At 46.9% G+C, this 137,728-nt stretch overlaps 13 protein-coding genes across 26 annotated transcripts; 8 read left to right on the plus strand and 5 right to left on the minus strand.

Annotated features, from left to right (window-relative positions):
• Positions 1–21,178: 21,178 nt before the first annotated feature.
• tbcd (tubulin folding cofactor D) lies at positions 21,179–43,548 on the minus strand. Its single transcript, XM_047037580.1, has 39 exons — positions 42,948–43,548; positions 42,784–42,834; positions 42,539–42,636; positions 42,352–42,453; positions 42,051–42,197; positions 41,865–41,920; positions 41,492–41,624; positions 40,583–40,628; positions 40,345–40,477; positions 40,092–40,234; positions 39,932–39,992; positions 39,559–39,633; positions 39,353–39,447; positions 33,898–34,054; positions 31,537–31,594; positions 31,349–31,378; positions 30,994–31,079; positions 30,102–30,182; positions 29,918–29,991; positions 29,553–29,670; positions 29,289–29,349; positions 29,034–29,056; positions 28,901–28,932; positions 28,717–28,779; positions 28,536–28,612; positions 28,347–28,428; positions 28,134–28,252; positions 27,905–27,996; positions 27,595–27,735; positions 26,563–26,646; positions 26,240–26,398; positions 25,133–25,271; positions 23,146–23,267; positions 22,975–23,052; positions 22,767–22,856; positions 22,580–22,667; positions 22,172–22,281; positions 21,956–22,040; positions 21,179–21,405 (listed from the first exon to the last, which is right to left on the minus strand). The coding sequence occupies exons 1-39, from the start codon at positions 43,132–43,134 to the stop codon at positions 21,391–21,393; spliced, it is 3,591 nt and encodes a 1,196-aa protein (XP_046893536.1). The 5' UTR covers positions 43,135–43,548; the 3' UTR covers positions 21,179–21,390.
• On the plus strand, positions 34,172–39,300 carry znf750 (zinc finger protein 750). Its single transcript, XM_047037581.1, has 3 exons — positions 34,172–34,940; positions 36,408–37,719; positions 37,857–39,300. The coding sequence occupies exons 2-3, from the start codon at positions 36,428–36,430 to the stop codon at positions 38,470–38,472; spliced, it is 1,908 nt and encodes a 635-aa protein (XP_046893537.1). The 5' UTR covers positions 34,172–34,940; positions 36,408–36,427; the 3' UTR covers positions 38,473–39,300.
• Positions 43,549–43,619: 71 nt separating the features above from the next.
• Positions 43,620–46,194, minus strand: LOC124479069 (fructosamine 3 kinase related protein). Its single transcript, XM_047037568.1, has 6 exons — positions 45,870–46,194; positions 45,103–45,254; positions 44,922–45,013; positions 44,709–44,791; positions 44,481–44,603; positions 43,620–44,359 (listed from the first exon to the last, which is right to left on the minus strand). Exons 1-6 carry the CDS (start codon positions 46,008–46,010, stop codon positions 44,021–44,023), a joined length of 930 nt encoding a protein of 309 aa, XP_046893524.1. The 5' UTR covers positions 46,011–46,194; the 3' UTR covers positions 43,620–44,020.
• On the plus strand, positions 46,186–48,121 carry arl16 (ADP-ribosylation factor-like 16). Of its 3 annotated transcripts, none has more exons than XM_047037571.1 (5): positions 46,186–46,259; positions 46,654–46,710; positions 46,835–46,951; positions 47,135–47,250; positions 47,385–48,121. In XM_047037571.1, exons 3-5 carry the CDS (start codon positions 46,904–46,906, stop codon positions 47,548–47,550), a joined length of 330 nt encoding a protein of 109 aa, XP_046893527.1. In that variant the 5' UTR covers positions 46,186–46,259; positions 46,654–46,710; positions 46,835–46,903; the 3' UTR covers positions 47,551–48,121. The 3 variants fall into 3 exon arrangements, with proteins under 3 accessions (XP_046893527.1, XP_046893525.1, XP_046893526.1); XM_047037569.1 differs by lacking the exon at positions 46,186–46,259 and adding an exon at positions 46,276–46,493 and having other exon boundaries at positions 46,652–46,710; XM_047037570.1 differs by lacking the exon at positions 46,186–46,259 and adding an exon at positions 46,338–46,357.
• Positions 48,122–48,760: 639 nt separating this feature from the next.
• epn3a (epsin 3a) lies at positions 48,761–59,646 on the minus strand. Of its 4 annotated transcripts, none has more exons than XM_047037565.1 (11): positions 59,331–59,646; positions 56,346–57,109; positions 53,574–53,692; positions 52,452–52,532; positions 51,802–51,891; positions 51,045–51,131; positions 50,684–50,807; positions 50,232–50,426; positions 50,080–50,148; positions 49,741–49,977; positions 48,761–49,299 (listed from the first exon to the last, which is right to left on the minus strand). In XM_047037565.1, exons 2-11 carry the CDS (start codon positions 56,941–56,943, stop codon positions 49,004–49,006), a joined length of 1,896 nt encoding a protein of 631 aa, XP_046893521.1. In that variant the 5' UTR covers positions 56,944–57,109; positions 59,331–59,646; the 3' UTR covers positions 48,761–49,003. The 4 variants fall into 4 exon arrangements, with proteins under 4 accessions (XP_046893521.1, XP_046893520.1, XP_046893523.1 ...); XM_047037564.1 differs by having other exon boundaries at positions 51,802–51,903; XM_047037567.1 differs by lacking the exon at positions 52,452–52,532.
• Positions 59,647–64,935: 5,289 nt separating this feature from the next.
• Positions 64,936–66,916, plus strand: rasd2 (RASD family member 2). The gene is made up of 2 exons (XM_047038797.1): positions 64,936–65,575; positions 65,672–66,916. The coding sequence occupies exons 1-2, from the start codon at positions 64,966–64,968 to the stop codon at positions 66,190–66,192; spliced, it is 1,131 nt and encodes a 376-aa protein (XP_046894753.1). The 5' UTR covers positions 64,936–64,965; the 3' UTR covers positions 66,193–66,916.
• A 172-nt stretch (positions 66,917–67,088) lies between these two features.
• rsad1 (radical S-adenosyl methionine domain containing 1) lies at positions 67,089–72,108 on the minus strand. 2 transcript variants are annotated; one of them, XM_047039189.1, is made up of 9 exons: positions 71,679–72,108; positions 71,431–71,564; positions 71,097–71,301; positions 70,560–70,925; positions 70,353–70,416; positions 70,099–70,246; positions 69,885–69,939; positions 69,710–69,791; positions 67,089–69,575 (listed from the first exon to the last, which is right to left on the minus strand). In XM_047039189.1, exons 1-9 carry the CDS (start codon positions 71,817–71,819, stop codon positions 69,418–69,420), a joined length of 1,353 nt encoding a protein of 450 aa, XP_046895145.1. In that variant the 5' UTR covers positions 71,820–72,108; the 3' UTR covers positions 67,089–69,417. The 2 variants fall into 2 exon arrangements, with proteins under 2 accessions (XP_046895145.1, XP_046895146.1); XM_047039190.1 differs by having other exon boundaries at positions 69,688–69,791; positions 71,679–72,107.
• Positions 72,109–72,185: 77 nt separating this feature from the next.
• Positions 72,186–77,625, plus strand: LOC124480104 (E3 ubiquitin-protein ligase TRIM39). Of its 3 annotated transcripts, XM_047039192.1 has the most exons (7): positions 74,628–74,760; positions 75,666–75,938; positions 76,063–76,140; positions 76,244–76,486; positions 76,606–76,753; positions 76,849–76,875; positions 76,984–77,625. In XM_047039192.1, the coding sequence occupies exons 2-7, from the start codon at positions 75,669–75,671 to the stop codon at positions 77,526–77,528; spliced, it is 1,311 nt and encodes a 436-aa protein (XP_046895148.1). In that variant the 5' UTR covers positions 74,628–74,760; positions 75,666–75,668; the 3' UTR covers positions 77,529–77,625. The 3 variants fall into 3 exon arrangements, with proteins under 3 accessions (XP_046895150.1, XP_046895149.1, XP_046895148.1); XM_047039194.1 differs by lacking the exons at positions 76,063–76,140; positions 76,244–76,486; positions 76,606–76,753; positions 76,849–76,875; positions 76,984–77,625 and adding an exon at positions 72,186–73,132 and having other exon boundaries at positions 73,224–74,760; positions 75,729–75,817; XM_047039193.1 differs by lacking the exons at positions 76,063–76,140; positions 76,244–76,486; positions 76,606–76,753; positions 76,849–76,875; positions 76,984–77,625 and having other exon boundaries at positions 72,188–74,760; positions 75,729–75,817.
• A 292-nt stretch (positions 77,626–77,917) lies between these two features.
• On the plus strand, positions 77,918–80,099 carry cldnk (claudin k). 2 transcript variants are annotated; one of them, XM_047039195.1, is made up of 2 exons: positions 77,918–78,333; positions 79,022–80,099. In XM_047039195.1, exon 2 carries the CDS (start codon positions 79,200–79,202, stop codon positions 79,842–79,844), a length of 645 nt encoding a protein of 214 aa, XP_046895151.1. In that variant the 5' UTR covers positions 77,918–78,333; positions 79,022–79,199; the 3' UTR covers positions 79,845–80,099. The 2 variants fall into 2 exon arrangements, with proteins under 2 accessions (XP_046895151.1, XP_046895152.1); XM_047039196.1 differs by having other exon boundaries at positions 79,113–80,099.
• Positions 80,100–81,718: 1,619 nt separating this feature from the next.
• On the plus strand, positions 81,719–91,910 carry hgs (hepatocyte growth factor-regulated tyrosine kinase substrate). 4 transcript variants are annotated; one of them, XM_047039185.1, is made up of 20 exons: positions 81,719–81,916; positions 83,127–83,211; positions 83,536–83,611; positions 83,746–83,838; positions 84,983–85,100; positions 85,436–85,488; positions 85,605–85,673; positions 85,802–85,926; positions 86,242–86,347; positions 87,032–87,130; positions 87,242–87,337; positions 87,473–87,511; positions 87,631–87,807; positions 87,946–88,159; positions 88,436–88,608; positions 88,738–88,878; positions 89,047–89,224; positions 89,534–89,661; positions 89,772–89,957; positions 90,491–91,910. In XM_047039185.1, the coding sequence occupies exons 1-20, from the start codon at positions 81,880–81,882 to the stop codon at positions 90,593–90,595; spliced, it is 2,298 nt and encodes a 765-aa protein (XP_046895141.1). In that variant the 5' UTR covers positions 81,719–81,879; the 3' UTR covers positions 90,596–91,910. The 4 variants fall into 4 exon arrangements, with proteins under 4 accessions (XP_046895141.1, XP_046895142.1, XP_046895143.1 ...); XM_047039186.1 differs by having other exon boundaries at positions 86,242–86,329; XM_047039187.1 differs by having other exon boundaries at positions 86,242–86,329; positions 89,775–89,957.
• Positions 91,911–92,436: 526 nt separating this feature from the next.
• On the minus strand, positions 92,437–94,330 carry zgc:103625 (methyltransferase-like 26 B). The gene is made up of 3 exons (XM_047038192.1): positions 94,131–94,330; positions 93,746–93,908; positions 92,437–92,496 (listed from the first exon to the last, which is right to left on the minus strand). The coding sequence occupies exons 1-3, from the start codon at positions 94,328–94,330 to the stop codon at positions 92,437–92,439; spliced, it is 423 nt and encodes a 140-aa protein (XP_046894148.1).
• A 458-nt stretch (positions 94,331–94,788) lies between these two features.
• Positions 94,789–97,366, plus strand: mrpl12 (mitochondrial ribosomal protein L12). The gene is made up of 5 exons (XM_047038174.1): positions 94,789–95,030; positions 95,814–96,006; positions 96,096–96,167; positions 96,340–96,477; positions 96,728–97,366. Exons 1-5 carry the CDS (start codon positions 94,972–94,974, stop codon positions 96,842–96,844), a joined length of 579 nt encoding a protein of 192 aa, XP_046894130.1. The 5' UTR covers positions 94,789–94,971; the 3' UTR covers positions 96,845–97,366.
• A 1,303-nt stretch (positions 97,367–98,669) lies between these two features.
• Positions 98,670–102,947, plus strand: slc25a10a (solute carrier family 25 member 10a). Of its 2 annotated transcripts, none has more exons than XM_047038597.1 (11): positions 98,670–99,200; positions 99,918–100,037; positions 100,379–100,493; positions 100,583–100,631; positions 100,905–100,946; positions 101,037–101,080; positions 101,150–101,220; positions 101,296–101,388; positions 101,650–101,727; positions 101,881–101,937; positions 102,066–102,947. In XM_047038597.1, exons 1-11 carry the CDS (start codon positions 99,111–99,113, stop codon positions 102,165–102,167), a joined length of 861 nt encoding a protein of 286 aa, XP_046894553.1. In that variant the 5' UTR covers positions 98,670–99,110; the 3' UTR covers positions 102,168–102,947. The 2 variants fall into 2 exon arrangements, with proteins under 2 accessions (XP_046894553.1, XP_046894555.1); XM_047038599.1 differs by having other exon boundaries at positions 102,132–102,947.
• Positions 102,948–137,728: the final 34,781 nt, after the last annotated feature.

Genomic DNA, 137,728 nt, shown 5'->3' on the forward strand with positions numbered 1-137,728 from the left:
GACTGGGAGTCTCTGCTGACGCTCGGTTGAGAGCAGACTATCTGCTCGAATCTTGGCTGGAGATGAAAGTTCTGGAACATGGAGGAGCCGAGGCCTCAGCTGAGGGCTCATGGAGGCTGTGCTCTGTGATCTTATTATTGTGCTCTGTGTGACCCGGCACTCCGCTCCAGTCCACGTCTCTCTGGCCCGGGCTTAGCACACGGCTAAGCTGCTGACTTGCAGACACACACACGCAGACACACTCACACCTCAGGCAAAACAGGGCGGTATCTGGGAGTCGTCTGGCCGGTTTGCGTGTTTTTTTTCTTTCGTACCCTGACACACAAGTGTATGTGCGTACGCCTTGACCCTGGGTCCTGCCCTTCTGAAGTCTGACACACTTACAGGCACGCTCCACACCCTCCGAGGGCTGTGTGCTGTCGCACAGACACACACACACACACACACACACACACACACAGACACACGCACAGACACACGCAGTCATGCATTGCTGACTCACATGTCGTTGCGTGCGGAAACTGCTATAATGGGACACTGGTAGAGATACTCTCACAGTGGAACTGAGACACCAAATGATACCCTAATGTTTATGTTGCAAATTCCACACAATACAATTCCAAAGTGTGAAGTTTCACCAGCCTACATTTACAGCCACACGCAACCTTTAAGACCAGCAGGTTGGGCTTTGCGCGATCTTCCCCCCTATCTGATAACCAAACTCCTTTTGTGCAGCTGAGTTAATGTTTCTCCAAGACACACTTAGAACACAAGCCTCGCTCCTGTGTCCTTTGTCCCTTGCTGTGAGTAGATCCGCTGAAGGTGCCCTCGTAAAATATGGATCAAGGTGGCTTTACTCACGTTGGCTGATACCGCTACTGTAATCAAAGAAAGGAATCGTGATATGGCACGTGTGCGTGCATGCAGGTGTACCACAAGGTACCATCTGAGACTAGTCTGACGTTGTCATACTCATAATTCTAGTCAGAATATGAGTCTGAAACCTGGCCGTTGGGCTGTGAGTATGAGGCGTGTTTTAACTGAACTCGTAGAACAAATGCCTCTTCGCTCAATTGGATAGACCTACAACCAATCAGAGCAACGTAATATGTTGTTTGTTGAAAACAAATTCAACCCAAGCGCTCTGGTTGATTACGTTACTGTTGAGCATCTGTCCATCATCGTATAAAGCCCGCCCTGCCAATTTCATTGGTCCGAACAGGTCCTGTTCGGGTATAGTTTTCCGCAACCGAGCTACTCCAGACCCAACTTCCCGACCAAATTTTTTTGTGGGCGGGGCTAAATTGGGCTGGCAGCCAGGCTAATGTGAGGCAGGCTTTAAGACCCAAAAACATAGAGGAGGCAAAAGCAGACCTATGTTCGTGAAATGTTTGTGCCTATGTATAAAGAAGATGTCAATTGAACTTCTTTGAGAAATGTACGTGTTAATGTGTATGTGAAAACTGAAACAGAAACTATACAGTGCAATAAACAATGGTTTCATACATGTGTATGTGTGCAGCATGGTGTGACGTTTGTCTCATGTCTAACGTCACATGTGGGACCTCAAGCAACGCTAAGTAGCTTTGTGCCCCGTCTGTTTTTCAACCGTATGATCAAAATCCCAGGACATGTCTGCAAACAAAGCCAGCGATTCAGCCCATAGCTGGCTCCTGCTCTGCCTCTGAGTCCCATCCGCCCCTCCCTCTAACTCCCCTTCCTCTACTCCTCTCCTCACTCCCCTCTCCTTCTCCCCTCTCCTGTTCTCTCCTCTCTTCCCTCTTCTCTCCACTCCTCTCCTATTCTCACTCCCCTCGCCTCCCCTCTCCACTCCTCTTCTCTCCTAAACTCACTCCCCTCTCCTCCCCTCTCCACTCCTCTCCTCTCCTACTCTCACTTCCCTCTCCTCCCCTCTACTCCCCTCTCTCCTCCTCTGCTGTTCTCACCCCCCTCTCCTCCCCTCTCTCCTCCTCCCCTCCCCTGTTCCCTCCTCTCCTCCCTCTTCTCACTCTCCTCTCCACTCCTCTCCTGTTCTCTCCTCTCTTCCCTGTCCTCTCCTCTCCCTAAGCCACACCCACCATCCTGGTTAGACAGGTCAGCTAACAAAGGGCCCTTTGTGCACGCTGAGGTAATGCTATAATTGTGACCATTTTCTCTTTCAGGTGAACGAGTGACTCCCAAAGATACTTTCTCATGTTTTTGTGGGTTTGAGTGATGTTAAATTAAGTCGGGAGAGAAAACAGGAGAGGCCAGCGCACCTGAGGCCTGGGCTGAGGCCTGAACAAGCAGTCAGCAGTACGGGAGCGTGTGTGTGTGTCTTGGCGGCGACCGGGCCCAGACCATATGTCCTGCTGAGGAGGAGGAGTGACAGCTCTCATAACATGCTGACACTTCCTGCAGGTGAACCAATCACGTGCGGCGAGAGCACAGCTGCCAGATGGGTAGGTGGACTATCCCCTGCTGCCAGTCACAAAGCTGGATTGAATCAAACATACTTGGAAAACGATGGGGGGGGCGGGTCATCTTCTATGTTACTGCACATAAACAATACAGTTGTAAAAAAAAAAAACTTTATCCGAAGCATTACCATGTGCCAGAGCTGGAAATTTGTTGCTCCCCCCCATCCGACTTCGATGTATTTATCTTCCCCTCGTCTGTCTCTTATCGCGAGGCTTTGTATTTAGAGATAGGGATGTCAGCCCCCTCTTCCTCCCCGTACTCCCGACACATCCTGAGCAGATAAATCAGCGGGGTGATTGTGGCTGGGAGGGGCCTGGGCAGGAAGCGACGTGGAGGCAGCGTGGGCTCCCGGTGGCCTTTCACTTCCTCCGTCGAGTCTGATGCAACGGGTGGCCTGAGTGGAGCTTCCCTGTCTTTCATCCGTTTAGGAAACATCTGGATGGATCTACCGGTCGAAAGTGATGATTTGTGTGTGTGTGTGTGCAAGTGTGTGTGTGTGTGTGGGGGTGGACGACAGCCAGGTTCAGTAACGTGTATTCTGAGGATTTACTGTGCAACGCCAAACAGGTCTTTTCAAACTTTCATAAAGTATGAGTCAGAAAGGGATGGTCGGCATGTTTGTGTCCTTTCCGGTTCAACGGGGATGCATTTACATCGATGAAACCATCCCTCACTCTTAACAAAGCATTCTTTCACAAGCTAAATCAAAAATACTTCTTTCCCCCTTCCTTCATCAGAGATATATTATTGGTACAGACGTTCCCTCTCCAAGCACAACAGATATTCAAAGGCATTCAGTGATTCAAAGACACTCACCCACCATAGTATCCACTCTTGTGAAAGTGAATAAAGAGAGAGAAGACAAACTTTCAGCGTGTGCAGGGGCCTCGTGTCGTAAGGTTACTGTATCCGTTTTAGCAGGTGAGAAGACAAAGCCGGTGTCGGGGATGCGTGTCTGAACCGAGCAAGCAGGCCCGAGGTGGTGACAGAGTGAGGTCAGAGGTCACACCTGCCAAGAAGGAGCCCCCATCCCAGCGCCCGAGCCCCCCAGCCCCTCCCTCGCCCGCTCACAGACCGCCCCCTCTCTACCTGACGAGGCCACCGCAGCACCTGCCGGCCACACACTCGACACAAAAGACAACATCCACCGCCAAACCCCTCCCCTGAGGTCTGCATACAGCTTGGAGCGGTTTGCCTCTCATTCCACCTCGTCTCCTCGTCCACCTCAGTCGCGCCGCTGATGACAGGGTGCTGGGAGAGTTCCTGAGGCGGCGGGATATGAGTCATCACACACAGAAATACCTTACAACAACACTCTGACACAGTTAGGTTGAGCTCTTCCATGGCTGTCTGTTTCAGCAGGTTGGCTGTCCATGCAGTGGTTACGGGGGGTGTGGGGAGAGCAGAGTGCCTGTGTGTTTGGACGAGGCTGTGGGAGAGGATGTTCAGGGCCGCAGCAGCGACGCTGGGCTTGTCGTTTTTGGGAGGTTGAGGGGAGGATGTTTTGCCTCCTGTGAGATGACCCCTGACCCCCCCCGCCCCTCCACCACCATCCTCTCTCACCCCGCTCTGCCTCGGGTTCCAGCACCCCGCCAACTACAACAGCCGCAGACTAGACTGGACTTTCTCTCTTGGAACAAAGTCAGTTCATACTGAACGAACGGCCCTGGGTTACCCTCATTCTAATCCCTCCGTCTATAATTCCCTCTATAATCCCCAGAGCTGTCCCATCACCTCCTGTATTTCTTCCTTGCCGCCGCCCGCCCCCCCACTCCCCACCTTTCCCTTTGTGGGAGAAATATTTACCCCCCCCCCCCATCGACGTCTCCCCTCTTCGACCCCCCGGTGTTCCTCTCTCCCTCCTCGCTCGCCTCGCTCCCTGGAACACCTCTCCCCCTGTGTTGTCTCAGTGCTGCGTGACTGCCCCTCCTGCTAACACAACACCCGTTGGTCCTGAGGGCAGCCTGGGAGCCGCGGTGGCCCCCGCTGATCCCACCGTGCCGGGGGGCCCCCGCTCCCGAGCTCCTCTCATCTCCCCTAACGTACCCTGACACGACCCCTTTGAAGCCAGGGAGGCAGCGTGGTCCTGGGCCGGGCCCAACAAAAGCAACCTGATCCCCGGCTGACGCACAAAAGCAGGCCCACGGCCTCTGACCAAGGCTGGGGTGGGAGAGGCGGAGGAGCCCCCTGGCCTGCTCCCTCTCTGTGTACTCAAGACTGTCCTGTACGGTGGGGAGAAGGACCATGCTCGTGTGCTAGTATACGAGAGGTATGCAGCTGGGGGATGGAGGGCGGGTCGCTTGTTCTGTCGCCGCCGAGGATCTTCTCTCTCCCGTCCCGCGGGATCCTGACGTCCTCAGGGAACGTTACATTTATATTTAGTCATTTAGCAGACTTATCCAGAGCGGCTTACAGGGAGTACAGGGACATTCCCTCGAGGCAAGTAGGGTGAAGTGCCTTGCCCAAGGACACAACGTCATTAGGCTCGGCCGGGAATCGAACTGGCGACCTTCAGATTACTAGCCCGATTCCCTAACCGCTCAGCCACCTGACTCCACGTTGAAGGGGACTCTCCACCCATCTCCATCCGTGTGTATTCATCCTGGCTCCGATGAATTTGGCCCCAACAGCTTCCTCGTGACTCTGTCAGAGAGAGCCCTGCAGGGCCTCTCACCTTGCCCGGGGGCCTGCCTCCCGACAGCCTGCGACTGGAAACTGTGGTTTCTCAATATCCGGAGGCGTTCCCCTTTCTCTGGTTCTGATCAGCAGAGAGGGCGGTGAGCCGGGTTGCGGTTGGGAACGTCACGTGGGTCAAATAGCCGAGCGCTGTGTCGACTGCCACCAGAGTCACCGAGAGGACGGAGGGAGGTGACGGAAGAGGGCGAGAAGAATGGGGGAGAGGAGGGAAGCATGGAGCGGAATCAACCGGAACATCCGGTGACCACTTGAGGTTGTGAGCCTGGGAAAAGGCCATCGTACCCTTGGCAGACGCGTGAAGGGTTGCCCTCTCAGCGGCCCCGCTCAGGCAGAGGCGGGTCTGGATGAGATGAGCCACGCCCTCATCGGTCCTACCCTCGATCTCTGCTCTCTCACTTGGTTCACGTTCACCCCTTCGCCATTTGCAATGTGGCACTCACGGACCACGTCTGCTGCGACCACGGGCTGCGTTCTGTTTTTTTGTGCGTGCATTTCACCCACGTCTCCCCCGAAAGCGTGAGGATGGCCTTGTTTCAACCGCTAAGTCCTGGCACGGTCTCTTGTTTGTTTGGAGAGTCGTGGGTGAAGACATGCCCTCTGGATGACACGGCCCCCAGGCATTGTGTCGTCGGTCCCTCCGCCTCCTCTTCCTCCAGCCTGAGGGGGATCTTAGGTTTAGTGCTCTCTGCTCCCAGATGGAGTGGGAGCTTTGTGAGGGGGACTCCTATGTAGACAGGGACGGCTCCTATCTGTGTCTGGGGGCCCCCGGGGGCCCCTGGGGCAGCAGGACGGGGCCCACTTCAGATTAAAGGCCTTGTGGAGTAGAGACAGGGACTTTGCAGCTGAACTGGCGCTCAAAGTCCACAGCTCAGCTTCATGGCCAGGAAAAGCTTGAATTCAGTCTGGAAAACGTTCTGGAAGCAAACTGTCAAGTTGATGTTGGGACGTGTTGCCAACTGGTGAAAGGCCACAGTGCATGATAGGAAAGAAAGGGGAAGCAGTCATTCTTCATCTGCACTGAGGTTCTCTACAGTAACAGACTAAATCAGACTTTGACACCTGAGGCTATCACACAACACCATAAATGCCCCAACTTTCCAGAAAGAAGCACTGAAGCTCCAGTACCCTGTTGCCATATCGTTGGATAAGTGGCTTTGAGTACCCATTTGTTCAAAAACAAATCATTTACAAATAAGCTTTTTCTCTCTCTCTCTCTCTCTCTCTCTCTCTCTCTCTCTCTCTCTCTCTCTCTCTCTCTCTCTCTCTCTCTCTCTTCTCTCTCTCTCTCTCTCTCTTGCAGTCAACAAGGGAGCTGAACTGTGATGTGTAAGACTGGCAGGCTGAACAAATAAGGCTCCAGTGAATATCCTGGCTGGTAACACTGTACTTGCAGTATTACCCTTGAATTATCCTACAGGATATGGAACACAAACCTGCTTTTTATATTTCCCCACAAAAATATGCTAACGGCTATATTGCCAACTGGTCCAAGTGCAGGAGGAGGATAACAGAGTGAAACTTTAAACTTGAAGAAAAGTTCAAGTTTGTGGTGAAGTTCTAGAATGCATATGAGTGCATGTGTGTGTATGTGTGGGTTTGTTTGTACTGTAAATCTTCGTTAATGTGTCTACCTGTTATACTAAATCCATGTGGGAACACCAGGTATATGAACTATCTACCCTCCCTCACACTTGTAGGATAAACTTGCCTGTCTATCTTAAAACATTATGTGTGTGTGTGTGTGCGTGCGTGCGTGCTCAAACACAAATATACGGTCACAAAAACAGACCACAAAAATTACCTCAGCACACAGAAACGCAGCATGTCCCATCCTCTACATCTGGTTCACTTTAGACTCAGCATCACCGAGCGCTTCCACCTCTCTCTCTCTCTCTCTCTCTCTCTCTCTCTCTCTCTCTCTCTCTCTCTCTCTCTCTCTCTCTCTCTCTCTCTCTCTCTCTCTCTCTCTCCTCCCTCTCTCTCTCTCTCTCCCTCTCTCTCACACCCACGCACACACACACATGCACCCCCACACACCGGGAATATGAATCATAGAAGGTGGTGTCTTGCAGATCTCAGCAGATTAGGGGCGAACCATTCAACTCAGTGTATATTTAATGAGGCATTAGACAGGGTGTTATTCCTGCCAAGCTTCTCTGTTGTTCTATTTGGAAGAACTGTACATTATATACCATCACCAAAGTCATGGTGGATTATGGGGCTTGGAGTCCTGGGTTTGATAAAGCTAACAAGAACTCTTTGTTCAGTTGCGAAGTCCAACAATGATGATTCAGTTCTTCTCTGAAGAGGAATTCTTAGTCTGCCGTATTACACATGATTTGACTCATTTGAATCGGAGCTGGAGCAAAAGTAAGGGGAGGCCTGTTAGGGGACCGAGGGGGATGTAGTTCCAAATCCTTTAGGAGAAATTATTAAATTATTGTGGCAGTTCACCAGGGGGGGGGAAGAAAGAGTAAGTCAAACTTCCCCTTGAGGAAATGATGTGTAATTTGGATAACCTTTTGTCCAGTGCTAAAAATAGGTCTGAAACTAACCAAGACGAAACAACACTGGACTCTGTCCTTGCATCAAACACAATGTTTATCCAACCACCTTTTGCATTGACCTAGCCCCCACCTGTAAAGCTGCCCTGAGTGTTGGCTCCCGGTCTAACAGAGCTCTCTTTGTTTCCGAAGGCAAAACGCAGAAAAGAAAGCGACGGGTCCTGTGCTGTAAATCATTTTAAACAGATGGGTCACAGTTTTGGTTGTAGTTTATAACTGCTAAGCTTACAGGCTATCGGCCCCTTGAGCAATCACTTTTTTGGCCAGCTGCTACTTTATAGAAGCTTGTGTGTGTGTGTGTGTGCAGTATGTGTGTGTCTGTCTGTCTGTCAGTTCTTGGGACTGTAGCTTGGCGGGGTGGAGGTGTTAAAAAGCTATGTATGTGCACATGCGGTAAATATACTGATCCGTACCAATGGTTCTCTGAAGACGTGTACACAACGCGAAATCTCCCACTTCTGGCGTATGAAGGGATTCGGCAAGGATGAGGGATGGTGAGTGTTGCTCAGGGCACATTCCTTTCATCTGTGTTCTTAGTAACACAGGACTCGGTTTACTCTGTCCTCGGAACGACTGCGAGACCACTACGGATCTCACCGGGAGTATATCAATGATATAAACCTTTATATACCCACACTGTCCGTTCATCATATTACGGGTGTAATCAGTGACAGATGTTTATGCTTGACTCCTGGTGAGGTGCCTCCCAGACTGGTTCTTTGTGGAAGAGAGGCGTCGGGCCAGGCCCGGCGACAGACCGAGGCGACTCAAAGGAGGACCAACTGAAACGAAAGACGGAGCCCAGAGAAAAAGAGGGGCAAGAAGAAAAGCCAGAGACAGGGGGAGACAAACAGACCAAACCTAATTTAGCCATATGTGCCTCGATCTCCACAGCAACCCCTCGTGTTTGCAGGGAACAGTCTGTGAGCTTTGGCACTGTCTTAGTCCTCTCCGCGCAGAACGCCCCCTCCCCTCCACACCGCCAGGCCTCAAAAAATGGGGAGAGAGATAGACGGGGGAGAGATGGGAAACAGGGGTCAGAGACAAAAAGGTGCTAAAGGGAGATGGGAGGGGGGGGGGGGGGGAAACCGAGCGGCCAAGACCGAGGGTAAGAGAAAGAGAGACAGAGGAGGCGAGAGATCAAGAGAGATGGAGAAACCGTGTGTGCAGGAGACCTGAGAGAGAGAAAGACAAAAGAAGAGAGAGTGAGGGGCAATGAAGTGAGCAGAGACCTGAGAGAGACCAGAGGGACATTCCAGGGCCAGCTGTGGTTGGAGGGGGAATTCTGACTGAATCCTTGACAAATAAAACAAGACAGAGGCTATTTCAGTGTTCCAGAAAAGAACCCACTGGCACATCGGATCGGAATGAGGGACGGAGAGCCGTAAGAAGAAGCCAAGCTAATGAGAGAACCAGCAGCAGCGTTGTGCAAAGTGTGCAACAGCAGACCCAAACCACAGGAGCAGACCAGTTAACCTTTTACAATCCCTCCCTCCCTAACCCGCCTGGCTTATCAACTACACAGCCAAAGATGCAGGCGCAAACATTCCTCTCACTGGCTCCCCTGGACCAGCGAGACAGGTGGTGAACTGTTTATTAAATACAGGATTTGATGGAGGGAGTCGGCGAGGGAAGGGAGAGTCAAAGGTCATCCCTGTCTGTAAACACAGGGGGAAGGCAGACATAACACGACTACTGCTCCTCTGGATGAACAAGGCTTGAGCTACTCCCTGTTAATGACTCACCGGTTCAACTGAGCTGTTGAATAGTTTCACCTCTGCATCTAGACCGAATGACTGCAGTCCACTGACTAAAGCTTTGCCTGACCATACAGATTCTGCGTTCACTAGTCATAGGCTCAAAGGTCAAAGTTCACCATCTCAGTCATCGCACCACAAGGGATGTGGTTCATTGTGTCCAATAAAAGGAATTACTACCATATTTAAAAACAGCACTGGGAAATCATTCGGAGGTTCGAGGCAAAGTTCACAGCCCGGGACCGAAAACAAAGGGGTCACGAACTGTGATAGGACAGAGTGGATCCATTCACGGGGATATCCAGGCAACCCAAAAGGTCAAAGCCTCGCACCCCGACGCCGTGCGTGGATCGTCAGGCCACTGCCACGGCTGCGTTTGTCACCCAGTGCCGTCGAGTCTGCCCTTTCGGAAGTACGTGCGCAAACAGCCGGATCTTTGTTCGGGTGCTTTCGTCATGCTATCCCAGAGATGCCACCCCCCCCCCCCCCGCTCCCAGAGTCATGTCTCCATGGCCTTATTAACACCTGTTATTAACATGCTATCTCACTGGGGGTGACAGCTCCTGTCGCCAGGGAGAAATCCACACACAGATCACGCTTAGTCAGCAGAGTGAGGACAGACCTGGACTGGTCAGTGTTTTTTTGGGGTCTGTTTGTTATATCTAATGGTCAGACAGGTAGGTGTGTGTGTGTGTGTGTGTGTGTGTGTGTGTGTGTGTGTGGTGTGTGTGTGTATGTGTGGTGTGTGTGGTGTGTGTTGTCAGATGATGTTCGCACCTCCTCATATAAGGACCCGTGCTGGACCACAATGCACCTGATTTTGTGAGGTTAATTGGGGAGGTCTGTGACAGAAACTGCGGGCCTGTGAGGGAGTGTGCATGTGTCCACATGTGTGTGTGTGTGTCCACATGTGTGTGTGTGTGTGTCTACTTGTGTGTGGGTGCTGTCTGTGTAAATGGGCTCTTATCTGTCCTTCACTTACCTCCATATGGACAGTCAGATCCAGGTACTCATCCTTTTTCCTGTTCAGGAGTACCCCTACACCTAAATAACACAGGAACACACACAGACACGCGCACACACACACACACAGGCAGCAGTAGGCTCACATCCTCAAGCTGAGACAACAGGGTGCTCGCAGGGTACTTACAGTGTTACAAGGCCATTGTATTCCTGTTTACCTCTGTGGATCCTTGCCCACCCTAATAGACAGATGCATTGTTCCAATGTTCCCTCATGCGTCGCCCCTCTGGCTCACCGCCTCACACTGAATGCAACTGTGTGCAGGTAGGAGGAGTTGGGCTAACCGCCCCTGGAACATCGATTCTCCAGTGATCCCCTTGGAGAAATGCCAGCGTGCCACATAGTGTTGGGGCTGGAGTCACGCATCATAAGAAGTTTTTGTACTTGCACTGACACGAGTGGAGTAAAGAGAGGCCGAACCATGCTGGATGGGTTCAGCCCTTCTATGCATTGATTGCCTTTCACCCTCACCCAGTGCAGATGTGTGGTTTGCTAGGCTTCAGATCCGCGTCTCCCAGTTGGAGGGCGGACCCCGGCTCATAATGGCTTCCTCTCAAGGGGCCTGCGGGCCCCGATCCACCGCAGGCATCAAAGCTCTCTTTGTGGCAGGCGGCACGGGCGCAGGGCCGGGGGGGGGGGAGAGGGGGGGTGGGGGGGGAGTTTCCGGCGTGCGGTGCCTCCGATGTGGCCGTCCTCCGGGGACGGAGGACGGTGACCATGTGTGTCAGCGGCACACCACATTACAGCCTCGGGGGTTCCCCCCTCCAGCCCCAGGGGGATCGGGGGGATCGGCTACAACCGCCCACAATCTCAGTCCCCTTACTGGCCCGGGCCTTCCTTCCTCTACCGCCCCCCCCCCCCCCCCCCCAACCCCCGTCAACCCCCACCATCACCCAGCCCCCCCCGACCCCAAAAACCACACACACAAGACAGATGGGGGGGAGAGGGGAGGGCAATTGAGTTGATGAAAAGGAGGGAGTCCCTCTTCCTGCCGTTTGTCTGCTGTCCTTGTTCTCGGTGAGCTTCCACTGATAGCACTGTGACATCCAATATGACCAGTCTAGCAGCGAGGGGAAAACAGTGACACCAATGAGCACACTGGTCGCACACTGATTCGTCAATGTGTAACCTACCAGGAAGCGGGCTGTCGAGCTGTTTTGACCCCGAGCCAATCAGTGGACACACAAGAGACGAGAAGGTCCTTCACTTGGGGCTGATTTGAAACTGGAAAGCCGTGTCTGTCGGTCGAGTCACTTATCAGGGCTGGCAGATCATGGTAGCCCTCATAAACCACATGCAGCGTTCCCTTAGCCCGTCAGCGCTCCCCTCCGCCACCACACATCATCCTCATCCTGCAAGGTCACTGCAAGCCATGACGCAAATCGTTTACAGTTTCAAAGCGTTTCCCCCTTCGAAACTGTACTTATGTGCCCCCCCCCCCCCCTTCCGCAAATCCCCTGGGGATCGCTGTGTGGATGTTGTGTGTTGTGAATTATGGAATATAGATGAAGCTTTTGTACAACCTCAGAGAGCACTTCTCTTCTCCCTTCCACCCACATCACCGATGGAAATGATTAAGCCTATCTGAGGGTAATTCCACCCCCCTCGGTCTGGCTCCTAAAATAGAGGCAGGGAGAGAGAGAGGAGGCCCTGGCGGATGTCTGAAAGCCCCTGATTGGAGCAGCAGCTTGTTATTAGGATGGTGTGGGCCTGTGACCACACCAGCAGGCCAGCCATGTGGAGCAGAGGACCATAGCATCACTCAGACAGTCTCTCTTTCTCTCTCTCTCTCTCTCTCTCTCTCTCTCTCTCTCTCTCTCTCTCTCTCTCTCTCTCTCTCTCTCTCTCTCTCTCCCTCTCCCTCTCCCTCTCTCTCTCTCTCCCTCTCCCTCTCTCTCTCTCCCTCTCCCTCTCTCTCTCTCTCTCTCTCTCTCTCTCCCTCTCTCCCTCTCTCCCTCTCTCCCTCTCTCTCTCTCTCTCTCTCTCTCTCCCTCTCTTCCTCTCTCTCACTCTCTCCCTCTCTCTCTCTCTGTCTGCCTGCCGTTTTCTCTCTTCATATTTTTCCACCACAACTAGGTTGCGGGTTCAACATCACAGATTTCAGAGACATTCCAAATGTGTGCGTCTCTGTACGTGCACATGCACACGGGTGCCAGCACGCACATGAAGAGCCCAGTTTGATTACAGAAGGAAGCTGCTATCTCTTTGACATGGTATCGTGTGCTGCATCTAGTTCCTTTTCAGCGTCGGCTCATGTGAAAGATCCGCCTCTGACGTCGAGGTGTGGAGAAGGTGTTGATGTGGTTGGCGTTTGTGAATCTTATTTTAATCGCCGACACACGCCAGACTCAGGACAAACACACATCTCTGTTCCACAGGGGGCTGGCCCGGGGAGGAAATGAGCCGTGAGCAGCTGCAGCAGTTCAGAGGTTAAACTGAGTGTATATAATCTAACCACCTGAAAGTCTTCGACCTCCAGCCGATAATCTGGACGCCCGCTGGGCAACGAGTCAAGCATTCTCATCCGAGGTGACTAAGTCATACAGCCAGGAAGAAGAGAAATTCAAGTTTGTGTGGTTGTGTACAGTAAAGAGGAATTGGTTTTTCACTGGAAGGGCAAGTCAGTTAGGGTAACAGACAAGAACGTTTTAAACAGACCCTCAACTGTCTCCCTGAGGTTAACCAGACAAGATTTGACACCGACCACAACCACATTTTTTGGTACAATCACAGTCACACATCGACAAAACAAACATGCCTAACTGAAACTATCAGTCATAAAAATAAAAAATAAACTCCAATTCTTTTTTCAGAAGGTAGTCATTACAGTATACTGGAATCTTTTGATCAACTAAACTAATGTTTATTGGATCGATACACACGTTTATGTACAGTGAGGCACACAAACCACACAGAGTAGTAGATTTGTGTCTGATCATGACTGGTGATCCACACCAAGACATGACGTCATGCTGAGGACGGGTGCTTGTGGGGCACAGCATGAACAAACAGAAAAGACCGAGAGCGAGTCCTAAATGGTTGTAATTGATGCGTGAATGCAACGTCCCGTGTCATGTGACGGAGCACTGAGCGAATAGGAACTGTAAACACGGAAACAAAAGTCTGAAACAGTAGAGGCCCATAATCTCGTTTGAGGGGTCCTGTGACAGGCGTCTGAATCCCCTCTCTTATCTGCGGGGCCTGCAGGGTGCGTGGTACACCCCCTGATAGCGGATCACAAGTTCAGCTAAGTTGATCTACTGCACCACGGATGACCCCACCTAAGGGCTTGCCATCTTCTGACTGAGGCACAGGTCAAAGATGTGACCCGATCACGTGCTCCCAGCCCACACTGCTGGTGACTTGATTCCTTTCAAAGTCCTGCTGGTCCCGTAAGCAAACTCCTCCACCATCATAAGCCTATGTCCTGGTACCTGTCCGTTGTTTACTTTGCTCGGTGGAAAATCTCTTAAGGACCAGGGAGCTGACTCCAACAGATGAAGACACAGATAAGAAGAATGTTTCCGTGGAAAATGACTCACTTGTAACAGATGCTATTAAATCACTAACATTTGCACTGTTATGCATGGAGTTGATGTCATTTAAAGACTGACTCATCAGGTTTTTCCCTTCAACAAGACATCAGCCTTATTCACAGAGACCTGGACCTATTTGACGACATTACAGAGATTTCTCTCAGGCACAACTCCCTCTGCATTCACTGATATACGAGTACATTTAAATGAATAAATAGAGTTTGGAAAAGGGTTTTCTTGTTAATTAAGACATGTCATAAAATGTTATTTTGTTTCTTATGTATAACAATCTGAGCTGGAAGAAAAAAACGATTAAATGTTCATTCAACAAATGGAAACAACTTTAAATGGATTGGAAATGTGTTTTGGCCAAAAGCTAATAATATAAGTCAATACTGTCAAAAACAATTACAGAGACGAGCTCTGGCCAGAAAGTTCTCCTCATTGGGAATGGGTTGATGCAGTTGAACACGGGGCATCCAATCGCAGTGAGCTTTCGACCTCCCTGTACACCAGCTAAATCCCTCCACCACCCTCCACCAGGCCCTGTCAGGAGATCCAGTTGGGCCCGAGTTGGCCCACAGGCTCAGAATAGTTCTGTGGCTGCTGCTTTCCTTCTAACAGGCTGCCCAAGCCACAGGGCTGGCCCAGGCCCAGCCCGAGTGCTACCCCTACTCCTGCCCCAGCTCCAACCTCAGCCCCCCCAGAGCTTCTTGTCAACATCTCTGCTCCTACCTACAAACTGCCCCACCTCCAGGCCCCACCACCTTAGCAGCCTGCCCTAGCAGCCTGCCCCGGGCTCTCTCACTCCCCCCCACCCCCCTCCAGCATCACACCCCTCTGGCCTCTCCAGAGCACCTCTCTCCACCCCTCGCGTGTTTGCCTTGGCTCAGCCTGATCCTAGGGAACAGCCGTTAATCTGAGGGGGGAACTTTGAAAAACGTCTCCTTTTAATTAACAGAGAATTCTGACCGAGTTGCATAATGGTTTCCAAATGGTTAGCACGGGTGGGAGCGGGTGCAGTGGAGGGGGGAGGGGGGAGTTATGGGGGGAGGGGGAGGTGGACGTGGAAGGGGCGTAAGAGATACGGCTCCGTCTCGTGCTCTGACCCTTGGATGGCCCCCACGCACACGTGTGCCTGCTGCAGATTGGGTCCAGATTGACCGGGTCAGCCCGGGCTCTGACTGATTGACGGAATAACAGTCTGACTAATAGAATCACAAAGAGCCTCGCGGTTCTTCCCTCCCACTGGCTCCCTAGGCAGCTCTGATGCTGATAGCATCGACCCCACCCAGCGCAATGGGAGTAACACACGGCACAAAGACAGACAGTGTGTGCTGGACAGGACTTGTAACTGGCTGCTCTGTTTCTCTGTCCACACTGTCCCTCCCCCAGAAGCAGATCCAACATTCATCTTCATAGAAATAGTTGGTATGAGTCCGAATCCTAATTCTTTTCACTCTGTCCGCCTCCCTGTTCCCAAGACATATGGCAGTCTAGACACAAAGATAGAAAGATCTACCCGTCAAAAGAAGTTGGGGGCAAAGTGGAAATGAAACTGTTGTAAAACAAAAGCAAAACACCATCAATATGACTCTATTCGGGTAGACACACACACACACACGTACACACACCAACGCACGTACAGCAGGACCACCCCAGAGAACTGACCCGACCCTGTCCCCTGTGGCTCCGCGCTGGCACACGTCCAGAGCAAACTGGGCCTCTCATCGGAGACCGTGGGGGCCAGAGGCTGCTGCAACACAGGCGCCTAGGGGGCGGCCGGCCGACTCTGGTCAACCGCTGAGCCTGGGCTCTGCTGGGAAGCGTGTCCCACCGACCTGGCTCTCACACTAGCTGGTGCCAAGGGTTCAACTCAGGGGGCAGAGGTCACGTGTAAACGACACCCCAGCGACCGAGCGAGAGGGCTGGCTGTGCCGTCGTGGATGAGCTCATTCTGGCCGGGGTCCAGAGGGAGCACAGCCGATCCAGGACCCTGAAGTCTAAGCTGTCCCCATGAAGTCACTCTGCAAGCATGGACCATCACAGCTCCAGCCAGGCCCAGCCTGCGCGGCAACACAGACTCCACAAACAGACAGACAAAAGACCCTCTTCAAATGACCACCCTGCCAAAAAGGGGGCTTAGAGCATTTGAGGTCCACCCGAGGCCCACGCAACTGACCTTCCAGGAGAAAAACAGCAACTCTGTTACAAAACGAGGTGAGGTCATTTGACCATGAGCTGGCACAGGCCGCCACGAGCCTGTTCAAGAATTCCGGTCACTGCCCCGGATGTCACCAGATACCCACAAGCCCTAGGAAGTGCTAGTTATTTTCAGGTCTGAGTGACACTCTGGAGCCAAACCATGTGGCTTGCACTGGGCAGTGGCAGAAGGCCGGAGACCTAAAAGGAGGCAATGAAACACTGGATCATAGTGGCTGAATAAATGTAATGGGAAGGAAGGTCAGAAGGAGGGGGAGAGAGAGGAGGGAGGGAGCAGTCTCTCAGGGCTCTCTGTGGTGGGATCATATCTACAACTTGGCTACTGTAAAGCACGAGACAAAATGATCTCGAAACAAAACCTTGAGTGCCCTGAATGACGTGACCACCAGCATATTTTGAACTGTCCTCTGTAACTTTCATCAGACTGAGACTTGCCAGAGGACCTTGAAGTCCTTGCTGGTCTCAACAGGGTTCTCATTATCAGCTCAACCCAAACAGTAGAGCTGTCCCACTCCCTCCTCTCATCCCTGACACACTGATGACCTAAGATCATCTCAACCCTCTCTATCACAAAGCCAGACAGATACTCACACACAGACAAAGGCACACACACAGGCATACACACAGGCACACACAAACACACACTCGTAGGCACACACATCATCATGTGAGAGTAATCTGGGAGGTGCTTGAGCTGATAGTACTGCTCTGACTCCTCCAGGAAAGCAGAGATAAGTGGGAGGCCTAATTGGAGGCTGTCTCCCTTCTAACAAGGCTAGCCACTATGCAGCCAAAACAAAAACAACGGAAATCAAGGTAGCTGGTCTTTCAGTAGACTAAACTCTGCCCAAATCTGCTTGTTGTAAAAGTCAAGAATGGCATTAGATGAACAAAGACTTCTTGTCACTGACAATATGTGAAGAGGTCCTTATAGGAGACTTGAAAAAAAAAGTGCTCTTGTCTTTGAGGGCAATGGACATAATTGAAAGTTTGTCAGAACAGAGAAATTGATTGGATTTGGTTAAAGAGTAAATCCAGACAGACAATCTGACCTCCTGTCTCAATTAGGCAAATAATCTAGAACTGTCTCTGCGGCACCCATGATATAAAAACACACTGCCCATTAACCTGTGGTCTATAAGAGAACAGAGCCCAGCAATTAGTCCACATTCTTTAAGCTATCCAGCTGCCTCCATCCACAAAATACTATAATTCCAAACAACAACGTGGTAATTTCCTAGGCAGGGAGCGTATGTCTGGCAAACTGCTGATTACGGCCTTTCGGAAACTTATGAAGAATGTGGTTTCCTGAGGAGAGGCGGCATCAGCTGTCATATTCATAATTATAGCACTTCTGTTATTTCCATCATAATCGTGTAAATAACTTATCTCTGCTATTTCGATCAGTCATATAATTAGCTCTCCACTATTCGACTGTTTAGACATGAACATATCCTTTTGCAATGTTCTACAGTGCTTCTGACATGTTTGCTTTTATTAGAATTCATAATGCACTACACACAAAAGCACAGCTGAAAGTTGAAATTAGCAAGATCAAAGCAACGATTAAGAGTTTACGGACTGCCCAAAAACGTTTAGCACGTCGCCAATTCCCCTTCATTCACGTATTTAGCGGCATTCTTTTCCTTTCTTTCGGCAGCGGAGAAAACACCATGGTTACGCCCATAGTTACGTCCATGGTTACGCCCATAGTTGGACATACCATTCATGTCAGCTCTTCCATTGAGATAAGTGCTGAGGGGCACTAGAGGCACGGCGTGGTCTGCTGAATCTGAACAGGCCACGATTGTTCCACGTTCGGGTTCCATTCGAGGGTGCAAAAAAATACCTTAAATATGACAGAGTGCTCTAATAACTGCCCCACAGCAGCAGCACTCTATAACTGAGGGATAATTAGCAGCTTTGCTAATGAATGCGGGGCCATAACGGGCTAATGAGCTGGAGCTGAGATGTGAGTCTCCTGTGCCAGGTGTTGGAGGGCAGACAGGAACTCCCAGCAGGAACAACACCTGGGGGCAATCAGGCCAGCCAGCTCCGTCCTCCTCTCTCCATTACTCAACATCCCAATTAATCTATACTGGTACCAAGGGAGCTTTATGAGTGAATGGGAATCATACACTACAGCACGGCACACTGAATCAAATCTATTTCAACGATACACTAAATCAATTCCAACATTCGTTTGAACCATATCCTTAGAGTTTTATTCGCGTGATGCTGACAACACTAGTCCTTACTTGGCCTCCATGTTCAGGTCATGAGGGCATGAGATTGACTCTCTCCATGCTATTGTTTCTTCTCATTTCAAAAGAGGGAATCGTACGAGACGAATGAGAAGGCCTCTCCCCTTCTGTGTAATCACAGCCAGACAGGGAGACTGGATTGTGTTTCTCTTAAACACACACCAGACCTCACACTGTCCTTCTACAGCCAGGTCTGCTGAGATGACGCAGGAGGGGAAAACAACGAGATGAAAATAAATCATAATCAAAATCAGGAGGTTTGGAAATCCCCTTGTGATACTGCCGTGTGTGTGTTTATGCGAGTGTCTGTTCCGATGTCAGTGTCCACACACTAAGTGGGTGAGATAAGTCGGTCCACTTTACCTTGCCCAGAGGCAGAACCGCTGTTTCTACTGGTTTGGCTTGGCTATGTTATGGAGGGCCTTACAGCTATTTAAACTGGACAGCTAGAACCCAATTCCCAAGTCTTTCTATAATAAACAACATGGATCATGTCACGATCAACTGTCAGAACAGTAGTTATTGCTCTGTCTTACCGCTTTTCACTTAACATGGACACCCATATCCCCTCAGCTGAGGTTTGACATAGTCCTGAAAAGACAGGACTTTATTAAAAGTCTATTATGCCGATTTTGGCCACTCCATAATCTGAGTTGGGCAAATCGCTATGGGCACGTCTTAATCCCATAATAAACAGAACAGTGGAGAGTGCAAGGAGGTCTTTCCTAATATCACACTAAAGTGAGTCAACGAGGAAGCAGCCTCCTCCCCTCTCCCTCTCTCTCTCTAAAAGGCCACCATTGTATAAGAGGCATCGCCATGACTACTGCCAGCGAACTGAAAGCCTTTTCGAATTATTTGCATTCCTCCCTCCTCGGAGTACTGTAGCAAAGCTGCTCAGTTTACCAGCAGCCCTAGACAGGAACACACCATTTTCTTTAAATAACAAAAACAGGAATTTCCATCTAGCTGGGAATTAATTAAAGTCGAATTACTGGATGGTGAGTGGGCTACGGAGCAATATTGAACAAGTCAGACAAACCCAACGGCGGTGCCCAGGGATGATGGAGGCGAACATGGACCTGGGATTGGGAGGAGGCAGGCTGGATGGGAAACAGAGGCTCTAATCGTCAGTGACTAGGCAGAGTAGGAAGAAAACTACCCCTGTGAGCTAGGGAATCATGTTCCTATGGACCATCAGGGGCTTCGCCTATCTCAGTCATCGATTGGACATCTACCTCAGTGCTCTTCCCACAATGACCAGAAGAGATTGTGAAAGCGCTACTTGAAATGACTACTTACTGCTTAGTATGAAATTGGTTGTTTTGTACGACAAGTGTCCATGCAGACATCTTATATTGAGGACATGAAGTGGGCCCTCACCCTGGCCGACAAAGCATGTTAGTCTCTCTCTCTCACCCCTATTTATTTATATTTGGGGCAGAGTCCTCTACTTCCTTCTGAGCAGTGACTGGGCTGGGTGGTTGGTGCTGGATGGATGGTGCTGGATGATTGGGCATTGATGGCTGGTACTGGATGACTGGGCTGGATGACTGGTGCTGGATGACTGGTGCTGGATGACTGGGCATGCATGGCTGGTGCTGGATGACTGGGCTGAATGACTGGTGCTGGATGACTGGGCATGCATGGCTGGTGCTGGATGACTGGGCAGTGGGCATTGTGGTGCCCGTCACAGTAGAGGCCTCTGTCTCACAGGTAGCGCCATTACTAATGCTATTAAACTGATGAAATGATTATATTACTCAACAGGGCTTTATGGTAAAAAATCTGAGATATGTGAGAGTGGTTACTATTACAAAAAAAAGAATCTGATGAAATATCTGACTGCCAAAGCCACACTGTTACTGATGTATGAAGTTATTTGTGAATCTGAACAAGTTATATAAGATGATAAAGATGGAAATTCCCCCCCGATAAAAACAGACTTTGGTTGCAAAAAAAGAGATTTAAGCAGGAATAACGACATTATAAAGAAAAAGTAATCCAATAAAAAAGATTCCTGCCCTCCGGCACCATCCCACAGTATGAGGAGACCCCTGCCAAACCTGTGACACAGACATGGTCTACCAGCCCTCCTCCCCCTCACCAGCACATTCATACGACCTATTCAGACCCATGTCAAATCATGCAACAATCCCACCTTTGTTTGCGTGGGACAAGCAAGCTTAGTTGGCTGAGACAATGCGGCCCTCTCTCAGGCTCTAATGAGACAGCCTGGACCCACGGTGACTCAGTGCCCACAGTTCCTTCTCTGGACGGTGGGAGGATGGCTCCACTCTCCCCTGGTCCTCCTCCAGCCTCTGGCACCTCCGCTAACTCGAAGTAAGGTTTCATAGGATACAGGAGCCGGAAAGAGCTGTCTAAACTCTCCACTACCCTCTAAATGGCAGCCGTTTCCCTGGAGTATAATGATACTGACGAGCTCCAGTTACTGTCTCACCTGCCTGTGTTTTTGTGGGCACTGGTTCCAGCCAGCTAAAGGCCAGCTAGTTCCCCTCCCTCCTGTAATTAAGTAAGCAGTCATACCAGACTGGGCCAGCACCTCTTATGCACTCTGTTTCCCACAACTCAGAACAAGAAAAACATTTGACCATCGTCATTATTCGTAGGCTGCATAAACGGACAGGCAACAGTTCTTTTGTGTGTTTATTCAATGACTATGACATGACAATGATAATCTCAACAGAGCCAACCTTGTTCTTCTTCTAAACGTTCTGTGTTCAGGCAAACAGACGGACCAGTGCACTCAGGTCAACAGACAGCTCCAGGAAGTGCTACGTCATGCACAGCTCTTCCTTCTGGGTTTGTATTGTGTCCATCGAGGGAAGGCACGCGTCTTTGTGCACTACTGGACGTGGCTCTGGAGACAGAGGAGAGACACTCAGCTTACACAGACGTGGCTGGGAGCCAGAGCATGGACCACATTTGCTTTGGTACAACACAATACAAATCAAATCCCTTATGGCGTCTCACTGAAGGTTAAAACTGTGTTTGTGACTGAGGAGCCCTTATGAAGTGTCAGCTCCATGGCAGAGTGAACCAGGGTTTGGCAAAGGGAAGCGAGCGTGGGTTCTTAGGCTCATCAATCCGACATGTGCTAACGTTTTCGGTTCGCAACCCAGAAATGAGCGTGCGGCACTGCAACTAGCATGTGCCTTCAGAGCAGGGGTTCCCAACCCTGGTCCTCAGGAACCCCCTGTCCTGCATTTTTTTAGATGGTTCTCTGCTCCAACACACCTGATTCCAATTAATGGCCATAAGCAGGCTTCTGCAGAGCTGGATAACGACCCATTCATTTGAATCAAGTGTGTTGGAGCAGGGAAACATCAAAAAAATGCAGGACAGGGGGTCCCTGAGGACCAGGGGTTGAGAACCCCTGCTTTAGAGGAACCACTCACACACAAAGTTACCTTAGTGACCAGCTGGGGTGGTCGAACCCCTAACAATTCACAGATCTGGTTCCTGTGGCTCCTCACCGTGGCGATGTCACTTTCCCTGAGAGAGGGGGGGGGGGGGGGCGACAGAGAACAGTGTTTCGGCGTATGCGCAGACAGCATCACATGAAACGTGTCACTCGGCACGACGACCGATCGACCTGAGCCACCGCAGCGCCGCTGACCACTGACCAGTTGGTGTCGCTCAGCCGAGTCGTGACGTCGTCCAGCACCGAGGGGTCGATGACGTCGTCGTAGGTCAGCAGCATCTCGTACACCTGGCTGGCCGTGGACTTCCTGATCTGCAGGCAGAGGGAGACGGACCTGTGAGGGCTGCCTTGGGCTACGTACTGAAGTAGGCACACATGATGGAGAACCATGACAGCCATGCCCAGATCTGGAATGGGCCAGACAGAGTATCTAGAATGTTATGGAAGCATCTAGAATGGGACAGGGTATCTAGAATGTGATGGAAGTATCTAGAATGAACCAGACAGAGTATCTAGAATGAACCAGACAGTATGAAAAATGGGACAGACAGAATATCTAGAATGTGATAGAAGTATCTAGAAGGGACCAGACTGAGAGAGCAGGACCCACCACAGGGAACGGGTGGCAGAGGAGCAACAGGAGCTGGAACAGAACCTTCCGCCTGATCTCCCCCTGAAACTGGACCATCCCACAGAACCTGCAGAGGGAAGGGGAGAGAATCGTATAACAAGACATGTCACGTTAGTGCAACGCAAGCTGTGTTGTGTGCGTGTGTGTTACAAGGGATGATACGTACACAGCCACACAGGAGCGCAACTTGTGGACGTCCTTGGACTTCCTGATCTCGTCTTTGCAGAGCGCGAGCAAGTCCACACCAAATGGGTGACTGAGGGAGGAAGAGAAAGGGACAGATCCATGTTACTACTCGATGCCGAATCGTCTTCCTGCATTACGGCGCTTTTGGGGGGGGACCCACAGGGAGATCTCTGAGGACCACCACTCACTCGTCTTCCGAGGTGAAGATCTCGAAACAGCTGTTGGCCAACATCTGGTCCAGCATCTTCAGGAAGGGGATGGAAACCCTGCGGAGAGGAGAGCATCGCGTTACCCTCCGAGCAGCCAAGCAGGACCCACGCAAGGCTGCTCGTGGTGGGAGAGCGTGTGTGTGTGTGTACCGGTCATTGTGAAGGTGGTCTCTGAAGATGGACAGCAGTGTGTTCTCAAACTGGCCCAGGGCGGCCCTGTCCTGCTGGATCTCCTTCAGGTGGTCAAACAGTGACTGGGAGGAGAAACGCACCTGGGGGAGAGGGAGAGGACCGTTAAGCACCAGCACACGCACGCACGCAACCCCGTAGAACCATGGTCGTGAGAACAGTTGGAAATCCAAAACAGGACGCTGGAATAACATAACACGAGAGCTCTTCTCAATATTTATTGAGCACGTCTGAAAATGGGCAGATTTGGGGAAAAACAGTCACGCTGAGACGGGGCGTCGTCGTTTGGAGCGGGGGAATCGACACGCTGTGCTGGCATCAATCATCCCCGACGTCTTACGCAACAGCCGATCCCCGCTTAACGGGAAGCCACCGCGACGTGGCACTCCTGGTGCGTTTGGCGGGACAGCCTGTCCAGGAGAGGAGCCTCCAGGAGGGCTCCATCGCTCTGGGTCTACGGGGCTGTGAGAACGCTCGGACCCAGCCACGGACGTTGCCTATCCAGCCCACCCAGCCCCGTAACCCCCCTGCCTACCTGACCTGGGCTCTGGGTGCCTCCATAGACAGGGACGGAGAAGGGGGGGGGGGGGGGAAGGATGAAAGAGGGAGAGAAGGAGGAGCGAGAGGAGAGAAAGAGAGAGTGAAGGCAGTGGAGAGAGAAGCAGACACGGCTAGATGGGCTCCCGGGGAGGACGTTTACAGCCTCTGTTGGCAGCTGAAACGGTGCTTTACTAACCTCGCTGCACCGCGTAAAGCCCCTTCGCCATGTTTTTCTTGGTGACGTCCACGAAACAGTGATGTTTAAAAATAACCAAAATCCTCCACAAATCATGGTGAGTGAATGTCCCCCAGGGCCAAACCCCACAGAGGGGAGGGGGATAGGCTCTCACAGGTCTGGGGGAGGACTGGGCTGGGCCAGGGCTCGGTCTGAGGCCCAGCCTGGGGCCCTCCGGTGGGGGCCTGCAGAGTGACGGGGACCTGGGGGTCGGGGAGTGGGAAGGGGCCGACGTGTTTTGTTTTTTGTTGTTTTTTTACACGTTTTTATTCCTCCATGTGACGCATGGTATCACGTGGGAGGGACTCACCTCAGACCAATTTCCGCTATGTCAGTTTCACGTGAATTTGATCCGTGTGACTGGTTCTGGCCACGGCTTTAGCTGCACTCACATTGTTTTCAAGGTGAAAGCAGATACACGCTGGAGGACAACGACCTGACCCTTCAGGCTTTTTGAGAAAGCAGCAAAGTTCCTCCGCACGCAGTGGACTACACATACATTACTGTGCAAAAGTCGTAGGGGCACAAAACCAAAATGTCAACGTCGAGCAAAAAAATGCTTCAAGACATCATGAAAAGACAAAACAAATACAAGTCTCAACATTGTACTTTTATACTGCAGCACCAGTACAGAAGACCCCCCCCAAAAAAAACATATTTAAAGTGCGTATTCTAGTCAAAGATCATGGGAGCCTTAGGCTCTTGCACAATACTGTACGAGCCGCACAACAATGTCTGGCTCCCTCTGTTGGACAAAGTGACGCCTAGCTTCCCAATAACAACCGGCAGCAGTTGACGCCACCCTGTGGGGGACGTTCAGCAGGGAGAGAATGACACCAACGACGAGCTGCGGTCCTCCTGCCCAGAGACGGGTCACCCCAGACCAGCGGTGGGACTCTCAGGACATGGCTGTGCAGGCCAGCAGCTGAAAGGGCTCGGCTGTCGTTAGTTAAGGCAACTGGATTTTCACAGAGCCCCTTTTCACCGAGCCAAGTCACACAGTGCTTCACGAAAGGCACGTTTGGTTCAAATAAGACCATGAAAGCAAACGACATCAGCAACAACAGGCCTTAAAAAAATTAAAATACAATACAAACACAAGGGCCCATTTGTAGTTCCGGGTCGTGTTGGGGAAGGGCGGGAAGGGGGGGGGGGGGGGGTGGGGGTGGTTACCGTGGACTCGGTGAGGCCGCCCACAGACACGGTGAGGCCCAGCAGAGCGTCGTACTGGTACTGGGCCAGGTGAAGGAGCTGGGTGATGCGAGGGAAGGCCTGCGAGGGAGCATTCCAGTTCAAGCTCTCCGCCTCCTCCCTGAAACACACACACAGGTTTCACTCAGAGCAAAGGTGCCTGTCAAAGCCACAACCCCCCCCCCCCCCCCCCCCCCCCCCCCCACCCCCCCCAAGGCTGTCCCCACCCCATGTTCTGCTGAAACTGCAGGAACTGAAATGGACTTTTTCGCAAAAGGCCCCGCCCGCCCACATGAGTTATTGTTGCTGCGCTCGCTTGTACAGTGGGTGCTACTGTAATCTGCTGTACAAGCAGCATAATACCCAGTGAGTGTGGAATTCTGACAGTGATACCTCGAGGCAAAAGGGATCGCAATATGCAGTGGAGATATATTTAGAATATTCAAATCAACAAGGAAGGAGACGAAACAATCATTGAAGCGCACAGATTTCCACAGCGACCACTACAGTCGATTGTCAGCGTTTAAAACGCTTCATAGTAACCGTCCCTTTGAAATCCAGTTATCTAACATTGGCCTTGGCTGGAAAATGAGAACAGATCAGCCAACTACAGTACAGTAGCTACGTTGGAGCAGACAGAAGTTGTTGTTGTTGATCTTGAAGGTATTTAGCTGCCTCCCACACCGTTTTAGCCACTGCAGGTATCTTCCCTCTTGGGTTTTGGGCTTTGAAAACGGGGAAAAAAAAAGACTTTTCCCCTCTAAACTTTCAGGGTACCAGCTTTCAGATTCCTAAATTCCATGAGCCATTGTGCACCTTAGCGACCGAAAGCTTGACGGCCCTTCTTCAAGTCGTGACCGGCTGCTAAAAGGTAGGATTAGTCAAAGCCGTTTGTGGGGACCTTTTGCGAAAGGTCACCTGACAGTCATCCAAGTAAACATTTCCTAATAACATCGTCAGAGCCAGCCTCCCCCAAACAGAAAACGGACCCAGGTGTGTGTGTGTGTGTGTGTGTCTGTGTGCTAAATCCAGTCAGGCTCTGCCAAGTTCCAACAACACAGACCGAGGGGTGGGCGGGCTCGAACTCACAGGGGGAAGATGCTCAGCAGCTCCTCCCGGTGGGGGATGTGTGGCACTGCGGGCTGGGAGCTGTGGACGAGACGCAGGAAGACGGAGCCAGCGTGAGCTCTGTAGCGGTCGATCTTCTCTGCTGCCTGCTGGGCCAGACAGCACATCGTGCGCTTCACGCTGGAGGGAGCGGGAGGAGAGAGAGAGAGAGAGCGAGAGAGAGAGCGAGAGAGGGAGAAAGAGAGGGAGAGAGGGAGAGAGAGGGAGAAGGAGACCAGTTTGAGAGGGTCTGTCATGGCGATGATGAATCAGCTGTGTGAAGACTCCCAGTGTTGGTCACTCACAGATGTGGAGCGAGGAGCTCCGGGGCGTGGCTGGCCACCAGGAGAGTAACCTCCATCAGACTGGTCATCGCTGCCTCTCTGACCCTAGAGAGAGGACACGCATGGAGGATAAGCATTGACATTTACATTGAGTCATTTGGCCGACGCTCTTATCCAGAGCGACTTGCAGTGAGTACAGGGACATTCCCCCTGAGGCAAGTAGGGTGAAGTGCCTTGCCCAAGGACAGAATGTCATTTGGCACGGCCGAGAATCGAACTGGCGACCTTCGGACGACTAGCCCGATTCCCTAACTGCTCAGCTACCTGACTCCCCGCGTGCATGTACATACCACCGCCCCACCCACACACACACTGGATCCAACTTGTCATGTAACTGGTTTGTACGGCTTAATACCCAAATGAGGCTCAAACAGCCCGGCGCAGGCAGAAACAGGTGCACGCTGCCGCGGGCTATGAGGGAAGGTGTCCCCTACGACGCCGGGCTGGGCGCTGTCGCCGCGCTCCAGGACGACTCTAGAACTCTCCCTCGGGGCCTGACTGTGTCCTGGCGTCAGGCAAGCACGGGCTGGCATAGCCTGGGGGGGGGGGGGAGCAGCGACCGGAAGAGAGACAGGGAGAGAGACAGAGACAGAGACACAGAGAGAGAGAGACAAAGAGAGAGAGATAGAGCGAGAGCGGGAGAGAGAGAGACATTGACAAAGAGAGAGAGAGAGAGAGAGAGATAGACAGAGAGAGAGACAGAGAGAGAGAGACAGAGACACAGAGAGAGAGAGACAAAGAGAGAGAGATAGAGCGAGAGCGGGAGAGAGAGAGACATTGACAGAGAGAGAGAGAGAGATAGAGAGAGAGACAGACAGATCTAGTGACAAGTCTGGTGACATTCCTGGGTGCAGGTAAGCATCGCCCAGGGCCACCAGAGAGCCAGGCACCAGGAGTCCTGCTGGGGAACATTCCACCCCCTCTGGGCAGAAGAAACTGCGTGTGTGTGTGTGTGTGTGTGTGTGTGTGTGTGTGTGTGTGTGCGGGCCTCACCAGGCCCCGACGTCTCCCCTGCTGTCGGTGGTGTAGTCCCTCATGCAGTCCAACAGAGCTCCGTACACCTCCGTCACGTTCGCCGCACACAGCGCCGAGTCTGCCGAACCCTGGGCACGCACGCCGACCTTCACACACACCCTGGGTGGAAGAGAGAGAGACGGCGATGAATGACCAGGCGGAGGTCAAGGAGAGAGGAGGGAGGCAGAGGGAGAGAGGAGGGGGGGGGGGAAGGAAGTCACGGGAAGGGGAGGAGCGAGGGGAGAACGATGGAGGAGGGACGCGGGGGGGGGGGGGGGGCGACACTCACTGGGCTAGGGCTCGGATGGCGTCTCTCCTTGCCTCGGTGAAGCTCCCTTCTTTCCGGGTGATGACGCATGCCTTTTGGAGCCCCTCCAGGATCTAACACACACACAGACACACACGTGAATGACCTTATGCACACGTGTCAGGAGGAGGCCTGGAGGGACCTGATCTTGAAGAGGCACTGAACACACACAGATGTGCAAACACACACACACACACATAAGGGTACACACCGGCTGCAGTTTGCCGTGGATCATAAATCTGGGCTGGGAGCCCAGGGCCAGCGCAGCGCCACAGCGAGTCAGCACCTCTGGACTCTTCAGAGACGCGATATACTGGGCCACCAGCACCTCTGCGCACACACACGTTACAGTCGTATCCCATAGAACCACAGCACTGACGCGATCGTGGAGGTTTTGCGCCTCGCTGCGTCCACCCCTACTCACCCTGCATCTGAGCGTCCGCCTTGCCAGGCTGGGCCTGGTAGTACTCCTCACACAGGGCAGCCAGGGCCTGCACCACCGCCTCCTACAGAGGGGGAAAGGGGGGGGGACCGCAGTCAGACAGATAGGGGACTTACTGGCCCCGTCGGGGGGCAGAGATACAGGGACTGAGGTGGTCTGGATGGATGGTACCTTCACACCGTCCCGGACTCCGCTGGAGAGGAGATGTAGGCTCTTCAGGCTGTCGTCAATCAGCCACTGCCAGCCAGCTGAAAGCCAGAAACGGTGTTAGGTGCCGCTACACCACCACCACCCCGCCCCCACAACCAAGGCCCTGCCAGGGTCACCCCGGACCCCCCCCACGCAGACTCACCGATGACAGGGTCGTCCTTGAAGGGCATCTTGGAGAGGGACAGCTTCTGAATCAGAGTACACACTGCAGGGAGGGAGAAGAGACAGGTCCAGCCACGTTGTGGTGTGTGGCACGCGCCCCCATTGGTTCCCCCCACAGACATCCCGATGTGGGGTTTGTCCTAGCGGTCGGGGACCGTACATACCTGCCGGTCTCATTAGCTCTCCGCCGAAACCCCTGCGTACACAACACACCCCGGGTTAGCGACGGGCTAACTAGCAAAGACTACGGGGTCCATTTAGCTATTCGCTGGTACTGGAGACGGGAAGAGTGCTCACCTGTACTGCTTCCTGTCAAACAGCTGGAGGGGACAACAAAACAAGCCAGTTCACGGGGAGATGTGTACAGTCGAGGCAATAATGACACTGTATTCATGAGCAACGCACTAGTATCAAAAGTGACATACAGAGGGGGGATTTGAACCTGGAACCTAACCTTAAACTCCCCACTGAGCTACACCCAATCCGGACACAGATAAACTGGGGGGGGCAGCATTCTACATGTTTGTTGGGTTAGACGACCAAAAAACGAACCTTCTGGTGAATGTTTTTCAGTCCCTCCACACACTCTGAGGATATTAAGCTAGTCAAGGGCCTGCGGGTGAAAGAACACACACGCTGAATCCAGTGCATACCAACATAAGCATTAAAACTCAAATTGTCTTTGATTTTAGGACGGTGTGAGAGATGAATGTTCTGCGCAAAGAAGCAGGGCGTTGTTAAGTAGGCGGTTGGCTGAGCCCTGGGCTGTCGGATTGGTTGGTTGGGTTGCGCGGGGGGGGGGGGGGGGGGGGCTACCTGTTGGAGTTTGCGGCGAGCTTGTAGAGGGCGTGGCTGATCTCAGCACAGGCCAGGATGGCTCCATGACGACCGTGGAGGTCGATGCCCATCGCCATTGGCAACAGCTGAGGCAAAACTAAGAAGGGAACCCCCGAATACAGTTTAGGGAGAAACCAAACTATCCAGGATTCTTACTCCCGGAAAGGCTAAAGGGGAGCTTCCAACACAACAAGTCTGACTGGAATTAAACGTCACTTTTTTTAATGTCAGTAAATGTCAGTGAAGCCCCAGTTTACTGAACCCAAAGGTGAAGCCGTTCACTGTTTATCGAGTCGTTCATTTGACCTTAACTGCAGGGCCGGGGAACAGGTGACATGACTTACCGGTTGAGGCCATGTATTCCGGGGCCTGAGGCGTCAGGTTATGAAGGGCCTTAGTTGCTAGCTCTCTTATCACCCTGCAACCAAAACATAGGATTCCCTTCAGCACAAAAACAAAACCGCCGGTCCAATAAATCAACGAGTCCCGCGGTTTCCTCTCTCGACCCAGACGTATGAGCCCCCTCACCCATCCCAGTGGTTGATATTTATGGCTACCAGGTGCTGGATCATTGGCCTGGTGTACTCTGGGAAGCTGGCGATGTAGACGCTGGGGAAAGGGCAGAGAAAGGACGGCATCAATAGTTCACTTCTTTACAGGTTAAGGCTAAGCAGGAGCCGTTTCACGTGATCGCATTTGGTCAAAGGGAAGGGAGAGGGAAGAGGCACCAAGTACCCCGAACTCAATTCCCCAAACAAAAGCTTAAGGATTCCTTCCAACAGGCTGCTTTACATTTGATTGGCTTCCTCAATACTGAACGTGAACCTGTAGTGGTTGGATGCCCGGAGGGGTTAAAATCTTTCTCATTGTTCATTTGTAAACGATGGAATGTTTGGGCTGACGGTCACATTTCTGTCAGAGGCAGGGTTGTTGTTGGTGGCACTCTGGGTTCATTCCTTAGATGCCAAAGATGACAGGACGGACGGAGAGAATGAGAGCAAGAGGGGAGCGCCAGAGAGAAAGAAGGAAAGCAGGGAGAGGAGAGAGAGAGAGAGAGAGGGGCAGAGAGAGAGAGAGAGGCAGAGAGAGAGAGAGAGAGAGAGAGAGAGAGAGAGAGGTGAGAGGGGCAGAGAGAGAGAGGGGCAGAGAGAGAGAGAGGCAGAGAGAGAGAGGGGCAGAGAGAGAGAGGGGCAGAGAGAGAGAGGGGCAGAGAGAGAGAGGGGCAGAGAGAGAGAGAGGCAGAGAGACAGACAGAGAGAGAGACAGAGAGAGAGGCAGAGAGAGAGAGGGGCAGAGAGAGAGAGAGACAGAGAAAGAGAGAGAGAGAGGCAGAGAGAGAGAGAGAGAGAGACAGAAACAGAGAGAGGGGAGATCAAAAGCAGTGGGAATGCACTTGCTCGTCCATCTCGTCGTTGCTTACCTGATGGACAGGTAGCAGTTGGTCACATTCCCCACGGCAAAGTAATCAGCTGCTGTTAAGATGTCAATACCGTGAGGGAAGGTTCCCTGTAGGAAGAAAACAGAGGAAGAAGACCCAGGTGTCTAGAACAGAGGAGAAACACTCGCCGGTCCACAGGCTGGAGTCTGCAGACCTAGACTGGTGTGTGTGCGTGTGCCCGCCCAGACATGGTGGGGGCTACCACAGGCTTGTGCTCTGCGGCATTTGATAAGATCACAGTAGAATAGGAGTGGGACTCATGATTTGCTATGGAAACTAAGTGAATCAACGAAGGAGTAACAGAAGAATGAATTTCCACCGAACTGGGCCAACAAACCTGTCTTCCAACATTCTCCTGGAAAGCGGCCTAGAAGAGATGGAGGCGAAAAAAGAAAGTTAGGCGTGGGGGGTTCATTTTCTTACCCATCTCTGTCATCGTAGGTAAAATGTAAACAACTAGGGTGGGGTATTTGTATCGATATTAAAACGAAATGTATGCATTTGATTTGAACCTGAAGACCTCACCGATGCAGCTCTGCGGCAGTTGACGTTTCTGTCGAACACAGCCGTGATGACCAGAGCACTGGGGGGGTGGACAGAGGGACAAATGAACAATGACAGGAAGCTGGACCATGACACAGCTGGACCCTGACAAAGCTGGACCCTGACACAGCTGGACCCTGACACAGCTGGACCCTGACACAGCTGGACCCTGACACAGCTAGACCCCTGACACAGCTGGACCCCTTACACAGCTGGACCCCTGACACAGCTGGACCCCTGACACAGCTGGACCCTGACACAGCTGGACCCCTGACAAAGCTGGACCCTGACACAGCTGGACCCCTGACACAGCTATACCCTGACACAGCTAGACCCTGACACAGCTAGTCCCTGACACAGCTAGTCCCTGACACAGCTAGACCCTGACACAGCTGGAGCCCTGACACAGCTGGACCCCTGACACGGCTGGACCCCTGACACGGCTAGACCCTGACAGAGCTGGACCCTGACAGAGCTGGACCCCTGACAAAGCTGGACCCCTGACAAAGCTGGACCCCTGACACAGCTGGACCCCTGACACAGCTGGACCCTGACACAGCTAGACCCTGACACAGCTGGACCCTGACACAGCTGGACCCTGACACAGCTGGACCCTGACACAGCTGGACCCCTGACACAGCTGGACTGAGAGAAACGGCTCATCGCTCTGTTTTCTTGGCCTGCTTGTGTGTGCGTGTGTGTGTGGTGCGGGGGGTGCTGACCACTCGTGGCCTGGGGGGGAACAAAAAGCAGAGATATGGGATTCTGCTGAGGACACTGTCTTGGGGACATGCTGAATCCTGCGCCGGTGTGTGAGAGAGACTGCACCCGTGTGTGTGTGTAGGTGTGTGTGTGTGTGTAGGTGTGTGTGTCTGTGTCTGTGAAACAAACTGTTGCATTTAAGTGTGCTACATTAAGGTTGCGTCAAGGTGTCATCAGCTAGTGATGAATAAGGAGCAGGACCCATCTTGCCTGAGATTTGGTGCCAAACGGCGACCGAAACCAGGCTCAACAAGCGAAACCTGGCAGTGCTGGAGGGACTGGGAGGGAGCTACTGGTGGTGTGTGTGCGCGCGTTTGTGTGCGTGTGATGAGAAGGTGGGTTCGTCAAACCGACACTACTGGTCTGCACAGTCAGGGCTCACAGGCCCACACATGTCGCTGTTAAAGAAGTTAAAGAGTGCATGACGTCTAATGCTAACGTCGGATTTTGGAAACATGCAGTCACTTAACACAAAACAGGCCTACATGACAGGTGAGGAGTAACAGGTCACTATTTTGGGTTCATTCAACAACAACAAAAAGTTTCAACCCGATCCCCACAAAAAGGAGATTAGCCCCCTGCTCTACGTGTTCTACTCCAACTCCCAGCATGCCACGCTTATATAGGGATCAGATCGCACTGCCTTTCACGCGGAACAGATTAACGGCTTGCGATACGAGACGCCAATAAAAGAGGTTGAGAACAAGCCGAACACGTGTTAGCAGGTGGCGGCTTGGCTAGGGGAGGGTTACTCTGGATCAGAGCAGGCAGAGGCTTGCGAGCTGGCCTCGGAGACAGGTCGTTGACGACCGGCCGTGACAACGAGCAACTTTTGTCCCAGAGACACCACCGCACCCAGGGTGTTGGGGAAGGTGTGCGTTCGGCTTTGTGTCCGTGTGTAGACAAAAGGCTCTTCAGGTTGACTTCGGAGATGTCACTGTGTTGTCGAACGGGTAGAAGAAGAAAGAAAAACACACGCTCCCGTTGAAAACAAATTTAAACAACAGAGACAGAGAGACACAGAGAGAGACACACACAGAGAGAGAGAGAGAGAGAGAGAGAGAGAGAGAGAGAGAGAGAGAGAGAGAGAGAGAGAGAGAGAGAGACACACAGAGAGAGAGAGACACACAGAGAGAGAGAGACACAGAGAGAGAGAGAGAGAGAGAGAGAGAGAGAGAGAGAGAGAGAGAGAGAGAGAGAGAGAGAGAGAGAGAGAGAGAGAGAGAGAGAGAAGCAGCCACCTGTTACCTGGGGATAGAAAAACTGGTTTCAGGCAGCAAGTAACTGCTTACAGATCTAGGGTCGTGCGTTGTACCTGTGTTATAAATCACTCTACAGAATGCACTATCGAGGTTATGAGAAGATGTTCATACCTGCATCTCCTTTCAGTTCATATCGGTTCACATCCAATCGGTTCATTTCCATGTTGAACACGCAAAAGTCTGCAAAGCCTCAAACTAAACTGAATGTGGACCTCCACACCTATGGGGGCTGACTACCAGGGGACATTCTCCCCAGTCAGGGGTCAAACCACACGTCCGCCTGGGGTGACCGGGCGGGGGGGGGCGGAGGAAGACTTACCAGGCGATCTGGTTGACGTAGGCCTTGAGCTCGACCGGCTCGTAGGCCCTGGCGAAGGCCCAGCACACGTAGCAGGCCGCATCGCGCACGTTGGCGCCCACGCTGCACGCTCCCCTCTTCTCCTCGTAGGTCAGTGCCTTCAGGATGACCGGGACCACTGCGATGAGACACACAGAGGGAGACACAAAGAGAGAACAAGAGAGAGAGAGAGAGAACGAGAGAGAGAGAGACAGGGAGACAGAGAGTGAGAGAAGGAGACAGACAGAACAAGAGAGAGAGAAAGAGAGAGAGGGAGGGAGAAAAAAAAAAGAGCGAGAAAGAAAACTTGTAAAACAAATTATCTGTTCATCCCGCCCCCTGACAATTGTCCTCCTTTGCCGGTTGCCGAGGCGACAGGTGAAGCCACCACACGGGCGTGTGCCGCAGAAAGAACACTCTGATACTGTCTGTGTGAGATTAGGCATAGTATTCCCCTCATGAAAGCCCTTAAGTTTACACCAGAGAAAGTCGTTATAATATCAGATAAGCAGGCAATACCATCTTTATTTTTCCCAGGATGCAAATATCAATTTCTCAACCCTTCCAGCTGGTGGATTATTAGAACTAAAAAGGTCTACATAAAAGTTACGGCATTTAACTCGACCCGATATTCCCGAGTCATAGCCGTTAGACTGCACACTTGAGAGCAGAGCTGAGCTTCGCCCTACCCATCCTGCTGATGTCCTTGTGGTCTCTCCCACGAAATAAAAAATGTTTTTCCCATCATGTAAATCATGGCTTGGGGCTTAACTAATATCAGGTGCATCAATGTTGCCTCCGGGCCCTGGTGCTTCGGATTAGGCCCCGCCCCCCCAAGAGCACTAGGACTTCACACACAGCAACTCACCACTTGTTAGAGATCAACCTGCCGTGTGCACTCTGACACACACGCACACAAACACACAGAGGACTCTAGCAGGTACTTTGGTGAAGATCTCTCCCGGATACCAAGGGTGAGACTGAGAGTCACAGAGAGACCAACACTGGAGGCGTAAACTAAGCAGGTAAGACCGTTGCTTTTTCTAAATTCGACTAAGGGTAGTCAGCTGGCGACGCTGCGAATAGTGGACGAGACTGTGGGAGAGATAATCACGGCTTATTTTGTTGATTACAATCACGCAGAGCACGTTTCCTTTGTCAAAGTCGTGTTAGTAGAGCTAAGTGCTGCCAGCCATGTGTTAGGGGTTGAAACTCAGTCCCAGTGCACCTGTTACCTGTGTGCCTGAATATCCTGCTGGAGATATCGTTCAGACAGACAGGACCTGAGTACACCTTACAAGCGACTTTAACAGTCAAGGCAAAGACCCGGTTCAGGGTGTGGGGGAGTTGTGGCAATTGTAGTCGAATGACTTCGACTAAACGAGAAGGCGCAGATAACCCTGTGCATAGGACGATGACCCCCGATTTGGACAGATTTGATGTATTAAGGCTTCCAACTCGATTGGGCTCCCTAAAAACGTGAAAAAAAGGCTGTGTCCCAAAATGAAAAGCCTTTTCCAACCGACTGAGAGAAGTGGCTCGACGAGCTCCGCCAGGGCGGAAACTTGAATGACGACTTCTTGCGACAGCGCGTGACAAGCTGGTTTCTGGAGAAGAACCGCCCATCACCTAAGTCATGGCCCTAGGAGGCAGTTCAGGGGAAAAAAATCTCGGCAGCCCGAAAGTCCCTCCGGATGAATCTCCACCGCTGTTCTGGGGAGGGGAGGGGTGTTAGACTGGCCCTCTGCTCCACCTCTTGGCTTTCCTGGGAGGTAGGCCGGCCCTCCCGATAGCCGCGCTCGCACTGGGGCTGGGGATGTGTCATCGGGTTGGGTCTAACGCAGCCGTCTGCAGGTGCAGTCATGGGAAGCAGGTGGCTGGTGGTTCCCACGCAGCCGAGAGCGCGGTTTCAAGAGGAGAGAGAGAGAGAGAGAGGCGCAAGTCTACGCACGCCCTCCAGGCCTGTCTGCTGCCCGGCTAGGCTCCTCGCCCACAGACAGACAGTTAGAAATAGACAGACAGACAGACAGATAGACAGGAGAGGCAAGTAGGAACAACCACTTAAGCATGTCCAAAGTGGGACACTCAGTCTATGTAAACATGTGGGTAGTTTGCTTACTGTATCGGGGCTTTGTCGCTTGTCAAGTGTGTTTGCTGCCCAACATGAGGGCCAAGCCACAGTTACTGGAATAGATTAGCCTCAGGGTGCACCATTTCACGCATTTGCCTGAGCATTTGGGACATTACATTCTACTGGTGTTAGCAACGCTCCCTGTGTTAGCAACGCTCCACTGGTCTGGCAACACTAGCAGGCTAATCCTCTTCAGGTCAGGGCCCAGAGAGAAAGACGAGCTAAATCTACACTCTCAGCCCATTGTTGGTTCTAAAGCCTGACATGTTCCTCGACAAAGTGTGAGAAGGAGTCAAGAGTCTGGGGTGTGCAATGCTAAGCCCTAACCCGTCATCTCCACCTGTCGTCCTTTCTCTAAAAGAGCGCAAAGAGGAACCCGAGATGGACGCCGTCCAGGAGCGCAAGCCCAAGAGGCCCCACTACATCCCCCGACCGCCAGGCAAGCCCTTCAAGTACCAGTGCTTCCAGTGCCCCTTCACCTGCAACGAGAAGTCTCACCTCTTCAACCACATGAAATACAACTTGTGCAAGAACTCCATCTCCCTGGTCTCCCAGAAAGGCGGGCATGTCGGCAGGCAGGTCAAGCCCGTGGAAAAGGGTGAACTTTGCCCTCTGGCTCCGAACGACGACCCCTGTCCCCAGCCTGTGGTCCGGAGCCCCAGCCCTCCCCGCCAAGAAGACGGGGAACACGAGAAGGAGGAGGAGAAGAAGGAGGAGGAGGGGGAGGAGAAGAAGGAGGAGGAAATAGACGTGGAACATGTCAGCCCAGTCCGACTGGACACTCACAGTGTCCTGAAGCCAAGCAAAGAAACCAATGAGAACAAAGAATACAGGCCTTTGCCCCACCCTTCAGCCTTCTCCACAGTCACGCCCAATCGGGATAGAGCAGACGACATGAAGTCACCCATCCACCAATCGGAGGAGCCGCCCATCCCCGCTCCGTTACCCGACAACCCTCCCTACACGTGGGGCCCGCTGGGACCATTGTTGCCCTTTAAAACGCCCCACCCAGCTCAAATGCTTCCAGAATATTCCCACTACATGTTCTCAGAGCGGCCCCTGCACCCTTTCTACCCACACTACTTCCTCCCAGGACACCCTCACCTGAACGGGTCGAACCCCTCTCCCTACCACAGAGACTTCCTGGAGTCCCAGAGGCCAGTGCTGGCTCAGCCCCTGGCCCAGCCCCCCCACCCCTCCCTCTACCCCCAGTACCCATACCGATACAGCCCCACTCTTCACCCGGCACCCTCGGTGCACTACGGCCTGTACCGGCCCCACGAGCTCCAGATTCCAGTCCCGGGCTCCAGGTACTTTCCTCTGGACGTGTACCGGTCCGGGCTCCGGGACTATGACCTTTACTTCCACCATCGTCTCCACAGTGAGCCCGCCGGCACGGCCGAGAAGGAGGAGGACCGCCAAGGGCCGGCAGGGGACAAGCCCACCAGGCTGAGCCCCATGGCGGGGTGCGCTGCCTCGGGCTCACCCGACAGGCCCGGACACTCCCAGTTGAGCCAGAGACACGCCGAGTTCCCCCACTGTAGCGTCCCGGGGGAGATGCAAGCGGTCAGCCAATCGGGCGACGCAGGTCCGACCGCGCAACCCATCGGCGCAGACGCGAGCAGGGATGAGACCGCAAAGAGCTTGCAGCTAAGAACGCGCCCGGGAGAAGGGTTAGTAGAAACCTTTTGGGACTCTAACGTGGAAGGAAGACACATTTTGTGAAAGCTTTGGGGAAAATGGTGATTCAATCAACGTAAGCTGTATTGTTTAAAATAAGTATGTCTTTTTTTTCCCCCACTTCTCTCAGGCAACCAGAGCAGAACGCAGAGATCACAACACCCGTCTCCGAGGACTGCAACAACTCTCCATCTGAACGCGGTGAAGACATAGCCCCCCTGAACCTCTCGACAAGACACCAGGACAAGGACGTCAGAAATGACCTCCACGCCAGCAGAGGGAGCTGTCCTGGTCCGGGAGCCATCCAGGAGGACCTGCCACTGAACCTGAGTCTGAGAGCTCCAGTTGGCAGCAGCCCAGGCCTCGGCCCCACCCTGGCCGCCCCTGGAGGCCTCCTCCAGAATCTGTCTGGGAAGGAGCCTAGCGACCAGCAGAGACAGACCGCAGCCCTGGCCCTGTGCCAGCTGGCCGGTGCCAGCTCAACCAACCTCTCCTGTGGCCTCAGTACTGCAGTCAGCCCCCAAGAGTCACAACTCTCCACACAGCCTGTCCACAGCCGCCCTCCGCCCCAGACCACCCCAGCCCTCACACAGAAGGGCCATAAGGCCAGGACAGAGCAGGGCCCCAGGGCCAAGCAGGTGAAACGGTCAAGCAGTGAACAGGCCCCGCTTCCCTCAAAGAGGCCAGCCAAGAGGAGCAGGGCTAAGGAGGCCGGTCGGGCCTTGAGGAAGCGGCCTCGCTGCTGACGACCCACCGAGCTGCCTCGGCAGTCACACCTCACCTGCTGGAAGACTCTTCACTACGGGAGAACTTTGGGAATCATAAATGAACGTTTACCAAGACCTGAAACAAGGCCATTTCAATGTTGTCATTGATATTACACTTGTGGTAGCTAGGTGTGGCCGTATACTTGGATGGGATCTCTGAATTGTGTTACTGTGCATGCACTGAATAGGCAAAGATAGAATGATATTATATTATTAGGGTTCACACTGAGAAATTAGGAAAGGATAAATTCATTCGGGTCATTCATTGGTACCCCACAAAACAAACTACATTATACCACTTAATTATAGGTTTGATCTATTCAATGAAATCACTTCAACAAAGGCACTTTGCATGCTTCTCGTTGCTGTTAAAGCTAGTCAGTTGGTTGCAGCGAAAGGGTAAAAGATGCAGAATAAATCAATAAGACGTCTTAATGAAGTGAGAAAAAAAACGGCTTTGGAAAAGGCACTGTGAGTTCTGAAATATTGACACGTGTTTTTGAAAAATGGGGATATACAAATGTAGAATATTGAATGGTTTGAAAGCATGTTTGTACACTAACAACACTGTCAAGCCTGTAAATGTCAGGGACGCCCTCCATATTGTTTCTTCAGTTTTCTCGTGAAGAAGGTGAAAGATTTTGTATAAAAATTATATATTATTTAAACATAACATATTTTGTATATATATATATATATATTATTATTTTTTCGGACAGGTGTACTGTTTATGTGGTGGTGGGAACAGATACTGTTGCAACGTTTAAAGAATGACAGGACACCAAATAAAAGGAAAACAGAAAAATATACAACTCAAACGCATGCATTTTCTCTGTGCCACTAGTGTATGAGGTCATACCATCTGGGAGCCTGGAGGGAAGCAGCAGTCCTCTTCTGCCCAGCTCTGCCAGGGCCAGGCAGCCCCCGTGCCAGGCATTGTCTGTTTCCTGGAAACTAAAACAAACACACCCAACCCTCCCTTAGTGTTGAGGTTGACAGGTATATGACCGAAAGGTAGGCCTGTTTAGTAATGCGACTTATGAAAACGGATTGACAGATGTATACCTGAAGCAGTCCAGCACCGATCCAACCACTTCGTCGGCCAGTTCCTTAGGAAGCCTTCCTGTCACCCTCCCAATTCTGATTAGAAATCACAGCAACACTTTAGCATTAGGACCCAGCAGGTGCCTTTATGCACACTGATTCTCTCTGTAGCCACAGTAGGCTCGACCGGAAACACTAACACTCAACAAATAACAAAATATCATCCACGCGCTCTGTCAATGGGTGGCTTCTAAAGCCTGTCGTATTCTTCAACAATGCGTAAGAGAGAGTTTTGAGGTGCGCGAAATGTCACACCTAAACATAACCTTAAAAATTGCATTTTGAAGCAGCCATGTTTGGTTATGATCGACCGAATACAACAAGATGATTTTACCCTTTAGCGGCAGACCAGCGAACGATAGTCTCCTTATCCTTCAGCCCCACCAGCAGCTGCTCTGTGAAACCACATCCAGCGTTACCATCTGAACACACGAGGGGGGCCAGCCTTTCCCACTGGACCCGACTGGGCACCAGAGACAAAACGGTGTTCTCACCAATGACGTTCTCCACCTCCTCGGGAATGTCATAGTCCTCTTCCCGATCCTCAGTGTCCACGACAGGCGACGCGGGGTCCTCGGTCGAGGTCAACGGACTCCTAGACAAGTTGGATGCTAGCGAACGGTTCCCCCTTTGATATCTGACAAACACACACACACACACACACACAATACTTAGGGACACGTCCGGCCGAGTAGGTGGCCTTTTTTCGACAACAGATGTAAGTGAAGGGGACCCCTCCTGTCGGACCTCCACTTGGCCAGGCGTGGTTTGAGGAAGGTGAGGCCCAGTCTCTGGACCAGTTTGATCCCCAGCTTCCTCAACATGGCCTGGCTGCTCTCCGACAGACGCCGCCGGTCCAGGCACTGCAGCACGGTCGGGGCTGGGAAGCAAGAGGGAGAGGACAGGCTCACTGGTTCCGTCGCTGGCAATGCGAGGGAGGAGGGTCACCGAGAGCTCAGTCGCGGGGACGTGTGGAGAAACTTACCGTACTGGAGGAAATCATCCCGTTTTCCGTGCTTGAAAATCTGGGCCTGTTGGACAGAGGACCTCATCAATTTGGTCTCAAAATCCAGAAACATACTGAATACCGTAAGGTACAATGCACTGCCCATTTTCAGGCTCGCTATCGAATGAGCTGTCCTAAATATTGGAAACATACGGCATTAAGTCACTGGTTGTACTACTTTTAAATGGGAATTCAACCAACATGGAATGCTTGGAACATCATCCGGTCCATTTACAACGTTGTCTTCCATCACCATTTTCTGTTCTTGGTGCCTTTCTAAAGGGGTGCTGTACACTGCGAGCTTGTGAGCATGTTTAAGCCCTCCAGGCCAGCAGAACACACAGAGCCTGTTTGAAGGCCTCCAAGCACCAGATAGAGACATGTCCACCTCACAGATCCAAAGGTTAAGGAGGGACGCTTCAAACTTGTAGTACTGGTTCCAATCTCGATGACATTACACTTGAAGGTTGCGATCAATGAGCCTAGGCTCAAGCAACACCCGTCATTGTGTGTCAAGTGCCAGTAACATCCAAAGGAGACCAGAGAATGAGACGATCTCAATGGACTTTGGTCCGAAAGACCTACTTTCTTTACGTGGGACTGGTTTGCTCCAAGGTCCCTAATAAGACAGACACTGAAGCGGATCCTTTTGTCTTGGCTATCAGATAGCCTACAGCAGGCAGCAGGTGTACTATGCACCTGTCCCAACCACACTAGCAATTATGTGAAACATACCAGTCAAGTCGGCTCTTGTCGGCGACACTTGAAAAATTACAGGTTGAGGCTGTTTAACCGTGCATACACACAATTACTCCTCAAACGCACACACACACACAATTAAATAGGTGTGAGGAATGAGTGCCAGGTTTGTGTTTGGGAGTGTTTTACCAGAGATTGCATAGCCCCATCCAACACCACTATCCCCTCCATGGTCTGGTCATCTGCCTGGGATATGGTAGTGAGGCTCCAGTCCAGGAAGTCTCCCAGGCGCCTCAGCTTCACGTCAGGACGAGTCACAAACCTGTCACCAGACATGACAATGTCAATATCAACAGGAAGAGTGAAGCTGAGACTGAACTGGTTTGGAAACTATTTATCTAATACTGCCCTCTTCTGGTAAGAATTTGAATAACTAAATATGAAGTATTATAGTTCAGCAGAGGTTTGTTCTGTGAGTGATTACAATGCCTGCTATTGCATATTGTAAGTCCATCATTGTAAGTTCATCAACTATAATAATAAAAAAATATTCTGTACTCACTTTGATACCAGAACAGATGCAGCATCTCTGGACTTATCACTAACTGTGAGATAAGACTGCAAAGTACAAAAAGCATGTTATTAACTATAACAGAGATTTATAACATTTATCACTATAGCACTACAGATGTTTATGAAAGTTTGCGGTTGTTTACCCAAACGCATGTTGTGGAGGGGCTGATGTTACCTCGGTGATAGCAAGGATGCGGTCCATAATAGGCTCTCTGGCCTGGCCCGATTCTGGGTCCAGATGACCATCCAGACGGCAGAGGTCAAAGGGTATGAGGCAGGTCATCGAGAGCCACAGAAGCAGCATGTAACGGGTTTCCCATGTCTAACAAAACCAGAAGCAAGATAAAGGAACCGCTTAGGAATACACGTGCCTAAAATCAGACATATTTTGAGATTGCAGAAGATATAATAATACCAATCCATTGTGCCCTTTCATGGCCGAGGCACAATAAAAGGTTCATAAAGGTGACATTCACCTCTGGATCTTTGGGGTCTTGCCTCGACAGGAGATCCAGAACTGGCTGGACATCGGCTACCTCATGAGGAAGCAGCTGCATGAAGACTTTGTAGCCTCTCACCTAACCCCCAAAAAGTATTATCATCACAGAAGCATGTGACACAGGGACAGAGAAAGATGGACAGTCTTCCTGGAGCCTATGTTACCTTGGAGATGATGTAGAGAAATTTAAAGCCCAGATGGGCCAGTAAGGGGGGAGACTTCTCACTTCTCACAAGGTCCAACAGCATGTTCAACATCCATTCTGTGACAAGAGAGAATGTCGATTGTAACTGTAGTATATTGTAGAAGTGTTCTGTTAGTCTGGGATTATGTCCTGAACTAAAAAGTAAAACAGTAACCACATCGCAATTTCACACACTTCAATGCTTCTCGTGCAACATTGCATTACCCAAATGAGGGTCCAGAAGATGTGGTTGCTCCTGGTAACGGTCCATGATGACTTCACAAAAACAAACATGTCGTTATAGTAAAATGGTGTAACAGTAACTGGTTGTGCAAGAAAAAAATTCACATGTAAATACTATGTATAATCAGTCAAACGAGAAGACTTACCCAGGAATTTCTCTGTACAGGACTCCCTTGACACCATGTCTCCATAGGCCTCTGGTAGACTCGCTATAAGGGCACGGGTCTCAGCGCTCTCGCCGAACCCTCCCAGGACGCTTGTTTTGGTAATAACTTCGGGCTCGCCAACACCATCCTCCCCATTGCACCCATTGTCTACCTCAGTTAATGCCATGGTTGTCTGACTTTTAGTGAGATGTTTAATTCGTGCACTGGTGCTGGAGACGGTTGAAGACGGTAACTTTAGGCACTGGAGTTAGTTTGCATCAACAACTCAAATCATTGCATTGCCATGCAATCATTCATGCTCTACGCTGACTTAAGATGTACTTTAGACTGGTCAAGCTCTGCTAATGTTAACTGGTTTGCTAAGACAACTGGTTAGCCAGTCAGATTAGCTAGCTAGCAGAGTAGCCAGACCTAGACATGAATTGAATTAAACGAATACGATACACGGGATGTAGCTTGTGGGTTAGCTCTGTATATGTATGTCCAAAAATGACACACCAAAATGTGAGCCTCAAAGCTAGCTTTAAGCTACTTGATTGCGTAGGTTCCTCTGTTGTGAAGTTCCCGCAGCATCGCGTTGGTATCCACCCCACAGTACAGTGTCCGATAAGGGACATTTAAAAAGCGTTTATTAAAAGGAGACCGTGAATTTTAAGTGCTTTATTGAATTGGATAAACTGCATTGACAACAAATTCCAAAACTAACAAGTGAAGGGCCTGCAGGAAAGGACATCTAGTAAAACTGTTGGTCAGTGAATTGTTAGGTATTGTTACAGTACTGAAAGGTATTGTAATAATCTTTACAAATTCTCATAATCAAATTGCTTATAGGGGTGGCCAACCCTGGTCCTCGAGAGCCTCAGTCCTGCATGTTTTAGATGTTTCCCTGCTCTCAGATTACTGTACTGTACAACAGTGGCATCTGTTTCTTTTATTTGTTCCTTCATTCATTTAAAGTTGTAGTAATTCAGTATTCACTACAGTGTTTTGCGTCAGATAATCGGCCTCTGCATGGGCCAAGACTTTGTGGGGTTTAAGCAAGTTGTTGCACATTATTTAACAAGGTCTTTCATGATTCTCAGCGAGGAACCTCTATAGCCTCCACCGAAGTGGTTCCAGTGATTTAGGTAGTGAAAGAGTTGATACAGCTGATTCCGCTTAGCAAAACCCAAAGCTTTGGGGATCTTTTCATGGTAAGCTGAGTAAAAAGAGCTACCGAAGCCCCCGAACATCACTGCAATGCCCAGCTCATACTCTGCATGGCCATAGAAGGAGGCTGGGTCAAAGATGACAGGGCCCTCTGAACACTCGGCCACGTTGCCTCCCCACAGGTCTCCATGGAGCAAAGCAGGAAACACCTCTACATCCGCAAACATCTGGGGAATTTTCAGCTGATCAAATGGGAAACATACAAGTGCAGAGTTAAGCGGTGGCATGTCGATCCTGAATGTAATCTGATGAGATTTTCTATGGATTATCACAGCTTCCCTCGTGAAGTACAGTATTACCAACCTGCAGCTGGGCCCAAAGCTCTGTGGCCTCCCTGTCTCCATAAGACTGCTCGACCATGTTAAGCTGGTGCTGTAGTCTCTGCTGAGAGTAGAATGTCACCCAGTCGTTCTGCCACTCATTCTCCTGAAGAGATCAAAGGGAAAATAGGATGGCTGTCTATATTCGGAAACATTCGTGTATGCATATGCTTCGTAGAGTACGTGAAGTTTCTGTTGCTAAGTAACATACTTGAGGCAGGTACCCACAGCATGTGGGCACATGAAAGCCAAACTTGTCAACGACAGGTACGTCTGACTGTCCAGCTCCTTTACCTGTATGTGTGCACATGACAAGGATTGGCCATCATGACGCACAGACGTCACAAAATGTCTGCTACATTTTCATGACGTGTATTGCACCGTGGTGGGGATTTCTTATCATGGTATTGCTTGTGAGAACTACCAACTGTCTGCTGCTCATGAGTTAGTTTATCTCTCAGTCTCTGGTTGTGGAGATGCAGGTCAGCTAAACGCTCTCCCAGCTGTTTCGAGTGCCTGTGGAAATCCGTGCCAGGGATAACATTAGGGCAGTGTTGCTTATGTGTTTGTTTACAAAATCCAAAACAGTATGATAATGTGCTTACTTGTTAAGTCCTCTCATGTCAACATGCTCCATGACAAAAGCAGTACCTCCTGTGTCAAATTCAATCACTTTCACAGGCTTGGGTACTTGAACTGTTTCTGTCATAAGGATTGCATCCAAGCTTGCCATCTCGCCATCAAACATCAGTTTGGCCTGTAAGATGAAACAGGAGAATAAAATCACCAAAGTATGGCTTGTTGATGGTATTTAGGTATGCCAGCTGCAGTTAAAGACTATGGCTGTCACATCAATTAATGCAACATCTTCAGTCCTTAGTCCTCATCCATCATCCTAACTGAATGGTTCTATTGTCAGTACAAATCCCTCTATTCACTGATTCGCTTGTGTCAGAAATACATTTGATGAGTCCTTGGTTGCTTGCTTGTAACAGTTATGTTTTGAATTAAAGTACTGTAGCCTATAGTTACATGAGAGAGAAAAGTAAGTAAGACTTTATTTATATAGCACATTTCATACAGGAATTGCAGCTCAAGGTGCTTTACATAAAATCAACAAAAACAATAATACAAGTGATAAAACCATAAAAAAAGTTCCTTTTTATGGTTGTAGTCAATTCACTTGATTTTGAATAATATCATCGAAAACTATCCAAATTACTGAAACTTCAGAGTATTTCTCTGTGAAGCCAAGCAGGGAAGCAAGCAGAGAATGTTAGGGGGAGGAGAGGGAACGAAAATGAAGGAAAGGATGACAAAGCAATCAAATAAAACATTGCATATATATATTGGTAATAAAGTAATGGAGAACCTGACTCTTGTGATTTATCTTCACAAACACTCTTCCGTTGTCAGTCTCATAACTCTGGCCCTCGCTGATGCAGCCACCACCTGAATGGCCAGTAGACTTCAGTATCGATGTTGACAACTCCTTCTTTAACTGAGCTTCCATGACAATTTTTTTTAAATTAAATGCACCAGCAATTGTTCTCTATTTAGTTTTGTCAGCCTCGATTTTCGATTTCCACAACTTGTAGTACTGCTATGGTATGGAAGCTTATGTGTTGGCAGCTCTAAGTAGAAAGAGGAGGGACTTGTTAGCAGAGGACTTGTCCAGAGAAGTATCTGACTTGTCCAATGTTTTGGTTCCGGATCACATGACAAACACATTGCCCAATGAGAAACTCAACAGCAGTGATTGGTTTGTATTGGTCCTATTAGAGCACAGATCGTCTGGTCATATGGAAGTCTCCATGGTGTTAGAGAAAGCTTTAGTGCGATAGCCAGCTAAGAAGCTAGGTTGGTAGCTTGCTAGCTATCTAAACTGATAACTGGTTATCTCAAAGTGTATTGACCTATATTCATTTTTATGAAATGTGCTTGCTGCTTGGAGCCACGGGTGTTGGAAAGACATTGCTGTTAAAACGTTTACAGAATATCCTTTATATGATCTAGCGCATGCTGTACTGCTAAAGTCAGCTAGCTGACTACCGTTGTTGACAGTTAGCTAACTAGAAGCTAGTACTGTAGTAGTACTAGCTAGCTATTTTCATTTCAATCGTTACCTCACATGTTCTTTAACTGGTCTCTTACAGCTCAGTTTGCTTGATGGGTCATTTGATTTAGGAGAACCTCCAGTTACTCTGCCCACGGTAAGCCTTGTTAGGCCCCATTACTAGTACCAGACAAATGAGTTAGCTCACCACATCTGTTTGGATGCATGGTTTAAAAAGACCAACTGAACAAGTACAGTAATATATTCCCTTGACCTACTAGGTTGGCACCAACTTAACAGATTTGATCCTGAAGAGGAAGAGGGTGACTGTGAGGGAGTTGGGAGGTTGCATGGGACCTATTTGGCCAAGCTACTTCACTGACTGCTCCTCTGTCATTGTAAGTTCAGGTGCTGGGACCAACATATAAAATCACTAGTGTTCACAATGCTGTTTAATATAAATATGTGGGATACTAGATGTAAATGCCCCCACGTTTTACAAGGCACTCATTCCAACATTATATATTTGAGGCAACGACGCAGATTCAGTGAGATCTGTGAATGTTTTTTTTTCTTCATAGTTTATGGTGGACTCCGCCAATATCATCCAGATATCTTCCTCCTGTATTCAGCTCTTGTCTGTTCTCTCTGCTGAGCCACTGCATAAAGCTTCTGTACTGGTCCTCTTTAACAAGAGGTGAGACTCCCACAACACACTCGTCCCAAGGCACCAGTCTTCATTTCCTCTGATCTTGTTTAGTCCTCTGTTGAACTACCAGGGGTAGTACCCTTTGTTTCTACCCAAGACTGACAGCATCTCTCGTTCTTCAGGGACCTCCCTTGCACGATGAGCCTCGTGGAAATGAAGTCACTTTTCAGGATGGATGATATCATCGCTTGTGCCTCTCAGCCAATAACAACACTTGAGCTTAGTGCTCGCTCTGGCCAAGGACTCCAAGAGGTGCTGAGCTGGCTGGACTCGGCCGTTGGAGAGTGACCTTGTCCCTCTGATTCTCAGGGACATTTGTGCCACGAGGTGCTTAATGGTGTCATTGTGCCCGTTTCAGAGGCATCATCATCTTCAACACAAAGAAAGTGATACTGCAAATATCATTGCCTGGTATCTTGTACTTTTTATGCGATGATGGTGATTTAAAACACTGCCATTTGATGCCATATCCTATTCTAGTCATATTCCAGCAGGTAAACTATGGTATTATCCATACATTATACACCTGTATTACACATGAGGGATGTACATAACAATTATGAACAGGTGTATGACCAAAGTATTTTGGTCTGGGGCATTAAAAAGAAATTGACAATACATGCATTGTCACTGCTGGCCTGCAGGGGGAAACACTGTCTAAATATTTAATTGTGCTTTTTCATGTTTTATGAAGTATTTGTAAATAAATAGTGATGTCATAAACAAGGTTTTGTACATGTTATATTGAATGGTGAAAATAAATGAAAGCAAAGCAATGAAAATATGTAAAAATAAACAATGAATTGCACATATTGGTTAATTATAGCCATTATATTTCATGAGAATCAGTGTTTCACAAGCAACAAGCAATTTTAAAAAATCATGATTTTTCTAAAATTCTATGAAGTTGTCTCTTGCTGGAAAATACCCAATGTATATTTACTTTAACCCCACAGTCCCATCCTATTACAATAGAAGCAAACTTCAGCCTCATTCTCACCAGTACTCTTCGAGCAACAATCCACCAACTCCTTTGAGTGAACCTTAATACGGCAACAAAGGGAATTCAAACCATGTGTCATGATCTGGATGGGTGTGTTGGCAGGCCCCTATGCATTGTGTCGTCAGTAGTAAGTCAAACAGAAGAGGGCCCAATGGACCTGACAGTGCAGTTCAGCAGAGGGGCAGGTGGGTTAGCCCAGGGCTTTCTGGGCCATCAATCAGATAAACAGGCATATCTGGTATACAATCGGTGGCTGGATCGAGAGCAATGTGGTCCAATCAGGAAAAGCAGGAAGAGTGGACATGTGACTTGAAGTTGAGAAAAAGATCCACACTTTCTCACTAAACAATAGCCTGGTACTGTGGTATCAACATGTCTAATTCGACTGTGCTTGTTAGCAATGAATGTACCTGGACAGGTGCTTGTAGCAGAAGTAAATGAGGATTGTGTTATGGCCTTAAGATAAGATTCTACATGACATTGTCCTCTATTGCAACACAAGAGCCTAAATGCCTTCCTCTGTCACTCCTTCCTACACAGAAGGAACAAGACAGGGTGTGATCACAGAGAGAACAGTTCAGCAGGCAGCAATCTAAGGGTTACAGTATCATGGCCTGTATAAAAAAAAACTAAACCAAATGATTTCAGTTCAGAGTTCCAGTTGAGTCTGAGGTTAGGTTCAAGAATGCAACTGTTTCTCCGCTCTCCCTCCGAGTTTGGGTCCATTCCATTTGAACCTCATAGGAAGGGGTTCTGACTGTGCTGGTCAGCCTGCTGGTTCAGAGTTGTCGCTTGGAAGAGGGGTAGAAGGGGCTGGGGCAGGTTCCCAGGCATGTCCTGGCCGGGCTGGGTGGGGTGGGTGAGGGAGGAGGGCAGACTGGAAGGCTGGTGGCTGGCGGGCAGGGGCAAGGAGGCGCTGTACGGGAGGGAGCTGGCTGGAGGCACGGGGGACGTGGAGCTGGGACGCATCTGATTCAGGGTCAGGCGGGGCTGTTCACTTTGGAATGGGTTGGTGGCCGAGGGTGCACTCAGTCCTACGGAGAAACAAGAGGTTGGTGTTTTACTTTACACAGTACACATGTTTTTAGTCTTGACGCCAGACATGATCTAATCATCTTCGTATGGGGAGTCAAGTGGCTGAGCGGTAGGAAATCGGGCTGGTAATCTGAAGGTCGCCAGTTTGATTCCCGGCTGAGCCAATTGACGTTGTGTCCTTGGGCAAGGCACTTCACCCTACTTGCCTCGGGGGAATGTACTTACTGTAAGTTGCTCTGGATAAGAGCGTCTGCTAAATGACTAAATGTAAATGTATAGCCCTTCTTACAAGTAATGTCACAGAGGACTTCACATACACCTAGAACTGACCCCTCAACCAATCGAAGACCCTCGAGGAAGACGAGGGAAAGATCCCCGTGAGGCGCGCATCGTTGTGTGCCCAATCTGCGCGGCGTGAGGGTGCGTGTGCTTGTGCTGACCTGACAGGAAGGGGTTCTTGGTCTTGGCTGGAGGGTTAGCAGGGATCAGGATGTCCAGGTTGACCAGCGAGGCTGCGCTGGGATCCAGGAAGGCCTCGGGGGTGCGACAGCTCCGTGGACTGGGGGCGGCCAGACTTTCACCCAGACGGGACAGGTCAAAGATCTCTGGACTGCCCCCACCTCGCCCGTTCATGTTCACTTGACCCCCGTCCATGGCCTCATCAAACAGGTCTCCGTCTACGAAGATGCGGGGAGGAAGGCAGGAAGTCAGACATGAATTCGCTGTGAGCAAGGGGGCTTAGGGGAGAAAGTCACAGCCGCTTTGATGCCGCTACTCACCCGAGGGGCTCCCAGGTCGAGAAGGGACTTTAGCTGCCATACCAGTGAAGGGATCTCCAGCCGACGCACCTGAAACAAGGCACCATGGTGAGATAAGATATGAGCCTCTATATCCCCGAAAATATCCAAATGTATCCCAGAGGCGGCGGCACCTGTGTTGGCAGGGGAGGCCCAGGGTTGGGTGCTGGAGGCAGAGCCGAGGTTGGGTTTGGGGCTGGGTGCACCGTGCGGGGCCTCCCATGGGTCCGGAGGGGACCGTGCGCGCTCCCAGGGAGGAACAGGGCTGCTGGAGGCCGGAGGTGCCATCCAGGGTATTTCTATCCCCGGGGCAGAGGAGCGTGCATCCACTGCACCGAAACAGAGGGACAACAAATGAGGTTTTCCACAACATCGTGTTAACAGGGCTACATGGCGGTTGAAGTTCCCTAGATCTGATCGTGCGTGTGTGTGTGTGGATGATTTGCTAACACAGGAATGCGTTACGTCATCCATCCATTTGGGAGCACTGAAACATTTAGTTGGGTTGGACTGCAGGGCTGTCGTGTCTGAGGTAATGGCGGAGCAGGAAGAGCGGTGTGTTAGCAGAGTTAGCGCCCAGTCTCACCCAGGGTGTCCCAGGGGTCCGAGCTGGCCAGACGGGCGGCCCCTCCGGATAGGTCCCAGTTTGGGTGACGAGGGGACGCTTCAGAGGCCACCGCAAAAACATCTACAAGGTCCTTCATGGCCGACTAAGCACACAACAGGGAACAGGGTCTTGAAGCTCATGAGCAAGTCTTTTTTTGCACTGCGTTACAATTGCCGTATTAAAAGGCTATAACGCATGAAGTACGGTTGCAGGAACACATGATTTATTGATGGATGTTTGTCAACTTTAATTCTCTGAAGCAATAGTTGCCTGAATAGGTGTGGTATGTTGGCACTGCTGAGACAACGGGAGTATGGAGTGTGGTTTAAACTGTTCCTACCCCGCCTTCAGTGGGCTGCATCTCTCTCTTGCTCTCCTCAAGAGCTTTCTGGAGCAACGACTCGTCTCCCTGGCGACTCCGTTGCTCCTGACAACGAACACATACACACGCACACAGACAGACAGAAGCCTGTAGTCATGACAATGCTTTGGGCAAAGCTCACTCTCTCTGAATCATCCACACCCCAAGACATATAGCGACAGAAACAAACATGCTGGACGACACACAGCAACACATGTCTGAGAAAGGACCATGTGAGGAGAGAGAAAGAGAGAGAGAGAGAGACAGAGACAGACAGACAGAGACAGAGACAGAGAGAGATCCTCTGGTCAGAGAGGGGAGTGAGCAGTCAAGCACAAGTGACTTGGTGAGTGTTCCCATTGTGCTTACCTGGCAGAAAGACTTTACAAGACACAGAGAACGAGGGGGATAGAGACGAGTGAGGGATGGAGAAAGAAAGAGAGAGACAGAGAGGTACAAACCAAAGCAGGAACAGTGAGTACAGCGGAAGCCCAGACTGTTGAAACATTAAAGAGAGACAGAGACACACACAGAGAGAGACAGAGAGAGAGAGAGAGAGAGAGAGAGAGACACAGACAGACAGACAAAGAGAGAGAGAGAGACAGAGAGACAGAGAGGATATGAGCAGCCAGAGAAGACGAGGAGGGCTGTGTTAAAGGACCAGAGGGGGTTAGGTCGAGCTAGAGGACCTCGGAGCCCAGAGGGAGGATGCTCAGTGACAGCCAGGGGGCGCTACCTGCTGGTGCTCCTCTTTGCTCAGGCTCAGAGCTATCTGGAGCTGCGCGTCTTCATCCATTTCCAAGGCAACCGGAGGGCGAGGGGCGGGCTGTGAGGGCGTCAATTAGTGGAAGGGGTGGGGGGGGTACAGTCAGTCACTTATGTATAGATGAAAGCACAACCTTTCTCAATATTTTCCCTATTGCATGCAAGCCACTCTACGGGGGAGGAGCTTGCCCGGCTGTCCAATTAGGGCAAAAGGCGTGGACTGTCCTTTAGCAAGTTCCCTGCAGAGGGACAGGCCCATGCAGCCAAACTATAGTAGAGACCAGAGAGGCTGAGGAGGGAGGGGAATGTCATACCATTGGTCTAAGAAAGAGGTACACAGAGCGTTGTTGGTTAGTGGAAGAGAAAGGATGCAGCCTTGTCTGCTGAGAGAGAGAGAGAAGTCGCATGGTGCTTCGCCGGTCTGGAATGGGGGGTGGGGGGGGGGGTGGGTAGAGACCCAAGCTGGAGAGGAGAAAGGGTGAGTCGCACACACATGCGCTACTCTGAGGGACACATCAACAGACGTTGGACATGTGACTCAGAGCGGAGGGCCGTGAGGTAGGAGGGGGGTCGGGTTAGGGGCAGGACGGCGCGGGGGGCCGGCCTCCCACATCGCTGTACCTTCTGGGCCTCCTCCTTGCTGAGGCTCATAGCGATCTGGAGCTGGGTCTGCTCGTCAATATCCACGGGAGGGGGAGGCGGCTAGAGTCAAGGGGGAGGAGTTAGGAGGAGGAGCGGATGGAATTGGAAGCCTATGGTTCAGCAGAAGGCCCTTTGGTGGATTCACACAGGAGGAGTTGCACTGCTCAACTTGATAAACACTTCCAGAGGGATGACGGACAGTCTTACATACAGTAGACCGTTTTCAGACAGTAAGTAGTAAAAGGGGATTGTAAGATAGCGGTAAAATACTACTATAATACTGCTAATAATACCGTTTCCATATCTGACAAAGGCCTCGGTTTTGTTCTGGCCTTGTGTGCACATCAACCTGCAACAAAACCCCACATTACTCTCCCCACACACTCACAAAGGGCATCCAATGCCCTTGCTATCAATATGGGTTCTGGCAGCCAGGCTAGGCTGATGAGCAGGAGATCAATGCAAACATCCTGTCTGTTCCCTCGTTCACTCTGCAGTCACCCCTGAGCATCAGCCCCCTTTGATTGGATCGAGTTCCATTATTGACCGAATCAGAGGCAGAGAGGGGATGATATTGCTTTCCATTAAGGGCTAAGGGAAACGCAGGCCTCTTAGAGCAGGGGTCCTAAAACGTTTTGGGGCCAGGGACCCCTTACAGGGGTGAACATTTTCCAAGGACCCCACCATAATCGTAACACCCATTCAGCATCCCCTTTGTGCTCTTAACTGGACACAATATGCTTGTTTTATTGGTGCAAATGGTCCCCATATGTAGATTCTAATATATTTTTAACTTTTTCATGATTCAGCACAATTTTCCAATGTTATAATATATGGCAAATTATTTTCCAGACCCCTTGGCTATGGTTTCTTGGACCCCACTTTGAGAACCACCTGTCTTAGAGGACATACTGGTGGTTTGGAGGGAGGGAGGGGCTCTGTAGGACATGGAGTCTGAGTGGGAGGCTGCCTTGTCTACAGCATTCCCACACAGCATGGCGTCAGCCACAGTGGACAGGCCTCCTAGGACCCGAACCTTATTGGTCTATGTCTGACAGACAGGAGTATGTCTGTGTGCGTGTGTCTGTCTGTGTGTTATACCTTTTCAGTCTCTTCTCGGCTCATGGCCAAGGCCAGCTGCAGCTGTAGCTCCTCCTCCCCGCTGGTCTGGGGGCGGGCCTGCTCCAGGTCGGAGGCTACATGAGGAGAAGAGGAGGAGGCTGAGGCCCCGAGGAAGAGCAGGTGGGGGAGGGGGAGGGGGGGGGGGAGGGATTTGGAAGCAAAAAAAACACGAGTAAAAGGGAGAGAAGGGAGAGGGAGGAAATAAGGAATGGGAAAGAGACACACAGAAGGGGGAGAAAGAGGACAAAGAGAGACTCACATTAGTCTGGATTTTAAGAGCAAACTTAAAAGTGAGTTGGCGCTGGTTTTGCATGTTAATTCTGTGGTCCAATGCCTGTTGTTCCAGGCCTGGCTGGCATTGCTTGCCACGGTCTATCTAGCTCTGCCTACACTGAGAACAATGGGGTTTCTGTGTGAGGTGATGGGGTTGGCGGAGGGGGAAGAGCAGAAAGAGGGGGTGGAGTGGGGCCTACGTTATTACCCCAAATCCCCTTGGTCTGTTCCAGGACACCAGGAGACAGGCCTAGGTTTGGGGGGGGGGGGGGGCTGGGGAGGAGGAATGGCAGTGTACCAGTCTGGATGGCAGGCAGGCAGCAGGTCAGGGACGGCTCTGGGAGGGTAGCAGGGCAGACGTTGGCACAGCGAGGTCTCTGAACCCCCCCCCCCCAATCCTTTCCACTGCGCTGCCCCTCAATGCCCCCGCCTGGGCTGGAATGTACGCGGGCGGGCGAGCTGCTGCCAACCTCATGACCCCCACCCCACTGCATCCATCAAACCCCTATCAAACCCTCAGCCACGGGCTAGCAACCAGGCTGTACCCCCCCCCCCCCCTAACCCTCCCCCCAAGACCAACAGCCACTCAATCACACAACCCTGCTCTAACGCTTAAGAGATCGACCAAAAAACATCTACTGAACATCAGCCTCGGCCTTCACGAAAGGACGGCGAATCGTTTTTTTCCCCCCAAACTATGTGTTTATGGGTCCTGCTAATTACCAATGTGTGACGTGTGTAATAGATCCATAATCTGAGGTCACGTACGTAGCCTAGAGAGCGCTGCAGCAGCCCCGAAAGTTAACAGTAGGAACGTTTCCATGGTATTGTTTGAAAGAGTGTGCCAAATCAAACAGTTTGGTATGTCTGTTCTCATGGAGAAAAAAGTCCTCTGACTCCAATTTGCAACATGGGAGGCCTGGTTCTGGTCCATAAGGATTCCAATCAAGCAGAAAACCCAGGGGAGCAGAACAGCAACGGGGACATAGGTTAAGGTTCTGGTGCATTAGTGGGGCACAGTGTGTGTGCATAGTGACAAGCATAATGATATCAGCTGTCAGACTCTCTCTCTTTGGGGAAAATAGAACAATAACACAGTGACTCGGGTCCTACTGAAAGCCCAGGAATCCCCCTCATGGCAAAAACCACACACAAGCTAGAAGACATTAGTGTTCACACACATATATAATATAATGACACTGTATGTATTTTGGTACTTGGCAGGTTTTGTTCTTGTATACTATATGTTTTTTGTTATGCACCACCAAAGCAAATGACTTATATATGACCAAATGACTTAATTGCCAAAACCTACTTGGCAGTTAACCCGTTTCTGATTCAGCATATCTCATAGCAGCCCACACATCAGATGGTAATGGCCACAGCTGCTGTGTATATGTAAACACACCAAGCACAGCTTCCCCTAGTCGCTATCTGGTCACTAGACATCCCTGGCCAGTGATGCGGGCAGAGGGACCCCTCGAGGTTTCACATCACTGTCCTCCCGTATGGAACAACTGCTACTGCACAAAAGCTTACAGCCCGTCAACACAGAGAACAGTGCATGGGACCCACGTGAGAGCTGTGACACGGAGAAACAATCTCCGCCACCCCCCCCAACCCCCTCCCACCCCCCCACCCCCCTTTTCATTGTCATTCCTGTTTAGCTGGCACGAATGAGAGCTGGAGAATGAGAAGAATGCAGATGTTCTCTACGACCATACTAAAGCATAGGAAAGGAGCAGAGTGACTTTCAAAATTTGAAAGAGGGACTACAGAAGGATGACTTGTCATAGTCCTTATGTCAGCAGCTAGAACCACAATAGTTTGACTATGACCTATGACCTACTGTCCAGTGACTGCTTGATGTAGCCATCTGCTCAAAATAATTATATCTGTTTGTTTTTCTTTTTTTTTTCACAAAAGAAAAGGAACAAAACAAAAAAACGCTGACACATTATCTGTGAATCGTCAAGTGGACACAGGTTACTAGCTATTAAGATGACGACTGGAAAAACAAGATCGAGCAGGCCGTGGTTTGTGTCATAGCCAGTCATCTCTGCAGTCATTCTCGAAAAACAGTCAAAAACAGATGGGTGAGTCTCACCCAAATTCACCATGAGTCAAGTCTCTATAAGGAAGCAGGAAATAGAATGACAAGATTCAGATGAGACTAAGAAGATGTTAGACGGTATGGTAGTAGTGCAAAATAGTTTCAAAAAAATGTCGGGTTGCCTTACAGGTAACTAAGGTATAAAACAAAATGAAATAAAAGCTGGCTTGGATGCCTGATAACTAACAGTAATATTAGACTAATATTAGAATAACATGACATAGAGATGACAGATGAAGAGATGTTCAGATATGACATGTGTATGCACAGAAAGTCCCTAAAACTCCCAGCAAAGCTGTGTGTGTGCGTGCGGTCATAAATAACATGCCTATGTGTGTGAATAGTCACAGCTAGATGCCACTCACAGTTGAAGGAGGAGGGTGACCCTCTGGACCTGCCAAACTCATCCCCATACAGAGCTGCCATGCTGGGCTGGCTGGTGCGGCGGCCTGGGTACGGGGGTGGCAGAGAACCAGAGCCCATCCCAGCTGCAGCTCCTGCCATTCTCTCCTTGGTTTTCAAGGCCTGGGTCCTCTCCTGCTTCAGCTTGTCGTCGTCCCTCATCAAGGTGACCAGCTGCTTGGCCTTCTCCCTCACGTTGACCCCCTGGTCACGGCCATCCCGGTCAGTGAACTGGAAGTCTCTCAGGGTCTGGATGGTGAAGATGTTCTCCCGGCACTGCTGGGCCACGCGCTCCGAGCCCGTCTTGATCAGGTAATCCAGCAGCGTCAGGGCCTTGTAGACATGGCGCCAGTTCTTGCCGTGGTCGTTGAGGCGCTTCCAGATCATTCCCATCACCTCGGTGAAGGCCACCACGTTGAAGGTGAGGTCGGAAATTTCCGACATGAGCGAGCTAGGGGGGCCCCAGGGGTCGTTCGAGGTGGCCTCTCGTACCTTGATCTCCGCCTCGGAGTAGTTGTTGACCATGTTTTTCATCTGCCGACGTAGAGAGGAGGTCTGCATGGTGGCACTAGGGGTGGGGGTTCTCACAGGTGCTGGGTAGAGTACAGTATCAGTGGTCCAGCCACTAGTTTTCTCTTCAATAACTGGAGGAGGACACTATTACATAAATCAGTTCAGAAGGGGGATGCAATGGGACCGTCCTCCTCTAGGCAAGTTCAGTGAGTTCCTGGTGTGTGAGAGAATATTTAAACAGTTGGACATACACCGATTATTATCTGCTCAAAGTCTTGTTAAGTTCAAAACAGGCAGTAAGTGAAACTGATAAGGTTCTATAAAAACTTGACCCAGGCACCAGTAGGCCTTTCTTTATCCCGTTAGCCCTTATATTACATGTCTGCATAATATACCATTCACTTGGAAGTATTTTCAAATTGAAAACCCCTCGCACATTCCTCTCTCCATTCAGGAGCTGACTGCGGAAGGAGAGAGGGACAGCTCAGCACCTCCCAGTAATGTGAAACACAACACCTGGACTCAGTTTTCCCTGAGAAAATTTGTTACTGAGACAGTCAGAGAACTGTGGGAGCCGGCCACACTAGATCTTCCCTAAGTAAGCAAAGATGAGCTGTGCCCGTCAGCCATTTTGAACATGAATCATCAAAGGAGGTTGCTTTTGACAGGAGGACAAACATTAGGATAAGAAGGGACTTGACCGCAGGGGGCATAACCCAGTGTTGCTAGTGAATTAATCCAATACATTTTCCTTTGAACCAAGTGTTATCATAACAAAAGTCGTCCTATCTCCTGTTTGGCTGAGGTGAAAGGATAAACATTGCAGCACTGGGGCTTCTCAGTCTCAGGGTTCAGTTATACCTATAAAAGTCCTGCAACAAACCAGTTTCACTGTTGTGATAATACATGCATACACCATCCTTCATTTCAGAAATGTCTTATGTAAATTTGCTGGGAAGGCATAATGTCCTACTGAAATGTGGGCATCAAACTACATACAGTATATTATTTAACCCGAGGCACCAGTAACTTTCCACTCAGAATGTTGCCTTAGCCATTAAACACAGCGTCTTGATGAATGCACATGCAGGATCAGTCCCATAACAGTGTACTGGCATGGGTTAGCATTTCTCAAATGTTTAACTCAAAGTCCTATGAAGTAGTAATGAGAGGCTTTGTTGTTGTGCATGCTGTGTTATTGACTCCTATTGATTTACTTGTAACCCCTTTGACCATATTGGCCTTGTGAGTACAACAGACACTATCATTTACAGTAGAGCTAAGATAAATACAAAACCAGTGTACAGTTGAAATGTTAGGTTGACAACGGTAGTACCTCATCTATGCTGGGGCAGCATTAGGGTAGTATCAGATAAGTGTACTGTAAGAGCATGAAAATAAACTGATGACTGATGCCAACAAACATCCCAGAATGCTTCTTGGGTCAGCTGACCATGGTCAGAATCTCAAGTGGTAGAGGCTCTAGTCCAGTTTTCAGCTCATCCAACACCAACTGGCACCCAAACAAGACTAGGAGAAATTGCTCAAATTCCTTTGCTAAAGCCTTGGACAGGAAATATCTATAAAATGGTCGGACAGTATGCAATGGAGTCCTGAAACTGGACAGGGAGGAGACTGTAGGGCAAAATCGACGAAGTGCCTTAATGGTGGCTGATCATTCTCACGGTACACACCTTAGTTTTTCTGTGTTACCCACTCAAGTGAAATACAATCATGAAGGCTGAACTTTCTATAGATTAGTATCAAGTGTCACACATAAGATATGTTCAAAGACGATACGTAAGAGGGCCTATAGCTAGATGTCCATGTCATCAACAGCCCCAAACTTTTTCACTTTTTCAGATGTAATACTGCTCTTATCTTTTGAGTGTTTAATACGCAATCTCCAAGGTTGGCCATGACCTTCACATACAAAACTAAAACAATACTAGCGTTGTCTATTACTAGAAGTATCCTTATCTATATTATTATAGTACATTTGAGTCTGGTCTCATTAGATACTGCAGTATAAACTACATTATATTATAAATCCCTTCATATCTTATCCCTTTTACTATGTTATAATAAACAACATAACGCATGTTCCGTGTACTGACTCAATGTTATACTTTTGATGTCTGTGAACACTATCAAAATAGAATGTGCCTAAGCTATGTTTTAAGTTGTAGGCTATTCTGAAGTAGCTTTTCACTTTCGTTCTCGAGTTTGAGTATCAAACTGGGTCGAACGAACTGACATCATGCAGCAATAACCTACTTCATTGCGTCAACTACGACAACCGAAGACGAGAACTGCGAGACCAGTCAAAGTGCATAACCGTGACTCAGCTTCAGTTGAAAGAGGTAAAGTGAGGAATAAAATCCAATAAAACCAGCTAAATCACGATTTCCTAACCAGCGGGTGGTATCACTTACCTCTCACATTGCGCGTCATTGGCGTCATAACTTATGAGACCAGGTCGATTGAAACGCCTTTTCCCGACATTTTTCGTGGCTTGAAAGTAAACCCACGGCGTAAAGGTGGTTAACACACAAAAGAAAAAAACTACTGATAAATTGAAGGTGTTTACAATGTCCAGGGATTGAAACTGAATTATAGGGGGAGCTGGTAGTAGGTGTCCGACAGAAAGTTTGGTTTGCGTGCACGTCTCAAAGCATAATAACACACAAGCGCCAGGTTTGCAAAGGGCACAGAACCCCCCAATGCACACACAGTAAAAATGGAACGTGAAAGAGGGAGGTAAAATAGGGAGGGGTGCGCGGTGCCTGCAGAGTCAGACTTAACCCATTCGCTGCCTGTTGGTTACCCGGCACGAAAGCCAAATTTGGCTTGACAGAGGCAAGTGATGGAATGATACTGGATGGTCTGATACTGGATGGTCAGAGTCAGACACTGTGGGTCCGGTCCATTATCATTAGTATTATATTTATCTGTCTATTTTCCTGCCATTTTCTTTTTGTTTTTTTGTTTTTCTTTAATGGGAAAAAACATAAAGGACATTTTCAGTTTTTGTATCAAGATAAGCTGTGCTGCAAATGAATAACATTCAACAATGATTGAAAGCACTGAAATATAGACTACAATCAATGGTTGGGAAATATTCATGGTCATGTCAAAGTGATGTCCATAGTAATAGTCGAAGTTCATGTTCCTAAGGGAACACCTCATTTCCTCCCTCTTAAGCCTTGTTCCTCTTTGCTGTGTGTTCTACTGTTTACTTATTCATTTCCAGTAATGGGCTGTTGATGTCACATCCTATGCATAATACAAAGCTCATCGTCTGTTTTTATTTCACCTCAGTGGAATTGTACATTCTTTTTTGACAACAGCAACATTGACGATATCCCTTTCTCTATCAACTAACCACCTACACACAGTCATTTGTACAAAGATAAGTGTGCAGGTCATTGCAAATAATGAAAGCACATTCCTCTAAGAGGTTGACTCCTTCTGTTAGTTGGTCCTTCTCCTGTGAGTGGTTGTCAAGAAAGCAGGAAATTCAGGAAATACCAGCTCCACCACGGTAACAATGACCCGAGTCACATGGAGTAAAACAAAAAGCAAGCTGTTAAGAAAGTGAATCTAATCAAGTATTAGAAAATGAATATTTTTGGCAGGACTGTTTCACAGGGGGTGCGTTTTCTCCACATTGAAGGCCAGCTGTGCTATGTTTGCTAACTCCCCTCCTCTCCGGAGAAACAAGGAACTTGTTGCTGCACCTGCTACATCACAATGTTATCCTTTCATATCCTTCTCATGGCCACAAGGTCGGTTATCATCACAGTCAGCTCTCTGTGACTCATAAGTTTGCTCCAGGCCTCCCTTTCTGTCTTTATTTCTCCTGAAAACAGTGTCCCGAGCTAAGCCTTTGTTTCCTAACAAAGGCCTGGTGATGTCATTGCAGAGGGATATGCTGGCCGGGTCCGGGAGAGGGGGGGTGGGGAGGACTGGCACAGCAGTGACATCACAGGGCTTTTAAAAGATAGTACCTTGGGACAGAGAGAGAGGGACCAACTAAAAAAGGAACTAAATATTTATAATTCAAGTTTTAGTTCATGGTACCTCCTGATTGACTAAACCCTGAACTGTGAGTAGTTTGAGATTTAGTGGAAAGGAGTAATTTAGGGTTCTATAGTTTTCATATAAATTATTTCCTTTAAATTACCAAAACCAGAGCTGTCTATGCAACTAAATGCTTTTTAAAGGCTTTTGTTCTGAGAGAGACAATTTCCTTCTCAATGCTGCCCTCATGTGGTTTTATGGCAATGCAAAACATCTGAGTGACAATCTTGTTTATTGCATTTAAATCTAGTTGACTTGTTTCTCGGATAAATACCTTATCTAGTAACTTGATTTAAGTAAACAACACATTATTCTTTGAAATCTTATCAAGTGAAATGTTCTTACAGCACTGGCAGCCAAATATACTTGTCTTAAGCATAAGCAAGCTCATAACTAATATTTTTGCACTTAAATGTGCAGTGTGCATAAATATAAATACTTGCGAAAAATTATAGTATGGCAGTTTCATATGTAGGAAAAATAGTATAGAAATATAAATATGTATATAGTTGCATAGTATATACAGTTATAGAATAGGTGTAAAATAATATATTTAGTTAGAGACTTAGTTATAGCGAATATATAATAGTGCAAATAAACTGTAAATTCAATTTAAGATAGAGAAACAGAACAGATGCACAGTAATGGGCTCGTAAGAGGAGAACAGTCACTGGGCCAGCAGTCTGCTCAGCGACTCAGATCTCACCAGTTCCTCACAAATGGAAAAGTGTTGAAGTGGCTTTTGTACATGGGAGAAGAAAAACCTATTTAGGCGCTAATTTAAGCTTTCCATTCAAATGTGTCTGTTGGTTAACATGCTCCTCTGTCCTTCCAATGTGTTGAAGAGGGGGTGGTCTATGCTGTCAACGATGGACAGCGGCCTGCTACGAGTCATTTTCTCAACTTCTATACAAAGGGTGTCAATCTGGTCAGCAATTACAGAGCTGGCTTTCCGCAATAGCTTCTCCTGTTTAGCTAGCATCCCTTTCCATCATGCTGCCTCCCCAGTACACTGCAGCTTATTAGAGGACACTAGCCACAACAGGCGAATGGAACATCTGCAGCATCTTGCTGCAGACCTTGAAGGATTGGAGCCTCAGTGCGAAAAAGAGTCTTCTCAGTCACTTTGTTTTGTTGTCAAGCAGTAAAGCCTTCAGTTGGAGGTTATTCGTCCTGCACCAACCGAGTCCACAACCAGGCGCCTGTACCTGTACTGCAATTCTTGTCCACCCTCCACACAAACCATGTTTGCAGTTTAATACATTGCATATGCTGACTAATAAACTGTCTACATGTTCCAAGATGCCTGGGTTAATCTTTCTACCATTCATTCCCATTGGTTGGTTGGGTTTCATCTGGCTACAGTATTCTACACAGTTATCTGATGGTACATTTTGTAATGTATTTGTATTTACAAAAAGACATCTTGTTCCATCCTTTCAATTGCTCCTTGTGTACTCGAGCTCCAGTCTATTGTCATACTGCACATCTTTCCTCAATGACATTCAGGACTTTGAGAGAATTCAGTGTCGAGTACAAGACACAAAAGATCTGTCTCCATGGTGACAGATTTTACCTTTTTCAACCCAGTACATTCTTTTATTTCTTTACCTCCATGAAGTGTGGGTGTAGTGGGTGGGTGAAATGTCCTTGGTTTGAATGAATGAAATGTACTGTAAGAAGAGGACACTGTTTATGTGACCTGTCAGGTAGTCTTCATCACAGCACCAAGGAATGAATCTGTACTTTATGAACCTCTGAATTAATGACAGTATTGTAGTGGATATTGGTTCATTACACTTCTTAACGTGGAAGACTCCATACTTTCACAGATAATGATCTGTGATTGAACTTCCTCGTCCATCAGCGGGGGTTAAAACCAAATAGGCTCTTGAAGCCCCAAACAGAGTTTTATGAATTTAGGATGGCGTTAACTATTGTCAAACCCTCCAGAATACACACCTCCCTACACAGAAATGTGACTCACATTATGCACAGCCATAATGCAAGTGATTGAGTTCAGTATTTTCTAACCTTTAGAGAAATAAAAACGATAAGTGCATAGATTCGCTCAAATTTGTAATTATAATGTTGTTTGACCATGCATTCAATTGTAATTGCTATGCCAGGTTTAATATTGTTCTTTTTCTATATGATTTTATATCAATGGTTATAAGACAAGGGCTCTAGCGATCACTGCAGGAATGCAACATGCTGACACAAACGATACAGTTCCAAAAATTGTTGATTTCTGAAATGTTCCATGTGTGACATCATCTCACACCTTATGCAAAGCAGTTCTGCTCTGAGAATCCATCTTCAAACCTGTTGTCTCCACTGTCCAGTGGATGAACTCTGCACCAAGGACATCAACAATGCACAAGGTGCAATTGACTCATGGCTCCACCTGGTCTAATCACTTAGGGTAGCCCAGTTGGAACAAAGCCTCACAAATGGCATAACTATGCAAAAATCCTCACTGTCATTGACATTTGGCAATGCAACCTTATTAAAGCATATATTCACCTTAATCATTATTTAACGTTAGTAAAAGAAAGAAAAACTGGGTAATATTAATAATCACATTACACACACTTCCCTAAAATATAGTATTTTATAAGCATAGTATGTGTTAAATTATGTTCAATTAAGATTTGGAGTATTGCTTTTTAAGGAGCTGTACCCCTTCTAATATATGTCTAATGTGGTGGTAGACAGCAATATCCAGAATAACTCTAGTGCTAGTCTCAGGAGAACTCTGCACTGAATAGCAACTCTTGTAGCTGTTGGCAGTAATACCTCGAATGACAAAGCTCTCAGGTCGTGACTGTAGACAAGCATTAGGAATGCTAGCGTCACGCAGCGCAAAAACAAGGTAAATAAATAACTGATAAACGACTTTAACCTGATAGTGTTCAACAATGTAGCCACAGCAATCAGGCATCACTTTGTTTTTCCTTTCATGCAAACGTTGTGACGTTTTTTCCCAGCCATTCCATGCTTTAACTGTATCTCTATTTTTAATGTACCAGAACATTAATTAACCTGCATGAGCATTTATGTAGGTGACATAAATGTGACCCCAGCCAATAATTGGAAAACATTGTGACAATTACAGTACAATTTGCAGACAGAGAGTGCGCGTATTTCCCACAGCTGAGTGTGTCCATGACTACAATGACGTGGGCAACATCTGAACACATAATCCATGGCACTCACAGGGGAAACAGGGTAACACCACCACCCACATTTCGGAAATCCATAAATAACTAAAAACACGTTAAATATAAAAACACATTTTTTCATATAGTAGGCTATACGCTGTAAAAATGTGTTGTTGATGTAACATGACAGGTATCCAAAATAGAAAGAAACGAAGGAGGATTATTAACAATTATTTAGGCCTATTTACTGAATACATTCAGCTTCCATTGATTAGAAAAAGGAAATATAACACCCCAACGACACTAAACGGAATATAGTTGCCTGATCAGACCAAGGCCGTAATCATAATGTATATTGGGGGTGGGCACATCCCCCCCCAATATTCTAATCTGGTCAAAATGTTGTCGTCCCCAATATATTGATATAAAAATATTAACGTGCTACTCTACGACAGGCAACCACGCACACTGTCCGAAATTATCAACAAAAAATATGTAATTCGTCCCCCCCAATATTGACTCCATGGCATCAGACTGCAATTGATAGTAATGAGTGAAAGAGTGAGAAAGCGTGTCCATTTTTAATCATATCTAGGACTGATTCCCTGGTAGACTTCGAGAATATTCTAGGCCGAGAGGGTCTTATATCAGAATTCCTCATCACTATAAAAGGTGCGTACTCCTTTGAGTTGCTGATGATGCGCAGTGACGTTGCACATGGGCTGTGGGTTGCATATAAGAGCGCGCGCACGCTTTTGCCTCATATTCAACAATAGAATAGCAAATCTAACAGAATCCGAATGATACGGAGCCAAGAAGGAACATGGAGGTGAACACTAGCGAGAAGATTTACCCTTCCGTTGATGGCACCGCCAAAACGTTCAACTCTTGTGCCGGGCATCACCAATTACGCATGAATGACAAGAAAACGATTCAGCTCCCAAGTGTTTTAGGTGTAAGCTGTAGTTCGCCACAAATCTTCTTGCAGTACAAATACTCCAACGTGTCCAAATCAAGCATGAACGTTATCAAGACAGTCAAGGCGCAGTGGCGAAATCAAGAAAAGAAGAAAGTTGTCATATCCTCCAGCACTGGCAATCGGCAGTCGTCATCTGATCCATTCTACATTAAGTCCGTTGATCCAGAAGCATTGGTACAGCATGACCAAACATCCTCTACTCCACCGCAAGAAATGCCCCATACCAAGCCAAAGAACTGTCGACGAGTTGTGGTGCTAGGCGCACCAAAAGTAGGCAAAACAAATATTGTACAGCGTTTCTTGCACAACGAATTTGAAGAGAAATACCAGCCAACAACTGAAGATTTCCACAGGAAGCTATACCAAATTCGAGGGGAAACCTATCAGATTGACATACTGGACGCAGCAATGGAGAGAGAGTTTCCAGCCAAAAGAAGGCTATCCATACTGACAGGTATGAGTTATTTGCCTTCCCACTATCTAACGAATGTATAGGCTACATCAAATATAACAATGTAATTGTTAACGGATTGCCTCCTTTTTTCAACAGGCGATATATTTCTCCTTGTCTTTAGTGTGGATGACAAAGAGTCGTTCAAGGAGGCCTGTGCACTGCGTCAAGAGATCATAGATGCTAAAACTAAGCTCGTGAAGTTGAAAGATATTGCCAAAACGCAAATTGTAATATGCGGCAACAAAGTGGACTTAGAAAGAGAAAGGGTTGTCCACCGGTCCGAAATATGCAACGCCTTCCTTGAGGAGGCTGCCGTTTTCGAGGCTTCAGCTAAAGATGGCACGGGACTGGAAGAGATGTTCGGAGCCCTTGCAAAGTTAGGTGGACTACCCACCGAGACCCGTCCGTCACAGCACCAAACAATATCCATCGGTACATATCAGGAGTTGAGCACTAGCCGACGAGACAGAAGAGGGAGCCGTGTGCGCGACTTCGACAGACCTTGTGGCGCGGTATATTTGGCTACTCGCCCCAGTTACAGTTGTGATCTGCAGAATGTTCTTGGGCAAAGCTCAACGAAACGGAGCAAAGCTATGGAGAAGTGTCATATTCAATGAATAATGAGATTTCTCAGTAAACATATTGTAGTAATACAATACATATTATGTATGGAGTTATACTCTATGGCATCTGGCTGGACCAGAGCAATTTTATTGTAAATATTGTATTTAAAATCAATTAAGTAACTATTATTATTGCTTTCTTCAGTGTGTATTCTTTGTCTCCTCACTTTGTGGAATAGGCATTTGCTTATTGGTTCAACAAACACGGTGACTAAACAGATTACTAAAATCATTTATGGCCAGGATAATGTGTGGGTGGTATGTGCTGGCGCTTTCAACAAACTGATGTTGGAACAAATCTGTAAAGATAGCCTTCAGCTCCAGACTGCCGTCATATGCTTGAAGAAGACGGATTGTTCACATCGCGGGGGAAATTGAAGGAGTTAAGATTTGCATATGTTAATTCCTATAAGTAGATTCAGTTTTACATGACCTATTTCTATCTTATAATATCCATTGTTATTTTAATTTTCAATTAACAATATACCGACTAACATTGACTCGTTTGCAGTCTTGTATGTGTATTGCCTTGTCACCATGTCTTCCCCATGTCCTGTGCTAAGACCAGGACGGAAGCTGTCAGGGTCATGAATGATAAGCTGTACATACACGACATGATATACAAGGACTGCGCTATTGTATTTAGCAGTTAGATCTTTCTGTATACCAGATTTGGTGTCTTATCAGTTTTACAATAAAAATGAGCTCTCAGAGACTTTGCAACAAAACATACAATGTGTGTGTCTAATTAGGTATTATTAGTGTCTGGTGTTGCTCTTTCCTTCTCTTAGCTGACAACTATCTACCTGAATATGTTCAATTAAAGCCATCCAAGCTTGAGCAACAAATGGACATTGGCCTAAATTAATATAATTTGAAGTATGAATGATCAGATTTTTTTTTATTGCCAAGTTTTCCAAGAATTCATTTGGTCTGATGATACAATCAAATTACTAGTCTAAGGACAAAAACACGCAAGCACCAAAGTGCAAAATAAAGAAACAGCAATGACAAATTGATGGTGTAGAAGTGCACCATAATTGGCTTTGGCTGTACTTCAGTTCCTGCATGAAGTACACCCTCATGGGCCATGTCAGGTCAGGGCCACAGGATGATGGTACACAGGAAGCAGACACACAGGGTGATGGTACAAAGGAAGCAGACACACAGGGTGATGGTACACAGGAAGCAGACACACAGGGTGATGGTACACAGGAAGAAGACACACAGGGTGATGGTACACAGGAAGAAGACACATAGGGTGATGGTACACAGGAAGAAGACACACAGGGTGATGGTACACAGGAAGCAGACACACAGGGTGATGGTACACAGGAAGCAGACACACAGGGTGATGGGGGTGGGTGGGGTTGGACTCTTTTTGAAGTCCACTTCCATCCTCATTGTCTTTAGTGTGTTGAGCTGCAAGGACACCATCAGCTGCAAGGACACCACCAGATGGTCAATCTCCCACTTGTAGGCAGACTCATCCTCACCAGAGATGATTGATTGACCCATGGCTGGAGGTGCAGCTGTTTGTACACAGGGAGAAGAGTAGAGGGGACAGGACACAATCTTGTGGGGGAATAAGTGCCGATGTTATGGGAGTTTGAAATATGACTCATTTCAAAATATCAAGAACCTTGATAGCCGGCTAAAGCTTTTGGATATTTCCAGACAAAGAAGATATAGCACTCACACAAGGCTCCACTCTGCATAGTAACAACCTTTCTTCTTTTTCTGCCAAAGTAGCTGTTACAAAGAGATTGCTCTCATTAGTTTAGGGAGATGATGAGAAGCTTCATTGTAGGGCTATAATGAACAGCGGAAGAGGCCACTCCATTCACCAAGATATGGAGATTAGATTACAGACTGAAGCAGGTGGAAGGCAACGAGATCGTAATTGAGTACACTGGAAATACAAAAAGACAAGCCGAGTGTATATTGTCTCTTTGCAGTCCATTACGGGGAAGAAAGAGCAACAGAATATACAAGATGTGGACCATGTCCCTGAGACCTTCCCGTAAACATCCTTTAAGGTTCGCATATGTCCATAACATCTAACCTGTTTAGTCTTCACAATTAGGGATGGGGATCAATACCTGTTTCTGTAAGGACCCGGTTCCAAGTTTCTCAAAACCCAAAGATCAATAAGGTCCGAGCTTATCGACACCGCTATCGAGACTATGTAATATAATGCATCTAATGTCTTAGGAGATAAGTCAGGTCATTTAAATCAAATCACTAGTGCACAAACTTACATCGATTGTCTAATCAAATTACTAAATTCAATTGAATGGCCTGCCAACTGCCTTAAAACAATAACAGAGACAGAACAAAATAGGGCTGAGATAAGGAAGGTTTGGGTTTGGTTAGCTGGTCATAAAGCTAAATCAGGTGCATTTTGTTGGAACCTGTTAAACTTTTCATAACGTCTTGAACAATGACGGCTTGTGAATGTCACTTTTTGTCAACCAACCAATCACAGTCATTTATACTAGTTACTAATCCAGGTTGTGGATAGTACATCTGTAGTGGACAATTGTAGATTTAGCCAGAGCCAGGATCAATTGTGCCAATATGTGCTCCTTTTATCTAGCCTCCTCCTGAGAGCAACACGTTCCCCTTGTTCTATTGGACATCTGTTTTACTTAAGTGATTGTTATAAATGTTGTTCAGTAATCTTGTTTACATAAAGTGTGGCATAGGTTGTGCGGGTGCTGCTATATGTTTAACATTTGCCAAATTCATTAATTTAGATGGTGGTTAGCTCAAGCTCACCCCAGAAAAGTATCGATAGTGGTATCGATAAAGACTCGGACCGTTAAGCAGTCTCGAAAATGGTATCGATATTGATAACAATTAACGATCCCCATTCGTACTCATTGGTTTAGGGAGATGATGAGAAGCTCCATTGTAGGGCTATAATGAACAGCGGAAGAGGTCACTCCATTCACCAAGATATGGAGATTAGATCACAGACTGAAGCAGGTGGCAGGAAATGAGATCGTAATTGAGTACACTGGAAATACAAAAAGACAAGTGTATATTGAAGTGTATAAGAAAGTGTATATTGTCTATTTGCAGTCCATCACGGGGAAGAAAGAGCAACAGAATATACAAGATGTGGACCATGTCCCTGAGACCTTCCCGTAAACATCCTTTAAGGTTTGCGTATGTCCATAAGATCTAACCTACTAAGTCTTCACAATGTCTTTGTCACCCAGGCTTGGAGGTCCGTTCTCCTCTCCATCCACCCTTGTTGTCCTTGGACACCCTTGCCTTAGCTCTGGGTAACATGTGTCTCCAGCTCGAGCAGAAGGGTTGGCAACATACTGTCCAGTAACCCCAGGCCCTGCCAAGTACACTGGAGACCCCTAGGAGGAGAAGGAGATACATGAGGGATAGGAAGCCAATAGCTCATGAGACTCAGTTCGAAGGAGTTCTAGCTTCAGTGATTGGCAATAACTAAATGTGTCCCTTTGTCACCTGTCGTTCAGGATAAGCAGACCTTGTTGTCGAAACTCTTGTACTTCCTTGGACGTTTCAAAGATTCTGTGAAAATCAGCTGCAGGACTGAACAACTGCCAATGCTGTCACATGGAGAAAACCGGTAATTACGCCGTTCAATCTTAACATCAGATGTTGCACAATCCAGATTCAAAGATGTGGCGTGGATGATTCACCTCGTGATTAATGCCCGCATTCAGACGCAGTCCCATCACCAACACCTCCTCCAATCTGCATTCGCACACAGACAATGATGCAGAGACTCACAAGATGGGCACAAAATAACTCAAGATAACACCGACCCACGCCATCTGTCATGGCAGGCCTGTCGGGTGAGGGCTTTGGACCACGAGCCCAGTGTGAAAACCATGACCCATTAGAGAAGCTCACAGTGCCAGATGGTTGAGCAGGATCCGCCGGCGGGTCCCGTGGCCCTTCTGCTGGACCTCTCGGATCCACACATCGGGCTCCAGGGTCTGCGTCCGAGCCTCCCTGAGGATACCCCCCTCCGCGCGGGGAACAAAGCGCCCATGTGCACCTAGGAGGGAAATCGAACCCCACACTGATCACTGACAGCAAATGAGTCAATTCAACTCAGTGGGTAAGAGTGTTAGGGAATGCATTGGATTGTGACCATGGCTCACCTGGGCCTATCCCAATGTATTGATGTCCCTTCCAGTAGTTCATATTATGCAAGCTGACCGCATCCTATAATTAATGCACAAAATAAAAGATTCACATTTTATTCAAAGATCTTCCACATCAGGTAAGAGCTTGCAAAACAGGTACGACAGGCTTATCAAATGTGTACTTTATACCGATAACTTGTGGACTTTATACCGATAACTTACACGTCTTGCAAAGTTTGACACCTCATATTGCAGGTATCCTCTCTCATGAAGGATTCTCCTGGCAGATTTGTACATGTCAGCTGTGACATCATCAGTCGGCACACTCAGTTCCCCCAGCTGGACCTGCTTGAAGAGCTGTGTGCCTCTCTCCAGGGTCAGCTGGTACAGAGACACATGGTCATCACACAGGGACAGTAACTCCTCCAGCTCCCTTTCCCAGGATTCAACACTTTGATTGGGACGACCAAACATGACATCCACAGACACTCTACCAGGACACAGCCTCTGGGCCTCTGCAACCGTCTGCCGAGCATGCTGGGAGTTATGGTCTCTCCCCAGGACTTTCAAGTCATTGTCCTGCAGCGACTGTTGAAGAGAGAGTTTTATATATCACTTACAATTGATAACAATGATTATGGAAGAGCAGCGGTGGGATACGTTGACAATTGACTCTTGACTTTCTTCATGAAGGCCAATCATAGGCTGCCGTCGCTAAAGGTCACATCAGATTAACAGATGAAGGAAAATGCCACTAACCTGTACTCCGATGGAAAAGCGGTTCACCCCAGCAAGCAGGAAGTCCTCCAGTCTGGACTTCCCCATTGGGGTGGGGTTCACCTCCAGTGTGACCTCAGCCTTGTCTGAGAGACCAGCGTGCCTGGCAACCGTCTCCAGGACAGCCGCTACGGTTGAAGGGTGGGCCAGGCTAGGAGTCCCCCCTCCGAAAAACACAGAGGTTATGCTGTAAAATATGAGGTGTTGACATCAAAAGGAGAGGAGGCTGGAATTGCAGATCAAGAGATTGCAGGTTCTGTATGCGGCGTGGAAAAAAGGATCGGATCTGCTCAAATGACTACATGACATCACATACCAGGAAACTCCACTGAGCCTTAAAACTGTCTCTGTTTCCCGTTGCAAGCAGTCTGACATGACAGCATTATTATCAGACCGATGGATGTACTTGTTGAAGTTGCAGTAGGAGCATCGCCTCAGACAGTAGGGCCACTGTGGGAAAACATAGGACTTAAACAGAAGCCCTCCGGCATTCAGTCTGATTTTGACAACGCTTCACTCACAACTTCTCAGAGCTCATTTACATGCAACAGGCTGTTTACTCACGTGCACATAAAGTGAAGCCTCTGTTGACATTGGTGGAGCTAGTTTGGACACCGCGCAACTCTCTTCACCCCCCAATACAGAGAAACACCGACCCACGCAAGGAGTGGGTGCACGTGCTGCGGCTGTGAGCAATTTCAGCATCACTCCGTTCGCCCTCGTGCATCAGCAGTCTCTGAAGTAAAATGCTCGAACGTCCAATCATTTACATTTCGATCAATCTTGAGATAGCCCAAATTGCCCTTGGAGAGCAATCTACATAGGCTACACAAGTCAAAGTATTCCGCGCTGGTGAGATCTTTATTTTTGACTGAACTGACAGCGCTTTGACAATTAGCTATTCGAATAACTCGTAAGGGCTACAATGTAACTCATTCACTGCCTTTTACGCTGCATCAGAGACTCAAGTAGCCTACGTAAATGTCACACAGTCGTGACATACGGAATACAGGAAGAAGACACATCTATTTCCTTTCAGTTTTATATTGTGACCAGACGGTGGTACTGTTTCTGTAGGCAACGTTTTGAAGAGGCTGGCAGCTCAACTGTAACTAGACATTCTCTGCTGTAACCAAGCAGTAGGCTACACGGAAATTAAAACAGTTATAGGAACAAAATCCAACGACTGGTGGTTAAATGTTTTCTTACAAAAGTTAAGTGTCAGGGCTTTTTGCACGCCAGAATTTATTAACCACCTTTGGCTTGAACAGATTTGTCAGGGGGCATTAATGACACGAATAGTACACTTTGTTCACGTCTACCTTTTTTTTATTTCGATTTTACACAGTAACCGAAACTGTGGTCTATATTTAGAATGTTTTCGTGTCTCTTGTCCCGCAGAGAACCAAGCTGACATAATGAGCTATTGATCGTCCTGATCCAAGCCATCACACTGTCTAGTGCGGTGACACGTCTTACAACTATTACATGTAAACGACCTTTTGGATAATTGTATGATAAATGTATCATAAAATTATGATTAAAACATACAGCCTAGCATTTGTCCATCGATGACCAGTACACTTTGGCCTTCTTTTTTTGCTATTAAAATCGACTTGGCATTTAAATCTTCTTAAAAGTGATTTATGTCTATAGCTGTACAATAACAATGCAAAAATACAATTTTGCTTGTTTGTTTTTAGCAATAGCATAATTATTGCTTACATGTTAGGGGCCAGTTCATGTTTATCATGAACTGAACTAAATGCTGCAGCAGCTTTCTGCCAGTTCATGTTTATCATGAACAGAACTAAATGCTGCAGCAGCTTTCTGCCCTCTGGGTATTTTCCACCTAGTATGAAAACTGGTATCCAATCAACAGAGACAAAGAGGCAGGGTTCTATTCGGTGTGTCCAAAACTGTCTTTGGACGAGAGATCCAGTAGTGATCACAGAGGCTGAACATCGTAGAAAACCCTGGAGTGAATTTTTATCTTCATCAGATGGACAGAAGGCAATGTGAGTCATTCACTATATTGTTGACCATTGTAATGTGTACCTACAGTGAAAATGTACATTTGTGTTAAATGGGGTCATCTCTTCCGAACAGCATCCACTGATATGGAGTTGAGGGTTCTGGTGATTGGTAGCAGTGGACCATCCCAGTTCGACCTCACCAACGCCATATTGGGCAGGGAGGAATTCTCCAAGGACGTCAACATCATCCCAGGGAGCAGGAAGAACCACGGCAACCTGGCTGGCAGGCGCGTCGCCGTGGTCAACGCGCCTAACCTGTACAACAAAGACCTGTCTCACGCCAAGATGAAAGAGGAGTTAAATAGGTCCAAGTGTTTGACCGCCCCTGGGCCGCACGCCCTGCTCTTTTCCTTTGACTTGGATGAGATCTCCCCGAACGACATCAAAACCTCCCTGCTGGTGGTCAAGAAGTACGGACTGGACTCCCTCAACTACAGCATGGTGCTCTTAGCCTACGAGGGAAGTCTGGACGGAGCGGCTCTGGAAGCCTCCGTGCTGAGGCCCGACAGGCCTCTCAAAGCGCTGATTGACCAGTGCGGGGGACGCTACCACATCTTCAACAAGAACTGGCGCGACCGCAGCCAGGACCGAGAGCTGCTGCAGAAGATCGAGAGGATGCTGGCCGCCATGGGGGGGCGCTGCTACACCAGCCGGGCCTATCAGAAGGCGGAGGAGAAGGTGAGGAAGGAGGAGAAGAAGCTGCAGAAGAAGAGAGCCGCCGAGACGGAGGGCGCGTGGAACGAGCTGCAGCAGCAGTACGGAGGGGAGGAGCTCCATTGGCAGATGGACGCCTATAACGCAAGCGTCGAGGCGGAGATCAGGGCCAAGGCGGAGATGGACAACGGCTGGCTTAGGACTTCGCTGGCCGTAGGGGTGGGGCTAGGCTTTGCGGCAGGGGCGGTCATGGGGATGGTGGTGGGGGCCGTGGAGGGGCCTGCGGGCATTGCGGTGGGCGGAGCCGTGGGTGGAGCCGTGGGGGCAGCAGCGGGAGGAGCTGCCCAAGTGGCCGTGGAGCATCTGGAGGACAGGGTGGGACCCCATGCCAACCTCTTCAACTTCAACTCTGTCTTCATCAACCGCTTCTTCCGAGCCCCCCGACTATGACCTGTTTTTGCTGTGTATCATCCCCTGGTGTTGGATCAATATGTACAGACTCGACAAAATGCATTGAACCAGTTTGTGGTAGTATTCCTTTTGACTGAAATCCATCCCTAAAATAAAAAATGTTACGGCTAAAAACTGTAAATTCAATAGAGACATGACATAGCATGCTCAAATAAATGTGTCAAAATAAATGTTGTCTTAAAAGCTCATCTATTTGCTGCCATTGTTATTGTTTCACTTATGTAACATGACAAAAACTGAAATCCAAACCTCCGGCAGCAGTTGTACTTCACACACAGAGGGCAGGTAAGTACTGCCAAGGGCCTTTCAGGGAGGAGTCATAACTCAGACTGCTGTTGTCTCAAAGCACAGCCTACTCTCCAACAGCACAGCGGAACACAAATAACCTGAACCGGTTCGGCTCACAACTACCTAGAAACTTGACACAGAAACACAGACGCTGTGCGACAGACTGCCGCTGACTCAAGACAGGAACCAGGGGTCAGGTAAGAAGAACCCTATAGGCTACTGTACATCCAGAAACTATTATTCAGAATAAAAGACTGTGCTTTGAGAATTGACAACTTTTACTGGTAATCAGTCATTTCAGGTAAACACATACATTTAAAGCGTTAGAACTGATTATGTTTAGATTGTTAATATGACAATGATTGCACGTAGAACTTATAGAACTTGGAGTTTGAAAATGTTTCTCGTAACATGATTTTAAAGAACTCTTTTGTTGCTGATACTATTGGTTCCTTGATCTTCAATGACGTAACTGAAACTTTGGTGCAACCTGTTCTACAACATACTTTTCATCCAATCATTTTATCCTATAGCCCCACCCACCCACACACACGCACACACACACACTCACACGCACACACAGACAACTTTTATCTTGAGCTAGCCTGTGTACATGATCATGACTTTGACCACACTAGGTATTTCACATTCTTTGTCAAGGGAAATTGCACGAGATGGAATGTTGCTCTGCTTGCTGTAGCAATGTCAACAAGGACACACAATTCATTTGCGTCAATAGACTGAATGCTGGTAACACCTCACATCATGTCTTTCATGAAATTGCATTCCGTGACTCTAGCCTTTCACTAGAGTAATCTGTGGAAGGTCGGCTTGAATTGAAAAAAAAGCTTGTTCTTACGCAAGATTTTTTGTTCCACAAAATGTCATAACAGCCCCTGAAACACACCTCTCATTCACGTCATGATTGTTTTCCAAAGCAACTGATATCCTTGAGAAAACGAAATACCACTGATACACAAAAACGTCAGCTAAAAGCCTCCCACAGGGGTGCAGTACAGTTACATACTCTTGTCACTCAAAATGTTCTTGCCAGACAATAACACGACTGTGAGACCTTAACAGCGCTTGCTGCTGATTCCAGAGCATGGCGTCTACCATCAGTCTCCTCTCTGAGAAGCCCTTCCTGTGCTCTCTGTGTAAGAAGATCTTCAGCAACCCGGTGACCATCCCATGTGGACACAGCTTCTGTAGGCCCTGTCTCTGTCACTACTGGAACCGCCAGCATTGTGACTACTGTCCCCTCTGTAAGAGAGTGTACCAGGCCAAACCCGACCTGAGTGTCAATCGCATCCTGGCCGATGTCTGTGACAACTACAAGAAAACTAGACCGGAGAAACCCGTGGCTGAAGAGATGGTACTGTCACCCATCTTTTGCGTTTTGACGTTTATGCAAACACAATCGCCACTGATGTCTAATTTGTTTGTTGTTTCCTGATTGGTTTGAACTGTTTGTGTGTATCCATGTTGCTTCCAAACAGGTGGTTGATGTAGACCAAATGATACAGGAGAGGCTTGAGAAAGTAGAGAGACTCAAACACTCCTTGCAGCTCTTGAAAGTGAGTCCAACATGTTTCGCAAACGTGGAGGGACCGAATTCTTGTTTTCTCTCCTAACGTTTTCAACGAGATGAATGGGTGACCCTCTTATTTGTTCAACCAGAATTCGTGTTTAAGAGAGGTGCGGGAAAGTCAGAGGGTGTTTTCGGCCTTGGTGAGCTTCATGGAAAAGAGCCACAAAGCAGTCGTGACGTCCATCGAGGAAAGACAGACAGAGGAAGAGAAGAGGGTGGAGACAATGGTGGAGGATCTGGAGCGGGAGATCGTGGAGCTGATGAACAAAAGCACCGAGCAGAAGTTTCCGGACGCTGATGAACCATGTGTAGACAAGAAGCATGGTACATTAGTGAGTATTTGGAAAACAATACGCACAGACAATCTTATTGGGAACTAGGATGTCTGCCGACGCATACTTATGACTGAAGAGACAATAAACTGCTTCTTACCTATTTGTTTGTGCTTTAGAGCAACGCCCCCTCCATTTGCTGCTCTGAGCTGAAGGATTGGTCCAAGGTTACCATAGAAACTGACCTTTGTGTGGGGGTCACCAGAGGAGCGATGTCAGATGTGATGGTCAAGATAAAGTCCGAGGTCAACAGACTCTCCAAGGCTGGTCAGTGAGACAATACAAGTTACTGCGTATCATTTCATTATCTCCTTTTGTGGTGTGAAAGTGAAATTGTTTTCTGTTCCACAAATATTTTGCAGAGTTGAAGAGAATACAGAGATATGCAGGTATGTCTCTACACAAACCAGAGATTCTGTCATTATGCTGTTGACACTAGTTTTTAACAATGAGATGCTGCCACTCACAAGTTCTCCCCTCCTCCTCTTTCACCCTAGCTGAGGTCACTCTGAATCCCAAGACAGCCCATGCGTTCCTCTTCATCTCAGAGAACCGGAAGCAGGTCAGACACACAGACAAGCGCCAGGAGGTCCCTGACCACCCCAAACGGTTTGACCGTGTGCCCAACGTCCTGGGGCGAGAAAGCTTCACCACAGGGAGGTACTACTGGGAGGTGGAGGTGGGGGACAAGATCGATTGGACGCTGGGTGTGGCCAGACAGTCCATCAACAGGAAGGGGAAGTTCAACGTTATCCCAGCCAATGGCTTCTGGACAGTAAGCCTGAAGAATGGGGGTCAGTACATTGCAAACACAGACCCTGTCACTCCAGTGGCTATGGAACAAAGGCCCAGGAAGGTTGGGGTGTATCTGGACTACCGGGAAGGCCGGGTGTCCTTCTACTGTGTCGAGACGGGTGTTTACATGTTCTCCTTCATGGACACCTTCACAGACAGTCTTCATCCCATGTTGTCCCCTGGTCTCTATCATGGAGGCAAAAATGCTTCCCCTCTCACAATCTCATCCAGCTGCTGTAACATTTGAACCCTCAACATACACCACATATGATAATAGAGGTCTAGAGAAACAACTGTTATTATTAATTGAGCAAAGCATGCAATAAATATATTTAATTTATAAATAGAGTAAGGAGCTATATTAAGTACTTTAGGTTTAAAGACGGGTTATAGAGAGTAATGGACTCTGTATTTCCTTTTATTAGAGAGACAAGTAGGGTTACATCAGGCAAGGAACAATAAAAAGCACTCAGTGACTCTTCTCACTGAACACCTTCAGTACCCATCAAACATCAGAAAAGCAAGAAGGAGGGCGGATGAAAAGAATAGAATAGAGCACATCAAGGAACAAGAGAGCAAAAGATGAAAAAGACAGAACGGGTTGTTGGGTGGATGGATGGTGGGGTGTGGGGTCAGGGGGCTGGGTGCGCTGGGGGACGAAGGGGAGAGGACAGCAGAACAGCGTGTCTTTGTGCCTGAACACCAGGCACTGGGAGACACACTCAGACACATTCACTCATTCACTCGCTGGCACACGGGCGCGCACACAAGCGCGTGCTTCTGCCCACTGTCACACAAACTTGCGCTGGCATCCCAGAGGGCAGCCCTCTCTTCAGTCCTGTCCTGGGTGTTGAAGCTCGCCCCTCTGTTGAGGCTCACCTGACCTCTGATGCTCCTGTGCTAATCTGTCACCTACCTGTGGACTGAGCTGAACTGACTGGACCCTCATCACCTCGATCCAGGAACCCTCACGTGTGATCCACAGAACTGCTGTAGCAACACTGGCTGGCGCTCAGAGGATCGCTTCACGGAGAGAATCTCAATCTTCTGAGGTAACTATCGCAGTATGATAAATCGGCCAAAGCAATGTGACAAAGGAAAATGAAATCTCTGTGTTGTTATCTATCAAATCTGTGGAGTAGCTACAGTGATGTAACTCATGATTTTGTATTGCTTTATTGTTATAATCTTAACAGTGTGTCAGTGATGCTCAGTTTCGTGAATATCCTCTAAGAAAAAGCGGGTTGGCCCAACTCCTGATAGACATCAAAGTTGTAGCCTCATCTGTTCTCTCCCGTTTTCAATTTGGAGAGAGTATTGTATTGGTAAGAAATGGACATTGAGAACAGCCATAAACAGACACAGGTCGTCATGGCCCACTCCAGCTGCCATGAAAGCTGCTTGTGTTCAGAATCTCCTCATGTTTTTCTGTGATAATCCACTCGCCTGGCCAGGCGTAGCTCTACACCCACAGCTGTGTGAAAGGAAACCATTATCTGTGGTCTTTACTGGAATCCACTCACTCCAGGCCCCCCCAGTGTGTTTGCAAATATGTATGATAAACATAAGCACCATAAGTCTTTTGATGCCTTCATAATGCTATGTTACTTTGCAGACTGAATACCTTAGTAGAACTACTGTACATTTGCTTCTGTTATTGTAGTCCCATTGGTCTGTTTATATTCTGACACAAGTGAGTTCATCTGGATGTTATAGTTTTTTTTATGGTCCTTCTCTTAGGATACCTATCTTTGACTTCCCCCAGTAAACTTCAACATCGACCTTGGAGAGGAAGATTGTGCAAGTCAGTTAACGCCTGTCGCTCTGTTAGGGACTATTCTCGGGCACCCTGTGACACTCCATCACCAACCATAGCACCAAAGACGAACCCGACACAAATCCGCCAAATCCGATTGCCATGGCATCCACGGGCATGCAGTTACTGGGCCTGGTCCTGTCCATCGTGGGATGGGTGGGAGGAGCTTTGGTGTGTGCCATCCCCCTGTGGCGTGTCACTGCCTTCATCGGGAACAACATCGTGACGGCCCAGATCATCTGGGAGGGCCTGTGGATGACCTGCATTGTTCAGAGCACCGGTCAGATTCAATGTAAGGTGTACGACAGCATGCTGGCCCTGCCCAGCGACATGCAGGCGGCCCGGGGCCTCACTGTGCTCTCTGTCCTGATGTGTGGCATGGCTCTGGCTCTAGGTGTGGTGGGGGTCAAGTGCACCAAATGCATAGGCCAGAACAGCCTTAAGGCTCGCGTGGCCCGCATCGCTGGTGCCCTGTTTGCCATCGCGGGGTTCCTCTACCTTGTGCCCATCTGCTGGACTGCCCACTCCATCATCAGGGATTTCTATGACCCCCACGTGGCTGCCCCACACAAGCGAGAGCTGGGCCCTGCCCTCTACCTGGGCTGGGGGGCGTCTGCCCTCCTCCTCATTGGGGGCTCTCTGCTCTACGCAGGGTCCAGTCCTCCTGGTATACCCGGCTCTCCTACCTTTAGCAGCGACAGCAGCCCCCGCAGGGCACCAGCCGCACAGGTCAAAGGTTATGTCTGAGTCCCGAAACCCAACAGTCAGTTCCAATGAAACCATCCCTGACAACTGAAAATTGAAACTATTTTTTTCTCTGGCAGTACTCCTTTTAATACTTTGGTATTTAATGTTATTCATTGTTGTTTTGTCATTCAAAACGTTGTAAGAGTCTGTGGGGGCAAATGTGAAGCCATTTGGTTATGTCAAACCTTGTGTACTCTGATAACCCTTTCTTGTCTGTCAGTGTAAAACACAATAAAATCTTCGGTCTACCAATTCCAACATTGCAAACTGCGTGAATTAATCTGTTGTAGACATGAAATATAGAATCTAAAACTCACATTGTGTTTGATCAGAGAGGGATGATGCGTTGCTCTAGTCATGGAAAACAAAGATCTTTGCTGCCCAGCAAAGCCATGGGCGGTTAATGTGGACAGCAGTGTGAGTGGTGCTGATTGGGACAGAACAACGGAACAATGGGGACGTGTGTACAATTGTGTGTGTGTGTGTGTGTGTGTGTGTGTGTGTGTGTGTGTGGTGGTAGACTGTCGAAGAAAGTGTGTGAATGGTATTTTACCCAACGAGCAGTCCTCTAGCTTAAATCTCCTGCCAATGCTTTCAAGACTTGGAACAATATGTGTGCTTTATAAATGTCTTGAGATGTCAAGAATCAGTTTTGTTGTCTGTGTGTCAGGCATGGGGGTTTAGATTCAGGAAAAACCAGACTGTTAACAATGGATGGCTGACATCATTGGGTTAAAGGTATCTCCTCCCCCATTTATGGGTGACAATAGCAGGCAATGTTGGTTTTCCATATGAGCTGAGGTCAACTCTCCAAACCGCTGATTCAGGACATACAATGAGAAAGCACACACTGATCCTGATTCAACTGTGTGTATTGTGCGTGTGCCTGGGTGTGTGTGTGTGTGTGTGTGTGTGTGTGTGTGTGTGTGTGTGTGTGTGTGTTTGTGTGTGTGTGTGTGTGTGTGTGTGTGTGTGTGTGTGTGTGCGTGTGTGTGTGTGTGTGTGTAAGCATGTCATGTGGGATGTCTCAAACCACAGTTAGAGAGCTTCATCTTTATTCATGAGACATAGCTGAGATCCTTCAGATTCTACTCTTCATGCTACTGTGATCATTCTGGTTTTAGCCCCCTGGCGGCTTCAAAACCCTCCGGAAGCTTCTAGTGATCTCACGAAACAGGAACATCTTTCAGAATTCCAACTTTAAATCGAGAGGGCCATTAAAGTCATTAATACAGTCTCTTTTATTTTAATCAAAAAGACATCCGTAAATACATCTTGCCATCTACTGTATTGTTGCTTATACGTTGCCCTTTTCCGTGATGATGACATACTTGGCTTACTTCCTGTCACTGTTAAACTGTAGGTCCAGGGACTTGGACAAAACAATGCCACTGTATAGAGCATCAGCAGCACTGCAGCAACAATGAGGCTGGTGTTCTGAGTGCCAGGTAGTGACTCATACATGACCTAAGTATACCAGTGTTGGTGGAGGAGGATGGAACACAGTGATATGTAATGAGAATATAACTGTAGAGAGAATAAGACCGGGTAAACGTTTTACTGTTTACAGATACATATCAATATCACCACATTCCTCCTTTAACAGATGATTTGCAGCAACACATATCTTGCATTTAAGACTTTACTTTGGACTGAGATTATTGAGTAAATAGGACAGGATTGAAGCACCTAACTACAGGGTTTGAGATCAAATACAAATGTAAGCATTCAAGTCTGCACCATTTATGAATAAAAACCTTCCTTCAACAGCAAGCATGTTTGATTATGATCATTTTTATTTAAATGTGGCCATACTTTCTTTTAAGTGTAGGGGGCAGACCATTTATTTAGCAAAAATCCGACAATACCGGAAGTAGGAAGTAGCTATTAGCTAACAACAGCCCGTTTACATTCTCTGGCTAACAACTTTACAGCCGGACAGTGACTAGCTAGCCGAGTTAGCCGACATCCTGTGCAAAAAAATTGGGTTAATCAAAGTAGGTGCGATTATTAATTCGAAATACGTTGATTAAACATGGGAAAAGGCGGCGGAACATTTGAAAGGCTTCTTGGTAAGACATTACCGTTCGGATAGGTAGACATTTTGTTTCAGTCGAATTAACAGCAATGTTTTTGCGTATTGTTTTGACAGACATTTGGGCTGCGGTTAGTTAGGCATTGTCTGACGGTCTGTTAAGTTCGACGGGCCGAGGCCTTTTCTGGACAAGCTAGGAAACGTTTGCTATCATGTATGCTACCACAGTGTGTGACTGCCACGTCATATTACATTTGTTTATGTGAGAACAGATGAATGTCAATCTATATCTCCGGTTCCTCGACGAGCTGGGCGCTACGCCAGTGTCTAGCTACCTAGTTAAGTGCACCAGACTAGTCTACGCAATAAGACTAGTACCACAGTAGCCTACTACTGTACTAGCAGTGCGGAGATGATTCGGTTCTTTTACGCAGCGCCCCTTATTTTCCCATATACACTGTACTAGATGTTGATGGCTAACTAGCTAACTCGTCCAATAAACTAAATATTTTAATATTTGCAGATGTAAATTGCAAGGTTGGGCCACTGTGTTATTTATACAATGATTAATTAGTTAGCTAACAAATTAATGTTGTTAACCAAAGGGCGTTATGAGTAGCTCTATGTAGTTGACATGATTGAGGTACATTTCCATGCTAGCCTGTTGGCCTTATTAGCAGTTCTGCCTGTTCCACTAGTCTACCACCTGAATAGACAAACGTTTCTCTATCTAGCTAGCTCTAGCTAGCTAAACAACCAATCTTCTTTTGAGCATGACTACTGTATAGCCAGAACTGCATATTACAATAAAATAAGGTATGGATGTGTTTTGATATGAGGCTCTGTAACATTAACACTTACCTTCAAGTCATAATGGCAGCTTATCATTGTTGCAGTTTGAGCTATTCAACCTTTGAATATCACATTCCCATTGCACCATATTTAAATTCATATAAGTTTGGATCGACGTTGAAGGGTTACTTTGGTGGTAAAGAGTCTTATCTGGTCCTGTCAGCAAATCAGGCCCTCTGATGAGAACATGTAAACTGCTCTCTTGTGAATAACCGACACCAATTTTACTCTGTAAAGGATAATGTAAAATCGCAAATCCTTTCATATTCACTGTTATGAACTAGATGGACAATGAACTTCAGTGTACTTCAGTAGCCATGTCTGTGTATAAATGCAATCAGGTCCTGGTTCCTTGAAAAATAGCTATAAAACACCTCCACTGATGTCTTCCATAGATAAAGCCACCAGCCAGCTATTGCTGGAGACAGACTGGGAGTCCATCCTGCAAATCTGTGATCTCATCCGCCAAGGAGACACCCAGTGAGTTCCCAGCCTGTCTTCCACTCATAAGCCCCCTGCCTTTTTTGGCCACTTAGTATAAAAAGATTATGCTTATTTATTTAAGATGATCTAGAGCTGATACTGATGCTGGTACCGTGAGAACATGTAAAAAGCATATATTTCCCCTTTAAGCCTTGAAATACAATTTAGATCAAATGCTTGGATATAAAACAAGTTTATTGTATGTGAATATGTCAGTTCCATAGTTGACATATATACATATTCAATCAAATGCATTACATGATTTGGACTGAATAAGAACTGGAGTAAATATGTCAGACTAATGCTATTCTGTCTTTATAGGGCAAAGTATGCCATTGCTGCCCTTAAGAAGAAGCTAAATGACAAGAATCCTCATGTGGCCCTTTATGCTCTTGAGGTAGGTGTAGTACTCTTAACCCACATGACTATTATTCTGAACAATTTGGGGTTCATGGGGGAACCTAAGTTTATCCTAATTGTACTAAACTTGTGTGTCGTGCAGTATAGTTGAATCTCACTGTCCACCATTAGGTCCTGGAGTCGGTGGTGAAGAACTGTGGCCAGACGGTGCATGATGAAGTGGCTAGTAAGCAGACCATGGAGGAACTGAAGGAACTGCTCAAGGTGACCTTGGCTCAGTCCACCACAGTGAACATGTCTGTGCTGCTGTTGTAGCCCTGTCCTCACGCCGTGCCCCCCTATTGAACACAGTGAACACACTCGATTAGAAAACAAAGTTGGGGGGTTGTCTTTAGACCTTCTAGTGCGTTCATTAGAGAGTTGTCCCCTATGTCCAGCAGAGCTCCTTCATACAACTCTAAGTTGGGTCAGATGGCTGAGCGGTTAGGGAGTCGGGCGATTAATCAGAAGGTTGTTGGTTCGATTCCTGGCTGTGCCAAATGACATTGTTTCTTTGGGCAATGCACTTCACCTTGCTTGCCGCGGGGAGAATGTCCCTGTACTTTTACTGTAAGTCGCTCTGGATAAGAGCGTCTGCTAAAAGGACGAAATGAAAAAAATGACTCAAGTTCTCCAGTAATGTACTGTAGCTGGGCGGACCCCCAGAACAACTGCATCAGCATCAAGTGAGATTAGCATTCTGATATGTATGGTTCAGTGTGTTATAATTAGCTTTGCTGTCAATAATTTTGCTCAGTATACAAGATATAGATTTTTATCTTAAGTTATACAATGACCTGTGGGTGGGTGTCATTGCTTGTTTTAGTTGTAAGCCTCATTACCATTCCCAGCCTGTATCTTGAAATTGAAAAGCATTTACTGCTGTCGTCCCTCTGACACCAGGTTGTGCTAATGGGTGCCGCTAGGGAAATACCGGTAAGGAAGCAGTCTTTTGATTGGTTCCTTATGTGTCATGTGGTTAGGCATTCTGGTATTGACTTCCTGGTGCTGTCATAGTCACATGCCTTCCCTCGGCTCTGACCAAGGGACTTCCCACTAAAACCAGAACAAAACAAGGCAGGAGTTTTGACATTTAAGCATTTGAAATATAATTCCTACTATTGCTTAGGGGAGATAGATAGAGACTCATAGTTTTTGCCTCTTGTGTTTTGGCTGGCGACCGATCAAGGGTTAGTGAGCCTGAACAATCAAGGGGTTACAAACAAGGGTTAGTGAGCCTGAACAATCAAGGGTTAGTGAGCCTGAACAATCAAAGGGTTAGTGAGCCTGACCAATCAAAGGGTTAGTGACAATCAAGGGTTAGTGAGCCTGTGTTGAGTGAGTGGTGCTTTCCTGTCCTTATACACAGACGGAGCCCAACGTGAGGAACAAGATCCTGTATCTGATCCAGGCCTGGGCTCACGCCTTCCGCAACGAGCCCAAGTACAAGGTGGTCCAGGACACCTACCAGATCATGAAGGTGGAGGGTGAGTGTCTTGCCTTCACAGTCATTTAGCAGCTTTTGCCCAAAGTGCCATTCAATAAGTACCTTTTGTCCAGCGTAAAAAAAAACGAAACCTGAGCGTACATGCTAGTAATCGTCAATAGAGCATTTTTATAAGAATAAGTGACAACAGTGCTGTATTCTACAAACATACACTTTATCCTCCCGTCTGTCTCGCATGCACATTCAAGTACCAAAAGCTAAAGTTAGATTGTGTTATAGTTAGAAACCACTGGGGAAGAGTTTGCCGAAACGTCCGTCAAAACAGTGCGTGCATCCCACAGTAAGAGCACTCATAGTCTGGTGTCTTTCTCCCAGGTCACGTGTTCCCTGAGTTTAAGGAGAGCGATGCCATGTTTGCGGCTGAGAGGGTAGGAAGCTGCTCTCCTGATTGCTGGTTTGGGAGTTTACTTGAGAGTTGCTTTAAAAAAAATAAAAAAAAATCTTGGCTTGAGATCACTTTTGGATTTTCTGTCTGTCTGACCAGGCCCCAGACTGGGTGGATGCAGAGGAATGTCATCGCTGCAGGGTTCAGTTTGGTGTCATGACTCGTAAGGTATGCTAGCTTTACTGTGGAAATGCACTTTTTATATTGAGACACACCTAGAAAAGGGATCGAAAGCATTCTCCGGTGGATCCGCATGCACGGACACCATGCCAACGCCCCCATCTTTCCGTTTGCAGCACCATTGCCGAGCGTGTGGTCAGATCTTCTGTGGGAAGTGCTCCTCCAAGTACTCCACCATTCCCAAGTTTGGCATCGAGAAGGAAGTGCGAGTGTGCGAGCCCTGTTTTGAGCTTCTTAACAAGTGAGTGCCCCAAAAAACACCCAGCGAAAGTCACTACCGGCCCAAATTCCAATCAGTTATTTTTTTTGTCAGAGTTACAATAACACAGCTGTCTGTGTAAAGATATATATATATATATATATATATATATATAAAAAAAAAAAAGTATCTTCATGTCTTGGCGTAAACTTGGGACATTCCACACTTTCACTTGTTCAGCTGGTTGGTTGATGTTTCAAACCCCGCTGACCCTCCCCCCGCTGACTGACCCGGTTGTGTTGTTCCCTCTGCTCCCCTCTCCTCACCAGCCACCCCTCCCTCTCCCCCCCCCCCCAGGAAGGCGGAGGGCAAGGCTGCCACCGTCGCCGGGCCCGCCGAGCTGCCCCCGGAGTACCTGACCAGCCCGCTGTCCCAGCAGTCTCAGGTAGTGGTCCAGGAAACAGTAAGTAAAGTCGTGGCCGCTCAGCTCTCACAGTCACGGGGGCATCAAACTCAAACAGCCCCCCCCCTTTCTCTCCCCCCCCCCCCCCCCCCCCCCCCCTCCTCCCCCAAGAGGCCCGGCTCCACTGTCTGTGGAGCTGGAGGTAGCATTTTCCACCGCGGGGCCTCTTAGCGTACTGGCTAACTTTGATGCTCCCGATTGTGGTAACTGACTGCTCCCTAGCCCCAAAACGTTCTTTCTTGCCTGGCTTGTGTGTCAGCCTGTAGGGAAGACTCGGGTTAGAAATAGTAAGGGTTAGGGTTAAGGGTCACCCAACATACCTAATTTACTGTTTGGAGTGGGTGTTAAATACAAAGACAAGTGTGGCTGTATTGTACGATTAAAGTTTACTTTCCATTGCCCACCCTTTTCCTGGTCCCCCTCCATGTCCCTGCTTGCCCCCCTCCCTGGTCCTGGTCCCCCCTCCCTGGTCCTGGTCCCCCTCCCTGATCCTGGCCTCCCTCCTTGGTTCCCTGGTCCTGGTGCCCCCTCCCTGACCCTGGTCCCCCCTCCCTGGCCTGGTTCCCCTCCCTGATGCCCCCTCCCAGGTCCTGGTTTCCCCTCCCTGGTGCCCCCTCCCTGGTGCCCCCTCCCTGGCCCCACCCCTGATCCTGGCTGGGTCTGACCTCTGTCCTCTCTCCCCAGATGCCCCCGAAAAGAGACGAAGCTGCTCTCCAGGAGGAGGAGGAGCTGCAACTGGCCATCGCCCTCTCCCAGAGCGAGGCGGAAGAAAAGGAAAGGATGGTGTGTCAAACAACCATTCATCTAACACGGTTGTGCGTGTGTGTGTGTGTTTTCAAAGAGGAGGATCCTGATGTTCATTGTGTGTGTGTGTGTGTGTGTGTGTGCGTGCAGAGACAGAAGAACTCCTACGGGGTGTACCCCAAAGCCGACCCCACCCCGGTCACCTCCTCGGCCCCTCCCGTCAGCACCCTCTACACCTGCCCCGTGGTAAGCTCTGCTCCTCTCGGGGCCCCTCGCTTCTCACATGACTCTCGTATCAAACGAGGTCGCTGCACTGGCAGTCACTGAAGTGCCGTGTTACTGGTGTTGAGGACTGTTTGTCCCCCCCCCCCCCCCCCGCAGAACTCCTCCGCCCCCTCTGCTGAGGATGTTGACCCAGAGGTAAGGTGTTAGACACTGTTATGACTATTAAGCTCCTACTTGTTAGAATGGCAAAGGGTAGTTGTAAACTGTGTGCTCTCTCTCTCGCTCTCTCCCTCTCTCTCTCTCTCTCTCTCTAGCTGGCACGCTACCTGAACAGGACGTACTGGGAGAAGAAACAGGAAGAGGCACGCAAGAGCCCCACCCCCTCGGCTCCTGCCCCCGTGGCATTGGCTGAGCCCGTGCCAGTCAGCCAGCCCGTGGAGAGTCACGTCCCCGTCCCCGTCCCAGTCCAGCCGCCAATCAATGTTGTGGAGGTGAGTCTTATCTGCTGAACAACGACATCACCCCCATAATTCATGTTATTGTATAAACAGAATCCTTTCCAAGTATCCTCGTGAGAAAAGTTCTGCAGTCCTGAGTGACGCTGGTTCCCCCCCCCCCCCCTCCCGCAGCAGCAGTACCAGAACGGCGAGTCGGAGGAGAACCACGAGCAGTTCCTGAAGGCCCTGCAGAACGCCGTCAGCACCTTCCTCAACCGCATGAAGAGCAACCACATGCGCGGGCGCAGCATCACCAACGACAGCGCCGTGCTGTCGCTCTTCCAGTCCATCAACAACATGCACCCACAGCTGCTCGACATCCTCAACCAGCTGGACGAGAAGAGACGTGAGGGCCCCCTCTGTGTGTGGACGTGTGGGTGGTTGCCTGTGTGGGTGGTTGCCTGTGTGTGTGTGTGTGGTTGCCTGTGTGGGGGGTTGCCTATGTGGTTGCCTGTGTGTGCGTGCGTGTGTTTGTGCGTGTGTTTGTGCGTGTGTTTGTGTGCGTGTTTGTGTGTGTGTGGTTGCCTGTGTGTGTGCCTGTGTGTGTGTGTGTCCATATGTGTATGTCTTGTTTGGGACCAGCCCAGCTCCTGACGTCGTCTCCCTGCCTGTGGGCCCCCAGTGTACTACGAGGGGCTGCAGGACAAGCTGGCCCAGGTGCGTGACGCGCGGGCCGCCCTCAACGCCCTGAGGGACGAGCACAGGGAGAAGCTCCGGCGCGCCGCCGAGGAGGCCGAGAGGCAGAGGCAGATCCAACTGGCCCAGAAGCTGGAGATCATGAGGCAGAAGAAACAGGTGAGTCAGGCCCCACCCACCACAGAGCCACACCGTGGGGGGGGGGGGGGGGGGGTCATTCCAGGTCTGTGTACGCATGCAGGCGTGGCGTGCCTTTGTGACGTGTGTGTTTGTGTGTGTGTGTTTCAGGAGTATCTGGAGATGCAGAGGCAGCTGGCCATCCAGCGCTTGCAGGAGCAGGAGAAGGAGAGGCAGATGCGTCTGGAGCAGCAGAAACACACCATCCAGATGAGGGCCCAGATGCCGGCCTTCTCCCTGCCCTACGCCCAGGTCGGCCCCCCCCGCTGGGCTACCAGCCCCCACCCACCCCCCAGCATCCCCGCTTCACCCGCAGTTCACGATCCGCCATCGGTGCGACGAGAATTGATGGAGCCACGGTCACTTTGAAATGGTTTAAATGCCTGTTTCCCCCCCCCCTCCCCACCCCCCCTGGTGCAGATGCAGTCCTTACCCCCCAACGTGGCGCCCGGGATGGTGTACCAGCCCGGAGGCCCGCCCAGTTACCCTGGCACCTTCAGCCCCTCTGGCTCAGTGGAGGGCTCGCCCATGCACAACGTCTACATGAGCCAGCCTGGGCAGACGGGTCCAGGGCAGTACCAGGCCATGCCCCCCACAGGTGAGTTAACCTCGACACAGTCACCCGTCAAAAGGGATACTCCAGTGATAACCGTCACATATATACCTAAATTTATCATAATAAGGAGTATCGCTCGATCTTTTTCCGTGTAAATCTCTGACCGATTTGACTTGACCACGAATGAAAGACACTTCGGGAGATGGGGGGGGAAAACAGTCATTGGATGAGTCCTCTGATTGTTGTATTGAGGCTATCAGGGTCATTATCGTACGGAGGAGTATCTTCCTGGAGGACCCCCCCGAGTCCTCATCCCTCATGACAGCCTGCTGGTGGTCCTCTCTGTTCCAGACCCCAACATGGCCTACATGTACCAGACTCCAGGCACCAACGGTCAGCCTCCGCCCCCGGGCCAGGCTCCTCCCACCACCAGCCCGCCCTACTCCAACTACCAGCCCACTCCCTCCCAGGGCTACCAGGTACGGAGGTGTTCCTTCACGTGGCGTGCTTGACATGGACCAGGAATGAGATGACGTGGAGGTGAAGGGCTGACGTGTGTCTCTCCCCTCCCCCCGGCTGTGTCTTCTAGCAGAACGTTGTGTCCCAGGCCCAGAGTTTGCCTCCGATGCCCCAGCCGGCCCCCACCAACGGCATGGCCTACATGGGCTACCAGCCGTACGGCATGCAGAACATGATGTCAGCGCTGCCAGGACAAGACCCCAACATGTCTCCCCAACAGCCCTACATGCCAGGCCAGCAGCCCATGTACCAACAGGTGAGCGCTCGCTGTCTCGCTGTCTATCTGTCTCTGAGGTGTCTCTCTCTCTCTGTGTCTCTTTCTCTGTGTCTCTCTCTCTCTGTGTCTGTCTCTCTCTGTGTGTCTCTCTCTCTGTGTCTGTCTCTCTGTGTCTCCCTCTCTCTGTCTCTCTCTCTCTCTCTCTCTCTGTGTGTCTCTCTCTGTCTCTCCCTCTCTCTGTCTCTCCCTCTCTCACTCTCTCTGTCTGTCTGTCTGTCTCTCTCTCTCTCTCTCTCTCTCTCTCTCTCTCTCTCTCTCTCTCTCTCTCTCTCTCTCTCTCTCTCTCTCTGTGTGTCTCTCTCCATCTGTGTCTCTCTCTGTCTCTCCCTCTCTCTGTGTCTGTCTCTCTCTCCCTCTCTGTGTCTGTCTCTCTCTGTCACTGTCTATGTCTCTCTCTCTCTCTCTCTCTCGTTGTCTACCATATGTCGTTTTACACTTGTAGCATAGACATGATCACACCAAATCAGCAATCTGGTCACACCATCTGTGCCCGTGTGCCTGTCTGTGTGTAGATGCCTCCCCCTGGTGGTCCGCAGCAGCAAGCTCAGCAGCAGCAGCAGCAGCAGCCACAGGCCCTCCCAGGCAGTGCAGAGGCACAGCTCATCTGCTTCGACTGAAGCCTGGAGCTGCAGGGTCCAACACACTACAACCCCCACCCCCCTCCCCACCTCTCCTCTAGTACCCTCTCCTCTGGTCTCCCCTCCCTCCCCCCTCCCTCCCACACTCTCCTGGGCTGATGGCATCCCTTTGGGAACATGGATGGTTCTGCCAACGTTGCTGTGATCTTGTGGCGATGTGGATTTCTTGTGATTAGGTTGCAGAAACGTTGCCGCCCTGGCCACCTCTCTGAGTGGGGTGGTTAGGCTGGGAGGTCCTGACCTTCCACCCAGGTCCTGTCTACTCTTTCCTTCTCAGACATGGTCTTCAGATATGTATGTAGTATTTCCTTATAAAATTGCTGAAAAATCAACATCGTCATCGGTATTATAGATTGATCACTGGTGAGAAAATATGATACGGATCGCAAAAGACACGACATGACCATCCTTTGTCTCCTATTTTTCGAAACGCAAATTTGCATGTGTTAAATCGTTTTTTTTTTTCCTTTCTTCGGCGTTAGAAAGCAAGTGTCGCAGCTCCTCCTGAGACCTGTTGTGGCGCTCGCGTGACGTTGTTTTAGTGCCGTCTGAGAGGCTTTGTGTGAACGAGCGTCTGAGAACCCAGGGGGATGACCGGGGACAGACAGCACAGGCAAACGGGTCCCAGTGAACAGAAAGTTAGCTGGACACAGATCCTTAAACTATAGATGGCCTTCCTTTTTTGGCGATGCCTTGTAGTGCACTGCATCAAATTCTGGGTGATTTTCTTGTTTGGGTGAGTCATTTTTTTGAGTTTGTGATGGAGGAATGTGGGTTTGTCACGCAGCCTGCCCTAGTACTCTACTTATTGGCATGGGTAAGCTCCTAACCTACAGTTTGCACTCTGTTGCTGTATTGTCCTGTATTCTGTATCACTACGGTTTTTTTTCTACAATGGCTTGCACCACTCTTGGAAGATAGACAGACATTACATTTAGATTATGTAGTACACTTGCCAATAATTCAACTGCAATTTGTCCGAGTCAGTGTCTTTGTCCTGTTTTAGAAATACCTTGTGCATCTGTTGGGCAGTAGGGAGGTTAACATGACCCAACATGCAGAGTTTATTGATCGAGGAGCATTCCTCCGGAGTGTGTTGGTTGGATGGCAGAAACGTGGGAGAGGTGGTGGTGCTTCAAGATGGATGGATGTTCTGCATGTATGTAACACACGATCAGTGACTCCTGTAACCTTTTTAATGCCATCCGTGAACTTCTTTAGTCCATCATACTGATCTGTCTGACTCATGTAATTTTAAGATTATATTTAATAAATATCTTGTTCTTTTACCGTCCACTTTGAATCATGTGTTTGTCAGCAGTTGTGAATTATGAACGAACATATTTGATCTGAATTGACTTTGTAATGATCTTTATTTACTGCAATGGGTATGTAACAAGGCACTTTACCCTACTTGCCTTGGGGGAATGTCCCTGTACTTACTGTAAATCGCTCTGGATTAGAGCGTCTGCTAAATGACTAAATGTTATGAGCAACATAAATACACAACCTTAAACATAAAACACATTTACATCTTCAGTGTGTGAGGTATTACATACTGTATGTTACAGGAAACATGGCATGGCGTTTTATACATTTATTTGAAACCAAAATGGGCCTATGACCACTATACTGGTAACGTTTGAGGTGACATGCAGGACACAACAGGACTGTGGTGGAGAGCTGTGCGGAGGAATCATCTGACGTTACACACATTCATGAATTTGCCTTCTCGTGTCGAAAACTCACATTTTTCGTAGTTCTTGGTCCAATTTCTCATTACAGCTGGGTGTGATGTTTTACATTTTATATTTATAACATTAGTATCCGCATACATTGAGGAAACCATTCTGTCGGAGTCCTGCTCCTTTGAATACACCCTGGGAACACAATTTGAAAAGAAACAGAAATTGAGAACATGTAATGAGATTTCAGGATGTCTGCCAAAGTGATGAGTCTTAAATGAGGTTGTTAAGAGTTAGCAGCAGGCTGGAGAGAAATGTCTGTTGACCTACAGTCCTGACCGCTCTGTAGGAGATCACCTTCGGGGGAGGGTGTACATCTGGACCTAGGGATGGGCGAACGATGCCTTGTGAAGCTTTGGTGGTTTCTTCCGGATTGTGCCGGCCCAAAGAGCCGAACTATCGGCGCTTTGAAAATGAACAGCGTCATCTAGCAGCCGTTTAAACTGGCTGAATGAGGCGTAGTGGTTGTCTCCGACGGTAGACTACCCTACGTTATTCAATATTTAATTAAGGCTACATGTGTTCATTTTGATCTGATATTAGTGCTCACACATTAAAATGTTGTGATACATCCGTAGGCCTTTAGAATTATGTCATTTTCTCACAGTAAAAGTTAAAGAATATCGTACGAGATTCACTGGACTGGGGCGCGAACTTGGGATCCCAGATTCGCAATAACAATATGTAGTCGTACAACGCTTTAACCAACTACACCACCGAAGAGATCATTATTTGTTAAAGCGGTTGGACGGACTTTATACGATACGGTCTTTATATCAATTAAACTAGATAACACAGATTTGTTCTTAACATTTGTTATATGTAGGTCTATTGTGAACTGGGGGAACTTTATTTTTACGAATTATTATTACTGTTGACAATGTTGACGAATCATCAACATTTGTTTTCTGGGCACTGTATAGACCTACCTAGTCCTATCATGTTACGTTTCATTTCAATAAAATAACACAACACAAATGCACGGATTTATAATTATTACTATACGGATTGGCTAAATAATAATGACTGATGGAAGAAACTCTAGCGATGCCTGGTGCTGCTTCTCTGACAATGTGAGATTTGTCTTTAACAAGAAACGGTGGCTTCGTTCCTTCCATGGCTCTGGTTCAGAAGAGCGGCAAAACTTCGAACCAGTTCGTGACGTTTGAAGCATTGAACGTCATCTGTCACGTGGTTTCGTAATTTGATACAAGCTCCAAAACACTTTTTCGAAACTGTGCGTATTGGTTTTGCGACACAAGCATCGATGCGTCAGTGCCATACGTCCCATCTCTATCTGGACCCACCTTTTAAGTCAATGCTCACTGCATGTCACACATTATTTGTCATATATTGATTCATGTTCATAATGAAGGATATGTACCTCTGCAGTTTTGAGCGTGCTATATTGCAGTTTTTTGATGGCAACAATGACATCACAGGAGTCTTGTGGAAGCCCTGCCCACTTCTCCCAGGGCTTTTGAGCATCCAGGTGCACAGGCTGCAGGACAGTCTTAACCTTTGATGCTACAATATAACCTCTGATACTAAAACATGGAATCATTCAGAGAACGCATACTCTATGCACACAACTTCATGTTACATTACACTATGATGATGATTAAAGGACAGTCAGCACTGATTGTATATCACGTGACAACATCAAATCACATTTAGGATGCTTGTGTTGTAGTGTATGTGTACTGTGTGATGTGAGGGCAATTTCTACAGAGACCACAGGGGAAGTAAGCATTAGATATGGGACCCACCTTTCAAGGGACTCTTCTTTGATGTCTGACGGTTGCCAGGTGACGAAGGGCATCTCCATGGCAAAGTGTACCACATGCTGTCCAGTGCCAGAGTCCAGCTCTAAGGCAAACAGGTCCCTGTGGGACTGCTCCTCCAGCACGTCCAACATCACTGACAACAGGCAGTCCTGGTTCCTGCCTGCTAGCGATGACAGCAGCATGGTCTACTGTGGGAGAGAAGCTGTCACAGACACTGATTAGTGTAGTACCACCCAAGCTATTTTAAATGTTTTTTTTCAGCTGACCCACTAGGATTGACATTATAAACAACTTAAGGTAGTCTTAAACGTTTTCTTGAGCTGAGAGTTAATGAAAATAACATGTTGGTGGAGGCTGGATGTGGCGGATGAGCAGAGCAGATGGGTCTGGAGATTACCTTGTTAAGAGGATTCTGCTCCACCCCAAATTCTGTGCTCCATCTTTTCTTCCTAGCAAAGGTGGAGCACCCCCCCCCCCCCCCCCCCCCTCCACACACACACACACACACGTATTTTTATTAAAGGCAAAATACACTAGACCATTAACTGAATTGACAAATGGGAAGAGATCATTAATTTATTTGAAAGGTGTGCAAGTGATTCACTATTGTTATTTTAATGCCCTGTTAATAAAGTTGCATGGCTTTGTTCTTGACTAATGTGCGATGCATTGTGGGTAGGTCAGGAAAATAGAGTGGAGGACGCCATGTGCTTTTGAGAGAGGATCTGACAGACTGCCACACTGACTCCCAGTGGTTGTGATTTCCAGGCAGCAGAAGGAGATCTGGACGGACTACAGACGGGTTAATTGTTGTACAAATACAATGTATTGCACCAGACATTGCATTCGGACAGCACTGCGGATCGCAGTGAAGACGCACCGGTAAGCATGAACCCAACCGGATCATGACTGAAGCTACGGGAGAACAGTTGTGAAACAGTAGCCTACAGCTAACAGAGCTAGCTAACTACCGTAATTTTATGGACTGTGCCTTGGAATCTTCAAGGACAATTAATTGAAAGAAAAATGGACATGAATGATTCATCCTTGCCTACAGTTGTATTGAGTTTATCTGCAACTATGTTCAGCGATACGGTAGCCACTTGCATTATGTTATCATTGACACATACTTGGCTAGCTATTTGCTAACTTGATGCCAACAGCCCAGGTTACATCATCAGTGATGGAGCTCAAGGATAGCCAATTCACCTGTTCTTATCTTTAGCTTTAGCTCCATTCATAGTTTGGTTTTGCCTGCTATCATCTGCTTTTGATGCATTTATGTCTGATAATCGCGGGGGTATGTAAAGCAAACCATATTGCCTCTGTGTTCTGGCTGCAGTGCCAAGGTCATAGCTGAGTTTTATGGCATGTGATTTTGTGTCTTGGTGAAATAATTGTCAGCTCAAACAGTCAGAGCTTTCCTCCTGCATGAACTAACCGCTATTCATTTCAAGAATATGGTTCCACAATGCATGCATATTGGATTGCCTTTGCTAAACCAGGTAGCTTACGAAATGGATCACAGCTAGACTCACGAGTATGTATGAGCTAAAACGGAGTTAGCAAGCAGACATAGCCAGCTAAATTAATTCAGGTGCCCGTTGAATGAGAAGGCATTTGCAAATCGATGATAAGGATGGAGGTTATGTTCTTGTAACACAGGCAGGAGCTCCAGATACCAGCAGTATGTGCACTAAGAACCCTCAAGACCAGTACAGCCAACTGCTCTGATGTCATCGCCTCTCCCTCTCTCGATGGAGCTCCCAAACAGTACTCCCCAAAAATCCATCAGCTGGTCAACGACATTGCCAGCCTTACCTTGTTAGAGGTGTCAGACCTCAATGAGCTACTAAAGGTATATAAAGATATCTACTGTAATGGTTGGCATTTGAGGTAGATTGAATTGTTGGTAACACGTGTTGATAATGTTTGTCTTGGTCACAGAAAACATTAAATATCCAGGATGTTGGAATGATGCCTATGGGTGCAATGGCAGGAGCAGCACCCATATCTCAGGTATGCAATTGACAACTAAAACCTCCCATCAGTACAGTTGGAATTTGGTGTGCTTCACCTTTTAGCTTAAAATCAGTCATATGCTACTTTGACCTAAACCAGCATCAACTGAATGCTTCAGAACTATAACTTTCCATACAGTATGTTGTATATAATCCTGTATGGGTCACAGGCAGTCGAGGAGGAGGCAGCGCCAATCAAGAAGGAGAAGACTCATTTTACAGTCAAACTGACAGAATTGAAAGCAGCTGAAAAGGTCAAACTCATAAAAGAAGTGAAGAACAGCATGCAAGGCTTGAACCTGGTGCAGGTATGTCTTTGTGTATACAGTGTTGTTGTCGTAACGCTATGCATGTGCGGTTCTATGGAAGGTTTGTCCCATTCACAAGTATCTGCCAGTACGATGTTCGGATACTTTGACTTTATACAAGACGCATGTAATTGTTGGCTGCCAAAAGATGTAGGCGAAAGGGGGTTGTCTCATGTAGGATTTTGACGATGATTTCCGACTGTATTACTGTGTCTGTGGGTCATTGAATGTCACTGCTGTTCCTGTCCAGGCGAAGAAGCTGGTGGAGTCGCTTCCCCAGGAGATTCGGGTCAACGTGTCCAAAGAGGAGGCCGAGAAGCTGAAAGCAGCCCTGGAGGCGGCAGGGGGCACCGTGGTGCTGGAGTAGAGTCCGCACGCCCGGTCCTCTCTCTCTGCCGTCCTGTCAGCTTGTTCCCTCTATCTGTCTCCCCTTTTTTTATACAACAAAGAAGAAAGGAAACTGGGAGAGGGGGGGTGTGAAGAAAACCACAAAAAAAAAAAGATGTAAAGAAAAATGCCTTTTTGACATCGCCACAATCCGCACGGTTGCCAGGGAGGATGGTAGAACTCATGGACTGAACTCTTCAGGAAAACAAGCCTGAAAACACTCGCCGCCTGCCTGGCCGCTTGCCCATTTGTCCTTTTATCTGTTTATCTGTCTGATGCTTGTAGGCACAGGTTTACAGACATACTGAATGTGGGCTAGTCAGTCAGTCATTCTGTCTGTGTTCCAGCCTGGCTGGGAACTGCGGGTGTATGCTGGATATAGCGACACGGCTCCCATTGCCTGTGGTGATAATGAACGTATTATCTACGACAGGAAAATGAGTGGGCTGTGTCCTAAAGGTGCATAGGATCAATTATGTGATTAAAGTAAAAACGAAATTGGTTTCCATTTCTGTTCTTCATTCAATATACTTCTACAATTGATGTAATCGGGGTGCATCGTAGTGCCAAGGAAGTATTCATCATGCTCTGCTATGTTTTGTGAACAGTTTTGTATGTGTTTGAACAGATGTGAATGGAAGGACATTTGAACTTTAAAGTCAAATGCTAGTATCTTTATGAACCACTAGAGGACATACTACCTCGCTACTTCAACATAGCAACTGTGTTAAATAATCAATGTCACATTCTAAGAATGCTTATTACAGCTCTTACAGAATTAGCTGTGGGGCTTAAAATCTTTGATCCAGTTTTACTGAGACGTGGATCACAGAATGTGTCTAAATCAAACAGTAGGTGCTGTGCCTGTGTTGTATTCCTATCTAGCACCATAACTAAAATACAATATCCAGGGGTTGAGACAGTTGATCTTTGATGGGTCACTACAGTATGTGTTAGTCCAATCCCATGGTGCCAGCCCACCCTCATGGAGAAAATGATTGGTGTAGCTCTTGTCATGCTTCATTATTCAACCAGTGGGTGTCTGGTTAATGTCTCCCCAGATGTACCCCCTCCTGCCCTCTCAGAGGCAGCACTGTCCTGACTGGCCACGCCCCCCATTCATTCTACTGTCCTGCTCAGAAATACCATGTGTTCACAATGAACACATGCTTTGTCATGTCTCATCCCCTTTCCACACATGGGCTACGAAGTGTGGATTACAATGTAAAACAGGCAGTAATTAATGAAATGAAGTAGTTTTTGTTTGTGAACTTAATAGTCTCGCTCCCATTTGTTACTGAAGGGTCTATTTTTGCTGAATGTTATTAACATTTATGCATTTAGCAGACACTTTTATCCAAAGCGACTTCCAAGAGAGAGCTTTACAAAAGAGCATAGGTCACTGACACTGATCATAACAACGAGATAGCCCCAAACATTGCCAGCAGCCAAAACATGAAGCATACATTGTGGAAAACCAAATAAGTGCCAAAGGGAAGAACCATAAGAGCATGCAGTTAAACAAGTTATAATTGAACAATATGAAATTCCCACAAGAGTGCAAGAGTGTACCTGTAGAAAAACAATCAACAGTAAAATATTTCCCCATATTAACCCCATATTTGTGTCTTCATGCGCCAAATATTGTCATTAGAATAATAATATATTGTATTCGGTGTCTTAGTCCATACATGATCCTGATCCTATAGGCCTAAGTTCCATACCAGCAGGGCTGAACAAGCTGACACTATTTTTACATCGGTCACGTACACTTCACTTAGAAATATGCTGCGCCCTTTCTTGGCACGGGACGGTGGAGGAAGCAGATTGCATGCTTGTCGGCGTTTTTTCTCTCATAGTTTACTTTAAAAAACATTGCTATGCTAAATTAAATGTTAGCGAAGCTTTAGGCAAGGCAGTTGGAGTGGACCATATAGGTGGAAATGGTTAACTACACAGCTACACTACAGTTAAGGTTTATTGATCGCCGTTTCCACTTGGTGCAAATCGACCACTAGCTTCGAATAAACCGCCGCTTGACTTCTAATATTTTGATAACCATTTGGCTGTGGATGTAGCATATGAAATGCCTATGAGAGGAGTGTGCAAGACGAACCGGGCGACATTTCCCTCCAATCACCTCTGCCTTTTAAGATTAGACTAATTAAAGGGAGTTGAAGAGAGCGAGCGAGGCCAGTGCGTAATTCCTGCGCTCGACATACACCGGGAAGATTTTTTCCACCAAAATGACGGAGAAGCACATTTCACGTTGGTACTTTGGTGGAATTTCCTCCAGCGCTGCTGCCTGCATAACTCACCCCTTAGATTTGATCAAGGTAAGAGTTAGGATCCTTATCTCTCCTGGTAACAATTCTCCTGACTAGACTTTCTCAGCCATGTCTGCACAATTAATAGGGCCGCTGTTATATCCATGGTGCGTAAATATCTGCTGTCAGAACCATAGAGAAAGCCACAGACACCCGGGCAGATAGGCCTACCTGCTCTTTTTGCCTTACCATGTTCAGAAAGACTTAGCATGCCTGGAGTTAGCACTTATGGACTAGAGAGAATTTCATTCATTCGTACATTTCAGACTCTCCACTGACAACAATCTAAATGTGTATTACAAAACTCTTTGTATAGGGTCGAATAAGGATAATCTGCAGAAATTCTTTTCAAATGCAAATTGTAAATCAGTGGATTGACTCAAGACATCAGCGAAAAATGCCTCATGGCCTGGTTATGGGTTTTGTCTGTGATGGTAGGGTGGACTGGCCACATGACATCACCACAGCCAGCTGTCAGCCATATATTTAGTTTCAGTGAATGGTAGTGGAATGGAAGAACTTAATGTGTTGTACGTGTACATATAGACGTGAAACTTTTCATAACATCACAAAATGTGGTTCGACCTTGTTTTCAGAGAAAAGGTATTCGATTGGTTTGGACAAGTCATAAGGTATAATGTCCATAGTAAGTAGGTTTAATTCTCAGCTCACGTGATTGCAGTACTGTTGGTAAACACTGGAGTGTTGTGGTGTGGACCTCCACAGGTGCACTTACAGACCCAACAGGAAGTCCGGATGAAGATGATGGGCATGGCCATCAGTGTGGTGAGACGAGAGGGGCTGTTGGCACTTTACAGTGGTCTCAGTGCCTCCCTCTGCAGACAGGTGGGCACACATGCACAGAGACCCAGAGTCCAGATCATTTGACACAATAAAATCGATACATTCAGACATATTCTGCACTCTGTACAATAGGGTCGGACCTTTTCCTCTATCTGGAAACACTCTCTCTGTGTGAATATGTTCTCCCAATGTGTATGTATATGTGATTTATGTATGTATGTCGGTGAGGTGTATAAATGTATATGTGTATAAGCTACTGGTGACCTACATTTCCCTTGGGATTAATAAAGTATCCATTCATTCATTTTCATTCATTTTGTATATGCCTTCATCCAAAGTAACACAAATAGTGCAAAATGATATCACCCGTTTCATTTTCCCAGATGACATACTCGCTCTCCCGCTTCGCAATCTATGAGACAGTGAGGGACATGATGGGCACTCGGAACAAAGGACCCATGCCTTTCTACCAGAAGGTTCTACTGGGTGCCTTTGGAGGTAGGCATTGCCCAACTGTCTCTGCTGAAGACCAGATGGTCGGTCTGGGATATTTTGAAGTGACCTACCCTTCGTTTGTTCCTGTTTAGGGTTCACAGGTGGTTTTATTGGGACACCTGCCGACATGGTTAATGTCAGGTGAGATTTCTGCATAGGCAAGGTCCTATGACCGTATCTGTTTATAAGAATCCACTATTATTGAAATAATAGTTTTCATTGTTGAGAAGAGCTCATTGATTACAGTATATCAATACAAATGCCATTCTGGGTTTGTCACTAGATGTCTGTGTTGTGATGCTCACAATTTATATTTCCACACATCCCTTTGTTGGAAATGTATTTATTTTTCTGTTTTATCATGATGCTGATTGTGATTTGACATAAAACATGCATGTTGTTGTATCCATCCAGAATGCAGAATGATGTCAAGTTGCCCAAAGAACTCAGAAGAAAGTAAGTACGTGTGAAGAACAAATAATGAGGGTTATGTGTACTTTGGACTATTATGTTTGGTTTCATCAGTATTGTCTCTTTCTCGACCAGCTATGCCCATGCACTTGACGGACTGTTCCGGGTTTGGAAAGAGGGTAAGATGAATTGGCCTGACGTTATTCACTGTACGTCACACCACATCCTCTGACACTGTTTTCCTTTAGAGGGAATGAGAAAGCTGTTCTCTGGGGCCACCATGGCATCAACCAGAGGGGCTCTGGTAACCGTTGGACAGGTACAATACGGGTTAGGAGTGGGCGTGTTCAATTCAATGTATTTTGAAAAGTGACCTTATCCTTTTCTTCTTCAGCTGGCCTGTTATGACCAGTCCAAGCAGCTAGTGTTGGCAACTGGGGCTATGACTGACAATATTCTCACCCACTTTGTGGCCAGTCTCTTCGCAGTAAGTGTTCCAATCGCTCTCAGGCACCTCCCTGTGAGTTTACGTCTTAATGTGGAAAGGTAGGATTGTAGACCATCAATTTCAAGATATGTAGGCCTCACTGAGTTTTCATGTAGAGTCAATATGAGTTATTGGACTTGGCCATTTAGATTACGGGTGCATTTTTTGATGTCACACTTTCGTGCCATCTGCATGACTTTGACTGCTCCAGATAAGCAGATTCTTGATCCTCAATGTGTTAATACGCCATCCTCTCTACAGGGCGGCTGTGCAACTGTCCTGTGCCAACCCCTGGATGTCATGAAAACCAGGCTAATGAACTCCAAGGGAGAATATGGGGTGAGCATGGGCTTATGTAGGAGAAACAACTCATTAAGGAATGCTTCTGCTGTTGTCACTTGTAATCCTGAGGTGTTTCATCTGACTGCATGTGTTGTTTAGGCTAGGGAGACGATAGCACGGCTTGAATGACAAGTGACTCTGTGTTTTCAGGGGGTGTTCCACTGTCTGACAGAAACAGCTAAGCTGGGACCTAAAGCTTTCTACAAGGTCATAGTCTGTTACTGGGAAATGTAGATGTTTGTTGCCAAGTTCAAGTTTTTCTTGAAAAAAAGAAACTACAGAGAACACTTTGGGACAGACAGACTTATCTGTGCGTGTCACTGCTGTGCTTCCAGGGCCTTGTTCCTGCTGGCATCCGGCTCATTCCTCACACCATCTTAACCTTCATCTTCCTGGAGCAGCTGAGGAAGCACTTTGGCATTGTGGTCACCACCTGAGCAGAGGCCATGACCTTTGACCTCTGACCTGTGTCAGTCCCAGTGCCAGAGCCACTTCCGGCCCTTCCACCATGGTCGGCAGACTGGTTCAGCGGACCCCATCTACATAATACACCCAGCCGGGCCTGGACCCAAATGACTGCACAGAGAACCAGGACCAGGCTATGGCTGCACGACTCGTTCCTTTGTCACATGCACCACTTGCAAGAAATGCATCTTTCACCTCTGGGAGGCTGCTCAGTGACAGGAAGAAGACACATTAGACCATACTTTGATTGGTGACAGAATGAATGGATGCTAAGGACTGCCTGTGACTGAATTGTGAACAGATATAGACATGTCCCTCAATGGAAATTGTATTGGAACTAAATAGCCAACTCCACATTCACCCATCCTACACTTGCTGCCTGTTGTTTAAGCCCTGCAGAGGGCAGTGTTACACTGTGAGATTCCAATTGGTGGGTCACAGGTAGACTCTACAAGTCTCTAGTGCGGATGTGTGACAGAGGATGGACGTTTTTTAAGGAATTAGTTGATAGTTAACAAAGGCCATTCTTAAATAACTGTTTTTTGTATTTTGTACCATAGAATTTATCCAAACGGATTGATTCACCTGAAATATGAAAACAATGACTCTTCTACAGACGCATCAAATCTCCATAAAATCCTGTTTATTTGATAAATGCGTGCTGAATAAAAAATGACTCTAATTGTGCATTCTGTCACGCAAAAGTTCTCATTGTCATGCTAAATTCAGCGAGTTGTGAGTGGGGCTCTACTATGTGACAATACATGAGTTATGTTTCAGCGAGCAGCTCTGCCAGCCTCTCTTCCTGCTCCAACTCATTGAAATAGGAATGTCTGGACATTCTTAGAGGGACTTGCTGCTCTGAATTAGGAGCACCCAGCCTAGGCTGCTCATTGTATCCGGTAGACATTCAACAAGACAAACTGTAAACCTGATCTTCAGGCGTTACAAACTGATGAGACCAAAGGCAGAGTCACCTCTTGACACTCACAGGAGTACATTTCTCATCCCAGTCCTGTGTGTGTCTCAGTGGAAATTCACGTGGGGGCGAGTGTGGGTGGGTGCATGTGAGGTTTTGCTTGTGTGTGCACTATCTGGCATGAGGCACAATCCATCATGCTCAACTTTCAGAGACTCCCGATAAGCTGTGTTGCTACATAGTTAACCTGCTGCCCGGATCCTGTCTCCATGGCTCAGCGCTAGGCATGACACTCCAGGGCAAATTCCATGTCAGTCTTGCACTGGAAGCTCGAAATAGGTTAAGCGAAGGTTACAGAAGATGCAGAGAGACCCCAGTGCTGTTCCACCTGCCAAGCTGGAAGGTTGACTTGAAAGGTTCATATGTCATACAATAACTGATTTACAAGCTGACAGATTTATTTTACAGTTTCGTTGTGAGACACACAGTATTGTGTGGATATGAGATCAAGGATAGTTTGAGGTGTGTCTACTGTGTGCATTACTTACTCTAGAGTCCTGAATGGAGTTGGATGGGTGACAGACTTTCTAATGACGATTAATGAATGTATCATATAAAAACCGCACATCTCAGGCTTTTACAGTCTCTCCTAACGACTAGGAGCCCCCCCCTCTCTCTCTTTCTCTCTCTTTCTCTTTCTCTCTCTCTCTCTCTCTCTCTCTCTCTCTCTCTCTCTCTCTCTCTCATACCCTGGCCTCACCTCGGTTGGCCGCTGACGCAGGTTTCTTCTTGTGCTCAGTGGTTTATCAGGGATGCGATCACAGACCGTGTAGCGACCACAGAGGCCACAGAGTAAGCCAACATCCATTAGGGAAGTGGCTAATGCAAAATACTGAGGATGAAACCTTATCGGGGAGCATGTGGTTTGTGGTCTCTTCATCAGGGGAGTTAGGGACGATGGTTGGGACACAACCACAGGACTGCACCTCAGGCTGGACTAGAGAATGACTGACTGAGCCAAACATGGCTTTCTCTGTGGCTCGGTTTTATATCTAAACTTAATGAATCAAATACGCTGGTTTGCATTGCTCTGATAACTCCCGGTGTGATTGTTTCACAGTTTACTTGGCTTCATAGTGGTTCGTCTTCATGACATCCTCGGTTTTGAACTGGTAATCGAGACATTACAATGTGTGTGGAGACCTTATCACACGAAACACATTGCTGCCACACAGAGAACTGCATCCAAGGCAAACGCGGGAAAAGAGAGAGATCCACACTGTTTGAGGAGCAACACAGCAAAGCCGGGTTCCAAATGCAGTAAAGGCATTGAGATAGGAACATTAGTGACACATAAATGTTGGAATGGAAACAAGCTTTTCATTGTTGTTCAAAGCAGCTTTTCCTACATCGTTAAGATAATACCCTATGTGTGAAAACAAGTTGCTATAGGTTTGCCGTTTGGTAATTTATTCTTCACACATGCATTCATAAACTCTGTGGGCTTGTGTTGAACATATCATTGCAGTCATCGGCAAAACAGCCGAATGCTTCAAATAAACATGTTTTGACATTTAAAATAGCCTATGTTTGGTTGAACCATGTCATACCTTTGCTTTGAATGACCCTCTTATGTCCTCTGCTGAGCTCTTGTATAATTCCGAGAATTTCAAACCCAAGCCACATCCGCCCTCTCAACCTGTGTCCAGTATTCGAAAAGTCCACACTATCCTCCCTCTATACCTTTGTTGTGTGTTCTGGAGCACCTCTCCCACTATATCTAGTGGATTATTCTTTTGTGCAACGACCTTGTTCTGCTGATGAAGAGAGGTGTCGTTGAACAGTCACTACAGCTTTGACTGCTGGGTGCGACCATGGACTCAACATCCTCTAGTCAGGATTGTGCATGGTGTTTACTACGTGGTGTTGATTGTGACAAAAAAACATTGATGAGTGTCTCTATAAGGACAGAGCCAGTCATGCAGCCTTTTGTGACTTGTGTCATGGCTGTGACATTGAAGGCCAGGATTGAGAGGCTCTTCAGTTTATGAATTTAACTTTTCAGGCTTCACATCTTTTGAAGTTGTAAGAAAATCAGGTGAAAATAGTATTTCTCTGAAAATGTACGTCTAAACCTGCAGTCTTCTCCGCGGCATCAAATTTTCTGGAAGAGTACCGTCCATTTTCACATCCATCTCAATATACAGCATACAGCATGCATTTGTTCAGTGACAGACCTCACAGGCTATTTTGACCTAATCTTGGCAGCCTCTGTTTGCGCTCATCCTTAATCTTCATCCTTAATCTTCTGTACCGATGAAGTTCTCATTCATCTAAAAGGTTCCTCTTTCCACGTTCGAACCATCGAGACTGTCCACCTCTCTTCTTGTGGTTGAGCATGTCCTTGAGACCAAAGACTCTATCCAAGGAAAGACCACAACTCTTTGATTTCTCTCTCTCTCTGTCTCTTTTTTCCGTGTCAGTACTTTTAGCTCTTGGCTGGGGATGGAATGTGATTCAGAAAGTGAAACAACTTTGTCACTCCCCTCATGCTGGGAGGCAGTGGGTGACGGCCCTGGCTCTCACTGCCTCACATGATACAAAAACACATGGGATGGAGAGTGAGGTCTCCGAGTGTGGATGTTCCTCAGGATGCATATTTTTGCTCCTCTGTCTCTGTTTTACTACTAAACAAGGTTCAGTTAGCGGTCATGGTTTCAAATTGTTCAGTCAAACACCATTAAGGTCATGAGGTTAGCCCAACAGTAGCTAAACTTTCACTTTGTGTCCGACTGTGCCGTTCAGACATCAATTATCTCATTATTTCACCATCTGGGTCAGTCGACATCATAACAAGGATGTTTTTCCGTCTGAAGCCTTGGCTTGAAAACAGACAGGCAGACAATAGATGGACAAGAAGCAACAACAGACAAGCAGCCTACTGTAGTGTGGGCTGCCTTCAAATCCGATCATGCTGCTCTCTAACTGATGCCCGAGTGAAGGTTATACGACTACAGACACAAAAGCAAAAGATGCAAAAATCAAACAATTATTTTCCTGTCCATTTGGGCAAATCCAGCCAGAAGTGAAGTTTCAAAAGCGCAATGGTGACAACATTTTGGTATCCTGTGTGGGTCATTTATGAGTTGAAAACATCCGTAGGCATTTAGAGACCATCCAATAGTGGACAGAAAGACAGACATGCCATGGTAATGGCTTGGTACTGGTGTTGAATGTTTTCTATGTATTCTTATAGGCTGCAGAAAACGAAGGGAGGCTCTGAGACATGATCTACTCAGACACCTTGCTCACCATAGGGGCCTAGCCCCATTGTCACAGTGATTGCTAGATTCCTCAAAATGTTGTTGTATAAAAGGTATGATCGCATTTCGAAGTGTGGAGACTTCTTAAAGTTGATTGATGCATGTTCATCATCTCCTTCCAGAGAGGTGTGTCCCCGGATAGTCCATCTCATACTTTTCTACTCGACAAACCGTGCATTTTTCTCATATACCCTTGACAGCTTTTTATGATCTCAGAGGACAGTGTAAAAATCAAATGTAAAAGTTAATGTAAGGTTACGAAGTAACTCTAAAACTACCCACTTAAGTAAAAGAGCTTTTCTAAAGTTCTATTTTCTCCCTGCTGCCGTTCTGCTACACTAAAGCAGTTTATATCGAAAGGTGAAGTCATTACTGTAATAACCCTGCCAAAGATGAGAACATTCAGCCCACTCAAAGCCAGAACTTTCCTTCATTCATGACTTATAGAATTCTGAAGCTCTGTTCAAATGATACATCAGCGTGCTCAAATCCAAGTCAACATCTAGGTTCTACTGAACCTCCCTTGAACATAATCCGAAATGGAAGTGCTCCGCAACAAAGGATCAGTTGAATAAATTCGGCTGACTGTGTAATCTCATGATGAGTATTAAGATTGAGGTTATCTGAGCCAGGGGTTATTTTGGAGGCAGTGAATGTTCCCTGGGCTGTGTGCTCTAGCCTGCCCGACTCTCTCCTCTTCTGATAATGTGGTGAAAACTGCCTTCTGTCTCAACAGCATAAATTACACTCATCAACTACCTGGATGTGAGAGGACTGTGTGACTCTCACACTGCCTCAATCACATTGTGTGACTATGAGTTTGTCCTTCCTCTGGGGTAAGAGGGGGATGTTCCGTGTGGAAAGGACACTCAGGCTTGACCATAGTAGGTGTCATAGAGATAATAATCTTTAGGGGATCCTGTTTGGATCAAGATGATCAAAGCCTGATATGATAGCTGTAGGTGGTGGAAAGATGAAGGGCTTCTGTCGAGGACCTGGGGTCATATGTACAGGGAAGGTGTGGGTACAAGATCAGGAAGGAAGACACAGGTCTAAATGAAAATGTTCAGTCCATCTACACAGTACGGCATTTGCACTTACTGTAGCATCATTTGTGTTACATCTCTGACAACAATAAAACTCTGAGAGAACTACAATGTACTAACTTCGGTATATAAGTTAAATGTTTGCACCACTTATGACAACTCTTTTTTTTTAAGTAGATGACCTTTCAAAAATCTTTGATTTTCGAGAACCTTTGATTCCTCAACACTATGCTAGCAGAGTTCTGAGCCGAGTCTGACCTCTCCACAACCCTGCTGGGGTTTGTAAATTACTAGATAAAACTATAGATTTACTCCTCTATAGGAGCATTCCTCCAGGAAAAGGTCAGTGCTCAGTCTTAAGATTCACTCTGAGTTCCATAGAGGATATTAACAGCTCAGCAGCCTCTAAATCTAGTCAAGACCAGTCCTGAGAGGGGCTTGGGAAATCCTGAGAAAGTGTGTCTGTCAGAACCAAATGCAATGGACGGGATGACCTGTTGAAGTGTGTAATGAGCGATGTAGTGTTCTTACTATACACGTGGGCCATTAAACAAACATATGGAGATGTGGTCTTGGCACAGCTCCCAATGTGAAGCTGTGAACATGAATATAAGCCCACGGTCTGTCCTCTGTTTAGTCTATGTGGGAGTTACACAGCATTTAACTCGACATTTCTCTATTATACATTTCCCAGCGAGAATTGACGGTAAAACGTGCTCTCTCCCTCCATCGATGTGGCATGTGCGCACTTCTATCTGACGACCAACATTATTCACCATCTCGACGGGGTCCCTCCTTTTACATTTAACACCTTTCTGAGTCTATCGATGCCGCTCCCGTCTGTCTGGCCGACTGTCACTCTTGTCGAGCCACATCCGCCTCTGCGGGGGCCAGATATCAGCTGACAGATGAGCCCTGAAGAGGTAGAGAATGAGAGGCAACTGACAGGCTACAGATCACGCACACACAACACCCCCACTGCGGCAGGCTCGAGGAGCATGGCTCCAGCCCTCGGGGTGGCAGAAAGTTTTGGGGTCTTTTGAGGAAAGGCAGTGGGTTCTTTTGAAGGTCTAAAAAGCTCAAAGTGAAATGCCAGGGTAGAATCTTTCTCACTAGAGAGCATGTGTGTGTGTGTCTGTGTGTGTGGTTGTGGTCGTGTGTGTGTACGCGCATGGCTTACAGCATGTGTGTGTGTGTGTGCATTGTTTCGTGTGACAGCCAAAGAGGGAACAGTCTGTTTCGACTGATAGGATGTAACGAATGTCTGTGACGCACACCTGGAATAGGGTTCTTCCCCGGAGAAGTAAACATCACCTAGTCCGCGTTTTGTGAGAGACTGCTCTGTGGAACATTCAGTCCACACAGGCCTATTAGGTTAGCAGAAATGAAGCCTTTGCCCCCTCCACCTCCCTTTGTGTCTGCACACAACATGAACCTGCCTGTAAAGTGACCTTGGGACATTAACCCATAAACAGATCGCAAGATGTCCGTGTACACACACACGTTAAGAAGCAATTTCTCCCAATTTCCTTTGCCTCCATATATTGTCCACAATGACCAATTCCAAGGTGCTGGAAATTAATGCCATTTCAACCGTCGGGAACAGCATACTCACCGATGAATGAATATTTCAGATAAAGACAATAACTGCAGCCGTAATGGCAAATAGGCTGCTACTTAATGCATCTGGATCTGGAAGCTGCTGACGTCTGGAACCTGGTCATTACAAGCCCAATCTGCCCTTGCCATTAACCAGCGGAAGGTGACGTTTAGTTGCATATTGTTTTTCTCACACTCTGGCCCCAGTCTGTGAGGAGGAGATCATCTACTGCTGGGCTCGGGGTCGCAGTGGTTCTGGGTGCGTGTGTGTGTTTCTGTGTGTTTCTGTGTGTGTGTGTGTGTTTCTGTGTCTGTGCTTTCCACTCAGTAGTCGCACAGATACAGCAGGTCAAGAGGTCAGTGTTCCAAGCATGCAGAATAAATTATGTTGTCACACAAACACTTGCTTGCCTGTTTTGTGCAATTTTTTTCTTTTCTTTTTTTCATTCCTATAACCATGCCTCAAACTCATTGAAGAGTTTTTGTAAGTATGAACACAGGAATCTGGGTTGTGAATCTTATGTGATATACTCATGTTTCATTGCCAAGTGGAGCCATTGTTATTGCATTGTTTTGTGCCTTGTACAAATTAATTATGTTATTCTTTACTTTATGTTTTATGTGAGGCCAGTCTTTTTTCAATTGCAGTTATTAATGAGGTACACATCCATGACTGCAACCAAACAAGGCAGAGAATGTCAAGTATGGTGGTCAGGTTTGTGCACGGCAAAAAGAGAGAGAGACAGAGTGTGTGTGTGTGTTGTATGTGTGAAGGCGGGGTCATATTTGTGTGTCTAAGTGGAACGAATATAACAGCATGAATGGAGGGGGGTGTCATTACACCGGCCCCTCTGCATTCGCTGGCGCCAGCTCTGGGTGCCACCAGCAGGGAATGGAACAGGTAAATGGGCTGAGGGGATGATGGAGCAGTAATATGACAGAACCTGAATGAGAATGCCGCCGGTTATTGGATACAGACGAGGAATTCGATGTCCCCAACGACAGCAGCTCGTTCAGATCACTGCACCTCTTCTGTCCGATAGAACGAAATATTTTGGAGCCTCCAGTGTTGAATCATTGAGAGATTCAGTGTTCCATCCTCAATACTACTGTTCTCATCTCAGTCAGTCGTGTCCTGGACAGATGTAAGTCCAACCGGTTACTTCTTCCGAAAACTGACTGAGAGTACACTGAAGAAATGTGTTGAAAAAGGGTGAATTGTTCACAAACTGTAAATACATGCCAACATCCATTGACGGTAATCTCCACACTGTTCCTCATCATCTCTTTAATGGGCCCATTAATCCTACTCACCAGGGGAAAGCTACCCTCTTGATTTTCTAATTGGTCAATTATAATGACTGAAATGCTTTTCCCTAAAGCCATTCATTGCCCCCACTCCAGGGATGAGAGGATGCAGGGTGTGTATGTGTGTCGCTTGCAACATGTGCACACAGGAGGAAGTCTTCCGTTTTGGTTTAAATGTGTCTTCCAACCCTCTGGGGTTTATTGTAATCCATTCTAACGCCGTTGACTTTCTAAGGTGAGCAGTTTCTGCAATTGAAAACGTATTCTGGGGCCAAACCGAGAATCCATCAACTCCCATTGTCCAACTGTGGCAGGAGCTTAGTTCCTGGATGGGGCTGGTATACACTCCAGTCTGACACCGTCTGAAAGAACACCAGATGCTGCGCCTGACTTACTTTGCATGGATGTCAGGAAATGGAATCCACTCTGTCCTCTAGGAAGGGTACAGTACACATTACTCTGCAGGTTCACAGCAGACTGTCGGATTCTGTGCAGTGGGGGAAGGAGTGCCCCCGCACAAATCCAATTCTCAGCTACGTGTGTGTGTGTGTATGTGTGTGTGCAGTAAGTGTGTGTGTGTTTGTGTGTGTGTGTGTGTGTGTATGTGTCTTTGTGCATGTGTGTGCGCACGCTTGTGTGTAGGGGTGGGGGGACATAGAGGGCCTTTCGAACCTTGTGGTTCGAAGGTATTGATCCGCTCCGAAATAATATTCTCCCTGTGGAGCAATTGGACATTCAGAGATACTTGATGTGAGGTTTATTTCGTATTTGTTTTGGTTTATTTTCGGTTACAATATTGAACTTGTATTTTATTATTATTTATGGATTTTCAATTAATTATTTTTTATTTCCTTGTGCATACTTATTTATTATCTGTTTGAATGATTCACCAGTCACAGAGAACCAAACTATATACCTGGACTGCAGTTTGTTTGATCATAATACTGTTGAAGAAATGTAATCAGTCATCTCTAATGAAACAGGTTTATGTGATCCTGCTTCTATTTAAACATTTAGACTTCTGGTTTATTTGGCCTGAGGCTTCTATAGTGTCACTCCCCCAGCCTTCTTGTTGCACCTCTCTGCTATCACCCCCCCCCCCCCAAAAAAAAAAAAAAAAAACACAGCAAAAGAGAAGTCAACTCAAACTAAACTTCCACCTCAGCTTTCTCTTTACGTTTGGATGTTTTTAGTGAAACTTCTGCCAAGTTTTGTGTGTTCATGCAAGAAGAAGAACAATACAGTCCGGTAAGTACAGTCACATTCTTCTAGATTTGAAATCATTTATTTGCTTCTCTGGTTGAAAGGCGACCCCAGATAGATGTACACGTTTCCAGCATTGAAAAACAACTTTGTGTGAATTGCTTCACGAATTGCTCTATTATAAGATTCATTATCGGTATCCTCTATTTCAATTCAATTCCACTTTCATCCTCTCGTTTCATTTCCTGTGCTAACGTAATTACTTTCACATCTTTGTAATCCAATTTACGCAGTGAACACACTTGGCTTGTTCTCTATTAAGCTGGTCAGTAACCAACCGTTATATCGGGGGAGTCACGTGGGGCTGACAACATGTTCCCATGATGATCCCAGCTTGAAGTACCGTGTAGTCATCATCAAGAAACCGAAGGTGAAAATATATCTAAGGAATACATCCTCACCTAACTAAAAAGTCATATTCCACTGACTAACACCTGAGGTCCATCACAAATTGTTTTATGTCTGTGAGAAAACCAAGGAAGAACATTAGAGAACGTGATCATTGCTCCGCAGACATCAAAGACCCTTTGTGTCGTCATGGTTGCACGTATTAGGGAGATAATAAAACATTCTGCTGCCGGAAAAGGCTCCTGGTGTTGTATTGTCTTTTATGTTGTTTGTTCCGTTCAGTAGAGCAAGACATGCCTGCATGTGGCCTGCTGTGCTATCAAGGCACACAGTATGAACATCAGACATTGTCTCGGCGCAAGGACACACGATATCTCCACACCTTGTCTCTCCAAAGCAAGCGAGGCTTAAATCGAAATCGAAAACAATGTCGCTGACACCCTCCATCAGTCTCAAGGTCTCTAGTCTTAACATGGGGGAAAACCGCAGCGACTGTCAGGTTGGTTTGCCATTAAGTGCTCATGCATGTTTCTGTCAGGGCTCTGAGGACTCTCGCTGTACATGAGAGCAAAGAGGCCAACGGAGCTACGAATCAATTCAACTCTCTCACATGCCAGGCACAAAGCCGTCTGCAGGATCCCGAAGGACTCGGCGATAGCACGGTCTAAACCGACGGACAGCAGTGACTCTCTTTGAAGGAGGACCTGGGCACGGTTTAAAGCGCTCGCATGTTCCCTGAGCACAGCCGAGGGCCCTTGAGAGTAATCTGCTGTAAAACCGAGAAAGGACCCTGCCTTGCTGTCATTGTTTCAGGGGGGGTTGGCAGCCCTGCTTGATGGGAAGCGTTTACAAAGAAGGGATGGAGATGAGAGATAGGTGGATGGAGGGTCTCTGTGCCAGCCCGAGCTGGTGCACGCGGAGACAGATAACAGGCGACATGCTTGAGGCCAGCAAGTTATTTTTACAAGCAGCGCCGTGGGCCAGGGCCGCGACTTGAGCCGCTGGGCAAGATGAGCCTCCATTGTCTCTCAGTGGTCTCCTTGAGTAAACACCTGTCAACAGCTGCTGTAAGAGGGATTATACACACCGTGGTTTGTTTTACTCTTCCTGTCAGAGGGAAGAGTGCATGCCCTCTCACTCTCTCTCTCTCTCTCTCTCTCTCTCTCTCTCTCTTTCTCTCTCTCTCTCTCTCTCTCTCTCTCTCTCTCTCTCTATCTCTCTCTCTCTCTCTCTCTCTCTCTCTCTCTCACACTCACTGGTTAAGAACCTGGAAATTGGATGCAGTGTTATATCTTTCCTTTTTCCAGTGTTAGCCACTTTAGAGACGCTCTCTTCTGCCTGAGGCGTGATGCCATTCTATTCGGAGTTCTAAGCCAAGCACCACGCCAAGTCGTCGCGTGTGACCTCTTCAAATCCAATCTCCCTATGATACTGTCTGTAATAAGGCATTCATTTAGCGTTTGTCCAAAGCAATGTACTCCAGGGGGAGTTGGGTTATTCAAACCCACAATGTTTTAGTCCGCAGTCAAACTCTCTACCTCTGAGCTATACCCTCCCCAGAATGATATACTTATCTGCTGTTTGGCATCCTTTTCTCTGACACTTAGCACCTGCAACACATGCAGCATATACTAACTCATTGTTGGGGGGGGTCTGGCAGTGGTGGGCATAGCAGGGTGAGAACCAGCCTGATTGCTTACTCTGATTGATGGAACATCTGTCAACTGTCTCTGTACAGCCATCCATTATCACTGATGGATATCTGGCCGCAGAGCACACACACACACACCCACACACACACACACATGTAGCTATAGAGTCATACACAAAAAACACACACACTCACATATACAGCCATACAATCTTGCACATGCACACAGTCACACACAAAACCCATTATGCTGTGTCGTTATTTAAGTGGCATGTCAGTACATGTGGTCCGGGCACTCGCCTTTTCCACTTAACAGGAAGTATTTTCTTTGAGGGCCTTTTTATCTTAACTCATTGAACCAAGGTAACCTTACTATCTGAATAGATATTGGAAACAATTATGAATCAACCGCTTCTTTAGAGGCATCATGAGAAAAAGCAAGCCTCTGTATCGACATCTGAACCCCTCGATTTTCAGCCGTGAAAACACCACATAATCCCATGTGACAAACCGGTACATGAGAAGCTTTCCTTTTAGCTTCACTAACTCAGTTGAAACCGGTTGACATGCTTCCCTAATGCTTTACGACATGTATTATTCATGTCTATGGACACATTCTTTACTTCATGTACTCATTTAGTGGAGTGAAACAGGGTCAATCTGCTCCCTTTCTGTTCTGCGAGTTTTTGATGATCATGCTACCCTGTCCTCTGAAACAACAGGTCATTTGGCTCTTCCACATGGCTCATGTAATTAGAGGCCTGGCTGACATGAGGCACCATCTTTAGCCTTCTAGAACAAAGCCCTCGCGGAGCCCTCTGTTAACCCTCTATCGGACTCTGGCACTTTGCAGGGGAACACAATAAGGTGAATTGTGAAGCAATGAGGCATGCAGTTCTCATGGTTTACATTGCGGGTATATATCTCATGGCCATGTAAGCCTTTGTTTCGCATTTAACAGACATAAGAAGCCGCTTTCGATGAATCTCGTTTCCCAGAGCACTAACGATGATCACACATTGTACTCCAGAATAACCAGACACTCCTGACAAGAGGGGCTACTTATATCACATGTGTACTCATTCTCATAATGATTCATTTCTTTTCTTTTTCAAGTCAGCATACTGCACATTAAGCACAACATTGAAACCTTGCAAGAAGTTGGTTTTCAAAAGGTTTCATTTGTCATGATTGTAAACTCTCTGAAGTATTGCAGTACGGACATAACTTAGGAAAAAACTATTATTATTGTTTAAAGTCAGTAGGCCCTAATCATCAATTATTCCTTCCAATATTCTCCCTGACAGTTTCATGCTATTATCCAAGAATAATGTTATATATTATATATATAAGTATAAGTATAAGGGGTATTGGACTCAGAGGAGCTCTTTCATTCTTGGCCGTTTTTACACAACATAGGAAGCTCAGTCTACCCAGCATATTACACTGCATGACCCCGGACAAATAATTTTCTTTAGATCCAGGTGTTGCTCCTCTGCAGAAACCTGTCTGCCGTTCCTATCTGACTGCAATCCTCAAACAGACCAGTGATGCTCCTACAGTCTTGGATAGTCACTGGTCATCATGGCGGTCTATAGATACACCAGGTTCCGCTTCCCCCCCAGTAACTGGGAGCAGGTCATTTCCCACGCAGTCTCGTTTTGAGGTGAAGATGGAGGTTGGATTCTGCCTGGTACACAGAATTAGTTTTCAGGCCACTGATAGACGGGATAGCAATGGTTAGGGATAGCCTCAGACCCACAGAGTGTGTCCGTTCTTGGAAAACAAATTTGTCCTGCAGAGACCTGAAACAGGGACAAACCACGAAGGGCTTCACAGAAACCTATACGACATTAACACTAGTGACCTAGCCTACAACCTCAAAGAAAACAAGCGACAAACAGCTGAAAAAAGCTCTCAAGAATTCTGTGAGCCATCAAAAGTGCAGTGCAGTGTAAGTGCAGAGTATTAAGTAACAGGCCATGTGATTTAAGGTTCAATTCCCCAATAGCTTCTATTATAGCATACACAGTATACAGGAACATCTGATTTCCATGGCAGTATTAAAAAAATTAGTCTAGGGAGTGCAAGACAAATAACCACAAGGCGGTGCGACTGTTACCAAAAGGATCTTCAAAAACCTGCATGTTTTTTTCCATTTCTGAGGTATGGTGGACCAACAATTCTTTTGAAGAGCAAGATAACGAGACAGACTCTGTGGTCTGGGTGCGGTGTCTCTCTGTGTTCTAGTTCTGAGGTTGATAACACGGGGCTCGAACCGATGGACCCAAACGCTCGGCACAAACACAAGGACAAAGATGTGACGGGGTATGTAGAGGCTTGGAGAACGAGGCAGGGTAGGGGGGAGAAGCAGGTGAAGACATGGAAGGCTGTACAGACGGATGGACTGAACCAATGGTTTTGGAGTCAGTCATATGACAAACTCGCTGGGAGTGACTGGTTAACCGGGGGTTCACATACTGTTGGGTTGATGAGCAGATGGTTCGCAGGTGTGTCTGCAGATCAAGGAGAGTGAAGGACCTGGACTGGATGTCTTGATGACTGGAGCCTTACCCATACATTTGCATTTAGTCATTTAGCAAACACTCTTATCCAGAGCGACTTACAGTAAGTACAGGGACATTCCCCCCCGAGGCAAGTAGGGTGAGTGCCCTGCCCAAGGACACAACGTCATCTGTCTCGGCCGGGAATCGAACTGGCGACCTTCAGATTACTGGCCCGATTCCCTCACCGCTCAGCCACCTGACACCCCATACAAGCCAACACACACACACACAGCAAGGACAAAATCAGGGAGAGAGAAAGCAAGGCTGCCTCCAGGAGGTGGATGTGGAGGGCATGCCAGGGGGAAGTGTGTAAGCAAAGTGCATAAGCGTGTAAGCAGCGCGTGTAAGTGGAATGAAGAGTGTTGGCAGCAGGCAGCTGTGGAGAATGTTGGAACCTCGATGAGGCTTTGGTTTATTATTTAGCCTCAGTGTCCTTTCACACCACCAAGAATGTCAGGGAGCTGTCTAAGATCTGTATAGCTATTCGCTGGGAGGGGCTTTGAACCCAGTATACTGTGGGATTATTGAGGGTCACAACAGAGCTGATAAGGCTACATGTGCTGCTTTACCGCGTGTGCCCCCTCGGCCCCTTCCCACACTGTACAGCCCTTGGGAGAGACATCTGTCAATTCCCAAAACAGAAGAAAAAATCCCAGTATTAACTGGCTGACTAACTGGACCATAACTCAGATCTTAAATTGCCTTTAGGAAGTTTCTCTTCAGTATGCATACCTTTGACCGAGAATTATAAAGGTATTAGTCCGCTTCATGCCTTATTCTATTTTTATTTTATGCTATGCTTTCCTCTTGTGTGTGTGCATGCACCGTTCTCCTGCTGTTACTGACACACACACGTCTTGTGTGCATGCATGCATGCAAAGGAACAGTGGGAGGATGAGAGAGAGAGGAAAGTAAAATAATGTGATAACACAGACCTCGTAAATCATTTAATTTAATCCATTTAATCGCATAAAGCCAATTAATACTGACATTGATTATTTGAAGCACCAGCCCAGCATCTCCCTCTGTTGGTTGTGCCAACAAACATACCAGCACAGGCTGGGGACAGTTTGTGATGGTGAGCAACGCTTTATTGTAAAAGCCCCTTCCATTTTCCAACAAGTTACAGCTAGAAATACCATACCAGAAGCCCAGAGGGATATTTATCAATAGGAGACATTGCTCTTTGTAGCTGTCATGAAAGCATCCACCATTGTACTGTGTGTTGACACTGATGTGAAAGGACTGTATGTTAGAAAAAATACAAATAGTATGTCATTATGAAATAACACTGCCTAGCTGTTTGTGTATTGGGAGCATAATGATGCAATAGCACTGTGTCACTATGTTGACATGTCATTAGACCCTTGGCTTCTAATCTAAATGGATGTTTGAGGTATAAATAACTGATGAAACACAGCTGGACAGCAGCTATTAATACCTTCAGTAGGATCCCGTGTCTATCTTATCTAGTCACAGTTCACATTAATGTACAGTATATTTAAAAAAAAATGACGTCATGATGAAAAACTTTGAGAATCTTAAAATACATTTTTTGTGAAATAGCATAACTTGGTTACGTTTGCCTTGTCGGATTTGGTCTTGAATGCTTAGTGAAACATAGGCGAACAAGGCTTGGAGATTTCCTTTTGTAGGGGCTGTGATGTGAAAGATGGGCAGTGTACTGGACAACATCCTGGAGTCTGAGCTTGAAAATCCAAATTGTGGTTATTATGAATCATCAAATGATGCTGTATTGTGAATGTGAGAACACCAAAAGACTATTAGTGCTTTCCAATGTATTAACTTAGCAGGCCTTTTTTTCCCAAGGGACGTACGCACATATTACATGATCTTATATATTGGTTGCTTTCCGTGTTAGTCAACGATGTCCTGCAGCCATGCTCTGACTGTGAAGAGACACAGTACCCATGCACTCATCTGCTGATCTGATCATCTAAATGTGGATGTAGGTCACAATACAGCATCTTCAATGTTTACAACTGATTAAGCACAGTGTAGGCATCCTGTTGGTTTCATCCACACTTCTGGGTTCAAATGGGGGAGACTGCAGGCCACCCAGGGAGACGTGTCTTTCTGCACCTTGGACCACACATTCTGAGGGGTGTGTTTTAAACGCTCGAAGGATTTAGATGGCAAACTTTTAATGATTTTCCAGACTGGTTTTCCTTACACTAGGGCTAACATTTATCTTAATTAAATGGAATTGTCTCTGAATGCTGAAGCATGTTGTGTTTTTTTTTTGCATGAGTTAGGGTGTCTGATAATGAATGTGTCCTGAGACACTTTCTGGTTTAATGTTCAGAGGGTGGAATTAATATGTTGGTTATTTTAGTTTCGAAGGATTTTCGGTGAGCCTGCAGGCTGTCCATTACTGCTTATCAGTTTTACTGTCCAAACATTTGCTAGTGAACAATTCATGTCATACTGTATTGCAGAAGACCCAGCATTGTGAACATGTCTCGCAAACAATTACAACAATCGGAAGAATCCTCAAACGACTTTTTCAAAGCCAGGATCACAAGTAAAATTCAATTAGCATTTAACTAATTGTTAAATGAAATGTTTCATTGTACAGTTAACTAGCCAACCTGACATTACACAATTGTTTCCATTAAATAGTTGTCATTGTAGTCATTTTTACAGTAACTTAATATTACAATTGAAACTGCAATATTGTAATACAGGAAATTAACTTAATCATTGTTTGTGTTCACTGTGACACACCATGACTTATTGACGTATCAAACAAGGTCAGTGAACGCTGTTGAAGAACGAAGTTCACATGTAAAACAAAGTTAGTTATAGGTTTTTCCCAGACAAATATTTGGAAGATTTGCCAAACTACGCATTTCCTGTTTTGCCAAATGTTTTGTTTTTCAGATTTACTACTGTGACCTGAGGGATAATTCCTGAAATAATTTCCCTACATAGGTCTGAAAGTCTTCTATTTACTATCTGTTAATCCTGCAGCAGTTTAATGCCAGGTTAGCTTTCTAGTCTGACCTCCATCTGTAGGCCTGCTTCAGTCTTTCCACTCCTCACTGTTTATTTGAGCAATTAACACTTTTACTCAGAAGTCAGTCACTCATGAAGGTCACTGAACCATATTCAAAACACTTTATTTCAGTTTGGCATTTCAGTTGTGTTCCAAGGCGATGTGTGGAGGGGTAAGGGGGAGAGGGGGTCAAGAGTAGGGGCTCAAGTCTCTTTTGGGTTGTATGAAAATCAGCCCTCCTCCCTGTGGGCTATTGAGATGACCTAGCCAGTGCACATGAAAAGTGGCCACGGTATTTGTGTCAAACGTGGCAAGTGAGGCGAGGAGGGTGAGGGAAATTAATTGGAGGTCTTGGTTGAGAAGTGGGGTCAGGACAGAACGTAAGAAAGCAAGAAAACCATCGACATTAGTATTATACTATAACACATAAATATACGTTGTCATTCTCTGTGGTTGCATTGATCAGCATCTCTTAAGTCGTTTATCGTCGTAATCAATTTATCCAAGAGCTGAGTCGTTGAAATGCGAGGGTAAACTTCAAATGTGTAATAAAAAGGATGTAGCACATACCTGTACATCGCCTAGTCCACTGATAACTGTGCAGAGAGATAAATTCAACCGCTGTAGGACGCTGAAACTCTGGTGACGTCACATGGCTGTTAGTCCAAGTGGACAAATCTTCGAATCCCGCACCGCGCTTATTACTGTAGCTCTCACTGAAACGCGCGCCGGTTCCCTTTCGCACTTCTGAAAATAAAAACGGCACAGTTTTTTATCTGAAATTGACATAGTCTAACTTTCCTACCAGTACCATTGTTTTCATTGTCGTTTAAATTGGATTACGCCGCAACTCATTCGGAAGGATAAATCAATTTTAAATGCTTCTCAGAAGATGAGCGGCATTTGTGAAGTGAAGATAGTAAAACAAGCGGAGCTCAATGCAGTTAAAGGTAGGCTCTCAGTGCCCAGGCATATTAAGCCTCTCTTACAGAATAGTTTAATGTAGTTTTCACTTTTAGAAATAATTGTGACGGCTCTATCTTCATTCTAAACAGCGTTTTACGCATCCATGGGGAATTCCATAGGAAGAGTTTGAAATGGTGTTGCAAGCTAAAGAATGTTGCCCCTGAATAATTTTGTAATAAGGCACCTTTGCAAAAGCTCATTTTGTACCTTAAATGAACGTTTTATGTAAGATAATTATTGGATTTCTAGTTGCGCTTGAACATATTTAAATTACATGTAGCCTAGTGCACACTAGTAACTTATTTGCAAAATGTGAAATCAATCACAGTTTTAATCTCATGTAATGTAGTTACAGCCTATAATGTTTCGTAAAGACGGGTGACTCGCAAGTTTATGGACCTACATATGGATTATTCTTTACAAATTAGCAGTCTAGGCATGCAGGGTTTACCACCAAGTAAAGTACAGATTTGATGTCTGTTCAGGGTCAGCTCCAAGGGGTGCATTAACGGGCAATGCCCCACCAAATGGAATACTGTGCCGTTGCTGTTCTATGAGAGCAATATACAAAATGTGTCCTTGTGGACAACAAATGACAAACCCCCAATACATCCAATTCCTTCATGAGCCAAGCTGGTGTCTGTTTGGGAGCTATTTAAACTAATAACCTCTATTTAAATCTTCATATACAACTACTTCAATAGCCACATTATATATTGCAGACTATTTCTGTTCTGTAAATTTTAGTTATTCACATAGGTTAGTGCACCAGTTCAAATAGAGTTTTTCCTGCATTTCACAGACTAGGTCTATGTGGTTTTAAACTATGTGACAGAACTCTTCAGAACCGAATTGAATGTTCAAGTTACATCTTAGATGGAAGGATCATGACACCTTGTAAAACCTATATACGACCTCTTTAAAAGCAAGACCTCTTTAGAAATATGAATTAAATATGGAAGTCATATTTATTCTTGAAACATTAAAGCACATGAAACACATTGTAGCCTGTAGAGCATGCAGATTATCTTCAGACTCTCCAGACATTCAATCATTAACATACTGCACCAAGATCTAAGGCCACTATCTAAATTCCCCATGACAGGTGCTTATGTATGTATCATCTATCTGTAACATCTAAGTGCAGCGCCTCTGCAGCTGGCACAGACAGGGAGCTGGGCTTCTGTGATTCACCTTTACTATGCCTATACTGAGCAGCAAAAAAAAAAAAACCTTAAGCCTTTGCCTCATTAGGTTAGCTATTTTCTGGTCAAACCCATTACAGGCAACTACCCTGACCTAACATATGGCCACTGTGACATTGCAAGAACACCCCCATTCGCCTGATGTATGTCTAGGATCGCTATGAATTATTTATGGGAAGATAAGTGTAGTTTAGAATGATAATACATTTCTCCATCTGAACCTAGTGGATACAATGTGCGACTTCAATAAAAACATTACGTTTTACCACCAGTTTCACCCCACGTCTCCCCATCCCAAACCTGCCCCCTGTGTCTGTCTGCCCCCCCAACCTGCACCCTAAGCTCCTCTGCATACCCTCTCTCCTTCGCCATCTGGTTCCTCCATGCAATGTTTCTATGTTGGCTGTGCCCAAGAGGAGAATATCGTCTCACACTTTCAGTTATGCAATATGGAAGCATATTTATTCAAAGCTGTCTCTATCTGGGCCGAGTTCAGGATCAACCCCAGGGAGGTTGCAAGGAGAAACACAGACCCCTCATTAGCACAGGGCTGAGGGTTCAGGCCCTGTTGTGACAGTGTATTGGAGATAAATAAATCTCAGTGCATTGCTGCTGGTGAGATATTCCCAGGCTATCTGTCTTGGGGCAGTTTCTGCCTGTTATTGATGCTGCACCATTTTGAAGCCTCTATTGTCGTCCCAGGAGTGTACAAAAAAGTGTGATGTGTTGTCAGAGTGGATGGATCTCTGCACAGGCATACAGTATGGAAGCGATTCACTTTGTAAAGGATTCTGGAATGTGTTCAACGAACATTTCGTAACACGCTAGCTCAAGCTAGTGATTAGGTCATCATGGTGGTTGGAGCTCTGCATCTGTATTGGTTACACAGATATAGGGTGCTGGATGAAGAGAGGATCTATGTGATCGATCAGTGAAGTCTCAGGTCCTTTGCATGACGACCCGATCAGCATCCTGGGTTCCACCTGTAACACTTGCAGTCACCTTTCAGACAGCCTGTCATCAGCCGGAAGATCTTCTCAAGTCAGGTCGTTCTTTTGGGACAAGAGATGGGTTTGTATTTTGAGTGAGAAAAAAAGTCTGATCTTGCACGGTGACTGTTCATGTTACTTGTTCTCGAAGAAGGCACCATTGAGATGACTTGAATGTACTGTAACTTCAATAACTATTATGATCAAATACCATGAGCACCTTTGTATAAAAGGGTTGGCTAAAGGACTCAAGTGAAAATGGAAATGGAAAATGTAGACAAAAAATAGACATCCTCCTTGTAGAGTTGGGAATGGGAAAATGAAACCAAACTGAATATGGCTGTGGAGCAGAGGAGGAGAGAGTGTTGGCAGGGACATGCATGTGAGGCCGATCCTGCTCATAGAGGAAAATCATTTCCTCGTTTTTTTCAGGGACCCTAGGGAAGGTGTTGGATGTGAAAGTGAAACCCTGACCAAGACAGCCGCTAATTTGTGTGGTAGGGTATTTTCTATATGCAATTATACAGGCTTTGAAATTGCCAGTATCATCCCAGTTTTACAATTAGCATCTTCAACACTGAAACAGAATCCTTGCTGTCATTTTTTACTTGTGTTTTGATACTTCAGTATCAGCTATTTACCTTTGATAAGAGGGAAACTTTGTCATACTATTTAAAATAAGGATCGAAAATACATTTGTCAGAACACGTCCCTGGTCAAGGGTGGGGGGTTGAAGTGAGGTTGGATGATGTAGGGGTGAGGTGATGTGAGGGGACATTGTTGTTGCTTTTACGGCCAGGCGTTGGGACTGTCTGCTGTGCAGTAAAACAGTATCCTCAGATGGGACTTCAGATGGGACTGTGTGCACCAAACTGCTCGTGTCACAGTGGATTAGAGGGTAGGAGAGCGACACAGCCTGTACTCTGGGATACTCGGAGTTCAAAGACGGCTTGCATGGTGGCCCCACAGGCTCTAAGAATAGCCTCTTCTACAATGGGTTGTCAGCCTCTGTTTCCAGAGAGGAGATGCTAGAGGGATGATAAGAACTGGATACTGCTTCAGGGCTTAGCTACACTCACACACAGACACACACACACACAGACACACGTACACACGCGTGAGAAATCAGGACAAACATTTCCTGTTGCAGGAGGAAACATTTAGCCACGTCTTATTAAGTTGGTATTGACTTCCCAGTCTTAACCAGCTTTCATTTGATAGCCATTATGCGGGTCACCCTGCAAAATAAAACCAATTAGTTGTGAGTTTATTCAATCTTACCATGTACACCTAACAGTGTGCACGCAGGAAAACCCATCTCCTGTAATTCATTCTCACCGTCTTTTAGAAGCGAACACACTCTAGCCATAGACATCGATGCTGCACACTGCTCAAGTAGGCAACCTAACCCCCCCCCCCCCCACACACACACTTACACACACATACAATGATGTGTTCATGTTTGCACATGTGCGTGACGTTTGAACTTCGACCAACCAGTGACATGTCATCTTTCTCTTTGTGTATGAAGAAGCATTGTTTCAACAATGTGTCCATTGCTGTTTATTTGCTCATGTGTGTGTGTGTGTATGTGTGTGGATGCCCTTGAAGTGTCAGTGTTGGTGCCCATCTTCTGGACTCCATCCTAACAGGTCCCTCTCTATGGGCAACTCCCAACACGGGAGCACTGCTCCCAGAGAACCTTTGATCCTGGTTGCTTCCTTTGAGACCAGATTTGATCCAGACATTACAACATTTGCTTGGCGGAGGCTTGCCAAGATCTTGCTTTGCTGTACAACGATCTGCTTGTTTTCATGCAGTCTGTGCTATGATGGCTTGGAGAAATGGATTTGACATTCCATTACTGCCCCTTCACAGTGGACAGAAAGAATGATTTCTGCATGGAGGGCAAAAGGCATCAGCACTTTTGCTTCTCTGTTTGGTTGTGTGGGCAACTGAAAACACTAGGGAGCAACAACAACAAAATAAGGCAGTAATGTGTGGTCTGTTTCATAAATGCAAAATACCGGGTAAAAAAAAAAAACCTTTTTGTTTTTGTTTGTCTGTGTTTGCTTGGTGGGTGCATTCATGCATGCATATGTGTGTTTGTGTGTGTTTGTCTCGAGTGAAGGAACATCTGCCATAATATATGTTCCCAGTTTCACAAACTTCATAATTTAAAGAGTTATTACCACAGACAAGAGCAGCACCCCTCAGGAAAGCCAAAAAACAATTGTCTGTCATTTTCTCTCTGCCTCTGAGGACCTCTATTTCTTAGAGGCCATTGATTCTTCTAAGCATTATGATTGAACAAAAAGCATGAGGGTAAGCTTAAATTCTCAAAAAACTGTACGAGAATGCAAAGCCTAGACTTCTGTCTTTAAGCCAATCACCTTAATGACACCCCAAAAGAAATAACAGGATTATGACGCTTTGCAACAGGATTTTGGAGCAGAGAGGTTAGAGTAGAATAGCGTTTTTTCCAGTGGATAACCTAAGAGAGCAGATGGATGAAAGCATTCGGTTTTGTCTTCTTGCCATTAACCTCGTTAGTACTTGTCCAATGACATTCAGGTGCTCTGAAATTCCTTGAGCTGAATCTGTCTGTCAAATCTGTCTATGAAATGCATAATTCATAAAAATGGGTTTGAAACTAGCATTGCAGTTTTTTTTTTACTTCATGTCCTCCCACAGATTCACCATTAGCTACTTTACTTTAAGGTGGCCTCTTTCTAAGGTCAGTTGGTTAGAAAAAATGATCACTCTTGAGTGCAGTGGACACCTGGTATCTCATAAAACAGTATGAAGGTAGTAGCACAGTCCATAAAATTTAATTATAGATCTCAGTACTAGATTAGCTTGGCCACAACATGCGCTCATGATTTGAGTCGGCCAAGCAGACGCATAATAAGATCTGCAAAGTGTATAAATGTATTATCTTGATGGAAATGTACTCTGCTCTTCCGGTTGCAATGAGGAATTACACTTTCATCAATGCAGGTCTCGCTTTATTACACATCAAAATTGAGAATTACTCATGAAGTACCTGTATTACTGCTTCACTGGGAAGGTGTAGTAAGGTTTGTGTTGTTCCCCAGTTGTAATTACTGGAGGGTGGTGGAACTGACTGGAGGTCCTGGGTGGGCTTGTTGAGTGCTCCCTGTGGATCTCACCCAGAGAGAGATTCAACCTTTGGTTCAGTTGGTTAGCAATTTCCTGTGAACAAACATGGTGAAAGACCTGTTGCAGTGGGAGTAGCAAGTTATCGATGGGAACAAACAGATACGTTCAGACGGGGATTCATCAATAACATTTGGATCTCTGGACAAAGAAAGGATGAAAGACGGCAGCGAGCTTTAGCTCTTCCATGAACTGCTTTGTAAACACAGGAGTAAACTGTGCCTGGTAATTTGATGTTTGTGTGGATTCACAGCACAAAAAATACCCTCCTCCCCCTCTTGCTTCGTGAACAGGTCGAGGGTCAATTATTTTGGCTTACAAACACAACCCATATTCCAGTACAGAACACAAACAATTTCACCAACTGCTCAACTGAAAACACCCAAAGCCTAGCCTCAGCCTGGGCTTAGAAAACCCAGTTCTCTCTGGACACATTTCACTTGTCTTCTTGTCCTTTGGCATACTGAACATATTTGTTTGACTTGGTACAAACAAATTTCAACACACTTGACTCGTTGCTAAATGTGTCATTTTATTGGTTGTCTCGTGTTGTTGATTGACAAAAGTTCAGTCAGGCAGTTTTCAGCATACTTTTTGGGCGTCTGACAACTGTTTATGCCAAGGGACACCAGTCTTTCATACACACTGTAGGTCGTGATTATATTACAATTACTGCAATTAGTGCAATTAGATCACATTCACTGACAGCTCTACTACATCCCAGACTATCACCCAATGTTGGAGCCTCCAACTCAGACTGGCTGTATTGTCAATGCTTCTCGAATGACACGTAAAATTGGGAAGTGAAGATGTGGACTGTTGTTAACCTGCCTGACCTGAACCCAAGTGGTTCAGCGTTATAAAGTCCAGCATCGGTCCTTCCAGGCGATAGATACAATGCCAGGTCAGCGCATGACTCAGTGAGTTTGTGTGACTGTGGTTAAGTAGCGCAGTGCCGCAATCCATCCTCAGGAGACAGGGCTTTCTCAGATCATGGCCTGGGTAAGAAATTGTTTTTCAGGCGTTGCTGTGTACAGGGTTCAGACACTTAGCCCTCACTCAAGTGGAGATTTGCCAGTGATTTATAGATTTCTCTAGTGACCTAAGATTAGCAGCCCACTCGATATAGCTCAGGATTGAAGGCTAAATAAAGGGTGGTAAATCATTTCAGAAAAAAAGACCCACTCAGGGCAATAAAATAGAAGCTTATGACGTCGGACAACCTGACGGACACATAGGTTGACACGTTCGACAGGCAAAACATTTGTGATGTGTAAAGGAAGAATTCGAGTGGCACTGTGTCGATCTGAACAGTCAAGGGATATGGTTTTAATACAATTTATTAGACTATACAATTACATATGATTTAAACAAAGTACTTTGTGATCCGTCTTGGCGAAGGGTGTGATAGCCACAAATCGTTCGCAAGAGTGATGATCAGCCAGCACTCATGCACTGCCTTATATAAACTTAAGATCAAATGGCATTCTATATGGTCAATCAATCAATGAAACAAACTCTGTGATTGGCCAACTCAACTTGGTGACAGTTTGAAACAATACATCTCCCTAGCGATTGTTTCACTGTTCTTTGATGTCACAGCTCTCCCCAGAGCAGTAGATAATAAAGCCACAGGGGTTGACCAGTCAAATGGTCAACTGTCCTTTGTGTGACCATCTTCAAACAATACTTTTAATTAACACAAACAATGAAACAGGACACAGTCCTTCTAGCCAAAGTTCAGAGCAACTGTCTCATTGACCCCTTACAGTAACCAGAGGACAGAAGGCCATATAAAATGTTTCACCCATCCCCCAGGGCAAGCTGCCCACAGAGCCATCAGCACCTCACATTCCTTTGAACTCAACTTAATTACCTTCCCTTCCTGTCTCTTACCAATGAACATAGAAGATTATAGATTTCATACACATACATCTATGCATATGACCAACATTTCCATTACATTTCCATTCTTTTTTTTTTTTAAACAACACCATAATTCAAACAGTGCATTGAGAAAAATAAAAATCAACATCAAAATAAGTATGCAATGCAACTCAGTAAAAAACATCCATACCGAATACAAACATACACAAAGCAAATGTAGTCCCATCAATCTAAACATACCCTTATATTTAGAACATAAGAAGCAAACACATTAATATCTTCTTCTGTAAATCTGATTTCATACTATCATTCACATTGACCTCTTCTTCCATCTTCAGTTGGCTATAGGCAATCTTCTTTCAGGCAGTGTAGTCTAGTCGAACCAATTGCAAACGACGATCAAATTGCTCGCAGCAACTTTCAACGACACTGCACTTTGCGTACAGCTCGGAAATTTTCTTGGTACTACGCAGAACGCGCATCCTCTCCTTCCGTCTCCAGGCAAGGCGCACGCTCGCCATGGTTAGCGTGTATCCACGTTGCTCTCCCCTCGATCCTAACCGCCGGATTAGTCGTCAGGAGAATCTGGTATGGTACCAGGACTTGCGTTTCAGGTCCTTCACCACGATCCAGTCCCCTGGTATCAAATCATGCAGCGGTCCAGTCACCGGAAGAAGAATAACCTCCACCTGCCTGTGAATCTCACACAAAGTACACTACAAAGGGTTGCACAGTGATAAACAAGCACACTCACAAAGGTCAGTTAAAAAGTTAACTGACTTCTTGTCGTCCGACTTCATCTTCAAGATCCCATTTTCTCATTCAACTGAAGTAATTGACACAATGTTGACTCCTATCAACTCCAAAAATAACTTCCTTAACCAAGTGTGACCCATTATCATTATATATCCTCAAAGAAAAGAAAAATCTAATTGAAGAATAATCTAAATTACCAAAAGCTTGACCACTGAGCCCAAATCTGCCTGAAATGTCTAAAACTTCTTCCAACAACTTCTTCTATCAATCATCAACAATCATGAAACAGTATCACTTCTCCAAAATGTAACTCTAAAAAACTCCTTCTATCAATACTCAAATAGTTTCTCTAACCTTAAACGTGAAGCTTAACGTGTTAAATTCCCTTTTCCCATATTACTTGTTCCACATATGAGTCTAACAAAATGAATATGCAATCATTACAAATCCCCATGTATGTTAAAATTAATATATCACACAAACTGTAGAGGCATGATCTTTCCATGTGTTAACTGAGCAAAATCTCAAGATAAATGTGTAATGCAGACCATACAACCTCCATTTCATTCTCATATCCTTCCTTTTTCCAAAATGCATTTTCTTGTGGATTAGTCCAAATCTCCATTCCACCATTCCTTTCTCCATCCGTCTGCTGCATTCTGTAATTCTTGTCAAATATACTCAAACAAAACACAATTCTCACTCTGGGTTAAATACAGTCAAACATTTTCAACTTAGCAGTATTTCATCAAACCCCCACAATCTTACCACAGAGCCAAACTTCTGACACTAAAGTCATAAAACCATAAAACCCCCATAGTCACTTTCTGTTTGGATCAGTCAGTCATCAGTCAGTCATAAATTACTAAACGTCATCTCTTTCTCTCTAAGAAGCCCGCGCTTCCCTTATTCTAGTTAGTTCATCATTGCTTGCAGGCAATCTACAAACCTTCTCCAGCTAGTTTCAGCACTAGCATTTCTCTGTGAAATAATCATCATTGTTAGAGTGAATCCCACATTTGCATACAGCAAGTTGTTCTACAGGTGAAAATAAGAAACTCCCTGTTACCATACCTTTCCCAAATTCATATGTAACACCAATGAAGTATTAACTATCAGATAATGTGTTTAACTCTTTTCCCTTTTATGAATTGACAAGCTTACACTGAAGCAACCAACTTTTGAACCAATCTTTAGAGAATCAAACTATTTTAGAAAACAACCAAATTAAGAATAACCTCAATTTTTAATCTCTTATTATCTTTTCTTAAAAATACTTTATGAACCGCTCAAATTACTACCTTTATATTTGAGATTCTCTTCTATTTTTCTGTATTTAAATTCACCAAATCAAATCTCTCTTTGTCCAAGACATTAGGAAAACCATCCACTACCCCAAATCAGAATTTAATCTGCATGATTCCAAAATGAAACATAAATCTTAGCCAAACTTATACCCCCTGTATATTTCTACATAGGTTAGATAGGTAGAGCTTCATAACTTGCTTTGGCTGCAGTCCAAAACAGGCTAATTAGCACAAACCATCAAAACCACAATTTATCAGACATAATGAGTCTTCCCAAATCAATTCAAACCCAAAAGTTATAATAACCCTCTTCATGCATCAATACCACAATAAAACATCCTCATCACAGCCTAACTGTTCATCCCAAACCTTGTGACAGGCTCTGAGAAAACACCCAAATAAAACTTAAAACCACATTACAATCAAACTCAAATAAAAGTACATTGTAATAATCTTCTCTTTCTCATTTCAAAACCAAATTACATCCAATACTCTAAATTTGCGTCTTTGTCAATTTCTCAAATTTACATCTGCGCATGCGTCATACGCTTCCCATACTGGATCTCAAATTTCAAGCTGTAATTCCTTTACTAGCCTGTACCCGCCGCCATCGCTGTTGAATCTGTCTGTAAATTTGTTAGCTACAAATGTCGTTACCACAATTGCAAATTCAACTTCCTGGACTCTCCTCGGTCTCAGGACAGCAAAATGCACTTTCTCCACGTTTTCGTTGTTAGCCATTAGCTAGCTAACAAAGTCACAGCTTTGATCTTTTCCTCTCAGATCCCAACGCTATCCTAACAATTTGTAACAGACTTCGTTCAACAGGCTGGCCTAAAACGGAACTAAAATCATATCAACCTTTCTAATCACGTCTTCATAACCCTTTACATATTTCTTTAAACAATTATCACATCTGTGAACTTCCCACACAAATGAAAATAAAAACCATCAATTGCTTCCATGTCAATGGATATCTAGTACGCACATGTTACAATCAAACGTAGATATTACAGTAACCTCATTCACACAACACAAAACCGAAGCAACATTTCCAGATAAATTCAATACGTAGGCCTAAACAAAAAACATTCCTTTAACAACATAAACTGAAATTTCCGTTTGCACACACAAAAACTCTATAAACGTTTCAATAACCTTGGATTGTAATTCTTCGAATGAATATCGCTTTCGTTGCCAAAACTGGCCTTTACCAATTATCTGACCCAAGAACCGAAATTTAGCAGCGCCATAGCCTACTAATCCAATATCGAATCAAGCTCATAAGATAAACTCGGTCTGTACATGATTTCCAAATCAAAAGTATGCCAACTCACAATATTTTCTTAACTTTGACAAAGAAACAGAAACACACATGTGTTTCAAACCAATACATTTCTATTTTCAACGTCAAATTCTCTTTCAGATGAGTGTATTTTTTGTTTTCTCTTTTTTTTTTTTATCACTCATGATGTTGTGGGCCACTGCACGCAGAATGAGCCGCTAGACTCAAGCGCATGCGCCTCTTTTCAAATGGAGAATTCAGCCAAAGAATTAACATTAGCATTTTCAAAAACAGACTGTCTCCATCCTCAAAACAAATCAGACATTTGTAAATCTAACATCAAATATCGGTTAACACACTGTTGTAAAACAATATAACAAGTCAATCGTCACTCCTCTACCAACGATGTCATAACCGATAAACATCCATAAGAATCTGAAGAGAATATAACAAAGTCTCTCCCAAGTGTTTCATCTGTGTACGTGTGTCAACATAGTAGCCTTCGTCACCAGTTCGGACTTCAATTTACGGTCAAGAATTTGCGAGTTTGCCCCCAATTTCCAGAAAACTTTCAACAGTGATGACACATCTCCGTACATTCACGTCCATAATGCTCAAATACACCCAATCAAACCACACATTTTGTGCTCAACATAGATTGACCATTCCTATCCAATCGTGTTGGCCTAACTTTGTTTCTTCGACTTTCCTACATGTTTTCCAACCACATTTAAACATGTTCTGCATTCACTTTGATCAATCGTAACTCAGTGCTGTCCCTCGAGACAGAAACAATGCCACCCAAGCCTATAACATTCTTAAACTCGTTCAGGGACTCAAACCCTTTTGTACCGGAGGGGACTTTAACTTCTCCTTCTTTTGAATAATAGGCAATAGTGCAATAGTGCAAGTCAAAGCACAAGCCGCAATATTTGCGGGAATCCAAAGCAAATCTATAAACAAATTCCAGGATCCTGCTTTCTTGACTTATCTTAGACAACAGTCTGTCAGAAAACACTTCAGTCGTAAGACAAACGTCTGACCTCAGTTTCTTCTCGCTTAGCCAGCAAGACCTAATGCGCCTGCGCATCCACCCGCTAACCACTACGGGCTACGGATGAATACTCACCGCAAAGTTTGTCTGCGGAACAGCCATACAATTTGAATCGTGAATCTGTGTGGAAATAGATGAAAATTTCCCCACACTATCTGTTCTAATATCTATTTCTCTTTGACTCTACCTACCTCCATCCAATTCTGAAAAGCCATCCAACCAAGCTAACATCTATTATTTTCCAAATCGTGTAACAATTTCTCTCTGCACAAGCTTTTCATAATTTCACAACAAAATGAACCCACACTCCGAAATCCACATATATCAATCCATATTTGCATTTGCAATAAACTATCGTTACCATACTTTTGCTTCATGTAATCGATGTTTGGGCAGGTTAATTCTGCCTCCAGACCAATCTTTAGCCCTATTCATTTTCGAATTACAATCCATATTTGAACACATTGAACCAACAATAACCAACGAAGGAACATAAAGACACAATTACACCCTTCCTTTCTTTTTTTTTTTTTTTTTACTCTCAAATTCCGATTTCACAACTTGTCAATGAACATATACCCTTACCGAATAGCCTACAATCGTAAATTACAAACGTTCAAACCAAAATAAAAATAATTTAAAATTTTGATTTTTGTAATTTGTAGATATAGCTTTTACGTTGACACCATTAATTACTACCCATACTTCTTTTAACCTCAAAAAACATAACTTGCAAGTAAAACAAAAATGAACACGCGCGTTTACAAACTCACTTTGAAATTTCATAGGCCTATACCTACTTCCTAACTTCTTTTCTTTATCTTTTTTTTTATTTTTAACTCAGCTGGTTACCGGTTCTCACAAGTATACTTTTCCACTTCTCTTCTGGACTTAGAATCATGTAACGCCTTAGTAATACATAAGAACTGTTATGACCACAATTGCCAATACAACTTCTCAAACTATCACCAATCCAACATATTCTAATCCTTAGGGTCTCCAAGAAACACATAACACGATATCACATGTGAATTTTTTCTCCCTCTGTGTTGTTTCGTCAAACACACGACCTCTATGTATGTCCGTCGACACACTCTGCAGATTTGTTTTTTACGACTCTCACGTAAAAGATAGGTTCAACAACCGTACCTCATTAATTCGTACGACTCACACGTACAGGACACTGTTCCTCAGACCACTGCCCAATTACTAACTTTTAACCGAATTATTGACAATAGCCTATAACCATATTTAGACAATTCAATATCACACAGTGACCAAAAAGAATATCTCACCTGTTTCTTTAAGACCCCGCGTCAGCAACAGCGCAACCAGTAAAACTCCCCTAGAATCGGCCCCGCTGTCTCCGAAAAATTTTGGAGGTTAAGGCAGCTGTTCCAGCCGGATTGATCAAATCGCCATCAGAGGGAGAAGTCTGTTAAACGCTGAGCAGACGAGGATTCCGAGTTCCGGCACCAAGTGTAAAGGAAGAATTCGAGTGGCACTGTGTCGATCTGAACAGTCAAGGGATATGGTTTTAATACAATTTATTAGACTATACAATTACATATGATTTAAACAAAGTACTTTGTGATCCGTCTTGGCGAAGGGTGTGATAGCCACAAATCGTTCGCAAGAGTGATGATCAGCCAGCACTCATGCACTGCCTTATATAAACTTAAGATCAAATGGCATTCTATATGGTCAATCAATCAATGAAACAAACTCTGTGATTGGCCAACTCAACTTGGTGACAGTTTGAAACAATACATCTCCCTAGCGATTGTTTCACTGTTCTTTGATGTCACAGCTCTCCCCAGAGCAGTAGATAATAAAGCCACAGGGGTTGACCAGTCAAATGGTCAACTGTCCTTTGTGTGACCATCTTCAAACAATACTTTTAATTAACACAAACAATGAAACAGGACACAGTCCTTCTAGCCAAAGTTCAGAGCAACTGTCTCATTGACCCCTTACAGTAACCAGAGGACAGAAGGCCATATAAAATGTTTCACCCATCCCCCAGGGCAAGCTGCCCACAGAGCCATCAGCACCTCACATTCCTTTGAACTCAACTTAATTACCTTCCCTTCCTGTCTCTTACCAATGAACATAGAAGATTATAGATTTCATACACATACATCTATGCATATGACCAACATTTCCATTACAGATGTTATCCACACAAATTCGTCAGCCACCTCAAAAATGACATCACTGTGCTAAGGCCAGCCGAATCACAGCAGTGGTTTTGTTCCTTTTGAAGACATAAGAATTGGAACGGCATCTGATTTATTTCTAACAGAGCCATGTCCTTCTACGCATTCAAGTGTTACCTTTTAATGAATAGAGCCTTTCTGTTATGTTTCTATGAGCAGTCGCTCCCAGTGGTTGGAGCAAAACAACATGACAAACTGCATCATGCTGAGGAGGGCTGATGTCAGGATGTTTGTGGCCCCCGCGGGGGCCTGGCCGGGGCCTGCAGCTGCTGTGTACACAGCAGGAGTCACTGACCTCCCCCAGGCGGATGGTCCACCTGCCGAAGGATCAGTCCACTGACACCCCGACACCAACTTTTGACTGCCGCTTTCCACCAGAACTCATCCTCTTAATGCTCTTAAACGACAGCTAGATTAGAGAAGTCTTTTTCAAACGGATGAAGCGTTTTCTCTGAGAAAGGTTGGCGTTTAACAGTCTGCTTATCTGAAAATCTCTCCCAGATGGGGGGTTCGGAGGGTCAAGATTAGGAGACTAGGCTAGACCAGATTAGGAGACTTGGCTAGACCAGTATGGCTTTACTGAGGTGAGGCCTCTCAAGAGCTGTGTTTTAAAGTCCTCCCAATCGAATCAAAGTGCCCATAGGGCTGACCACCACCACAGTCCTTCAGTACTAATCCATCATAGGGATATGCTGCCTGCTTGGATTCGTTGTGATTGTACATTTTCATCAGTGTGCCTGCTGATGTGAGCTGCATCTTAAATGTAGATAATCCCTGAATTGGATGTCACCACAGCAGAAAATAGAGCACACAGAAAAAATGCAACAGGATGACTTCAGTGTGACAATCAGAGTATGTTTTGGTCCAAAAAAAAGACAAGGCCATGTCTGTGCCTCTGTCTTGTTGTCCTTCTCGCTGCTTATCGCTGTGAGGGCAGAGTTCCAGCCCGTTGGGCTGCCATCCCTATGGACCCGTCCCTGGTGACAGAGTATTCTATGGGAGCAGCTGACCTCAACTTGGCCCTACACTCCAGTGACATCACTGTTTAATTGCCCAGTTCCGTGTACATAGACTCTAAGCCGGAGGGATGTGTGTGCGCTTGCATCTGTGTGTGTGTCTGTGTCTGTATGTGTATGTGTGTTTGTGTGTGTGTGCGTGCTTGTTTGCCTGTGTGTGTGTGACTGCACATCTGTTATACTGCTTAATTGTTCTCTGTTTACAGAATACATTTACATTACAGTATGTGCACAGTAACTTCTGCCGGTGGGTGCTGCCTTGACCTAGCCTGGCTCTGCCGTCCTATGTACTTCCGCTCAATTTTGATTTTGCTTCTGTACTCGGTCTGGCCATTCAGTACGTAAGTCAGATTTTGCAGGTGGATTTTTAACCGGACAATCAGCGAACAGAGGGAGTGGCTGAGAACGATGATGTTGATGTTGTGCACTAGTTTGTGTTGTAGTTCCGTGATTGCGGCGGAAAAAGATGCGAGCGAAGCCATTCGGTCCGTTGTGGCAACGCTGCCGAATATCCAACAGCGAAAGCCGGAGCAAGAACAGGTTTTGCTGAGTTTTGTTGGTGGCCATGATGTTGTGGCCCTCTTCCCCACGGGGTCCGGGAAAAGTTTGATTTTCCAGCTACGGCAGCTAGCTCTGTTACAGTAGTGGTAAAGGAGTTGGCTAAGGCGAACGCTTGCGATTGGTTATGGCAGATCAGAGTGGCTCTGGGCAGATCCAATAGTTTTAAACTACAACAGAGTACCCGCCTACAAGGAAGTCAACGCTTGTCAATGGAGCGAGGCCAGACTCTCTGTACAAATGAAATGTACGAGAGTCTGGTTTGGACCAGGCTAGTCTTGACCCCCTCTGTAGCTGAATCTTCCTGTACCTGTTCACCTGGGCACAGTTGTGTGTTGGGCTCCATCCTTCTGAAACATGACACACATCTGTCACTCTTTCACGGTATTCCAATGTATTCCAAAGACATTTGGGATGAATCACAGGAGTCCCCCCTGACCGTTCTTTCCCTGGCGTTCTGTGCCAGCCGCCTGTTTCAAAGCACTCCGACTTCCCGAGACTAGAACGTTCTCTAAGCCCTTGTTTCACTTGTATGATCATTTCACCTTCTTTTTACAGTTGCTCCCAGGATAGTCCCAGACCCCAGGATGAAGGGCGTGATTGATTTCCAGTCGTTTCGTCCCTTTCCCTGACCGAGACATCTCTCCTCCCCATTGGTTCTGTTGTTCACTGTTGCGTGGCATGGTGATATCTCAGCTTCCACTTAATTCCTTCATGAATACGTTAAGATTGAAAACTTCTGTCTGGTTCGAAGATACGAGATGGGAGACCAGCGTGTCCTCTGGCAGAAGTTGAAAACTCTCCACAGACGGAGAAAGCGGAAATGTCAATCTGTCTCGCGCCCAATTAGAGCCCTAAAAACAAAGCTGTTTAACTCTCAGCATCGCTTCATGCTCGAGTACCCTGTTGTTGCTGGTGAGCTGCCTCCACAGACAGATCTGGGTTTGTAAGTACCGTCTGTTCCAGGGACTCTATTCATGCGTGCCTAGACCGTTCATCAGGGGGCTGTTGGCAGTGCCTGACCCCCACAGCCATGCATGGGAGAGAAGAGGATCAGAGCGAAGGGAGCCACTGGGAGCCACTGGCCTCCAGAGGGTCCTGGCATCCTGGATACAGTAAGTGAGCGCCGGGCCCCAGTCTGCAGGCCTGATGCCGGTGTTGAGAGAGCTAGGATATTAGCTCCACCAAGGAGTCGTCTTCGATGTGGCCTTTAGCAGGCGGCGGGATGAGGAATGAGGAGAGGGTGGAGCGGTCTGTCACTTTCAGCTCGACTCTGCTGTCAGACAAGGCTGAACAAATGAGACCCCCCCGCACTGTTCCAGAAAAAGAGGCCCACAGGCAAGGTTTACATAATTATGTCTGAAAGCATCTTGTGTGTCTTGGTGTGTGCGCGCGCACGTATGTGTGTCTGTGTGAGAGAGAGACCGAGACAGTATGCGCTAAAATATTGACGTATACCGTAAGACTGCATACACATTGTACCGTCCTTTTTTTCAATAGGACGTCCTGCTAATCAGTTCAGATCTGAGGATCCATTTCCTCCGAGGGGAAAACAGAGTGAAGTAACATTGATGAGCGAGGACTTAAATGAAACAAGGCGGTGCCCATCGGTACTGGAAACAAATAACCCCAATCTATGTTGATGTTTCCCTGTGGAGTGAATGCAGGAAGAAGACATTTCCAGTCATCTTAACATGGAAATCTTTTTACAACTTCCTCCACAAAACAGCTTTGGCCCTCAGCTACTCTGTGGGCTGTCCCTCTCTATCCCAAACTGGGTAAAATGCATGTTTCCTGAAACCCATGAATATATCATGAACGCACAGACGTCGGTTTTAGTTAGATCTGAGCGGCGCTGAACCGCCATGGTTCGGGCCTATACTGTAAACAGCAGTGAATATTTCAGATACCGTGTTGCTTCACTGGGGTCGCCCAGGACAGTATCAGCTCATGTCACTCTTTGTCAGTTCCTGAGGAGCCCCTTACAGGCACGCGACGTGTTCCCTTACGTCCGCTTTGCCAGACTTGCAAACAGGCACAGACACTCGGGCACGGGCCCACAGTGCGA

The sequence above is a fragment of the Hypomesus transpacificus genome, chromosome 17 (genome assembly GCF_021917145.1).
Source record: "Hypomesus transpacificus isolate Combined female chromosome 17, fHypTra1, whole genome shotgun sequence".
Lineage (NCBI taxonomy): Eukaryota > Metazoa > Chordata > Actinopteri > Osmeriformes > Osmeridae > Hypomesus > Hypomesus transpacificus.

What these genes read in the sequence shown, in the direction of transcription:
- znf750 (XM_047037581.1), top strand. Translation starts at nt 36,428, where the DNA reads ATGGACGCCGTCCAGGAGCGCAAGCCCAAGAGGCCCCACTACATCCCC. An exon ending in AGAACGCGCCCGGGAGAAGG is followed by an intron (nt 37,720 to 37,856) that starts GTTAGTAGAAAC and finishes CACTTCTCTCAG; the next exon opens with GCAACCAGAGCAGAACGCAG.
- tbcd (XM_047037580.1), bottom strand. Translation starts at nt 43,134, where the DNA reads ATGGCATTAACTGAGGTAGACAATGGGTGCAATGGGGAGGATGGTGTT. An exon ending in CTCGCCGCAAACTCCAACAG is followed by an intron (nt 29,350 to 29,552) that starts GTAGCCCCCCCC and finishes TTTCACCCGCAG; the next exon opens with GCCCTTGACTAGCTTAATAT. An exon ending in ATCTTCACCTCGGAAGACGA is followed by an intron (nt 22,857 to 22,974) that starts GTGAGTGGTGGT and finishes TTCCTCCCTCAG; the next exon opens with TCACCCATTTGGTGTGGACT.
- LOC124479069 (XM_047037568.1), bottom strand. Translation starts at nt 46,010, where the DNA reads ATGGAAGCTCAGTTAAAGAAGGAGTTGTCAACATCGATACTGAAGTCT. An exon ending in GCTGTGGGTACCTGCCTCAA is followed by an intron (nt 44,604 to 44,708) that starts GTATGTTACTTA and finishes TGATCTCTTCAG; the next exon opens with GAGAATGAGTGGCAGAACGA. An exon ending in AGCTTTGGGCCCAGCTGCAG is followed by an intron (nt 44,360 to 44,480) that starts GTTGGTAATACT and finishes CCATTTGATCAG; the next exon opens with CTGAAAATTCCCCAGATGTT.
- arl16 (XM_047037569.1), top strand. Translation starts at nt 46,433, where the DNA reads ATGTGCTTGCTGCTTGGAGCCACGGGTGTTGGAAAGACATTGCTGTTA. An exon ending in GCTGTTAAAACGTTTACAGA is followed by an intron (nt 46,494 to 46,651) that starts ATATCCTTTATA and finishes CTGGTCTCTTAC; the next exon opens with AGCTCAGTTTGCTTGATGGG. An exon ending in CTGACTGCTCCTCTGTCATT is followed by an intron (nt 46,952 to 47,134) that starts GTAAGTTCAGGT and finishes TTTTCTTCATAG; the next exon opens with TTTATGGTGGACTCCGCCAA.
- epn3a (XM_047037564.1), bottom strand. Translation starts at nt 56,943, where the DNA reads ATGCAGACCTCCTCTCTACGTCGGCAGATGAAAAACATGGTCAACAAC. An exon ending in TCGACCTGGGAGCCCCTCGG is followed by an intron (nt 49,978 to 50,079) that starts GTGAGTAGCGGC and finishes GCATCTTCGTAG; the next exon opens with ACGGAGACCTGTTTGATGAG. An exon ending in CAAGAACCCCTTCCTGTCAG is followed by an intron (nt 49,300 to 49,740) that starts GTCAGCACAAGC and finishes GTTTCTCCGTAG; the next exon opens with GACTGAGTGCACCCTCGGCC.
- rasd2 (XM_047038797.1), top strand. Translation starts at nt 64,966, where the DNA reads ATGGAGGTGAACACTAGCGAGAAGATTTACCCTTCCGTTGATGGCACC. An exon ending in AAGGCTATCCATACTGACAG is followed by an intron (nt 65,576 to 65,671) that starts GTATGAGTTATT and finishes TTTTTTCAACAG; the next exon opens with GCGATATATTTCTCCTTGTC.
- rsad1 (XM_047039189.1), bottom strand. Translation starts at nt 71,819, where the DNA reads ATGCTGAAATTGCTCACAGCCGCAGCACGTGCACCCACTCCTTGCGTG. An exon ending in AGGCTCAGTGGAGTTTCCTG is followed by an intron (nt 71,302 to 71,430) that starts GTATGTGATGTC and finishes CATATTTTACAG; the next exon opens with CATAACCTCTGTGTTTTTCG. An exon ending in ATGCGGGCATTAATCACGAG is followed by an intron (nt 69,792 to 69,884) that starts GTGAATCATCCA and finishes TCCATGTGACAG; the next exon opens with CATTGGCAGTTGTTCAGTCC.
- LOC124480104 (XM_047039192.1), top strand. Translation starts at nt 75,669, where the DNA reads ATGGCGTCTACCATCAGTCTCCTCTCTGAGAAGCCCTTCCTGTGCTCT. An exon ending in ACTCCTTGCAGCTCTTGAAA is followed by an intron (nt 76,141 to 76,243) that starts GTGAGTCCAACA and finishes TTGTTCAACCAG; the next exon opens with AATTCGTGTTTAAGAGAGGT. An exon ending in GAGAATACAGAGATATGCAG is followed by an intron (nt 76,876 to 76,983) that starts GTATGTCTCTAC and finishes CTTTCACCCTAG; the next exon opens with CTGAGGTCACTCTGAATCCC.
- cldnk (XM_047039195.1), top strand. Translation starts at nt 79,200, where the DNA reads ATGGCATCCACGGGCATGCAGTTACTGGGCCTGGTCCTGTCCATCGTG.
- hgs (XM_047039185.1), top strand. Translation starts at nt 81,880, where the DNA reads ATGGGAAAAGGCGGCGGAACATTTGAAAGGCTTCTTG. An exon ending in AACTGAAGGAACTGCTCAAG is followed by an intron (nt 83,839 to 84,982) that starts GTGACCTTGGCT and finishes CCTTATACACAG; the next exon opens with ACGGAGCCCAACGTGAGGAA. An exon ending in CCATGTTTGCGGCTGAGAGG is followed by an intron (nt 85,489 to 85,604) that starts GTAGGAAGCTGC and finishes CTGTCTGACCAG; the next exon opens with GCCCCAGACTGGGTGGATGC.
- zgc:103625 (XM_047038192.1), bottom strand. Translation starts at nt 94,330, where the DNA reads ATGCTGCTGTCATCGCTAGCAGGCAGGAACCAGGACTGCCTGTTGTCA. An exon ending in AAAGAAGAGTCCCTTGAAAG is followed by an intron (nt 93,909 to 94,130) that starts GTGGGTCCCATA and finishes TCCATGTTTTAG; the next exon opens with TATCAGAGGTTATATTGTAG. An exon ending in GCACGCTCAAAACTGCAGAG is followed by an intron (nt 92,497 to 93,745) that starts GTACATATCCTT and finishes TTGTGTTCCCAG; the next exon opens with GGTGTATTCAAAGGAGCAGG.
- mrpl12 (XM_047038174.1), top strand. Translation starts at nt 94,972, where the DNA reads ATGTATTGCACCAGACATTGCATTCGGACAGCACTGCGGATCGCAGTG. An exon ending in ATCGCAGTGAAGACGCACCG is followed by an intron (nt 95,031 to 95,813) that starts GTAAGCATGAAC and finishes CTTGTAACACAG; the next exon opens with GCAGGAGCTCCAGATACCAG. An exon ending in GAGCAGCACCCATATCTCAG is followed by an intron (nt 96,168 to 96,339) that starts GTATGCAATTGA and finishes TATGGGTCACAG; the next exon opens with GCAGTCGAGGAGGAGGCAGC.
- slc25a10a (XM_047038597.1), top strand. Translation starts at nt 99,111, where the DNA reads ATGACGGAGAAGCACATTTCACGTTGGTACTTTGGTGGAATTTCCTCC. An exon ending in ACCCCTTAGATTTGATCAAG is followed by an intron (nt 99,201 to 99,917) that starts GTAAGAGTTAGG and finishes GGACCTCCACAG; the next exon opens with GTGCACTTACAGACCCAACA. An exon ending in GTTCCGGGTTTGGAAAGAGG is followed by an intron (nt 101,081 to 101,149) that starts GTAAGATGAATT and finishes GTTTTCCTTTAG; the next exon opens with AGGGAATGAGAAAGCTGTTC.